The following is a 139,031-nucleotide window of genomic DNA, read 5'->3' as shown; positions in this document are numbered from 1 at the left end:
TAATATATCCTTCTTTATTTTTGTAAATATACAACTCGAAGAAAAGTCGATGTAAGCTTACAAAAAAAGAAAAAACAATTGTATTATCCAACCATTGCATAATTCGTAGTTTTGTACCATGCCCAAAAACACACAGTGTGGAAGCGTGTGTTGTTGGTAGATTCCCCTCCCCCCCCCCCCCCCCCCCCCCCCCCCTCTTTTTTCTTGGGGGGTGGGGGAATTGAGTTGACAGGTTATGCAAACCAATCAGTGAAGGGGGAGGTGGTGGTGCAGCACCCACACGGCCACACACAACACTAGAGAAGAATAATTGGACCCATTACCCGCAATATTCATATGCCCTTCAATTAATTCATGTGTTGTTGCCTTCCAAAATGCTGTAAATTTCCTTGCCTTGTTAAATCAAGTCCCCCTCCGTACCCAGCACTTAGGTCACTCGAAGGCACACTTTTATACATGGTGGTGCTATCTTCCTTCTGTGTCTGCATTTTGCCTCTAGTAGCTATTTATAGACTAGGCATTTATGTCGCGTATGAAGATAAAGAAAAGAAAAGCAAATTGTTATTTATTGCTTTTTTCCCTTCAAACTTTTGTTGCTTTCTTTAAATGGTAGGACCCTGTGGCTAGAAATTTTGAACCTCCACTGAGCTAATGATTAATCAAATCAAATTAAGCAAATTCTTGAGCTGTTAAAATTTAATATAATGTGTGTGTGTGTTAGCATTGACAGAAGAGGAATCCTGCATACATTGCTGGAGTTGATGCATGTTGGGGTTCGATTGGAATATGGTTGATTTTTCAGGCAAGTTATCACTTAAGAATAGTAAAAAGATGGACATGTTTGCACCTTAATCACGTGCATGGATCCTAATTGATGGTGTTCTTCAACTTAATTATTGCTATAGACCATACCCTTATGCAGAAGATACTAATTAGTTAATTATTGGTTTTTTTTTTCAAATTACAATTAGGGGTCTAGTCCCAAACCAAATCTTAGATACATTAATTAAAGCTTAGCTCCGGGGCCAAAATCTATATATATATTTTTAATACTGATCAGACTATTGATATTATGTTAAATATTTATAATTACTATTGCATCAGACTGAGACTTACAATATTTTATTAAATTATATAAAGTACTTGCCCTGACAAATACCCTTCATAAATGAGAGATTTCTCTACTCCACTCGCATTTCACGAGAGAGAAAAACTTACAAATAACTCCACACAATCATATATAATACTTAATTGAGAGAGTTTGAATTCATGAAAATTTGAACCCCTCCCTTACAATCATGCTTAACTGTAAGGGGTAGAGGTTCACCCCTGCCCTTACATATCTCATACTTTAAAGAATTTACCAAGTTGAAATTTTGAATCTTCGGGAACTTAAACTCATTCCCTAATACGAGGGAAGAGTATATTGTTACCACCTGGCCAATGGTCTATGTATTTCATAATGGGCAAAGTTCTGTCACTTCAATTTTTTACACAAATTCTGAAACAATTAATATATAGATCTTTGGATTTGTACACTTGCAATAGTTGAGATAAAATCGCTTGTGTTCATTCATTACATGTATTACTTTAACGTATCAAATTTAATCTCAAATGTCTAAAGTGTGTTGATCCAATGGTCAAGAAATTATATAAAAAAAATATGGCTCTAGCTATACGGATTAAAATTCAGCGTCAATATGATTTTTATAATGTTTTTTTAAAAGCTGTTATAAATCAATTTTTAATAGATTATACATATATACATACATACATACATATATATATATATATATATAGAGAGAGAGAGAGATAATTAAATGTTAATCATACAATAATAACAATGCACACGTAATAAAAAAAATATTAAAAATTAATTAAAAAAATCAATATCAAATCCAAATTGCAGCTATGTAGAGCTTGCCCCCACTAATAATTATTACTTGCAATATTCTCTGAACCTGAAAGATCATCAGATAAATTAACAAGATTGACATTTATTTATTTGGGCGGTAAGCTTCAGAGATCATGCTGCTATTGTTTAGGTTATAATTTCTGAAAGAGAAAAGATTAAAAGGAGACACATTTGTTGCGTGGTAGTACAAATTGTTTTATGAATGACTGGGTGTCTGGATCACTTGGTCAAACTTAAGTTAGTGGGAAATCTTCAATTGTTCACATGATCTTTTGCAACTGAAATTATTTGAGGGTAAGCCTTTGATTTGAGTCTTTTCATCCCCCACAATTGGTCTGCATTATCGGGTACCCACATGCCTTCATTTGTAGCAATGCCATATCTCAATAATGTGCATCTTTTTTTTTTCCCCTGCAAAAATTCCCTTTGTGTCACTCATTGTCTTGTACTACAACTTGTGTTCGAATCAATAGATTATGCATATGGTATTAATGGTATAAAATTACAGACATAGACCTCATATTTGATTTTACTTTTTGAAAAGGATTCATTTTTGTGAGTGGAGGATTGAACTGATTCTATCTCATGCAACAACGGGATGAATTACACCGCATACTCATAACATGGCTCCCCCAGCAATGGATGATAATTAAAAAGCTTGATTATAATTAGCTTAAAATTACAACAGTATGTATATAAAATCTGTTTATTTTATCTCCAGTAGCACCGATTATAGATTTTGTGCCTGCCCCGGACAAATTAAAGTAGTGCTTTTGATTTGTCTTGCGCAACTAGTATGTATAACTCTAAATGAATCCCATTAAAAGGAATAACAAATTAAATTTATAATTCTTGAACAATAAGATAAGACTCTTTAAAAAGCACTTCTAGCAACAAGTGTTTTGATATAGTATAATGCCTGGGTCTTTCGCAACATCTTTTTTGTTTTTTTCTGTTTTTCCCTTTTTTCTTTCTTTCTTTGGCTTGTGCCAAGTGACCCCATTACACTAGCAGGCAGGAAAACTTTCATGGCTCCATATTTTCTTTAATAAAACAAATAGTAGTCTCTTACTTGGTAGTTTCATGGGCACGATCTTCATTGTTTAAGTAGTTCCAAATTCTTATCTCGTCTAGTTAAACAAATTCGGGGCTCTGAGTAGTGGGGAATCACCTAAACTATTGTATTATATATTTTTATACATAGATGCCGAATAAAAAAGATCATGCGGATAGAATATTGAACTCCATTAATAAATTTCACAAAAACATTTGCGTCTGCAAGTTGCTGCCTCTGAGATTTGCCATCACTTTTTTGATCTAATCTCCTTCTTAATTATTATATTGCAAGTGGGCCTCAATGAGATAAAGATTGGCAATTGAGTTAATTAAATAAATGATCGATTATACTCTTCAGCGATGAGATACCGCCATTTTTGGTTTTGATTCTAAATATATAGATTTGATAAGGCATCCACATGGAATTAAATTATTGCATGTAGTTAGATTAGACATAGAGTTGCCAATGCATGATAAGTCGATAAGGAACAAAGAGCTTAATTAATAACTAGAAAATTGGCCGTGTGTGAATGATTCCCTTACTACAATAGTTTGATCTTATTATTCTTTAATGCTCTTGATTCCTGAGAATCCTCAACACTCGTGCACAGTAATAAAGTAACACCTCAAAGAATAATTCTTACAAACTCAAGTGAAAATAAATTAACAAGAACGTCAATAAAATTAATCCTTTAAAATAAGCTTCGGAATTACCTCGTTAAGACACGGGTGAAGAGTCCTTCGAGATGGATTTATGCTTCAGTCTTTATCGGATTGAATATAATGACACAAGTCTAGGCCAAGGAAAATTTATTGAGTAAAAGGCACTTTAAAAATAAAGGTATAATTTTCACAAGGTCAGAATTTAAGGAAAATGCATGGATGTTAATATCTTGCTAATTCGGTTTGATTATAGGAATTAGAAAAATGAGACTGCTGGGTTTAGGTACATGATGTTAACCATTTAGATAATTGCTTTCGCTTTAATCTTATAAATTTTCAAGTGATCAATGAGTCACCTGTATTATAATTAATATTTTGAATCTCAGTTTTATTTATTATATAATTTACCTTTTAAACTGAACTTCATTGCGTCATGAGAACAAAGTTTTATTGGCTAATAGAGTTTTTCAAGTTTTAACATGCTTTCTGAAATTTCCTGGCTGTAGGTTCCCAGGAGAAAAAACTTCTCCTTGATTGACTTCAATACCAATTTTGATTGGCCTTTACTTTTTTCTTCTTCTAATACATTCCTCATTTAAATCATTACAACCCCACATCATCAGTAAATCAATTTTGCTCTTGTAAGCATTATATATGATCCCAAATGATTATCCAAATATGAAATTTCTGTATATGCATAGTCAGTGCATCAAGTCATACATCATACATACATATTATACGTGTCATGATCCCAGGGAGTAATGCAAAGCAAAGCATACATCATTCAGATAGGTACACTTCAATTCATAATGCATACATACATATGACTCTAAGAGAAACATTATTGGCGCAATCAGCTATTGCAAGCCCCTGAAACTGTTACTCTTTAATTTGTTGCCAAAACTGGCCCACTTCATAAGCCTTTTTCAGCCTATAAAATCCCATCAATGCTCAGGCTGCCCTTCCATTCTCTCCGACACAAAAAATTCAAGAATCATTCTTAAGATTTGAGCCATGATTCCAGGTGATATCGCAGGAATCCAGTACTACCTTGCCCCTGAAAACGCCGCTCAACTTCCCGCAAATTTGGGTATGATGCAAGCTAACATACAGCCAAACTTTCACCTCAACAGGCTTTTGGCCAACTTACCAAATTCCCTTATCCCTCAACAAGGCCATGAGCTCATGACTTCACAGTCGTCAAGTCTCAGCAATAACTCAACTTCTGATGAAGCTGAGGAACAACAACTCAGAATCATTGATGAAAGGAAGCAGCGGAGAATGATTTCCAACAGGGAATCTGCTCGGAGGTCCAGGATGCGGAAACAGAGGCACCTGGATGAGCTTTGGTCCCATGTGGTTCGTCTTCGAACTGAGAACCACAACCTGATAGACAAGTTGAATCATGTGTCAGAAAGCCATGACCGCGTTCTCCAAGAGAATGCAAGGCTCAGAGAAGAAGCATCGGATCTCCGCCAAATGCTGACTGAACTACAACTCAGCAGTCCATACACTAATGCTTCTCTGCGAGATCTGGAAGAGGTCCCCTGCAACACAGCGCATCTCAGAGCTGAATCCACAAACCAATCCGTTACAAATTCGGTAGACTTGCTTCATTGAGATGAGGTCTATTTTTCATAATAATTACTTTATGCTCCTTCTGTTTTCTATGGTTTTTCATCAGGCTTTTGTCTTTCTCTTGAGCTGTATCGGATGAGAAACAGACCATGCAATAATAACTGTTTCATTCTAACTCAGCTTGATTATGATCAAACATACACATTAACATCACTTAATCCAAACAAAATGCATATAAAATCTTGTCACCGCATACGCATTGTGCAGGCAGAGCAAAACATGAGAAAATGATATCTATTTAGTCCATTAGAGACAAATCAAAAACTCAATCATTACTTCATCTGTTAATGATTTTAAGACCCCCACCAAATCTGACCATAGGGTTCCACCTGAAATGTGGATCAGAGTAAAAAAAAACAGAAAAAAAAAAAAGATAATAGAGACAAACCACAAAATAAAATAAACTGTTAGTGTTCAAAATGCAACTATTGTACTGCCATAACAGCAAGTGATATCATTGAAGGTTGTACTTAAGAAGATACAGAATTACAATATGGTAAAATTTTATTCCTCCCTCTTTTTGGCCTTCTTGGGAGAGGTGGAACTCGTGTGATCAGGCTCAAGTAGCACCAAAGCGAGGCCCCATAGCTAGTCCAGTGTTGCCCACAATGACAGGGGCAAGAGGACAAATGCTGGTGGAGGCGCTGGTGGTAGTGGCTCATGATACAAATAACTACTATAACTAGCAAAACATTTGAAAAGGGCTACGCACTAATAAAACCCAAGCACTGTTTTTAGCTTTATGTGAAGGCATCAATTCCTGCATAACTTGGCTCAGCCAAGCCTGCGTTGTTGTCACCAATTAGTATGGCCTCAGGCGGACAGCCTACAACCCTTCAGGTATTGCTCGAAAAGGGACCCTCACAACTTCATAAGAGATATCTCCATTAATCTTCTGTCAAACATTCTCATTCTCTCGTAATTATTTGCGTGCATGTTTGGATGCTTACGAGTGACTCTGTTAGTCCTAAAGGATAAGGCAAGTAACAGTAAGATATTATACTGTAGACATGGGAATCCTTGCCGATAGCAAATTCTGGAGCATTTGAAGGAATATTTATTCTGAGGAATATTTGTGGAATGTTTGTTACATCACCAACTCCCGAGGATCGATTCTCAGAGAATATTGATAATATATGGCAGCAACACCAAATGTCCTTAAATCTTTTATACTTCTAACATTATATTAAAATTCTTTAGATGCCTCATTTCCGTGAAGTTATATAGCATTATATACTGCTCTTGCACATGAGATTTATTATTCCGTGAAGTTGACAAAGTACAAATAGAACCACAGTTCTCAAAAAGTAAAACTTTTGTGGATTGAGAGAACCAAAAATATGGTAAAAGTTACTGATGATTCAATTAGATTAAATGATTATTTGGGATTGAATTTGGGCAATTGTATCTTAAATGTAGATACTGGATGTTGTAGCTTAGAAATTAAGTTGATTTAATTTTATACTTGTATGATAAAAAATTTATTATATCTTTATTAATTTTATCAAAATTATTTCACTAAATAATATTAACTTCTATTTTATAGTTATAATTTTTTTTCTATAGCAGATGTAATTTAAAAATTACAGCACCTCAATCTCAAACAGAATCTAAGTTTGTGTTTGGGATAGCTGCAGTGCCACAACACAACTGCCCCCCACCCTATATTCTAGGAAATAGCTTAAAAGCTAAGTAGATTTAATTTTACACTTGTATAATGAAAAATCTATTATATCTTTATTAATTTTATCAAAATTATTTCACTATATAATATTAACTTTTATTTTATATTTATAACTTTTTTTTTATAACAATTGTATCTTAAAAATTACAACACATCAATCCTAACCCAGCTGCTCCTGCCCTATATTTTAGGAGAATATATCTCCTAGAATGTAGGGTGGAGAGCAGCTGCATTGTGCACTGCCCCAAACGCACCACAGATATGAAAGGGGACCAAGTGATATATCGCTATATTTTTATACAAGAATGGAAAATATACAGTAAAATCTTTGTGCTTACATCTGAGATGTATATTATGAACATTCGGCTTGTTGCACAGAAGAAAAAAGTTACCAGCAAATTGACAACACCACCATTATAAGTGCTAGAAGATTGAAACAGCAAACCATACCTACATCAAAGAAAGTGCCAACAAATATCTATTCAATTTACGAAAAACTAGAATATCACATTCAATCAGCATGGAATTGCCTAAATTCATTATGCAGAGGACTTCTAACGCTTTGATAGACATTACTTTTTATCAATTTTGAATAGCCTTTTTTTTTTTCGGTTGTTTGTCTTCCACTTCATTTTGACTGCTTATAAATAAACATTACCATATATGCAAGCTACAACAGATGAACAGAGAAAGAAACAAGTCCAAAATGTACATCCACATAGACCATCATGCTGACTGCTGGGAAAAGAGAATTAAATTCTTTGTTCCTGGAGCCCTAGATCACCTCCAGCTATAGGCTCCCCATAAATTCCTCGAGTAAAAATGAAAGAGGAATTATTTCTGCTGATGTTATACCCATAAATTAAGGACTTTTTCAATCATCGTTACATATATGCATGTGGTGAATCCATTCCATTAATTCAGCACAATTAGTATAATTTTTCCTCTCTAATTTCTGCATTTTGATTTTCATTAATTCAGCACAATAGCTCCTTATTTGCATTGCAGTATACTGATCAGTGCTACAAATCCAGCTATCTTATTCTAATTTTGTAAATTTGTAATCCAATAATTTAGGAGATAATGGAAATGCAATCTATTACATACACGCATGCGTGTTGGTGAATGCATTCAATTAATTCAGATTCTATTCGTTTATTTTTATATTCTAATAACAAAACAAATTGATTACTTTTATATATAAGCAAATCTTCAGTTTTCTTTTTCCCATCTCCAATAATGTTCATAGAAATTCTAATCTTCTAATCTGTAGTTAAAAGTGGGTGCTCCTGGAATCCATATAAATTTCGCTTCTTTTATGCCACAAATTAATCATGTATGAACAACAAATTAAAACAGCATCAGATAATACATACACACGCATAATATCATATTATATGACCACGTCACAGGATTCCTTCTTTTATGAAAACATATATAGTTTCAATTTCTCTATAATAAGAGAAATAACAAATTAAAATCGATTGATGGGGGGTGGGCGGCATCCCCCTGGGGGGCATTCATACAAATAGTCTCTGAAAGTAGTTACTTCATTTGTAAGTCTCGAGAGATCATCACTGTTAGGAGATATCGCAGGAGATATCGCAAGATTAGCAGATAGTGAAGCATCTGGATTAGATTCTTGGCGAGCACTAGTACTTGAAATAAGCTTGTTCTCACTACTTGCCATTATAAGCAAAGCCAAAATAAAGAAATTGAGACTTTTCAACATTTTTCAAATTGTAAATGTAATTGTAAGTAACTTAATTTGGATTAAAAGAGATGTATAAGAATTAGAAGACATGAGAGGATATATATATATAAGAAAATGAAATAAAAGATGAATGTTCAAAAATGAGCGGTTAAAAGATTCCATGATAAATGAGTAATGAATATATCATACAATCAAAGGCCAAAACGTTACAAATACTACTCACATAATTAATGCCATATTTATATTTCTTGGACAGGTTGCAATCAAAAGATAAATGCATTTTCTTTCTTTTTCTTTTTCTTTTCCTCATCTGTTTCTAACTTCATCGTTAATATGATTACTGATCTAGTCTAAAACTTTGAATCGTATCATTAATTTAAAATTTTTTTCAAAGTTTAATAAATTTTATATACATTTCTGTTTTGAAAGTTGAAACTGTTTTCATTCATTAATTTCATAAATTTATCCTTGAGTCGTGCTTTTTAACACGATTCTTTCTTACAGCGTGCTGAAGCAACTTAAATGTATATCAAGCACTAAAAAGTTTAAAATTGTCAAAAAATTTATGCCCCTACCATATTTTGTGACAGCTTATGTCCCCACTATCACCCCTTGTGACTCATTGTTGCTGCCGCAAGAGGTCTTTTGTGACGATTAAACACAATCATATAAAATTTGCAACGTGGCAAATGTCACAAAGAAAAAAATTTGCGAACAAAAGCAAGATGAAACTGTGGTAAAGGGTTTTTTTTTTGGGTCTAATAAATTTAGGGTTTAAAAGAAAAAAAAAAGTGAAATCATTAAAATTAAATTGTAAAATTCCAGCAAACACCAAATTTTTTATCACTACTTTATCTTACCTATTTCATTGTCCATGACACCCGATTTTACCGTCAAGCCATCGCAAATAGTCTTACTTGACAGCAAAATAGCAGTCACATAAGACTATATAAAATGCATTTCACTGATTCAAATTCTTTTTTTGGAAATAAGAAACTATTATAAGTACTCTCATCACTGATTCCAATATCAAGGAAATTAATTTCTTTTAAATAATAATTCACTTCTCTTTTTCCTTCGGACTCTCTGTGGTTTAGCACAATAAATTCAAAATTTAACCGATTATACAGAAATTCTATTCAATCCTCGATCATTATCAGCATAATGCTTTCTCATAGATTGATAATTTTTGTTTTGCCGGGTTGGCTAACTGAAATGGGATCGATCCTCAAATGAGCATAAGCATGGCTTTTTCTTTTTTCTTTTTTTTTTTCCTTATATGTCATAAATCATGTATATACAATAAAACAGCACGAGATAATTATAATAAAACCTTGCTTAAGTCGATCAACTAATTTTATTAATATGAGGAGGTTATAGCTCAATAGAGATGTGGCTATAAAATTATTGTTATAACTTAATTATTCTTAGTGCAAGTAATATAGAGATAAAATATGCACTACATTAATAATTAATGTCAAATCCAATACCTAGACATTATAGAATAGATAAACATAGTTTCAAAAAAAGTCTAAACATTTGTATTTTCTTTAATGTTTTTCTTTTAATGTAAATTCTATAAATACTGTAAAATGATTTGGTAATATTTCTAAAGAATAAATCATTGTCCCAAATAACTTTAGAAAAATATTTGCTCCATCCAAAACCTTTAATGTAATAAAAACATATATATTTTATGATGCACATATAATTACTACCATTTGGAGGCAAGTTTCTTAATATAAGATATAGAAAAATGATAACTTATTGCAATTGGAGTTTATTCTTATTTATAACTACTCCAAATTAAGACTATAATTTTTTATGCCTATATGAAGGTTGTTCCTATTGTAGAGTATCACTATAGAGATGTTTTACTCTACACACACACATATACAGAGGTAAAATTTCGAATTACTTCCCTCATGAAATGAAAATCTTCAAAAAAAATTTCAGATTATTATAAACTTCAACTTACCCCTATTTTTATCAAAAAGATAAGAAAAAATGGAGGAGGATTGATGAAAATGATTTTGTCTTCTTTATAAAATGAGAGATAGATTGAGCTTTACAGTAATTTGAGAGTATTTTGAATATTGCCATTTCATGAGGAGGATAATCCTAGATTCATCTTATCTACACAACATATCATCCGTTCATATAATTACCAAGATCATTTGATTCCTTCGATTCTTTAATTAAATAAGAGATAGATTCAGTTTCTCTACCCAATTGATGTTTTTGCCAATAAGCTCATGTGAACTAAGAAACAACAAATAAAACTAAGGCCTATTGTTGTCTTTCGTGTAGATATATAGTCTGTCTGTGTGATGTGGGCAGTCACAGACCTCTTAATCCAGCACTCTTCAACTCCAAGTCCGGCGTAATCATAAATGTCCTCACTTGATTACTAACATACAAATAAAACAAATAGGGTAAATTAGCGTAACCATTTGCATATCACGTAACAACCAAGAAATAAAGAACCAACGATAAAATCAAATAAACTTACAATTGATCTTACAGGTTTAGCAGAAAATGAAGCATATAGATTGCATTCTTGACCATTACTAGTACTTGAAATAACCTTATTTACAGTGTTTCCCAGTATAAACAAAGCCTTGACAAAGAAAATGAGAATCTTCAACACCTTTCAACTGATAGTTAAATGTTGAAATATAAATGAGAAGTGTAATAATTATAAAGGTACGAGACCCTCTCTCTCTTATATATATATGGAAACACTAGCTGTGAATTTCTGTACGATTTTTCATACGAATTTGAGATCTTACTGTTGGGAAAATATGCTCTTTAAAAGCATATGTGTTTATTTAATTGTAATAAATAATTTTTCTGATTAATAAAATAAATGAGGTATTTTATTCAAATATCTTAATTGCATTAATATTTGTATTAAAGTCCATTTAATCATATTATATGTATTTATGTGATCACCATGTGGATTCACAGAAGACATAAATACAAGTTATCTTATGATTAAATAAATTTAGTTCGCAGTTGATAAATAAAGTTGGGCACTTTATTTAGGTATAGACTGTAATAAATTCATTGAATGATTTGTCTTAATCATGTATGAATTTATTGATGTAGTACGACTACATTGAACAGGATCACATATGAGATTTAATTAACTTTGTAATAACTGTCAGACTTATTAAATCTCATAGGCGTTGATTTTATTGTAATCTTAATCTTGAGTTAATTATGATTTCATGATTGTGATTGTTATTTCATTTGAGTTACCAATGGGCACGACACATCCTTGTGGTCAAGATTACCCGGTATCTTGGTGGGAGCAATTATGAGAATTGGAGTTATGGATTAACAATATAGAATTTGTACAACACATCTCTTGATAGGTTTTCGGTACTTGATCATAGAATTCTCTGGCCAGAGTGTGTCAACATATTTAGTATGTTGAAAATGATCATTAGAGAAAACCAGTAAGGATCAAGGAATAAGATGTTATTAAATTGATTGGACAGTTGAGATATCAATTTAATTAACGATGTGGTACAAAGGATTGTGCAGTAAAGAAATCAATGTGGCTTGGGGCGAATTATTATTCGAGCATACAATTATGGAAGTCAGTTCCAATCTTTTAGTGGAGTAGATTTGGAATTAAATAATTGGGCTAGTTTAATTACAGGCCTAATTATTGTAGCCACTATTGTATGTTCCCAAATGATCCCCGGGTTAGCTCATTTAATTGACTGCACCACTACTGGACTAATAAGTAAGATAACTAGCTATTTGGGTCAAAAGTCTAAATATATCATTTAGTGGGAGGCTCCATTTAATTAGCTTTTGTATAAGGGGCCTTATGTTATTTTACAAGGTGGGTCCCCTATTGAAAAAGAAAATAACGTGAGTTTTATTTAGAGCATTATTTGGAGCCTAGGGTTTTCACTAAAGGGTGATATAAAAGGCTTATTTTTCCCTAAAGAAAAATACGGAAGCCACTTTATACAGATCAGAGAAAAAGATTTTTCTCTCTATTGTTGAGAGAAAAATTTTCTCGTGCTAGTTGCTTTGGTAGTGATAAAGGCGCCCACACGTCAAGTGCAGATCGAACCTGAGTCATAACCTGGAAGATCATTGGTGACAGTTCGTGATCTAACAAGCGTGGTGGTGACGGATCGTGATCTAACAGGAGTGGTGGTGGCGGATCGTGATCTAGGAGCCTAAATCACTTCAGCGGAAAAAGCCAACTTGGATTTTCAAGGTACGATTTCTAGAATACAAATTCTTATATATTATATGAGAGCGATCTTCAAAAGGTTTTATAAAAATTTAAAAACCTGATTTTTCCCCAACAATTGGTATCAGAGCCATCTCATATTAATATATAAGAATTTCGTATGAAATCATTCTTGAAATTTATGTATTAGAGTGGCACAATTTATTCAGATATATATTAATTGTTTAATATATGAATAAAGCATGTTTTGGTTTGTCTTAATTCATGGTTAGATTTTCCGTTGTATTTTTTCTTTGGATCTGTAACAAGAGGGGTGGTTTTTTATCACCATGTTTCCCTCTTGATTTATTTTACTGTTATAGAATTTTTGTAAGCCAAAATTGGCCTAGGAAATTTGTAAATCAATCACGGATGGCAGATCAAAGCGACGGAGGCCGGAAATTCTGACAGCGGCAACAAACCAGGGCACGCTGTAGCAGCGCGCGCGGCCAGCAATGGCCAGCGGCACGCGCTGCGCTGTGCGCAGCAAGCCGCGCGCGCTGCATGTGCTGCAGCTGGAACCAACGCTGCCAGCAGCACGCACGCGAGCGAGGCCAGCACCAAGCGCGCGGAGGCTGGAATCTTGCGCGCGGAGGCTGGAAGCTTGCTGACGTTTGCGGCTGGCGGAGGGCGTCGTTTCGAGGCTTCCCGGCGTGGCGGTGATGGTCAAATCGGCGTCGGAAATGCATGAACAGTCGCTGCCCTTTGTGCTGGTGGCGGCTGGGGAAGAAAGGAAAGAGAAAAAGATGGATTTAGGGTTTCAATGGTTTTTATCATTGAAGTCCCTATGGCTCCATAATTTTTTTTTTTGGGTAGATATGTTTAAATTTTTTGCATTTAAGTCTAAAAATAGTTTTGGGCTTTGTGAATCCTAGCTTTAGGTCCAATTTCAATTGGGCTTAATGGATAAAAAATTCATAGACAAAATTAAATATATTAAATTTATTTTTGGTCCAAAAGTTTTATTTTAATTAAAAATAATAATAATAATACTATTTATTTTATTTATTTCCTTTCAAAATTAAAATTGGAACAATTATAAATTTAAAAGTCCAATTTCCCCTAGTCCATTAACAAAGACAAACTTATGGAAGATGGACATTGACAAGAAGCCCAATGAAGATTAGGCTTAGGGTTAATGTATTTTTCATTATTAGGAAAGCCATGAATTAAGATTATTTAATTGTTTTTCTATATGTTATGTTTTGAATGATTACATGCCATGATAACATGTCATATAGAATAGGTAGTGTCACTCTATGCATAATGATACATGTCATTTATTAATAATGAATTTCATTATATTGTTTGAAATTTGCATATGCTTAATAATATTTGATATCATCTAGATAATATTATAGGAAGCATGCAATTAACAATATGTATGTTTTAAAAAGGAAAAACCAATTTTAAAATATTGAGTGGGAGAGGAAAAATTCAAGATAATTTTCCCACGGGCTCCATTGTTAGTTCAATAATAAAATTATATATATACCTCGACTTCATGATACGGTGATGCTCCCTTCGGAGGGTATATATATTAGATATTTTATTTGATGAACTTCTTCAAAGATAAAATTGAAATATTTTTCAATCGATTGTTCACCCCAACGGTGACTATTGATATGAAAAATACGTAGATTGAAACAATGGTTATACACTCAACTAAAGTTTGTTATTAACCTTCCCAACGAAGCTCTGTTAACAAATTTAGGCCCAAAGGGATAACGATAATTATTTATCATGTCTTTGCATGAAAGTAAATAATCTAATGGATAATTGGGTCTAGTAAGTGTAGACATGACTTCCCCAACGGATAGCTTGTCAAAGCGGTACTAGATTATCGTTACAATAAATTAAAATGCATTTATGGTTTTTTGCATTTTTGTCATTTATTGTGAATATTGTTTCAAAGTATTTATGCATGTTTATTTTGTTTTGTTTTTCAGAAAATGTCTTCCATCAACCCATTATTAATTATCCTTGTTAAAAATGAACTCACTGGCGAAAATTATTTAGATTGGAAACGCAATCTATTTAATATTCTCACTGCTAAGGGAAGCAAATATGTGTTGACCCAGCCTTGCCCTCCTGAACCATCGTTATACGATTATAGAAATCAGAGGGAGCCTTATGAGAAATGGTGCGAAGCTAACAAAATGGCTAAGCGCTATATATTGGCTTCGATTTCTGTGGAACTGCATAAGAAACATCGGAACATGGAAACAGCCACTGAAATAATGGCTAGTCTTCATCAGATGTTTGGGCAAAATACCCATTTTGCCAGAGAAGCAGCATTAAAACGTATCACAGATACTAAGATGGAAGAGGGCACAAAAGTTCGTGATCATGTCCTCAAAATGATGGACTATTTGAATGAGGTAGAGATTCATGGTGTTCAAATCAATGATAAATCAAAGATTAACATGGTGATTGAATCTTTACCTGATACATTCAAAGAGTTTAAGGTCAATTATATCTTAAACAATAAAGATATGACCTTAATTGAATTAATGCACGAACTACATGCTATAGAAGAATTTTATCATAGCAGAAAACTTCCTGAAAAAGGATTCTCTTCAAGGCTTAAGTCGAAAGACAAGAATGAGCAAGCAAGAGTTGGGATCTGCAAACTGTCCACTAAAAGAAGTGGCAAGCCAATAGGCAAGTGTTACAAATGTGGACAGAAGGGTCACTGGAAGAAAGATTGTCCTAAGATTATTAAAATCAGGTATAGAAAATCTTTAAGCTTCCTAATTAGTTTAGATTTCTATTGAATCATACAATAATGAATTCTGAGATAACTAATCTTATTTGTAATTCATTTATTTGGTTTTCAGGAAACCAAGAGATTAAGTGAAGAAAGCTTCAAACAACAATTGAGGACATACTAGTTTATATCAATTGAAAGACTAGATCAATTTTACAAGACTTTAGTTTTGATATTTGTCTTTATTTTTCCAAATATTAGAGGAATTTAATTTCGGTGGCTTGTTTTAATAAACAGGAGTACACTGTTATTTTTGAATCCTCTGTTTATTACTTATTTTGGTTATTTATAAAGACAATTTATATCATAAAAGTACATTGATCTATTCAAAGTAAGATATAATGATAAAAAATATATGCATTTATCTAAGAAAAGAAATGTTTCTTCTAACCAAAAATTACCTCTGATATTTATGCTTAAGTCATATAAACTATAATAAGATTTTAAGAAAATGATTAATGATAGACTTGTTGGCCTATTAAGATTGATCATTGTAACTCTATAAATCTTATTTAGAAAAGTAATATGACAAGGATGCTCTTTATGATCTAAAAGCATAACATTGTATTTGATGATTTAGCGCATACAAATGTATACGGACTAATCAGTTTACATGTTATAAGATGTTATGAGTATTCTATCAATTTAGTTGATGAATATTCATTTTATTTATGTTTGTCTAAATGCGTCATTATTCCATTGCTTTTGAAATTCAAAAGAGTACGTGAATAAGACAGAAGCAATTAGACAGGAACATAAAAGAATTTCGATATGATCGAAATAAAGAATATCTCTATGGAGAATTCAAGCACTATTTGGTTGTCAATGAACACTATGATACAAATAGTGTAATTAAATGGAGAAACAAGATTCTTTTGGATAAGACAAGATATATACTAAGTGGTTTATCATTTACCTTTTTTATTCCAGATACTAGTATTTGAAACTACAAAGTTTATTGAACTTAGTTTCATCTATCTCGGTGTCTACTACTCCAAGATATTATGAAAAAGTCACAAATATAGTTTGAGACACATTCGTATTTGGAGTTTACTAGAATCAGAGATAGAGAAGATGGATTCGTGTTCAGAAGCTTGCATGTTTTAGGTATCTTAAAGGAATAAGGGAAAGTCTGAATTATAGTCCTCAAGATAGAAATGTATTTATAGAAATATTCTTTACTTTCTTTGAGGAAGACTATATAATGACTTATAACCTAAGAGTAAGGTAAACTAAAAAAAAAAAAAAAAAAAAAAGATCAGGTTGATGCTCAGCTTTCAACACCTGTTATAGAACAGGAAGAACAGCAACAACCAGCTGATCAGCACAGGATTATCCTTGAACAACCATCACTTTTAGAACCTCGTCGTAGTGGGAGGGTAACTAGGTTACCTGCAAGATACATGTTTTTGGGAGAAACCTATAAGGCTATCTCAGATGAACATGTACAAGATCCCACTAGTTACAACGAAGCTCTAATAGATAGAGATGATGAATTTTGAAAAAGGCTATGAATCAAGAAATGAAATCTATGTATTCCAATAAAGTCTGGGAACTTGTAGAGGCACCAAATGGGGTAAAACCTATAGGCTGCAAGTGGATCTACAAGAGAAAAAGAGGAGTAGACAGAAGGGTGGAAACATTTAAAGCAAGATTAGTAGCCGAAGGGTTTACTCAGAAAGAAGGAATCAATTATGAGGAAACCTTTTCTCCGGTTGTTATGCTTAAATCCATCAAGATTCTGCTCTCCATTGCTGCAGTGCTAGATTATGAAATTTGGCAAATGGATGTCAAGACTGCCTTTCTTAACAGGCATCTTGAAGAAAACATCTACATGCAGCAACCAGATAGATTTATACAAAAAAGGCCAAGAACACATGGTATGTAAGTTGCAGAGATCTATTTATGGATTGAAGCAAGCATCCCAGTCATAGAACATCAGATTTGATCAAGCGATTAAATCACTTGGATTCATTCAGAACATTGATGAACCATGTGTGTACAAGAAAATTCAGGGAAAATTTGTAGCCTTCCTAATTCTTTGTGTAGACAATATTCTCCTGATTGGAAACGATATAGGAGTATTGACTACAATAAAGATTTGGTTAGCAAAATAATTTGATATGAAAGACCTGGGGGAGGCAAGTTATATTCTTGGTATCAAGTTACTACGAGACCGGAAGAATAAAACTCTAGCCTTGTCTCAAGCGGTCTATATCGATAAGATATTGGCTAGATTTAGCATGGAAAATTCCAAGACTGGTTTATTACCATTCAGACATGGAATTACATTCTCTAAGGATCAATCACCTAAAACATCTGAAGAGATAGAGAGAATGAGACGAGTTCCCTATGCAGACGCTGTGGGAAGTCTCGTGTATGACATGCTTTGCACTAGGCCAGACATCTGTTTTGCGGTAGGGATGGTTAGCAGATATCAATTTAATCCTGGACCTCAATACTGGACTGCAGTCAAGCATATTATAAAGTATCTGAAAAGAACTAAAAATTATATGCTTGTGTATTATGGTGATGAACTCATTCCAGTGGGTTATACTGATTCTGACTTTATGTCAGATAAGGATTCCAGAAAATCAACTTCCGGCTATGTGTTTACATTGGGAAGTGGAGCCATTAGTTGGATGAGTGTGAAACAATCTTGTACCACAGACTCAACAACTAAAGCTGAATATGTGGCTACATCTGAAGCTGCAAAAGAAGCTATATGGCTCCGCAAGTTCCTACGAAATCTTGAGGTGGTACCTGTTGTAACTGCACCACTTAAACTATTTATGTGATAATGGTGGTGCGGTAGCTCAATCTAAGGAACCAAGGAACCACAAGAAACAAAACATATTGAAAGGAAGTATCATCTTATAAGGGAATAGTGTAAAAAGGTTATATGACAGTACCCCAAATGGCATTAGATGCTAAATGGCAGATCTTATTACAATGGCCATTAGTGGGAAACCTTTATAACCTGCACTTAGAGCCCTAGAGCATGTGCAATATGCCAGATATGCTTTGAGAGCTAGTGGGAGATTGTTGGGAAAATATGCTCTTTAAAAGCATATGTGTTTATTTAATTGTAATAAATAATTTTTCTGATTAATAAAATAAATGAGGTATTTTATTCAAATATCTTAATTACATTAATATTTGTATTAAAGTCCATTTAATCATATTATATGTATTTATGTGATCACCATATGGATTCACAGAAGACATAAATACAAGTTATCTTATGATTAAATAAATTTAGTTCGCAGTTGATAAATAAAGTTGGGCACTTTATTTAGGTATAGACTGTAATAAATTCATTGAATGATTTGTCTTAATCATGTATGAATTTATTGATATAGTACGACTACATTGAACATGATCACATATGAGATTTAATTAACTTTGTAATAACTGTCAGACTTATTAAATCTCATAGGCGTTGATTTTATTGTAATCTTAATCTTGAGTTAATTATGATTTCATGATTGTGATTGTTATTTCATTTGAGTTACCAATGGGCACGATACATCCTTGTGGTCAAGATTACCCGCTATCTTGGTGGGAGCAATTATGAGAATTGGAGTTATGGATTAACAATATAGAATTTGTACAACACATCTCTTGATAGGTTTTCGGTACTTGATCATAGAATTCTCTGGCCAGAGTGTGTCAACATATTTAGTATGTTGAAAATGATCATTAGAGAAAACCAGTAAGGATCAAGGAATAAGATGTTATTAAATTGATTGGACAGTTGAGATATCAATTTAATTAACGATGTGGTACAAAGGATTGTGCAGTAAAGAAATCAATGTGGCTTGGGGCGAATTATTATTCGAGCATACAATTATGGAAGTCAGTTCCAATCTTTTAGTGGAGTAGATTTGGAATTAAATAATTGGGCTAGTTTAATTACAGGCCTAATTATTGTAGCCACTATTGTATGTTCCCAAATGATCCCCGGGTTAGCTCATTTAATTGACTGCACCACTACTAGACTAATAAGTAAGATAACTAGCTATTTGGGTCAAAAGTCTAAATATATCATTTAGTGGGAGGCTCCATTTAATTAGCTTTTGTATAAGGGGCCTTATGTTATTTTACAAGGTGGGTCCCCTATTGAAAAAGAAAATAACGTGAGTTTTATTTAGAGTATTATTTGGAGCCTAGGGTTTTCACTAAAGGGTGATATAAAAGGCTTATTTTTCCCTAAAGAAAAATACGGAAGCCACTTTATACAGATCAGAGAAAAAGATTTTTCTCTCTATTGTTGAGAGAAAAATTTTCTCGTGCTAGTTGCTTTGGTAGTGATAAAGGCGCCCACACGTCAAGTGCAGATCGAACCTGAGTCATAACCTGGAAGATCATTGGTGACAGTTTGTGATCTAACAAGCGTGGTGGTGACGGATCGTGATCTAACAGGAGTGGTGGTGGCGGATCGTGATCTAGGAGCCTAAATCACTTCAGTGGAAAAAGCCAACTTGGATTTTCAAGGTACGATTTCTAGAATACAAATTCTTATATATTATATGAGAGCGATCTTCAAAAGGTTTTATAAAAATTTAAAAACCTGATTTTTCCCCAACACTTACAACGTTTGATCAAATGATTTTCCAATACTTATAAAACTCCGAGTTCGTACAACAATTCGTGCGAATGTTTGGCACCTTCAGACGACTACATGTGCCATATTTCTTTCCTGCAGGGAAACATGCATCGCCATTAAGAGACAGCTTCGAGAACCGTATTTCATTTTTAAAACGTATCATTTTTCCCATCCTCTTCTAATCTCTCATCGTTGATAATCGACGCGTCATGCATGCATGCAAGCGTTTAATTATGTATTGTTAAGTTAGCTATACATTATTTATTGTGATAATCGAAGCGCACCCATTAGACATTAATCCACTCTTAAATTTTAAAAATACATTAACAATTCTGCAACGTGTTACCATTACCAGGAAAATTTGTAGCCTTCCTAATTCTTTGTGTAGACAATATTCTCCTGATTGGAAACGATATAGGAGTATTGACTACAATAAAGATTTGGTTAGCAAAATAATTTGATATGAAAGACCTGGGGGAGGCAAGTTATATTCTTGGTATCAAGTTACTACGAGACCGGAAGAATAAAACTCTAGCCTTGTCTCAAGCGGTCTATATCGATAAGATATTGGCTAGATTTAGCATGGAAAATTCCAAGACTGGTTTATTACCATTCAGACATGGAATTACATTCTCTAAGGATCAATCACCTAAAACATCTGAAGAGATAGAGAGAATGAGACGAGTTCCCTATGCAGACGCTGTGGGAAGTCTCGTGTATGACATGCTTTGCACTAGGCCAGACATCTGTTTTGCGGTAGGGATGGTTAGCAGATATCAATTTAATCCTGGACCTCAATACTGGACTGCAGTCAAGCATATTATAAAGTATCTGAAAAGAACTAAAAATTATATGCTTGTGTATTATGGTGATGAACTCATTCCAGTGGGTTATACTGATTCTGACTTTATGTCAGATAAGGATTCCAGAAAATCAACTTCCGGCTATGTGTTTACATTGGGAAGTGGAGCCATTAGTTGGATGAGTGTGAAACAATCTTGTACCACAGACTCAACAACTAAAGCTGAATATGTGGCTACATCTGAAGCTGCAAAAGAAGCTATATGGCTCCGCAAGTTCCTACGAAATCTTGAGGTGGTACCTGTTGTAACTGCACCACTTAAACTATTTATGTGATAATGGTGGTGCGGTAGCTCAATCTAAGGAACCAAGGAACCACAAGAAACAAAACATATTGAAAGGAAGTATCATCTTATAAGGGAATAGTGTAAAAAGGTTATATGACAGTACCCCAAATGGCATTAGATGCTAAATGGCAGATCTTATTACAATGGCCATTAGTGGGAAACCTTTATAACCTGCACTTAGAGCCCTAGAGCATGTGCAATATGCCAGATATGCTTTGAGAGCTAGTGGGAGATTGTTGGGAAAATATGCTCTTTAAAAGCATATGTGTTTATTTAATTGTAATAAATAATTTTTCTGATTAATAAAATAAATGAGGTATTTTATTCAAATATCTTAATTACATTAATATTTGTATTAAAGTCCATTTAATCATATTATATGTATTTATGTGATCACCATATGGATTCACAGAAGACATAAATACAAGTTATCTTATGATTAAATAAATTTAGTTCGCAGTTGATAAATAAAGTTGGGCACTTTATTTAGGTATAGACTGTAATAAATTCATTGAATGATTTGTCTTAATCATGTATGAATTTATTGATATAGTACGACTACATTGAACATGATCACATATGAGATTTAATTAACTTTGTAATAACTGTCAGACTTATTAAATCTCATAGGCGTTGATTTTATTGTAATCTTAATCTTGAGTTAATTATGATTTCATGATTGTGATTGTTATTTCATTTGAGTTACCAATGGGCACGATACATCCTTGTGGTCAAGATTACCCGCTATCTTGGTGGGAGCAATTATGAGAATTGGAGTTATGGATTAACAATATAGAATTTGTACAACACATCTCTTGATAGGTTTTCGGTACTTGATCATAGAATTCTCTGGCCAGAGTGTGTCAACATATTTAGTATGTTGAAAATGATCATTAGAGAAAACCAGTAAGGATCAAGGAATAAGATGTTATTAAATTGATTGGACAGTTGAGATATCAATTTAATTAACGATGTGGTACAAAGGATTGTGCAGTAAAGAAATCAATGTGGCTTGGGGCGAATTATTATTCGAGCATACAATTATGGAAGTCAGTTCCAATCTTTTAGTGGAGTAGATTTGGAATTAAATAATTGGGCTAGTTTAATTACAGGCCTAATTATTGTAGCCACTATTGTATGTTCCCAAATGATCCCCGGGTTAGCTCATTTAATTGACTGCACCACTACTAGACTAATAAGTAAGATAACTAGCTATTTGGGTCAAAAGTCTAAATATATCATTTAGTGGGAGGCTCCATTTAATTAGCTTTTGTATAAGGGGCCTTATGTTATTTTACAAGGTGGGTCCCCTATTGAAAAAGAAAATAACGTGAGTTTTATTTAGAGTATTATTTGGAGCCTAGGGTTTTCACTAAAGGGTGATATAAAAGGCTTATTTTTCCCTAAAGAAAAATACGGAAGCCACTTTATACAGATCAGAGAAAAAGATTTTTCTCTCTATTGTTGAGAGAAAAATTTTCTCGTGCTAGTTGCTTTGGTAGTGATAAAGGCGCCCACACGTCAAGTGCAGATCGAACCTGAGTCATAACCTGGAAGATCATTGGTGACAGTTTGTGATCTAACAAGCGTGGTGGTGACGGATCGTGATCTAACAGGAGTGGTGGTGGCGGATCGTGATCTAGGAGCCTAAATCACTTCAGTGGAAAAAGCCAACTTGGATTTTCAAGGTACGATTTCTAGAATACAAATTCTTATATATTATATGAGAGCGATCTTCAAAAGGTTTTATAAAAATTTAAAAACCTGATTTTTCCCCAACACTTACAACGTTTGATCAAATGATTTTCCAATACTTATAAAACTCCGAGTTCGTACAACAATTCGTGCGAATGTTTGGCACCTTCAGACGACTACATGTGCCATATTTCTTTCCTGCAGGGAAACATGCATCGCCATTAAGAGACAGCTTCGAGAACCGTATTTCATTTTTAAAACGTATCATTTTTCCCATCCTCTTCTAATCTCTCATCGTTGATAATCGACGCGTCATGCATGCATGCAAGCGTTTAATTATGTATTGTTAAGTTAGCTATACATTATTTATTGTGATAATCGAAGCGCACCCATTAGACATTAATCCACTCTTAAATTTTAAAAATACATTAACAATTCTGCAACGTGTTACCATTACCAGGAATTTTTCTTATATCTAGTTTCATAAAACTTGTTCCTTCAATTTTTTTCTATATAAAAAAAATCCTTAAAGTTTGACTTAAAAATTAACTTAAGTCTGTGAATTTAAAAGACTTGTCTAGATGTACAGAAAGTTAAAATTTAGCACTCACAATAAACTCGAACCTTCCACTTTTAAAATGAAGCCAGGAGATACATTAATTTAACTAAAGCAGTTTGTGACATTTTCTAAAAATATTTAAAAGAACAGAAAGAAACTAAAAGAAAATGTTAACGTTTTAAATGAATTGCCGATTTGCCTAGTTTGCCTTCAGTACATTTTCATAGGGAGAGTGTCAATTTCTAAATTAATATATATTGGTTACCATTTTATAATATTTAAAAATACCCCTTGCACAAAAAATTTAAAAGAAAAAAAGGGGTTAATGAGTCATTCGTTTAATAATTTATCATGGGAATATAAAAATATATATTTATTATAAGAAAAACTTGCAAAAATATAAGAAAAATATCTTATTAGTAATTATTTATTATAAGAAAAACTTGCAAAAATATAAGAAAAATATCTTATTAGTAATTATTTATTCACACTAATATATATATATTATTTTTAGTACTTGTTTGGGAGGGATACTGTTTGGGACAAATGCGTTGAAGGGACCAGGAATGACGAGCAGACATCTGATGGCGGAGTTCTGCGAACCGGTGTGTTCCGTTAAAGCCTGGCGCGTGGAAGAACAGGAGCAGAAACATCCTGCTCGTCCATGATATTATCGTCCGCGAGGCCAATTCCTATAAAAGGCATGAGGCCATTCCGGCTAGAGATCGAGAGGCGAGGAGACCCGGTCGACGGCAGTTGGCAAGACGTGCTCTCCAGCACGAGAATCTAGGCACAACAGCCACGCTTTCCCCAGAACCACGACGTAACACGCAAGGTCTCACAGAGCCGTGGCAGCCACGCTTTCCCCAGAACCGTGGCGTAACACGCAAGGTCTCATAGAGTCGTGCCAGCCACGCTTTCCCCTGAACCGTGGCGTAACACGCTAGATCCCATGTTTTGCCCATAACGCAGCAGTTGGAGTCCCATACCGTCTCGAAAAGAGCGGAAGACTGAGATTCAGAGGAAGCCTATAAAAAGATAGCCAACGAAGGTAAGAGGGTTGGCATTCTTGAGAAAAGGGGAGAAAACCACAAGAAACGCCATAAGACCTGTGGCAAGCTTTTCCCGAACCTTCATATCTGACTTGAGCGTCGGAGGGTTTGCGCCGGGAAAACAACCGGCGTACTCTGACTTATCTGTGTACGCAGGGACCTCCGGAGAAGAAGCCTGGCGAGGAGACCTCCTGGTAGTGACGAAGTTGATCGAGCAGAGATCCTGATCGTAGAACGAGGAGAACCGGAATCTCGCATCAACATTTTGGCGCCGTCTGTGGGGATCCAGAGCAAAAAGCTTCTGTCGATAGCAAGAAGAGGGGGGGAGTAAGCGAAAGGCAATGGAGATAGGAGGAAGTAGCGCACAAGGGGGTGACATAAGGCTTAACGATTCCGTGACGCTGAGGGAGGTAATCAGCGAAGCACGGGAAAAAGTCATGTTCGACCGGATGGAGCGAATGGAAAAGCAGATGGAAACCTTGACAACCATCCTGCATGAGCTGCGGAACGAGCGAAGGATAACCCAAGAGGGAAGGGTGAGAGGCGGTGGAGCGGCACCAGGTACCGATAGTGCGGAGAGAAGTCAAACCGCTGGGAGATTTGGTGGTGAGAGAGGTAACGTACCTCTGCGAGGAGAATTTCATAGAGAAAGAGAGCAGTCCCCGGTAAGACAGACTTGTGACGGGGGCGACGGGGTGGTGAATGCAGAGGAAACAGAACTGAGGCAACACTTACATGATGTAGAGCGAGAGCGGGATCAAGCTGCAGCGCGCGACCCTGGTCGCGCAGGACAGCTGGAGGAGGAAGTGCGAAGGCTAGCGCAAATAATTGATGACATGCAAGGGAGGAACAAAGCCCCTGGTTGGAGGATAATGCTGGACGGGGAATCACCGCTCGCAGCAGAGATCATGAGGGCAGTTATTCCGAGAGATTTCCGCCTCCCCGACCTCAGATACTCGGGAAGAACTGACCCGCTGATGCACATGGAGCGCTTCAACGACATAACGGGGGTACAGGGATTATCTCCATTCCAAAGGTGCAGGGTGTTCCCACTATCCCTTGAGGGACGTGCACGAGAATGGTACAGGAAACTTCCTCGGGGCAGCATAAAAACCTTCGAGCAGATGTGCCAGGAATTCGCAGAGCAGTTTAGTGGGGCAATGTCACCGGAAGATGACATGATGGAGCTGAAGAGCATGAAACAAGGGGAGCAAGAAACCCTTCGGGAATTCGTCAAGAGGTTTCATCGGGCTGTCCTCGACTTGGGAGCCTTCAACCACCCTCAGGCGTTAAGGGGACTGAAAGAAGGGGTGAAGATAGGAAGGCTGTGGTACAATTTGAGAAGCCCAGCTATTCAAACGTATGCAGCCGCATACGAACAGGCTAAAAGAGACATCGAGATTGAGGAGGAGAAGGCTGCACGGATCAAGACAGACCAATTGGAAGGGTTAGGGAGGAAAGAGAAGAAAGCATTACCAACTAATGGGCCGATCAGGAGGAGGGACCACCAGATCTCCGGTAGTGGAGCAGGAGGTAGGGTAATTGCTTACCAGCCTCATCAGAGGCCGCCACAGTATCAGCGCAGCAGGGCGCCGCCTCCTCGTTCCCCAGCTAGGGAGCCTTGGAGAAGACATGATCCGGCATCCGGCGATCTTCATCAACATTCCCACGGTAGCAGGACGAGCAGACCAGAAGCACTCCCACCGCCCCCAACTCACAGTGGGGCAAACAGAGAAAGAGCAGTGCATCTGGTCGACCAGAACCAGGACTATGGGCGGTACACTCCCTTGAAGATGCCCCTGGATGAGGTGTACGAGGCCATAAAGGGTCGAGGGCTGCTGCACCTCCCTACACCAATAACAAAGCTACCCAACAGGAGGGATAAAGGACGTTATTGTAAGTTCCATGGCACCCATGGCCATACCACAGCAGAGTGTAGAGATCTCAAGACCCAGGTCGAAGATTTGGTGAGAAATCGGTACCTGGATGAGTTTATGGATGGGACTTTCCCGATGGTGGCCACAACGGATGAAGGGGAGCAGAGTGAAGGAATCTTGAGACGCGAGCCGCCCGCAGCGAGGGTGATAGCTGGGGGCCCCACGTTGGCCGGAGATTCGAACAGATCGAGAAAAAATTATGCCAGATACGCCATGACCAGTAAAGAGATACTCTTCAACACCCCAGCAGTCAAACGAGCAAGGGTCAGGCAAGTGCCAATCATGTGGACGGATGAGGATGAGGAAGGGATTCTATACCCCCACGAGGACGCTTTAGTCATCAAGGCTACGATCGCTAGCAAGAAGTTTGACCGGATACTGGTTGATACGGGGAGCTCAGTTGATGTGCTATTTAAATCAACTTTGGAAGAAATGGGAATAGCCGACCGGAAGTTGGAATACACCAACACCTCCTTGAAGGGGTTCGGAGGAGGGAAGCTGGTCCCTCTGGGCGTGGTCGAACTGCCTATCACAATCGGGGGCCCCCCAACAGAAAGAACAATGATACTGGACTTCGTCGTAGTGGACGAGGAAGGTCCTTACCAGATGATCCTAGGTCGGCCATTTTTAAGGATGAGCAAAGCGGTGCTGTCCAACCATTATCTGGCTCTGAAGTACCGGGTGAATGGGGTAGTCGGAGTGGTACGAGGAGACCAGAGGATCGCAAGAAGCTGCTACTCCTCGGCAGCAAGGGAGGCGATGCAGATAACATCCCTCGATACCCGAGTGGAAAACAAGACTGGCAGACAAGAACCCGTAGAGGATCTGGAAACAGTAAGCATGGGACCAGAGAACCCGGGAAAGACGATCAGAATCGGGTCGAAACTTGAGGGAGAGCAAAAGCAGGAGTTGGTGAAATGCTTACAGGCTCACGCCGACGTGTTTGCCTGGACACATGAGGACATGCCAGGGATTGACCCAGAGGTAGCATGTCATAGGCTGGCAATAAAGAAAGGTGCTCGGGCAGTAAGGCAGAAGAGGAGGTGCTTCAACCAGGAGAGGTATGAGGCTGTAAATGATGAGGTGGAGAAGCTTCTGAGAGCGGGGTTCATTCGGGAAGTCAATTACCCGGAGTGGATATCAAATGTGGTGTTGGTAAAGAAGGCAAACGGCAAGTGGAGGATGTGTGTGGATTTCACAGACCTCAATAAGGCGTGCCCAAAAGACAGCTTCCCTTTACCAAAGATCGATCAGCTAGTAGATTCAACGGCTGGACATGGTCTGCTTAGCTTCATGGACGCATTCTCGGGATACAACCAGATCCCCATGTACGAGCCGGATGAGGAGAGCACGGCTTTCATCACTAACCAAGGTCTGTTCTGTTACAGGGTGATGCCATTCGGTCTCAAGAATGCTGGGGCCACCTATCAAAGGCTGGTGAATAAAGTCTTTAAGCCCTTGATCGGGAAAACCATGGAGGTGTACGTGGACGACATGATCACCAAGTCCAAAATCCCGAAGGAACATGTCAGACATCTCGAGGAGACGTTCGAGCTTTTGAAGAAGTATAAGATGAAGCTCAACCCGGAGAAGTGTGCTTTTGGGGTCGAGTCAGGGAAATTCCTGGGATTCATGGTGAGCCATAGGGGGATTGAAGCAAATCCCGAGAAGATCCAGGCGATTGTGCAAATGACGTCTCCTCGAAACCTGAAGGAGATGCAGCGCCTCACGGGGAGGCTGGCAGCGTTGAGCAGATTCATATCCAAGGCTACAGATAAGTGTCAGCCATTCTTTCAAGTGATAAAGAGGGGAAAGAAAACGGAATGGACCCCAGAATGCGAGGAAGCCTTCCGGAACTTGAAGCATTACTTGCAGCAAGCCCCGCTACTGTCCACACCGAGGGATGGGGACAAGTTGAATCTGTATTTGGCGGTATCTGATCGGGCCGCCAGTTCCGTTCTAGTGAGAGAGGAAGAAGGAATTCAGTATCCGATATACTACACCAGCAAGGCCCTGCTCGACGCTGAGACCAGATACCCAACGACGGAGAAATGGGCACTGGCCCTTGTGGTTGCTGCTCGGAAGTTGAGGCCGTACTTTCAAGCATTCCCGGTCTCGGTAATCACCAACCAGCCATTGCGTCAAATTCTGCACAAGCCGGATGCCTCTGGTCGGCTCGTCAAATGGGCTGTAGAGCTGAGCGAATTCGACTTAGACTATAAACCCCGCGCGGCGATAAAGGCCCAGGCAATGGCCGATTTCGTAGCTGAGTTCGCGGAGCCCGAAGTATGCTTGGGTCAGCAAGATGCAGATGTAGGCAACGACGAAACTCAAGTATGGCAGATATCTGTGGATGGGTCATCAGGAGAGCGGGGTTCAGGAGCAGGGATTGTCCTGGAAGGCCCAGAGGGGGAGGAGATCTCTTATGCTGTAAAGTTGGAATTTGCAGCCACAAATAACCAGGCAGAATATGAAGCCTTGATAGCAGGGCTGGAATTGGCTAGGGCCGTGAAAGCGGACAGAGTTAAGATCAGAACCGATTCCCAGCTGGTTGCGAATCATGTCAGTGAAAGATTCCAACCAAGAGAGGAGAAGATGGAACAGTACCTAAGGATAGTCAGGCAGATGATGGGGAAGTTCGAAGCAGTGGAGGTGATACAAATCCCCAGGGAGCAGAATAGTCGAGCAGACATTTTGGCTAGGATGGCAGCCGTCGCCGACCCAAAAATGCCAAAGTCGATCCCCCTAGAAGTGAAGTCTCGCCCGAGTATCGAGCAAAATTTGGGGGTGTTGCGGATAGAACAAAAAAGCTCGTGGAGGGACCCGATAGTTTCATACCTTAGAGACGGGGTCTTACCACCAGATAAGCTACGGGCTCGGAAGATTAGAGCTCAGGCCTCGAGATACACGATGATCGATGGGGTACTGTATCGACGAGGATATAAATTACCGTTCCTTCGGTGTTTGGACGATGACGACGCGGATTACGTGCTGAGGGAAGTGCATGAAGGAATTTGCGGAAATCATTCTGGCGGGAGGTCCCTGGCCCACAAGGTTCTAAGGCAGGGATATTTCTGACCGACGATGCACCAGGATGCGCAAAGGAAGACCAGGAGCTGTGCAAGCTGCCAGAGTTTTGCGAATTTCTCTAACCAACCACCAGAGAAGCTCACCTCCATGGCCTCCCCTTGGCCATTCGCTCAATGGGGAATTGATCTGATCGGCCCATTGCCAAAGGGACGAGGAGCAGCAACACATGCGATAGTCGCTATAGATTACTTCACGAAGTGGATAGAGGTAGAAGCCCTTAGCAGGATCACAGAGAAGAAAACAACAGACTTCGTGTGGAGAAATCTGGTCTGTCGATACGGGATCCCATATGCCTTGGTAACGGATAATGGCAGGCAGTTCGATAATCACAGCTTCAGGGATTTCTGCCAGAACCTCGGGATAGAGCTGAAGTATTGCTCGCCTGCTCACCCTCAATCGAATGGACAAGTAGAAGCAGCCAACAAGACAGTCAAGAGGCTTCTGAAAACCAGGCTCGGAGCAAAAAAGGGTGCGTGGGTTGACGAGCTGTCAGGTGTGCTATGGGCATACAGAACAACCCACAAAACCGCAACGGGGGAGACGCCGTTCGCTTTGGCTTTCGGACATGAAGCGGTCGTGCCGGCTGAGGTAGGAACGACCACACACCGGACAGATCATTTCAATGAACAGGAGAACGACGAGCAGATATGTTTGAATCTTGATCTGCTAATGGAGAGGAGGGAACAAGCAGCCGAGCGATCAGTCACTTACCAACAGAGGGTTGCTCGGTATTATAACCAGAAGGTGAACATACGGCAATTCAGGGTCGGAGACTGGGTACTGAGAAGAGTGAATCAGAGCACCAAAGATTCGACTCAAGGAGTGCTGGGACCGAATTGGGAAGGGCCGTATAGAGTCAAGCAGATAGCGGGGCCCGGAGCTTACAAGCTGGTTCGCGCGGACGGCCACGAAGTGAAACGCCCATGGAACGCAGCACACCTCCGAAAATACTTCCAGTAAGACTTGCTCACATTTTAAAGCAATTTCTGCTCATGCTGTCTATCTTTTATTTTTATGTTTTATGTCCGAACAATTTCATGTAAGTCAAATCCTGCCATTAATGTAACGTCGACGAATTTTATTCGCTTGAAACCAAAAAAAATCCTAAGGCATGCAAAGGCTCGCCAAGTCTCAGAGCCTGTCTTATGGCGAGACAGAAGCCAAGCATGCCAGGATCTGCTCGGCCGCGAGAAGGCAGCAGAATCCAAATCGTTTGAAGAAAATCCTGAGGCATGCAAAGGCTCGCCAAGTCTCAGAGCCTGTCTTATGGCGAGACAGAAGCCAAGCATGCCAGGATCTGCTCGGCCACGAGAAGGCAGCAGAATCCCAATCCTCGAAAAACCCAAGGCACGCAAAGGCTCACCGAGTCTCAAAGCCTGTCTTATGGCGAGACAGAAGCCAAGCATGGCGGGATCTGCTCGACCGCGTAAAGGCGAGCAGAATCCCGAACATCGGAAAATTTTCTAAGGCAGGTGGCGAAACCATATACCAAGCCATAGCCAGCTCGACCAGACGAGGACGAGCAGGCTCTCGTAATTACCACACAAGAGAGTAATCAAAAACATTTCTATTAATTTGTTAATAATTAACAAAGCAGATAATCTTCACAAACATTGTTCATTACAATACAAGAAACATATCAGGAAGGTCGTGGATCAGTAAGCCCAGCAGCGTCGGTTGGCTGGACCTCCTCAGGTGCAGAAGGAGTATCACCAGTCGCATCCAGAGGGGCGCTCGCCTCGCCAACATCAGCAGGGACTGCACGAGGAGGAGAGTCTCCCTCCTTAATCACGATCGGCTCTACCCCTTCGGCATCTTCCTTGGCCGCCTCCTCGTCCATATGTTGAGCAACACCAGCCGCAAGGTCATCCATCTTCAGATCAGGGTGTTGCTTCCCGAGGACGGCCATGATACAACGATAGGAATGCCGAAGTCCCTGGTCGTACTGGTTGTCGGCCTCCCTCTCCAAGTTCTCTATATGAGCTCGGTGGGAATCGCGGAGAGATTCGAGCTGAGCCTCATACATAGCCCTCTGCCCTTGGAGATCCTCCTTAACCTTGGTCAGCTCCTCCTCGAGGGTAATGGCTTTTGCTTGAGCAAGGGACTCTTGCTCTATCAGCTTGAGGTTCTCAACGTTTAGCTCCCCCGCTTTTTTCTCGGCAACGTCAGCTCTGGTCGTCGCCGATTGAATGTCCTCCTTCATCTTCCTGTCGTAACGACCAACCTTGGCCTTATAGTAGGTGGCCATGCAGCTGAGATGGAAAGCACTATACTGCATGGCTCCCACCAACTCGCCCAGGGTACAACCGTCAAAGCCCTCCAGGTCCTTCTTGCTCACGAGTTTAGACAACTCATTGAGATAGGGAACCAAGTGTTCTGGTCGGCTGTCGGGTAAGCGAGACCGAGGCACAACAGGTGGAGAAGAGGAAGCAGGATCAGTGGCTGCTCTACTGGATTCCCCGACTTTAGCAGAGGCAGGAGGGAAAGCCTGCAAGGGAGGAACCTGCTGCACGATGTTCTTTCGCTTCGCAGCGGGAGCATCTTTGTCCTGGTCCCTATCGGTTGTTGGAGGCCGAGAGCGTTTCCTGGTCAGAGCTCCAATCACTGCGTCCTCCATCTTATGGCCAGGAAGTATCAACCGAGACTCGAGGAAGTTGTATGTAGATAGCAGTTCTCGACTCGAGCAGGAATTGGCCAATACAGCCTCGACCCGTTTAAGCTGATCAGGTCGGAGCGGGAAGTGAACACCCCAGGAAACTACAGCACAAACAGACACTTGGTTAGAGACAAACCAATACAGCAGGAACAATTATGGATACAAGACATCTAAAGCGAGCAGGCAACCTGGGACCGTGAAACGGGGTGGGACGCGACAATCCTTCCCGTCTATTTGTGCAACTTGACCCCAGGGACCCCCAGCAAAAAAGAATTTCCTCTTCCAAGTCCCACCACCACCAGTTGGAAGATCAGTTATGGGTTTCCTGCTCTTGGTACCAGATTGGAAGTAGTACCAGCCGGCATCTTTAGGGCTGCTCTTCAGCTGGTACAGGTGCTTCACCTCATCAACCGTGGGCTCGCTTTGGCAACATCTGTCCCACAATATGAACAGACCAGAGAGCACTCTCCACCCGTTGGGGTTCAGCTGACCAGGAGCCAGATTTAGCCCGTTAAGTATCCGGGCAAAGTAAGGCTGCAAGGGACACCTCAGCCCATACTTAAAGCTCTCCAGATACAGGGTAACGTATCCCCTGGGAGGCCGGCTAGGTGTATCCTTCTTTCCTGGGATCTTAAGAGGTATCTCACCAGGAATACTATACCTAAGTCGGAGGTCATTGAGCTCGTCAAACGTGGTCGTACACGACATGTAATCAATGGCATAATCACGCGACAAGGCTCTACCTCCTACTGTACCCCGTTCTTCTGGTCGTGAGGCTCCTGATGGGGACGCCTCACCAGAATCATCCCCTTGACCCTCACTCAAGGTGTTCTCCGATCCAGAAGATCCTTCTTCATCGCTACTGTCGCTCGAGGGGGTTGTTTGGGGAGACATCCTCCTAGCGCTAGTACCAACACTAGACCTAATGGGCTCTAAGGGGATCCCGGGATCAAAAGCAAAATCAGCGGGCAGACTAGGCAAAAAACCTAGTTCGTCGTCACCAACCTCAACGACCTTCTCCTTACCCTTCGACATATCCTAAGTTCTAACCAAAACACCACCGCCAACTACAACCTCAAGCAAAGCAGAGAGAAAGGAAATTACCTACAACTAACCAATACCGAAAAAAATAGAAGAAATACCTGAAGCAGGGACTCGGTCAGAGAGAGACAGGGATGACAGCTTTGGCGCCGAGGTTCATTCGCCGGAGAGACAAGAATGGAGAAAATGACGAGTTCGTGTTTGAAGATTTTGGGTTTCTTTACTGAGAAGCAAACTCTTGGGCTGCCAGCATTTAATGACGCATATTCCGAGAATCCCGTAACCGTCGGTTTGAAATTCAAATGGAGGGGGGGATTTCTGCCACCTCACCTCGTCCGCGATTAAATGCGACATGACTCCTGGCAGCCTTTTCCAAACCCACGCGAGCGAGTACTATCGAGTTTCTACTGCTGGTCCACTACATTATCCAACACCAGAAACTGGGGGACCGGTGTTTGGGAGGGATACTGTTTGGGACAAATGCGTCGAAGGGACCAGGAATGACGAGCAGACATCTGATGGCGGAGTTCTGCGAACCGGTGTGTTCCGTTAAAGCCTGGCGCGTGGAAGAACAGGAGCAGAAACATCCTGCTCGTCCACGATATTATCGTCCGCGAGGCCAATTCCTATAAAAGGCATGAGGCCATTCCGGCTAGAGATCGAGAGGGGAGGAGACCCGGTCGACGGCAGTTGGCAAGACGTGCTCTCCAGCACGAGAATCTAGGCACAACAGCCACGCTTTCCCCAGAACCACGACGTAACACGCAAGGTCTCACAGAGCCGTGGCAGCCACGCTTTCCCCAGAACCGTGGCGTAACACGCAAGGTCTCATAGAGCCGTGCCAGCCACGCTTTCCCCTGAACCGTGGCGTAACACGCTAGATCCCATGTTTTGCCCATAACGCAGCAGTTGGAGTCCCATACCGTCTCGAAAAGAGCGGAAGACTGAGATTCAGAGGAAGCCTATAAAAAGATAGCCAACGAAGGTAAGAGGGTTGGCATTCTTGAGAAAAGGGGAGAAAACCACAAGAAACGCCATAAGACCTGTGGCAAGCTTTTCCCGAACCTTCATATCTGACTTGAGCGTCGGAGGGTTTGCGCCGGGAAAACAACCGGCGTACTCTGACTTATCTGTGTACGCAGGGACCTCCGGAGAAGAAGCCTGGCGAGGAGACCTCCTGGTAGTGACGAAGTTGATCGAGCAGAGATCCTGATCGTAGAACGAGGAGAACCGGAATCTCGCATCAACAGTACTTAAATTTTTTATTTTAACTTCCATCACATGATTTATTTAATTTATAAGAAATATGAATAAAAATATATTTAAAAATAAATATAATTATAAAATTATGATTATATAAAATTATTGACTATTATAAAAAGTGTAAGAGAATACATAGTGTATGTTATCTCTCTTTCCTGTATGCTTAATTGCTTATAGTCGTCAAAAGCAGTAAATAAGAGGGAAATACCGTTTTACTCTGGTACTAGAATAGCGCCAAAAGAAGTTCTAAGATATTTCTTCTGTTATGTCTCTAGTGACTTATCTAATCCATATAACGTATCCCCAAAACAGAGCAGATATTTTGTTGGTGTAAATAACAATGGCAGCTTTATCAACTCCAATCTTCGCAATTTCTTTCAAAAACCCAACATTGCCCAAAAGGGCACCTAATTCAGTCCCCAGAGCTATGGTTAAAGAGGTTTACTTCAACCACGATGGTTCTGCTACAAAGAAACTTCAGGTGACATTTCAAATATACCCCCGCTTCTTTTTCCTTTCTTCTTTTTAATTTTTTTCTTTTCACTGTTTTGTGTTTATGTGAACATGTATGGTTGTTGCAGGCCGGAGTGGACTTGGTGGCAGAGCTGGTAGGAGTAACTTTGGGTCCAAAGGGGAGAAATGTGGTCTTGCAGAACAAGTATGGACCTCCCAAGATAGTCAATGATGGAGAAACTGTTCTCAAAGAGGTGTTTTTAGTTACACATTCTAATTCACTGCATTTTAATTTCTTTCCCCTTTTTGCGTTTCTTCTATCATGGTGCTTGATTATGTATTTGAATAGGGTTTGATTATTAGAATGATGGATTTTGGAAGCTACCAATTAAGTTTTTAATTTTATTAGGGGAATTTGTGATTAATTTTAATTCCTTGTCTTTTGTTTTGTTTGATTTAGATTGAATTGGAGGACCCTTTGGAGAATATTGGAGTTAAATTGGTGAGACAAGCCGGAGCAAGGACAAATGACCTTGCCGGTGATGGTTGCACCACATCTATAATTCTTGCACAGGGTTTAATTGCAGAAGGTGTCAAGGTATGAATTGAATGATGCAAATATTCATCTATTATTGGGGAAAAAAGAAATGGTGATGGTTGAAAAAGGAACATATCAAGTACAATGTAGACCATACTTCTTTCTGAATCCAGATAATGAAGCTGATAAAGGCATGTTATTTACTTCTTAGCTGGCGTCTATTTTTATGTTTCTTGTCTTTTATTCAATATATTGTTGTTGTTCTATCCGGACTTCAAATATTTTAAATAATTGAGTATTTTCAATTTTCTCATCTCAATCTATTGCCGACTTTGCATATTGAAAGTTGTGCTTTACTTCAGGTGATTGCAGCTGGCATGAATCCCGTTCAAATTGCTCGTGGGATAGAGAAGACTTCGAAAGCCCTTTTGTCTGAACTCAAATTGACATCAAGAGAGGTATATAAGTTCATATCTTCTGTAAACTTGTCTCTGGATATTTAAAATTTTGAGAAGTTTGTAAGTGTGAACTATTGAACTGCTTACATTGTCCAGGTTGAAGATCATGAGCTAGCAGATGTTGCTGCAGTCAGTGCAGGAAATGATTATACTGTAGGAAAAATGATATCTGATGCCCTTCAACAAGTGGGAAGGAATGGTGTAGTCACAATTGAAAAGGGGAAGTGTACTGAAAACAGTCTAGAAATAGTAGAAGGAATGCGATTTGATCGTGGATTTTTGTCCCCTTATTTTGTAACCGATCGACAAAAGAGGACTGTGGAGTTTCACGATGGCAAGGTATTAACTCTCAGGTTTTAACTGTCTGGCATGTTTTTCTATTTAGTAATTAGAGTATGTGAATTCATTGGTTGCAGTTGCTTTTGGTTGACAAAAAAATCAAAAATCCAAAGGACATGTTTAAAATATTGGACAGTGCAGTTAAAGAGAAGTATCCTATTGTTATAGTTGCAGAGGACATTGAGCAGCAAGCTCTGGCTCTATTGATTAGGAACAAACTCAGAGGAGTGCTGAAAGCAGCAGCCATCAAGGCTCCTGCATTTGGTGAGCGCAAGAGCCACTACTTAGATGACATTGCTATCTTGACTGGAGGTATTATATTAAAATCCGGACTCTTGACATCTTCTTGATTGATAGCATCTATGTATCAAATTGACAGTATAGTAGCATGTAAATGATACTTTACACATATCACGTCCTATTCCCCTCTCCCAGATCCTGTACCGGTATGTTTTCAGGCCATATCAGGCTAAATGAATCTACACCTTTTTGTTTTTATCATAATTTTGTTCAATAATTCATCTATCAAAATGCAGCGATATTTAAAAATTGATTACAACTAGTTATTTTGTGTACTGATGATTAAATCATGGAAAGGGACTCATTAGATGAAATTGGACAAAAATCATCATTTAATTCACTCCAATCCTTCATACAATGGTATATGTGTTTGATCTTTAGGCCTCCTTATCCCTATTCTATGTTACATTGCCACTCTTCTCTAAATTCTCCATTTATCATATATTTTGCAGGCTTAGTAATCAGAGATGAGATGGGGCTGACACTAGATAAGGCTGGCAAGGAGGTACTGGGAACAGCTATTAAGGTGGTGATAACCAAGGATTCTACCTTAATAGTTACTGATGGGAGCACTCGAGCAGCTGTTGAAAAGAGGATTTCTGAAATCCGAAGCCTTGCTGAGGTTGTGCTTCTAGTTTCCTTCTACATTGTGCTAGTGCATTTTGCTTTAAGAATTTGAAGTTTTTTGGGCATAAGTTGCAGTATTAAACAAACCACAAAATTGCAATCATGCATAAGCTGACACATATTAGGAAGTTGTTTGTAGCATGAACCTCACCAAAAAATTTAAAGAAGCTTGTAAAGCTATCTTACATTGATTCCCAATTGAAATATTCCACAAGAGCAAAATGTCAAGGGAACCTGAAAAGAACTTTTACATCTTGAAGTTCTCCTGAAGAACTCTTGGATTTTAACTTTGGGTTGTCTTCTCTGTTGTGAAGAGCAAAGAAATGTCATGCTTAATCATAAATGAAAATTATATGCCTACGAATAAAAAAAGAAAAAAGAATAGATAGCTTAAGGCCACAAGAACTGAACAAATAAATGAACGGCTGGTTTTCTGTCAGACACAACATAATAACTCTTGTTTTGCAGATCACTGAAGAAAGATTCCAAAAGAACATTCTGAATGAAAGAATAGCAAGATTATCAGGAGGGATTGCTATTCTTCAGGTGAAATAATATAAATAACTTGTTTAGCAGTTTGATACTTTGAAAAAATGGAGACATTTTGCCCTACTTTTATTATAATTTTTTCTATTTAACTTCACTCATTTGAAGCACAGGTAGGAGCACAAACAGTTGTTGAATTGAAGGATAAACAACTCAGGATTGAAGATGCTCTGAATGCAACTAAGGTAGTCAGTTGCATAGCTCAAGCTGACAAATGTTAGATTGGAAAGTTAATGATAGTAAGCTTCTAACTTGATATACCCATAGGCAGCAATAGAAGAAGGTATTGTAGTCGGTGGTGGCTGTAGCCTCTTGAGGCTGTCTGCAAAGGTGGAGGGTATCAAAGAGCTTCTGGATAATGAAGAACAAAAGGTACCATTCTTTTTGTTCATTTTTTCCCCCTCTTCTTAAATCTGGATATATCATTCATTTGCTTTAAAACGAAAAATAAATTAGCAATAAGAAACTTGTTTATCTGAAGCTTAATATCTCTTTTGTTCCATAGATCTATAGACTGTGCTGTATTTTCAAAAGTTGCGATAATACATTCACGATTTTATGTCATTTCTTACTCAGTTACATATTTTGTGATTCTGCTGATTATCCACTAAGTGACTAATATTGCGAGACCATTTTGACAATGTCAATGCAGATTGGAGCAGAGATCTTCAAGAGAGCATTAAGCTATCCCACAAAACTAATAGCCAAAAACGCAGGTGTTAATGGCAATTTTGTTGTAGATCAGGTGTCGGCACATAAATGCATAATTTTTCATTAAGAAACTGATTGAATAGCTGAATAATGAATGTTCTTTTACTTTCTTTCTCATTTGAATCAAATAAAATACCCTGCTGAGACTTGCTACATTTTGCAGGTCCTATCCAATGATGATCCAAGATACGGTTACAATGCTGCAAGAAACCGTTATGAAGACCTTATGGCGGCAGGAATCATTGATCCAACTAAGGTACGAGAAATTTGATGATTTGTACCCTTAAAGTGCTGTAGTGTTGTGTGAAATATGTATATAACGATATCTAAATTCTGTGTGAGACTTAGGTCCTTCAGTCCAGTAGATTACACGATGAATACCTTGTCTTCTTTTTTTTCTTTTTTTTCCAAGAAGAAAAATTTAACCTCAATAATTCTTATTTCTGAAGCAGGTAGTTAGATGTTGTTTGGAGCATGCAGCATCCGTGGCAAAGACTTTTCTAACATCAGATGCTGTTGTAGTCAACATTAAGGAATCAGAGCCCGTGCCAAGGAGGAAACTCATGCCAAGCTCTGCTGATTCTCTGTTTTCCAAACAAATGCCACCCACTTCTCAGCAAAAGGGAAAGCCAATGCCAGCCTCGGCATACTCTCTCTTTTCTAAACAAATGCTGCCTGCTTATCAACCGAGGAGGCTCTAACAGTCAACTCTTGATTCTGGGTCAAAGTTAATACGACCACATAGCAGATAAATTACCATGAATTCCAACTTGCAATCATCCAGGTATCAGATGAATGAGACCATTGAATTCAATTTAGTGACTGGAGCTTACTTGCTTGATCGCCAAGGCTATGATAACTGCAATTCATCCCTCATTCAAAATGTGGAGTAATTGTGGAAAGATAAAAGGATTATGCCATTATTCATCTTCTAGAATGGCATGGAATATATGAAGATGAATGCACAACTTGCCTGTGCAGCTGTTTTGGATCAGCTTCTTTGCATCGAGTGAGCTGTTAGCATCAAAGAAATAAGCAATTTGCCTGTGGATTTGCACCGGAGAAAGAGGCCTACTCCAGCATATATCTGTGAATTTTAATAGTAGTTATGCGTGCATGGTAAACCTTTCTTTTAAATTGTTGTAAAAATAAAAAATTACCAAAATAGACACAATATTGGATGAAATTTACTTACTCACATGGTATATTAAAGAGCACATATTATAATTTTCATAGTATATATACAACCTTGTTAAATTAATAATCTATTAAATAATAGTTTTGTTGGTTCCAACTTGGGCCCAATTGATCTCACTAGACGTTGAAATAAGCTTACTTTCAATACATGCCACTACAAGCAAACCCACCATAAAGAAAGTAGGACACTTCGACATTATCAATTTCTAAACTTCATTGAAAACTACTTAATCGATAGAATAAAAGAATGATATAGGCACGAGGCTCCGTATATATTAATAGGTTTTAAGAAGAGTTTTGTAGTGAGAGTAAAGATTCCATCAATGAGCAATTGAATAAATCACACTACGTTAAATGATATTAACTACTGGCTTTAATATTATCTTGCGTCATGGTAGAAGGGAAACATAGATATTATTATTTTTATATTTTTCTATAATGAAAAGTAAAAATATTAGCTGAATGTTGCACTGCTCTGTTCTTGCTTTGAATGCCATGTCGTGTAACCGCAAATGACATGACAGTTTCTGGACCACACAGCAAATGACTTGATCATAATTAGGGTTGATAAATTGCAGGCTTGGGTTGGGCTTTTTTAAGCCTGTGCCCAAGTCCATGTTATTATTAATAAGCTCATAACCTTTAAAAGTTTGTCTAAATTTGGGCGAAGCATGGACTTTTTATTAATTTTGAAATAAATTTTCATTAAAATAAAAAAATTAATTAAAGATAATTATCTAATATATGGTAGAATAATAGTTCAATACATAAAATATTAGTAACAAAAATATAATGAATTATAAATACTAATATAAAAAACACATTAATCTAATATTTTGAGTTTTTTTTTCAATTTAGTTTATTTTTATTTATAAATTAAAAGAGCCGAGGTCAAGTCCATGCTTTTTTTAGACCCTTAATAGGCCCAATCTATGAGGGCTTTATATTATTTTCAAATCATATTCAAGTCCAATTTATGCAGGTCGGGTTTCAAGCCTTTTCCACGGACCTAGGCTGAGCCAACCTATACTTTTTTGTCAACCCTAATCATAATTTCCTGATTTTAGCAGCAACCTTACTTTAGTTTGAAAAAAAAAAAAATAACAACCTTACTTAACTCACTTTAGAAGGTTAATAATGATTTTATCATGTAAAAATTATAATTATTTAGCTAATATTTAAGGATGTAATTTCCACAATATTGAAGACAGAGCTTCAAAGGACTAAGGACAAATTACTAATGCAATGCATTTTTTACCCTAAAAGAAAGGCGAAGTGCCAAGTTATAATGTTGTCATCTTTTTCCACAAAAGTATAATTTTCATGAGATTAGGCTTAAATTATCACCCATTTTTCAGTTTTCATAATCTTCAAGGTGGGTTTAGTAGCCTTGGCCAAAAAAAGCCCAGGCTGGCCGCAAGTGTTTTAAGTCCGGCATGCATGAATTGGACTTAAATATGGATCAAAAAATATAAAAACCACATGGATTGAGCCTAATTAAGGGTCTAGAAAAAAAAAGTCGGGCTTTTTAATATATAAATAAAAAATATAAATCAAATTAAAAAGGAAAAAACTTAAAATATTATATTAATTTGTTTTTTATTAATATTTGTGATTTATTACATTGTATTATTAATATGTTGTTTATTGAACTATTATTCTATCATATACTAAATAATTATCTGTAATTTAAAATTTTTACTTCATTAAAAATTTATTTAAAGTTAGTAATAAACCTAGGCCCGGCCAGGCCCAGACTCTTAATTTGCCGACCTTAGGGTTTAGAGTGGGATACAAATTTAACTCTATTAACATTATTTAACATTATTTAACATTATGTCACACTAAATCTGTGGCACGAATAAGAAGGTGAAGCTAACAATTTCTTGGAAGCTGTTGCCTGTCCAAGCCTCCAAGAAGAGGGAGATAAGATAAGGTTGAGTAATTGTACACAAAGGAGATATCTGGAAATTGGTGCTATTTCTTACAAGTTATATGTAACCTACTTCAAGCAACAGTGGGGACAAATTCACTTATTCATACTATTATAATAAAATATTATTGTGTAGGTTTAATTAGAATCTTCAAATTCATGTTTGAGTTTTCTTTTTTTTTTTTTGAGGGAAAGTATTACTTTCATTCATCCAACTATGTAAATAGGTACAAAAATTCTGAGGGTATATCATCTACCCAAAAAACAAAATTAGTTTGCTCTGATGCTAATCTTGCAAGAGAGTGAGCTAATGTATTGCCACCCTCTTGGGGTATGTTGAACTTTCACTTGGTTTAGCCTCTTCATTCGATCTTGAACTTCAGAAGCAACCCAAAATATTTCAGCTCTTGAACTTGTCTTGGAATTGACTAAATCCACTACTTCCTGGGAGTCAGATTCCACAATTAGTGGGAAGCATCTAACATTTTCTGCTATCTCCAGCCCGAATCTGATAGCTTCAGCTTCTGCAAAATCAACTTTGCCAATAAACTTTGAGGGCTTTATTGCTGCGGCTATAACCTTTCCTCTTGAATTCCTTATAACGATTCCCATTCCAATTCTTTGCTGTTCCACTCTTACTGCTGCATCTACATTAACTTTGAACCAGCCCTCTGGTGGGTGTTTCCATTGTTTCTGATTTGCAGTGCTCTGCTGGGAGTTACCTTGCATTTGGGGCATTTGGATTCTGCTATAGGATTGCACCATTGCTTCTGCTGCCGCAACTGATAGCTGGGGGTCTTCTTTTTTGTTTTTGAAGAGGAAAAGGTTCCTTGAGTGCCAGATACTCCAGCACACAGCAACAATCAGTTCCATCTCAGATTTTCTCCTTTTTCCATTCAAGCCCTGCAGCAAGCTTAGGACATCTCTTACTTTGCTAAATTCAATATCCTCACCAAAAGGGGTTAGCCTCCATATTTTCTTTGAAGCTTTACAGTCGTATAGTGTGTGGAAAACAGTCTCCTTTGTTAGCTTACACCTCTGGCACCAGGGTAGTTGCACCACTGTCCTCTTCCAAAGATTTCCTGCCGTTGCCAACAGATTATTTGCTGCCCTCCACATGAAAATCTTAACTTTTTCCGGGAGTTGAAGATACCAAATGGCATGCCAAGACTTATCATTCTCACTCGAGCAGCTTGGCTTCTCAGGAAAGTTCATTTTCATAGCCACTTGGTAGCCGCTTTTAACTGAATAATTACCTTTCTTGTCATAGTGCCACAGCACTTAGTCTGGTTTTGGCTGCCTTGGCAAAGGGATTTTCAAAATTTGTTCAGCATCTTCTTTCAGAAAATGTTGCCGAATTACATCTTCTTTCCATCTTTGCTCCTCACTGATCAGCTTTGCAACAGTTGTGTCTGGACTCAAGGATGGGGGAGATATTGGCTGGAAATTTACAGGTCTGGGAATCCATTGACCTTTTTGAGTTTTCTTAAAATTATTATTTTTGCACCTTTTTTCAAATTATTCAAGTGATTTATAAAAATATGAAATAAATAAGAAATGATAACACTTTTGATTGTTGTAATTTGAAGACGTCGAATCTTACAAATTTGATGCTTTAGTGATATGTTATATTAATGGTGTCTTTATTAATCAGTAATTAGAATGAGTTGAAATTGAAATGCAATAAAATCCGAATATAATTGTCATGACCCAACCCAGACCTGGCAAGATATTGTCCGCTTTGGGCCTTAACAAGGCCCGCACGGATTTGTTCTTGGGGCGCCCATACACCCCAAAACGCGTCTTGCCAATTAAGGTGTGGATCACCCCTTATAAACCCAGCATCTCTCCCGTGCTTTGCCGATGTGGGATTCGCCTAGGGTGTTACATCAATGTCATGACCCAACCCAGACCTGGCAAGATATTGTCCGCTTTGGGCCTTAACAAGGCCCGCACAGATTTGTTCTTGGGGCGCCCATACACCCCAAAACGCGTCTTGTCAATTAAAGTGTGGATCACCCCTTATAAACCCAGCATCTCTCCCGTGCTTTGCCGATGTGGGATTTGCTTAAGGTGTTACATACACCCCCCCTTGGGGACTCAGCGTCCTCGCTGAGGTTTGCCCCACCATCGCTCAAGAGGACACGCGGAACCGCTCTGATACCACAATGTCATGACCCAATCCAGACCCCCCACCATCGCTCAAGAGGACACGCGGAACCGCTCTGATACCACAATGTCATGACCCAATCCAGACCTGGCAAGATATTGTCCGCTTTGGGTCTTAACAAGGCCCGCATGGATTTGTTCTTGGGGCGCCCATACATCCCAAAACGCGTCTTGCCAATTAAGGTGTGGATCACCCTTTATAAACCCAACATCTCTCCCGTACTTTGCCGATGTGGGATTCGCCTAAGGTGTTACATAGTATCTTACCAGGTCTGGGTTGGGTCATGACAATAATTCTATAGGATGAGTAAGGAGGTAAAGGTAACATCTCTCCAACTTAGTAGTTCCTTAAAATTTTGATTTTCTTAGCATTGTTTCACATTAAATCTGCAATATGAATTAAGGAGGTGAAGGCAACAACACTTGTTGAAAGCTGTTACCTGTCCAAGGAGAGGGAGATAAGACAAGGCTGAGCAATTGCACACAACACAACGAAGATAAGTTTCTGGAGTCTAGGAGTTTGTGCTATTTACTGCGAGTTAGACGCATAACCCACTGGAAACAACAGAACGGGATAAATTCGGATAAATTCACCTGCTCATAGTATTTTAAGGGTGAATTTTGAATTATTTTATGGTAAATTAATTTATCTTTAAATTATCATTCTTATTTTTGAGATATTTTAATTTTTCTTATTTTTGTGAAGATTATACAGATTCATCGGTCCAGCTTTATTTTTAATCTTTTAAATAAAAATAAAGATAACTTGAGTTTTTAAAAAATAAGAAAATGATTTATGAAGGGTAATTTAAAATTTCTCTGCATATTAATGATATTACTGTGCAGGTGTGATTGTATTAATCCATAATTGAGTTTCCCCAAAAAAAGCGACTGTACCGTTCGTCTCAGCCTTCACTCTCCATCACCTCTGTTTTCTCACCGCTTGATTCTATCGATCCTTAATCTTCTTATTTAGTGAACAGCAGCCCCATTTCTTCTCTCAAGCTTCAGCAGAAATCTTTAGCCAAAAAACCCACCTCAAAGTTTCTATCTTTTTCTCTTTTTAACTTAGATTTTTAAAAGATCGTTTTCGGGGAAGAAACGATGGCATTTATGGGATTAAGTTTGCAGTGCATATTGGATTTGATAGTAGCGGGGATCTCTTTGGTGATCGGCTTAGGTTTCTTCGCTTTCATTACTTCCATTCTTTGCTCTGTGGCTTTCTTGCACAACGCCAAGGTCGTTTCTTGATCCTTTTTCGGAGGTATTGTTGTAATCCTCTCTCACTCTTTTCAAATTCAGCTACATCAGCACAATTTTGGATGATCATTTATTTTCTTCTTCATCAATTATCTTTTGGGTCATCAAGAATGTCATTCATTATAGTGTTTTTAGACTCTCAGTTTTGTCAGTTTCTGATTTTTCATTTCTTATTCTTCAAGAATTTATTGTATAGAGTTAGTTGTAATTGTTGCAATATGTAGATATAAAATTGGGTTGAAATTAAATATATAGGTGGAGTGTCATGATTGGAGATGAAAAAAGACTAAATGGCGGCACCAAAATTCGCTATCAGTGTTGCTGTACAATGTTATGCTATGAGGCAAAGCAATTTTAGAAATGGACCGAAAGTTTCTTTAGTGTTAGTATATATGACATATGAGAGAGTATGTTTGAACTGAGATCCATCGTTGCCTCTACTATTATCACAATCATTCGCACTGTACACGCCAAAGTGGATGGCGGGTTCAAGAGAGTTTGCTGTGCGATGTGAAAATGCCTGTGTAAGTTTAAGGCAGGGGAGAAGAAACTTCAATTACATAATGGGGCTTAAAAGATTGTTGATCTAGTTTTAGATTTCACTAGCATTTGTGGCAATGCTTTTCGAACTTGTGGAAAATCCAATGTGCGCCATATAATAGGATTCAGTTTAGGCCTAGTTGGTTATTAGATTCTGGATTCATTTCCTCTTGGATCACACGATCTTTATAGGGGAGAAAGAAACAGAATGAATTGCAATTCTAAACTTAAGAGCATATTTATCAGACATGTATCTTTTAGCCGGACCACTCATCAACCGTTTGTATTTAACTTCTTAAGGCTATTTGATTGTTACTATTTTATCTGTCTAATTCGAATTCCAATAAAAAGGTAATAGACAACAAATATTTGTACAGCAAGGGTAAAGAATACCTTTTGCAATTTTTGATTGAAGCTTCTTAATCACTACTGAGTTAGTAGTACTATTACTGTAAGCAGCATATCCCCAAAAAAAATCTTTACAATCATCACGCATATTCATCACCATCTCCAGTCTCTTAATCGTAAATCCAATTCCAAAATTTCTGCCTCTCGCAGAGTTGAATTTGAATCATCAAGAGCGATTTCCAGTTTCCAGTTTCCTCTCTAATCATGCACTGCTCTAAAACAATTTCTTTGTTGTTGAGAATGAGAAGATATGAACCTCGATATCTGATTAATCAACTGTTTCAGGCATTGCTAGAGGAGAAGAACAGAAGCAATGATGCAAGAACTTATGTGAGTGCGGTACGTTTCTCGTAGCAAAGATCAATTTTGTTGTCGCGGACTCAGTCATCTAAGTGTGAGAATGTAGAAACTCTTTCTTGTATCCAATGATAATAATACAAAACAAGAAATGCATTTGAAATAATTTTTAGTTAATTAATTTAACAGATTATAATTTCTTGTTTTTGGACTTTCTTGAATAAACCATGCCACGGATGCCACCGGGATCCGCCACAAACCCCAGGGGCCTATAAAACCCCAGCACTCGGGGCTCCGAATAGAGGGCTATGTTACAAACCCCTTTCTCTAACAACTCATCAATCAGTCTCTCCATTACGGCCTTCCCTAAGCCCATCCCTTGATACGAGGGGTCCACCACCACGTCCCACACTATCGCGTTGAAAACGTCGTCGCCCGTCGCTCTAGCGAATGCCACCGGCCTCCGCGTCTTCTCGTACTCTATCCATAGCAGAGAGCTCGTGTTCTCTAGCGCCACTCTGATTTTGTCTGGGTCCCGCCTGGGGAATCCGACGGCTACGAAGACTGAGTTGAGGTGGTTGATGTCGAGGTCCGAGATCGTGCGGCGCAGAATGAAGCCCCGGGATTCGAGTTCCTGGTCGGAGATAGAGAATTTGCTGACGGTGGTTTGGGACGACGAGGCGGTGACGTTTCGGGTTGGTTTGAGTTTGAGGCGGAGAGAAGGGAGGGGAGTCGTGGGGATGATGCCACGTAGGATCATAGCTTTGGGTTTTAGTTGCGATTTTGTGGGAAGTGAATCGGCGAAAGCGATGAATGTTATATGAGAAATTGAGAATGGATTTGCGGTGGTTATTGACCGTTGTGAGATAAGACTACCGGTGGGTAAATTGGTTGGGGCCATTGAATGGGACAATAAATTGGCGGGACAGTGGGGGCCCCAGTGAAAAGGTGACGATGTGGGATCGTACGGTTAAGATTTTTATTTGTTTAAAGTTATTCGATGAAAAACTGATTGCATTCGTTAAAAAATAGTTGTAAAAAAATTCATCATCTAGAATTCTAGATCATAGCCAAACAAATATCTAGAAAAAGCAATCCAATTATCAAACAATATGAATAAAAAATTGGTAGAATTATGTGATTATCTTTTAAGTAATCGTATGAATGGGAGGTGTGAACAAATATCAGATATACATAGTAGGGAAGTATTGGCTAAATAAATGCACATTTTAAAGAATTAATAAAGGGGTGATAGAGAAACAGTGGGTTGTTGAAGTTGACGAGTTAGCACATAGCACTTGACCATAAGGGTAGCAACCGTAAGCACCTGGAAATTCTTTTTTTTTTTTAAAAAAAAAAATTTTAAACGAGTTGGAAATTGCTTTGGTTGTAGTAGTAGTGGTGGTATTATTATTATTATTATTATTATTATTATTATTATTATTATTTATTAAAAAAAAAGAAATAATTTAATAAATGAGATAAGAACGAAGTAAAAAATGGAGAAGAAGAATAGCAACTAGCAAGTGTGCACTTTAAATATATATATATATATATATATAAGCTCTTAACGAATTAATCTTCCAAGAATAATATTTTTAATAAATTCCATGAAACGTCCCTCATACTAGTAAATATATAAACCAACTTCAGTTTGTGTTGTTGAAAGCAAATTACCATCATCAGACATGGGAAATCCACTTCCATTTTGGTCCTGGAAAATCTGGTTCTCAAGCTTCTTCTTTGGGTTTTCCCTTCTCTGTATTTTAGTTTCTGGTCGGTGCCTTGAGGACCAAAAATTGCTGTTGCTCGAATTTAAGCGAGGCTTGTCTTTTGATCCTCAAACTGACTCAACTAATAAGCTACTGTCTTGGTCTTCAACAACTGATTGCTGTTCCTGGGATGGGGTCACTTGTGATCCCAGAACAGGTCATGTTATCAGCCTTGATATCAGCAGTAGCTTCATAACTGGGGGAATCAATGGCTCTAGCAGTCTGTTCGATCTTCAGCGTTTACAACATCTCAACTTGGCTAATAATAGCTTATATTCTTCCCCTTTTCCTTCAGGATTTGATAGACTTTTCAGCTTGACACATCTTAATCTTTCATATTCAGGCTTTTCTGGTCACATTCCACTGGAAATTTCATCCCTCAAGATGCTTGTATCTCTTGATCTATCGGCATCTCCCTTAGTGGCACCCATCCAACTCCGACGTGCAAATCTGGAAAAGCTTGTCAAAAACCTTACTAATCTGGAAGAGCTTTACCTTGGTGGAATCGATATCTCAGTAGCCGACTGGGGTCCAATCCTCTCAATACTCTTCAATCTTCGCATTTTGAGCTTGCCTGATTGCCATATTGCTGGTCCAATTCACTCTTCTTTATCGAAACTCCAGCTCCTCACTCATCTCAATCTTGATGGGAACGACCTTAGTTCAGAAGTACCTGATTTCCTGACAAATTTCTCCTCTTTGCAATATTTGCACCTCAGCTCATGCGGCTTATATGGTAGAGTTCCAGAAAAGATTTTCTTGATGCCCTCATTGTGCTTTCTTGATGTATCCGGCAATTCAAATCTCACAGGTTCTTTGCCGGAGTTTCCTCCTAGTAGCCAACTGAAAGTTATTAAGCTCTCGGGGACTAGATTCTCAGGGAAATTACCTGATTCAATAAACAATCTGGCCTTTCTTGAGGATTTGGGGCTTTCAGGTTGCAGTTTCTTTGGATCCATTCCATCCTCATTTGGAAACCTTACTGAGCTGATCAATATTGATTTTTCAAGAAACAACTTCAGTGGTTCACTTCCTTCGTTTGCTTCCTCAAATAAGGTAATTAGCTTGAAATTCGCTCATAATAGTTTCACAGGTACCATACCCTTATCATATGGAGATCAGCTAATCAGTCTTCAGGTCCTTGACCTGAGAAATAATTCGCTCCAGGGAATTATCCCCAAGTCACTATATACAAAGCAGTCAATTGAGTCTTTATTGCTTGGTCAAAACAAGTTCCATGGGCAGCTGGAAAAGTTCCAGAATGCTTCTTCTTTGTCATTGAGGGAGATGGATTTCAGTCAAAATAAGCTTCAGGGTCTAGTTCCTGAGTCTATCTTTCAAATTAAAGGGCTTAATGTCCTGAGACTATCTTCTAACAACTTTAGTGGCTTCATAACCCTTGAGATGTTCAAAGACCTCAGGGAGCTTGGAACTCTTGAGTTATCCGAAAATAATTTCTCCTTCAACGTCAGTGGAAGCAATTCAAACATGTTTCCAAAAATTGGAACACTGAAACTGAGCTCTTGCAAAATAACTGAATTCCCAAATTTCTTGAGAAACCAAACCAATTTGTTCCATCTAGACCTTTCTAATAATAGAATCAAAGGAGAAATTCCTAATTGGACTTGGAATGTAGGAGATGGGAAGTTGGTCCATCTAAACCTTTCTCACAATATGCTAGAAGCATTTGAAAAACCAGGTCCCAATCTTACCTCAACCTTCTTGGCAGTTCTTGATCTTCATTCCAACATGTTGCAGGGATCCTTTCCTATCCCACCTGCTTCTATAATATTCTTGGATTACTCGGAAAACAAATTTACCACCAACATACCATATAACATTGGTAATTACATAAACTATGCTGTTTTCTTCTCCTTAGCAAGCAACAATCTTAGCGGAGGAATCCCTCTGTCATTATGTAACGCATTTGATTTGCAAGTCCTTGACCTCTCTGACAATCACCTGACTGGATCAATTCCATCTTGCCTAGTTTCTAGCAATATCTTGAAGGTGTTGAAGCTACGGAACAATGAATTTCTAGGAACGGTACCCCAGGTAATCGGGAATGAGTGCAGTTTGAGAACTCTAGACCTCAGTCAGAATCACCTAGCAGGTTCGTTACCAAAATCATTGTCAAAGTGCACAAGTTTGGAAGTACTCGATGTTGGAAAAAATCAGTTAAATGGTTCATTCCCATTTTGGCTGGAAACATTGCCCCAATTACGAGTACTAGTCTTGCAGTCCAACAACTATGATGGTTCAATTAAGGATACTCAAACTGCAAATGCCTTTGCATTGCTGCAAATAATCGACATTTCTTCTAATAACTTCAGTGGTAATTTGCCTGCTAGATGGTTTCAAAGCTGGAGGGGCATGAAGAAGCGGACAAAAGAATCACAAGAAAGCCAAATTCTTAAGTTTGTTTACCTGGAGCTAAGTAACTTGTACTACCAAGATTCAGTGACTTTGATGAACAAAGGACTATCCATGGAATTGGCAAAGATCCTAACAATCTTCACCTCCATTGACGTTTCCAACAACCAATTTGAAGGTGAGATTCCGGAAATGCTTGGAGACTTTGATGCACTCCTAGTACTCAACATGTCAAATAACAATTTCAAGGGTCAGATTCCTGCCACACTTGGAAACCTCAAGGAGCTTGGGTCATTAGACCTGTCACATAACCAGCTCTCAGGCAAGATTCCTGAAAAACTGGCCACCTTGAACTTCCTTTCAGTTTTAAAACTGTCGCAGAATCTTCTCGTGGGGGAGATACCGCGAGGCCCTCAGTTTGCTACATTCACAGCAGCTTCATTTGAAGGAAATGCAGGCCTTTGCGGCTTTCCTTTGCCTAAAGCTTGCCAAAATGCATTGCCTCCAGTTGAGCAGACTACTAAAGATGAAGAGGGCTCAGGTTCAATTTTTGACTGGGAATTTTTCTGGATTGGCTTTGGCTTTGGAGATGGAACTGGGATGGTTATAGGAATCACACTAGGAGTTGTCGTTAGCAATGAAATCATTAAGAAGAGGGGAAAAGTTCATAGAAGTATATCATCAGGGCATGCTTTGAGAAGAAATTTATGAATTTTTAAGTACCGAGTTATAATTTTGTGTGTTGTACGTCTAATGTTGCGAAATTTTGTTACTGTTTAATAAATGTTGCCATCGAATTGTTCTTTGAGAACTAAGTCTTAACTTCATGTGTTGATCCATCGAGTGTTCATACATGGTTACTGTTTTAGAATGTTTACTTGTTCTATGTTTCTGACTCGACCATTCGGGTAATTCGATCATATACACTGATTGTTTCGTATTAAAGTCGTCACACGGCAGTACTCGACTTTCATGGAAAAAATGCAAATTGAAGCAATTGAAGTCTTAATCAACAATTTTGTTTGAAGTGGGTCAGAAGAGAAAATAGAGCATCTTTTTCTTCACCAACCCACTCAAGTGCTCAACAACACGTATGCTGTCCGTGCATGATAAGTCGCACGTTACCCAATACCCACCTACTTCCGGAGAGAATTTTTAATTTATTTATTTCTTTCACACCAAAACTCCAATTCACTTACAAAAGTAACACAACCACAAACCTATTTACATGTCTACTAAAAAATAAAGGTTACATATTTATAATATGAGAGCCTCTTAGTTATAATCATTATAACTTACATCTTTCACGTGAACCACGTAAAATTATAAAACTCGTAATTTGTGTGGTTTACATGAGAAATATAAGTTATAATAATTGTAACTTAGCATTTACCTTATAATATACTCATAAATATATTGAGATTGGTTTGCTCCTATCAATAAAATTGAGAAAAAAAAATATTTTTATTTTATATTTTTCTGTGAAAGAGGAAAGAGCTCTATAAGAACTTGAATGCATTGTTGAGGGCACCGACCCGCTCACTTGAAGTGAAATTAAACATTAATTTACAATGTCGTTAAAGAATGAAAATTGAAATAACTATGAATTTTATACAAATAAACAAAATCTAAAGGGTTATAGCAAAAAATATAAAAAAGATAGGGGCAATAATTAGAACCAAAAAGTTGGCGTATGGGTGGATTTTGTCCTCAGAGTCAGAGATCAGGGCACGAAGAGAAACTAAGACAAATAATAATAATAAAAGGTTAAAAACAATCCGCAGAATTTGACCTCTACATTTACAACAACTAACAAGTGCTTAAGAGCCAGGCAAATTAATAAATAGACTGCATTCAATCAAATTGTTTGTTTTTTCGCAAAACCCAGATCCTCAAATTTCCTAAATTCATTTCATTTTCAAGCATTCTTCGCAAGGTTGAATTTTTCTCAGGTATGTTTGTCTTTTTCGAGCATTTACAATTGTTTAATGCATGGCTTTTTGTGAATTTGTGATCTGGGTATCCCCTGATGGTTGATATTTTGATCTTTCTGCATTTTTTTTATTGGTTTTTAATTCTTTAATTCATTCTGCTTGTTCAGGATTGTAAAATTTTAATATTTTTCTTCGATTTGGATAAATTCTAATATTTGTAATGCTATTGAATCACTAGGGAGTATCAAATATATATATATATATATATAGGCCAGTTAGTTATGGAGATATCAAGTTCTTGCCATTGGATCTGCTAGTGCTAGATGCTTTGAGCAGCTACGTTTCTTAATGCAAGACTTATTTATAACATTGTCTTAAAACTTTCACTATATGGTTCTTGAATCTGTGTTTGTTTAAGTCAGGAATTATTATCTTTTATTGCAATTCATCAGAACAGGAGTCAACTACCTTTTGCAGGTGACTAAAGATGGTCCAGACAAGAATTGGCCTAGCTGGCCTTGCTGTCATGGGTCAAAATCTTGCTCTCAACATTGCTGAGAAAGGATTCCCAATTTCTGTTTACAATCGGACCACCTCTAAAGTTGACGAGACTGTTGAACGAGCCAAACAAGAAGGGAATCTGCCCTTATATGGTTTCCATGATCCTGAATCCTTTGTTCATTCAATCCAGAAACCTCGTGTTATAATCATGCTTGTAAAAGCTGGTTCTCCTGTTGATCAAACAATTAAAACATTATCTGTTTATATGGAGAAAGGAGATTGTATCATTGATGGTGGTAATGAATGGTATGAGAATACTGAGAGGAGACAGAAAGCCGTGGCTGAATTGGGTCTGCTTTATCTGGGAATGGGAGTTTCAGGTGGTGAAGAGGGTGCTAGGTATGGGCCTTCTTTAATGCCTGGAGGTTCCTTTGAGGCCTACAAGCATATAGAAGATATTCTTCTTAAGGTGGCTGCTCAGGTTCCTGATAGCGGTCCTTGTGTTACTTATGTTGGTAAAGGAGGATCTGGAAACTTTGTTAAAATGATTCACAATGGTATTGAATATGGTGATATGCAGTTGATAGCAGAGGCTTATGATGTACTGAAATCAGTTGGGAAGCTCTCAAATGAAGAGCTACAACAGGTTTTCTCCGAATGGAACAAGGGGGAGCTCCTGAGCTTCTTGATTGAGATCACTGCAGATATATTTGGAATTAAGGATGACAAAGGAGATGGGTACTTGGTAGACAAGGTTTTAGATAAAACTGGCATGAAGGGTACTGGAAAGTGGACAGTCCAGCAAGCAGCTGATTTGTCAGTTGCTGCCCCCACAATAGAATCATCCTTGGATGCCAGGTTCCTAAGTGGTTTGAAGGAGGAAAGAGTTGAAGCTGCCAAAGTCTTCAGATCAAGTGGCATTGGCGATGTCCTAGCTGAGCAAACTGTTGATAAGAAAAAGTTGATTGATGACGTGAGACAAGCACTCTATGCATCCAAAATATGCAGCTATGCCCAGGGAATGAACTTGATACGTGCAAAGAGCATTGAGAAGGGGTGGGACCTGAAACTTGGGGAGCTGACTAGGATTTGGAAGGGGGGTTGCATTATTCGTGCTATATTCTTGGACCGTATTAAGAAGGCCTATGACAGAAACCCAGATCTGGCCAATCTTCTTGTCGATCCAGAGTTTGCAAAGGAGATTATAGAACGACAATCTGCTTGGCGTAGAGTTGTCTGCCTTGCTATCAATTCAGGCATTAGTACTCCTGGTATGTCCTCCAGCCTTGCTTATTTTGACACATACAGGAGAGAGAGGCTGCCTGCTAATTTGGTTCAGGCTCAAAGAGATTACTTTGGAGCTCATACCTATGAGAGGGTTGACATGTCTGGCTCCTTCCATACTGAATGGTTCAAGATTGCTAAACAGTCAAAGATCTGATTTGAACTTTCTTTTGTTGTATCTTGCCTCAATGAACCACTATTATTGAACCCAATAATGCTCATTGACTGAAACTATAATTATTTTCTTTTAATTATTCTGGACAATTGTTAAATCTTAAGTTTTATTTTCATTTGATTTTCGAATATACCCTCTATCCTTGCTTTTTCTTAATTTTTCTCCCTTCTGAAATGTTGTGATCAGTACACTTCTGATGTCAAGAAAATTGGGTGAAATTGACTGCTGTATTGTCCAATTAGTGCATGTGCCCTTCACTTGGTGAATTCATTGTCTGATCTTACTGAATTTATTTTATAATTATGAGGAAATTGGCAATGGCCGTGTGGGGAACCTGATTGGTATGTCTTTAGCCTTATATGACTTTTTAGACAATACAACATGAGCTGAAATGTTTCACTGATATTGAGAAAATTGGGCTAGGAGTCTTGTACAATTTTGAAGCCTTCTTATGTGCTTCGTTCTAAGTTTTGGCCCCTTCCCCAGAAGGGAAAAAAAGAGTAAGTTTTGGTGAATCGCAAATATTTGGGGTAAACATATAATAAACTTTGTTGGCTTCTATTCTTTGTCCTCTTTGTTGATCTCTCTTCCTTTTTCCTTTTTCCTTTTTCTCTCAAGTAACAATTCTTGTATGAGATTCTATTTCTTGTACTGCCATAATTAATAAGTGCTTGTTGTATAATCATGCTTGTTGAATGATAATACACAATTCAGTGTCTATAGTAGACAGAATGAAGATCTAGGAACGTGCATGCTTGCTTGGATAGTCAACAGACGGCAGTTTTTGTAGGCTGTTGAAACTTTATGGAATTCATTCTCAACCTTTCTGATATCACTTAGAATTATGGGCCTTCGTACGAATCTCATCGTAACTTCTGTTAGTGGAATGAGCCATCTCTACCATCTTGCCTACTATTTATTGCTTCTAATCCTTCCTTAGATTTGCTTTGCTGGTATTATTTTTGAAGACATACAATGATATTCTTTGCCAGCTTACCATGAAGTAATATTAGAGAAAAATCATATTTGGATAAAATTTAGATTTCAAATGTACTTTTTGTGCCCATTTGATTGCCATTTATTTGCCCTTTTTTCCTTTTTCAATCGAGCAAAATGTGATGGCAATCATTATTTGTGAAATTTGTAAAATCTTCCTTCCTTACCAGGTCCTCTTTATCTAAGACATTTTCATGCCAGCATAATGTAGTTGTTATGTCTCTGTTGTCAGTTGTCTGCTTTCTAAATGTTGATTCTATGGCTGCTGATTTTGAGGAAACATAAGAGTTCTTAAACCATTTAGCTTTTTGACGAGGGCAATCAAAGAGGCAATCTTTCTTTACAGAAAGCATAATTTAAATACTATCATGTTTCTAGTTATTGTCAATACGCCCAAGTTCAAGTTTCAATACTTTTTCCACCCTTTATCTGCTCCATTATTTAAGAACTAGCCGGGGGAGAGTAAGTAAAAATGCTCTGATTGAGCCCTGTTGAACATCCTAAAGGATCCAAAAAGCCTAGCATAGATTTTTATCAGAGGTGGTGAACTCAAAATATTTAGATACTCCTAACTCGAACAGAACCAGAATCGACAATGCTTACCATGTTAAATTTTGTATATCTAGTCCTGGCATTGATACTGTAAATTGTACTAAATGTTTGGAGAGATTATATAATACCGTAAAATTGGCAAATCTCCTCTGTAGTCTTAACTTCTGCTCTGATGACGTGCTACCTTTCTTAGACAAGGCATGAAGAACGTGCTTGAAATACAAGACCAGATCTGCACGTTTATGGAGACAACAACGACTATAGTTGAAAGCACATATAATGTCTCTTGCAGACAGTGAAGAGTTCCTCTTAGTGCAGTTATCAACTCTAGATGCCGTGAAGCTGTCTTGCACAGCAGATTCTATTGTTGAAGTCTCCAAAGTATTATCACATTCCTCTAGACTAATATTTCTTACAGGCTTTTGAGGCTCATATCTCACAAGTTTTGCCTCAAGAGGTTGCAAAACATTGCCATGAAAGAGGGATATTCTGGAATACCCATCAGCTAAACCCGATAGTCTGCTGAGAGCATCCCTGATTCTAACAAAAACTAAAATTCATAGCGAAAAGAATTTCAGAACATCAAACATCAAATTCTAAGGATGCTCGGTACACAAAACTACTTCCTGAGACTTCTCGAACTGGTACAGGAGAATAATCAATTGTGTGGAGGTGATTAAATAGTTGGGCACAAGGTTGATTAACAAAAATAGTTGAATTACCGGTTTTAGTCCTTGAAATTCGACTAAGTCTCCATTTTCTGAGAGTGAGATTTGAATAATTGAATTATGCAATCTATGTTACCTATTTCAAGACAACAGTAAAAAGAAATATTATTGCAGAAACCACACAGTTCTTGGTACGCTTTTCTAGTACAAGATAACTATGAAGTCGTGCATATGGTTGCAGTAAAAATACACGCAAGAAGATGCTGTACATGCTCCAGCCCATATGTCTTTGTGAAAATATGTTCATTCTTTATTGAAATATTTTACATCTAGGAACTGAACAAGATCTGACAAATCAACTTTTTATTTCCCCATCTATTTGGATTTCCTCACCTTCGCTCCACTTTGAGTTTGACTTGCAGCAATTTTTGCTTTAAGCACATGCTGCTCATCCCTTTCTACTTTGATTCTGCTTTCATCTCTCTTTGTCTTCTGTTTGTAAAATTTTTGCTTTGAGGAGTACTTACCGGTTGCATGCTTGTCAAGGCTTGGCTTATTGCTATCCAATGGAAGCTCTTGATAACTTGGCCCAGAAGACGCATCTGATGCCATCGAATCATCACTCTTATCATCATCATCATCATCATCCCCAGGACGATCATCATTGTTGCTGGCAACTTTTTGCTTGTAAGTACCGCTATCATCATCATCATCTTCACAGTTATCATTTTCATGGGCAGGGGAGCCAATATACATTGTCCACCCTGACGCGCTGCTACTACATTCTTCTTTACAGCCAAGGATCTTAGAAGGCTCCATTAGAGTATCTAGATTAGCAGGATAAAACTGAAAACACTGTAATTGAAAATCATTACTCAGCAGGAGATGAAAAGCCAAGTGTTAGCCTCCCTTAGGTGAGAAAATTGACGGGTATTTCTGTGACAACTAACAATGTTAAGATTTCATTACCTGGGAATTGGACATGTATCTTTGTGTCTCTATGTAGAGTCTTGCTCAACCATATGCAGCATTCCACACTCAGGACAAAAGAACACATCCATCACACAACACTCATACATACAAACAACCTTCATTATTGAATTGGCATAGTAAATTTTTGCCACCTCGAAATCCTATCTCCATTGATTCTTTGCATTTAAGCACTAGATGACAAGAATTTGGAGATAAAAAGGCCAGCACATCACATAAATTTGGTTAAAAATCTTTGTTCTTGCGTTTGAAAACTACCGGAGAAACTCCTTTAGTCAAATTTGGACTTTTACCAGAAAATACAACCCGCCTTTACTTCTCTGTCTCTCTCATAAATAAAAAATGCAGCTGCTTTTAAGGTGGAAAATCAGAGGAACCCCACTCAACAAACAGGAAGGATTATGACACCTATTTTCTTAAATGAATTACAAATGCACTCTTCACCGTTCCTTTAATTTTCACACGGTCAGTTCTGTGTGCAGTCACCAACCGAGGACAGCTTTTTTCCTGTAAAATTTGCAGAATCCAACTGGGTTTTGGCATTTTGTATCTCCTTCCATATTACTTCTTTGCACAGTCTCTCCATAAAGCTGGCTTCTATTTCCTGTGTTATCAGGGGAAGCTTGTAACTATTTAACAATAACTTTCTCACTCCATTGCTAATTATAGAAATCACAAAATACTGTGAACTTGTGGAGGGTCCATATGATTGAGAGACTTGAGCAATTTTATCCATCAGTAGGTAAGCTAGGCTTATTCTTATGTTTCCTTTCCTATGACTCATCATCTGTTTTGGCCAAACAATTCATTGTTTTTGTATCTTTCTTCTTCTTTTGATTGATATGTATCGGGAACTCACTTTCTTTTGCTTAAGGGCTCCATCTGCATATGTTTTTATCTAAAGTTTCCCGTAATAATTAGATAAGATGTCCTAAATTTGGTACTTTGTTTCATCACTTGCTTTTGTTCGTTTCTGTTTGCTACATGAGACAAAACTGATATGCCCATCATCAAGATTTAGATTTACTGCTGTTTTTTTCCGATGAACATTGCTCTTGTGGGCTTAGTTTGCAAATCTTACAGTTGCCCTTTGCAATGATAAAAAGTTGTATGAAGTTTCAAGTTAGTGTTGAAATGATTACTTTATTTTGTCGAAAAAAGTTTGGCAATCTTAAGCATAATCACATGATGTGTTTGGCGTTTCACAAAAATGACAAACTTTAGAAATGCTGGAATAGACAGTTACTTTTTTTTTTTTTAAACTGATTAAGCATCAGATATATATACAACTACACAGGTATATATACATGGGACTTATATTATTACATTTTTATTCTATGAAGTACATGCTCATTCCAAATACCCATCACGGAGGAGGGATGTCTCTACTCCACTCGCATGCCCATCCCAAATACCCATCACGGAGGACCCAAATACCCATCACAGAGGAGGGACGTCTCTACTCCACTCGCATGCCCATCCCAAATACCCATCACGGAGGAGGGATGTCTCTACTCCACTCGCATTTCGCATTCGCAAGGAAGAAAGACATTTATAGAAATCACCACACAATTATGTTTAATTGGAGGAGGTTGAGTCCGTGGGGACTCGAACCATTGCCCTCATGGTCATGCTTAACTTTTAGGGTAATGGTCCACCACTGGACTACAAGTCCAAGTGGCGAATAGACAGTTACTTACAATTATTTTATGATGTTGATGTGATTCATCTTTACAAGTAATGCATGTACGGACCCAGGAGACATTATTTCAATTAAATTAATTGATCAATAGGTATTGACAATCATTAATTGGCTTCGCCTTGTTTGGTTAGTTTTTGTATGTCTCAAAGAAAATGTACACAGCATGGGCATGGCCCCTTCATTAACTGGTGCAAGACAGGAGACATCTGTGTCTCTATATGTCTTTTACTAATTGTATGATTAAATAATTATAATTATTTTGAATAATTATAAAGCATTCAAAGGATTAAGAGGCATACTTGAGATTGGAGTGCCAAGTGTCCTGGAAGCCTCTAGGTTTCAAAAGAATATGCAAGGTGAATAAATTAAAAAAGGAAAATTATTATTCGTATATCCTATATTTGCTCTGTTATTAAAAATACTACAACACTTTGAGGGTGTATCAATCGTCCACTCTTAGTTGACAAAATGTATCAGCTGACCACCAAACCGTTAGTTGTCGTTTGAAAGTTAACGGAATTACAGTGAATTGATAATTTTACCCTTAAAAATTATCACTTCTATAATCTTAAATTCTCTTTTTATCACTTGTATATCCTTAAATTATCACTTGTATCATATAAAAAGACCAAATTGCCCTTTTGATGTCATCATACTTAAACGGTAACTAACGGTTTGGTGGTCAGCTGATACATTTTGTTAACTTAGGGTGGACGATTGATACACTCTCAAAGTGTTGTAGTATTTTTGATAATGAAATAAACTAAGGATATACGAATGATAATTTCCCTTAAAAAAAATTGTTATGCATTTTCACTTGCGCATGTTCTTTGGGTCCATACTCCCATTTGACTTTGTCATATTTCTGATCTGTGAACAGTTGGTAGCCCATCGACAGATCAAGATCCAAGTATTTTATGAGAAAACTCCAGTAACTAGTATTGTTAAACGATCACCATCAAGCATCTTATGCAGTTAATTTATAAAAAAATTTGGTCAAGAATATCCACCTGTATTTCATTTATCAAGTTTTTAAAATGAAAACACATTATATGGTGATCAAATTAGATTGTCTTTCTTCCTGGGTAAAATCTCGAATGAAAGTGTTCAATGGCCATCCCATTAAACTTGGATGGGCTCTCAAAACCAAAAAAAGAAAATACTAAAAACATCAAATGAAGCTCTCCATTTCCACTCTTTTTGGTTACTTATTATTCAACAACATTGGAGATGGTCCCCAAGTGCATGGCCTATTGTTTTGCACCCATTCAACACTTGTGCCTCAACCTCATCTCTTCTTCAGTCCTCACTATTGCTACCGAAACAAATGGAAACTTTAATTGCTTTTTACTTTTAGATTTTATCTAAAATTAGATAGATAATCATTTTTTAATCTATATTAACTATTTTATTACTGAGTAGATCTTTTGCAAAAATAAAATTCAAAAAACTTCGCACTTCATCTGTTTAAGACATAAATTAACCTTTTTTTTTATTTTTTGTAGTTTGAGTAATACTATCCTTACAAAATTGTTCCAATAAATGTGTTATATAGTGACTCTTTATCTCTCATATTGTATGATTGTTCACTAATTTGTTATAATGTTACATTACAATATATGACAACTTCATTTTAATAAACCGATTCTATTAAAAAATATATAAAAACTCTAATATAATACAATATACAAAAAAAAAATTCCAATATACTATAATTCAGAAATTTTAATCATTTAGGGGCATTATTGTTGAAATGAGAATCTTTCTACTGCAAAAGTTAAAAAAAAAAAATTGAAATAAGGATAGTTTTGTCAACAGACCAAAAATTTGGGCCAATTCTGTAAAACTATTTTCCTTATTACTTCATTTTGGTCATAAATTTTTTTTTATCAAAATCACGAAGTGGAAAGATTTGTACCACTTCATGGTACAAATTGAAATAAGGAATGTTTAAATTTGTACCACAACTCAATTGTGAAAAGGACCTTTAAATATATATTACAACTCAGATTAACCTCCGCTTGCACTGAGTCAGTCCGTATAAGATAAAATATTGACCAAAGTGATAATTCTACATGAGAACGGGATTTGAACCATGACTTTTTTTAAAGAGTGAAAGTGTCAAAACACTCGCACCTATAATTTTTGTCATAAAATTTTAATTATTCATGCCGCGTGGCAAGCCAACAAGGAAGAATGGGCTTCACACAGTCTGGAGACTCTGGATATCACATGGTACTATGAGTTGTAGGCAGTTCACAATTTCACCCGTCTAGTACGATCTGCGAAGTACGAACTACGAACCATGATGAACGTGCAGCACAGAGAGGTCAACTACCAGGTATCAAGGAAGAGGGGCAAAATCGTCATTCCATCACTCCCAGCTCGAATCTAACGAAAGTCTCTTTCTTGTCCACCTACGATGAAGGAGGAGTACAAAAAACTTAAAAACTCAGTCCACATCGCGCACACAAACTAATCTCTGCCTGAACCATTTACTCCTCCCTTGTGATCCGCCAAAATTTCCTCTTTCTGCCACCACTAGACAATTTGAAGGATCATCGCAAATGGGTTTCGTTGAATTAGTGAAATCTGTTAACTGGGAGCAAGAATCGTACCCAGCTTATGAGGATTTTGCTGTTCTTCCTCTCTTCGCTCTTTACTTTCCCTCCGTTCGATTCTTTCTTGAAAAATTCGTATTCGAGGTACTTCTTTTCAACTTCTTTTCGTCTTCTTTTTTCCTTTTCTTTTTATTTCTTTGTATGTTTTTTATTGCTTTGTTGAGGTTTGACTTTTATTGCTTTATTGAGGTTTGACTTTCAACTTGTCGGATTATTAGTAGCTAGTTTGTTTTGTTTTATTAGGGCATTTGATCGACCTGTACATAATTTGCGGTTCTCTATGATGCGTTGTGCTCTTTTCGTGTGTTGATTGGACGGAATAGCGTTTTATGAGCAGTAGTGAATGTTAAGTTATTTTTATGGTTTGAAAAAGTATGTCTTGATTTAAATCAGAGTTTGGTTCACTTGTATTCTCATATATTGGCTTATTGGATGTTAGAGAGGTTAAGATCTAATATTAAAAGATTCTCTGGGTTAATCATGAGAGGGGTAGTGTTTCAAATGATTTGTTTTACTCAGATTAGATAGAAGGGGCCATTTTGTATTGGATTTGGTGATTCAATGTGAATATCACTCATCTTATACCTTTCGATTGGAAACATCTCCACTCCTTAGTGCAATGACGCTGATGTCTAGATTCATGTACTTTCCGTGGAACCCACCTTTAAGGATTTTCTTAATACAGGTGTTAGAGTGTGAAAGTAGTTTCCAGTCTTGAACCCAATGCATACTGAAGTGACGTTCAGGGATTAGTATCAAAAGAAGAAAGACGTATTCACCTTCTTGCTTTGGAAGTGTCTTATTGGTGTCTTGCCATGGAAATGTGATTGGTTGCCAAGACTTATAAATGGTTGCCACTTTATGATGGTGGTTAGTTATCATTCAAGCTCCAGCATTGGCTGATGATTCAGTTTACATATTTCAAACTTAATAACTCTTACAGGGCTTTGCCTGAATTTCTATGTTGTACGAAATAGTATTGTTGATGATTTGGTACATGAAAAACAATAAGACCATAGTGTGAGTTTAGCAGAAGTGAAGCATACAAGGATGCAGAGTAGAACAGAGAAATATCATCGTTAGCTTCTTGTAAACATCTAAGCTATTGATAAAGCAAATTTCAAACACTAACTAAAAGAACTGACTTTTCTTGCTCCACTTACCTCTCTCTTCAATTATAGGGTATGTTGTCAGATGCCACGTGACATTGTTGAATTTTGGCATTTTTGACTATCTTGTTGTGTAAGTTTTGGATAAAGATATAGCTACCTACTAATCTAGATTCTTCTATCAGTCTCTAGCTGATTTTATATATCTTTATCTATGCATGTGATATGTAGCAACTTTCGTTTTCGTCTTTTAGTTTCCTGCCGTGTTTAGGTGTTGAGAGGGATGCTAACCCAAAATAGTTAGTAGGATCTTCCAAATTGAGGGCTAACCTAAAATAGTTAGTAAGATCCTCCAAATTGCGGACATCGTTACTCATTTATGAAAATGGTGAAGATTCATAGCGAGTGTGGATACGTATGTATGTTAAGTGTTAATTACTTTTAATTGCTTGAATTTTCTTCCCAACGACTACTATATAACAAATGCAGTTGTATATGTATGTGTTAAAGAAACAAATTGTGGATGTGACTTCTTTTTCCTTGTGGGCATGTTCTATGGTCCCTTTTCCATATATTCAAATCCTCTAAGCTTTCATATTTCTTCAAACAATTTATTATGACTGACTGAAATGTATTTGTAACAGAAAGTTGCAAAGCGATGGATATTTGGCAAGGGGCATCATATGTTGGATTTCAAGACAAGCGAGAGAAAAAAAAAGATTAGGAAATTTAATGAGTCAGCTTGGAAATGCGTGTATTTTCTTACAGCAGAGCTTCTGGCTCTCTCTGTAACATATGATGAGCCTTGGTTTAAGAACACTAGATGCTTTTGGGTGGGCCCGGGAAATCAGGTGTGGCCTGATCAAAAGATTAAGTAAGGTTTTTTTTTTCCCGTTCTGATTTATATGTCAAGTTCTTGTTGGTGTTTTGTTAATTTTATTTATTGCTTAACTATTTCCTTGCAAATAAGCTTTTTAAACGATTTGTTGATCTCTGCTTTATTACTCAATTGAGAAATAACTGAATTTTTTTACAGGTTGAAATTGAAAGGGGTATATATGTATGCTGCTGGATTTTACACCTACTCTATATTTGCTCTCATGTTCTGGGAAACAAGGCGTGCTGACTTTGGGGTGTCGATGGGCCATCATGTTGCCACTGTTATCCTCATTGTTCTGTCATACATTTTTAGGTTTGCTCTGATACAATTCTGTTACTGCTTGCTCTTCTTTTGGTTGTTAACACTTTAAGGAAGTGGAGTTGGTTCTTATTTGATAACAAAAGTGTGTTATCAACATTCCCCCCCCCCCCCCCCCCCCCCAAAAAAAAAAAAAAGTGTGTTATCACCATAATATTAATGCCTATATATAAAACAGGTCCTATTTGGATCCAATTAAACATTTTTAAATATTTCACCAACAGATTGATATCTTAAACAGTGATTTGTGTGGACCCCGCCGGGGGGGGGGGGGGGGAGGGAGTTTGTTATCACCATAATGTTGTTAATTCCTACACAGAAAACAGATCCCATCTGGATCCAATTAAACACGTTTGTATATTTTACCAATAGATTGATATCTTAAGCAGTGATTTGTAATATATCAAAAAATAAATAAATAAAAACAGTAATTTTTAGTCTATTACATCTGTCTTGTGCAGATTTGCTCGTGTTGGCTCAGTTGTTTTAGCACTTCATGATGCCAGTGATGTGTTTTTGGAGATTGGGAAGATGTCCAAGTACATTGGCGCTGAAGGGATTGCTAGCTTGTCCTTTATTCTCTTTGTTTTGTCATGGATCTTACTCCGCCTTATTTACTACCCTTTCTGGATTCTCTGGAGTACAAGGTCTGTGAAATTTGATACCTAATTTGTGTTTGCGACCCATTTTTCTTTTTTTGGATTTTTATGAGCTCCTACATGTTCATCTTTGGTACGTCTTAACATTGAATTGCTTAAAAAAAAAAATTAAAAACTAAAAAACTGAATTGCTTTAGCCAACCTTAAATTGATATCAAAGATCTTATGATCTGTAATTCTTGGATGAATACTGATATCCAACTTGGCAACTCCAGATTTTGATACCCTTGAAGGTTATCCCTTGTGATTTGCTACCAGTGTGGTGACGGTGGAAACATTTTTTTTTTCTTTTGGGGATGGGGGCGTGGGTCCTGTCGACACAGCAAATATTTTGCTCCAGTCTCTTGGAAATCTGTTAATTTATGCAGATAGTGCTGAGCTCTGCTGAATAGATGAGTTTATTAGCCTCATTAGTCATTACCTTGGTTTCTAATAAGCAAAGAAAAATTTTGCTCCTGTGACTTCTTGTGTAAACTGGATAAAATATGAGGATTGAAGTAAATACACTTTCTTTCATCTCTCCATTTATTCGTTAATATCTTTTTCTGCTTTTTCTCTACATTGGCAGCTATGAAGTCATCCTGACCTTGGACAAGAAAAAACATCCTATGGATGGACCGATATACTACTATGTATTCAATACTCTACTATTTTGTTTGCTTGTTCTTCACATTTACTGGTGGGTATTGATATACCGGATGCTTGTTAAACAAGTCCAAGCAAGGGGAAGAGTTAGTGAAGATGTTCGATCAGGTGATTAAATAATTTTGTTCCTTGGATGGTTTTTTATGTTGCAGATGTATTTCATATTCGCAGTCTACAAACAAGTCTTTTTCGATATATATATATATATATACATGGAGAAAATTAGAAAATATTGACAAGAGTTCATGGGAGGGTTAGCAATCATTTCAACTTAAAAGGAAACACTCAGTTGAGAGGTGTTGGAGCATCACAGTAGATGATATTTAGTATCTGAGTTTGCTAAAACTCTTTAGTTTGTTTTCTGGCATTTACCTGATCTCTTTTTCTTTTTTCTTTTTTGGTTCCTTTCATTATTCCGTGCAGACTCTGAGAGTGACAATGAACACGAAGATTGATCGGGAAACAATAATTACAACCAGTGCATGACTCCTTCACAGGTAGTATGAGGTTTTATGGAAGCCATTTTGACATCCATGGATGGCAACAAATTGCTCTGTTTTGTTTTAAATTGAATTAGATCAAAGCCACTAGGGGTTAGAACCCATACTTCACAATTGTGAGGTCATGGGTTCGAGCCTCAATTTGAGTGAAGGTAGTCTTCTCCCTTTCGAAATGTGAGTGGAGTAAACGTCTCTCGAATATTAGAGAGGGTAAAAATCTGGGCGGGTTTCATAAGAATTGATGTAAACTAGTTAAAGTAATAGTCTGATTTGTAAATATCAATTGTAATCTCATGTAATATGAGTTGTACTCTTGAGCAAAAATCTCATGTAATAAAAAAAAATTGAATTAGATCAGAAGATGCTTGAGCTTGGAATATCTTATACTTACCACACATGCATTCTAATTTGCATTTCATAGCATTTTAGGGAAGAGAATTAGATATTGGTCCAAATTTCTGTATTTGTCCACTTGTAATGCATTGTTTCGTAGATTGACTCACGTAAAAACATCCTATTCTGCCATGTCTCATGCAGGTATGGAGCAGCCACGAATTACATGTTTCATGGTACTCTTGGTGAAGGCGAAATTCTTGTTAGCTGAAGAATTCCCTTAGAATTGATGGGATTGTATATTGATTTTTTAAGGATCAAGTGTAGAGAAAGGAAGAAAACAATAGCAACTTGGAGAGTACAATTGTTAGAATGAGATTTTGGTCCCATGCACTTCACCACCTTAGATTTATACATACCCAACGACCAACGTTCTATTGTGGGTTAAAAAAAAAAAAGGTGTATAGAAACTTGGTAAACTGTAATACTTGGGTCTGTCTGGTGCCTGGTGTGAGGATTGGTGGGATGCAGTCAATTCTTTTGTAACCGAGGAACCTTGGTTCATAGTTGTGGTCTTTCATCATGATTTCGAGTATTCATCGTTGAACTGCTGCTGCTGCTGTTTAATGTAACTTTTCTGAGTTTAATTATTCGAACACTTAGCATGAATCTTACTTAAAACTGTAATAAGCTAATTCTTCTTCTGATTTATTATTATTATTTTATTTGGAAGAAGTATCATTGTCTTGTGGATTGATTGTGAAAGCCAGAACCAAAACGATTTGATCAGAAAATTCCTTTGCATATAAAGGGGTTTGTAATGGGATGTGATCATCAGATACCGAGGGAACTGAATTATATATTACAAATAATTGTTAAATTTTGAAAACTGCCTAGTATCTGTTTCTGCAAGGTTGGGCTTCTTGTTTAACAAGTGTGATTTGCGTCAAAACGGCGTCGTTGCGGTTCTCCAAATTTAAAAGAAAAAAATTGACACTGGCGAAAGTTTCAGTTGTTTATTGCATGCGCCACAGTTCTTAACTTCGCCGCCAAGACGCCCATTCTCAAAACGCAGCGCATTAATCCAAGAGAAGAGAAACGTCGCACGATCTGTAAATTGTAATTCGTAAGTTCCATTGTCACGCATGATATTCGTGTGGTAGTAGTCGTACAATATCAATTCAAATTAATTATCATCCATGAACATGATGAATTGGCTTAATTTTCTAAATTATTTATTAAACAAAAATAAATAAATAAATAACTCTCAGTTTCAACGCGTGAAACAATTTCTGTCCAAGTAAGCTCTCTTTGTATCTCCTCTCTCACTTGCCACAATTGATATCTTTGATGCTGTATAATTTTATATTTTTCGAAGCTATTGATCTCATATTGTGATCTAATTTTCATGGGGTTCGATTAACAGTGAGTGTTACCCTAGACCTGCAGCGTGCTGCTGCAGGCAGAGCTTCAAAATTTTAACTCTAGCTTATACTATTCTCGTTTTATTATTGCTAAGTCCTGTGTAAAATCAAAGTGAAAACCTACTTGTGTTGAATCACGAAACAATGATTTTAACTTTTTGAAGTTCTTAAGAGTTAATTGAAAAATCTTGTTTGCTTAAATTGATATCACTTCATTGTTACATGTGAAGTACTCATTCTTGAGAGTTTACTATTATTCAGATTTGTCTATGTTTGAGCATGAATTGAACTTCGCTTGAATTTGTGCACTTATTTCAACTTGTTTGCGCGTCCTTTGTTTGAACTTTTCATGTTCTCCTATGCGAATGCATTGGATTCAATATCTCTTCAAGTTGCTTCCAATAAAGCTACATGCCGTACGTAGGAGAAAAAGCATTCGGATTTTACTGCTAAGTCTAATGAGTTAAAAAAAGAAGAAGCTTTATGTGCCTCTTTTTACTTTAAAAACTATGTTAGTTGTTGTAATGTGATGTTTCTGTGGTCTGCTATCAGTTGCATTTCAATGTGTGAATTCATTTGTCCAATTTTAATTTACCTATAGATTTGGGGTATTTTTGGATTGTTTTAATGAATTTTGGTATCAAGCTATTTGGAAGTGTCTAATTGCACAATCAAGCTGATGGTGTTTTTATTTAATGTCACCGCTGTGCAACTTTACTTATTTATGTCATCCAAGATGCTGTACAACTAATATAATCTTCATTCTGCATGATGTTTTAGCAAGTTCAATGTTAGAAAGTGATCATTTTGGTTCATACACCAAAACTCATGTCTATTAATTACGCTTCAATAAGACGGGGTTAATGGTTACAATTAACCATCCATCTTAAATACTGATATTCTGAATTATCTGTAGATTAACTTGGTGGAATGAGTGTTAAACCTGATCAGCATTGTCTTCAGCGACTTAATTTTCGGAGATAAGAAACTGATAACATGTATACTTGTGTGTATTGGCAGGTTGCTGAATTTGGATTAAGAATAGACAATGGAAGATGTCCTGACTGAGATTCCTCCACCATCAAGGTTCTTCCAGGAAGATCTCAACAATTTTACGCCTCCATTGCCGCCTCTTCCTTCTCCTTTTCTTTTGTTCTCTAATCCTAAGCTTGATGCACCTCTTCGCCCTACTCTCCTCATTGTCGCAATATCTTCTCCATCACTCTTTGTGTTCCACCATTTATCCTCTAAAACCCTAATTGGAAGTCTCATCCTCCCTGAGATCCCCTTCTCCGGAAACTCTACTGAACCCTCCCTTACAGACAAATCCTGCAATATCTATGCCGTGAATGATGTGGATGGTAGGATTCTTGTTGTTTCTGTTCAGTGCTCTGTTGCCGCAGAGAGATCTCATGCAGTTGCAAAGGTGCTAATAGGTGAAGAAATAATTCCTGAGAGGGTTCTGATCCTTGATTCAATTCAGAACCGGAACTTCCGGGGTAAGCTCCCTCCAGATGAGACGTTTGCTTTCAAGCTGGAGACATCAGCTGCAAGAAAGGAAGGACCATCATTGCTAAAGGATGTGGACTATTTCCCATCTGGAAGTATGGTTGATGGCTTACCTGCTGCTCTGTTGAGTCGATGCCAACTGAAGAACATCAAGGGAACTCTTTGTGTGTCGTGGCCTGAATTTGGTGGTTCAGCAGTGCCCTTCATTCAATCTCTACTGCAGAAGAATGTGCTGCCAGGCATGGATTTCGGCTTAAATAATGGTGAGGATGGCTATTCATGGTTTAGCCAGAATAGGAATCGTCCATTTGATTCTGAACTGTATACCTAATGTATTAGGTTTGAGATGCTTGTTATATTGCCTCTGTCCTTTTCAAATGTACTCTGGACAATTTTCCCCTTTTGTGCCATTAAAAATTTTTAAAAGAGATCATGATTGAGGATGAATCTTTTTTTTTTTTTTTTGCTTATTTGAATGCCATGATTTTTGTTGCCTGCGGACATTTTCTAGTGAGGGTATCTTCATTTTAGCAAATTGAGTAGACCACTAACAAAAAAAAAAGACAGTCTCGGATGTATTGAAATATGTAAGCTTTTGTATTCTAAAAGTGTATCCTACTCTCATTAAAGAATTACTCTATATGTGTGTGTGTGTGTGTGTGTGTGTGTGTGTGGAGTCTGAAAGTTAGTGCAAAGATTAGTTCGTAGGACGAAATCTTGGATCAGTTTACCAATTCTTTCAGGTATTGAACTTGAAGTGGCAATGCCCAGGCTGTTCAAGGTCGGGTACTCTTTTCAGTCTTTGACAGTCATAGTGGTCGGCCGCATTCTGGGTCATGGTTAGGATTGCCCGACTATAGGAGATCATATCCCTTTTGTATTTTGTGTTCTTTTTTTTTTTAATTATTATTTAAAAAACGCCTAGATCTAGTGGTCATTCCAATGAGAGAAAGTCAAACTGAATATGAAATTTGCAGATGCTGGATTATTAATAATACTTCCATAACACGTGATAAATATCTTGCACTTCACGATCATGACTCAACACATTTTTGCATCCATTCTAGATATTCTTCTTGTATAAAAGCAACTGATAATGAATATGCAAGAAACGGATATTCATTCTTGCTCGTAAAAGTCATTAAGAAAGGAAAAATATATAGTGCTAGAAATCTTACGCCTGAGTTTGATAGAGTGAATGTATTTTGCGAAACAAGTTAGTTCTACCTAATCTGTCCAAATTAGACCATCCAACATGTAAAGTCCATGTCCAACATAATAATCATTCTAGTTATAAAACAATAATGGACTCTGATTTATATGCTTTGATAATGCCTTTGTGAAAACGAAGTTCAAATAAAAAAAAATTGAAGAGTAAAAAGGAGGCGCAAACGACAATTAGCTGTTATATTGGATTTAGGTTTGGTGACTTGCCTCAATCTTATCAGCAATTAAACAAATGAAAGAACAGCATCGATCACGTCTTATGAAAGCTTTGTGTCTCAGTGTCATTTCGTTTTATTTGGGTGTAGGAGAAACATTAGTTGCATTAGTTGCATCCTCTATTGACTTATGAGACATATCCATACGAAACACTCAAGACATGTCCATACGAAATACTCAAACGGCCATGCAAATAATTCTACACTCTTTTCACTTATATATAATTTCTCAGTCCCACCTCTCGCTCCCACTCTGAACTGAATCTATTCTATCATTCAAGAAAAGCCAGAAAAAGAACCAGCAACAGCAATGGCAAATTCTCTTCATCATCCTAGGCTTCCAATTTTGCAATTTTTGCTTTTGGTTTTCTCAAGTTTTATCCCCCGGTTGCATGCAAGTGAACCTTATTTGACGTTGGATTACTATGCAAAGACTTGCCCGACTGCGTTCGAGATTGTGAGAAAAGAAATGGAATGTGCTGTGCTTTCGGATCCGCGCAACGCCGCCCTTATAGTCCGACTACACTTCCATGATTGCTTTGTACAGGTTCACATATTTAGCTGCACTGTTTGCTTAAACTAATTACGTTAAACTGTGGGTTAAGCACTCATATTAGCTAGCAGTATATTGTTGAAACTTATACAGATATGTGCATGCAGGGATGTGACGGGTCAGTTTTACTAGACGATACTATCGACTTACAAGGAGAAAAAAAGGCTTCTATTAACAGAAACGCCCTGAAAGGTTTTAGGATTATAGACAGGATCAAGAACAAGATCGAATCCGATTGCCCTGGAATCGTCTCTTGTGCAGATATTCTCACCATTGCTGCTAGAGACGCAATCATTCTGGTAATATATATACAATGAAAAATTACTCTTATGCGTTATCTTTCTCTTCTCAGATTTAGATTTAGTGCTAATCTTTTTACGAGGATGTAATTGCTGGTCATTAGATGAAGTTATATATTTAATATATTTGTATACTTTTATAAGTTCAAACATGGTATAAAATTTTTAACAGATCAGAACAGGTCATAAAAGCACTGAATCCAAACTCAAAGTCCTTTGTGGAACACAAAAATAATATATACGTTCATCTGTTTTGAATTGATGGAATTGTAATGTCCAGGTTGGTGGACCTTATTGGGATGTTCCAGTGGGAAGAAAGGACTCTAAAACTGCAAGCTATGCATTAGCAGACTCGAATCTGCCCAGTCCAGATGAGGGCCTCCTCTCTATTATTTCTAAGTTTCATTATCAAGGCCTATCTGTCACCGATATGGTGGCTCTTTCAGGTAAGCTACATATGATTCTCACAATAATGGGACCATTCAATGAAATCATGTCACGCGTATTTCATGTATACATTGTAATAAGAACTTATTGGATGAGCGCAGCATGACTTTTTTGGTTGAAACACTGCATGATTAATTTCTCAAGTGAATGCACAGGGGCTCACACCATTGGAATGGCACGCTGTGTGAATTACCGTAAGAGAATTTATGGAGACTACAGGGTAACTTCAGGCATAAATCCATTATCCGAGACACATCTCAGCGTGTTGAAATCAATATGTCCACCCATTGGAAGTGACAATAACGAAACAGCAATGGATTATGAGACACCAAATCTTTTCGACAATTCCTTTTACCAGATACTTCTGCAAGGAGAAGGACTGCTGAATTCTGACCAAGAAATGTACTCGAGCATTTTCGGAATCCAAACAAAGGAGCTTGTGAATAAGTATGCACATGACGCTCTTGGTTTCTTCCAGCAATTCTCTGATTCGATGGTGAAGATGGGAAATATTACAAACCCAGAAAGCTTTGTCAATGGGGAAGTGAGAAAGAATTGCAGATTTGTGAACACATAAGCTACAGCCTACGTGCATGCAAAATCAAGCGATTGGGTTGTATTTTTATATTTATTTGTCATATTGTCAAGAAGTGAAATTAACTCACATATTTTATATACGACAGCACGGCTATTAAAAAATTTTGGAGTTTGTGTTTTTGATTCATTTTGAACAGACTAAAATGGTTTTTATTGTTTCGTTGATTATTCAGTGAAGAGAATATATGAACTCTGCCATAAAATTATATGCACCCGTATTGGTTATTTATCAGTCATGAATACAATCCATTCCAAACAATTCAGTACTTTGGCAATTCTTTGCTGGATCAAACCAGAGATTGTATTGCCTTTCCTTTGTTAAGTTAAGCAAAATGTGGGGACAATGCCAGCTGAATATTTCCGAATAGTTTTAACTATTTCCTTGTTAATCCTCATCTTTTCATTCATAAAAATATAAAAAAATATGTCTCTTTTTACCTTTTAGTTCTTGTTCTTTAGTAATTCTCGAACTAGGGACGGCAAAAATGCCTGATTTTATCCTTGACTTGTTTGACCCGATCCTAATTTTTAGGGTTTTAGCTCAAATTTAATGGGTTAAGGATTGGGATAGAGCTCAAGCAATCAGATTCAATTATATTCGAGTCAAGGTCAAGACCTTAATGAAAGGGCTGAAACGATTATAACCCTTAAATTAATTTTGAAAATTAAAAAATATAAAACTTGAAAGTTAAGACACACATCACACAAGTGGTCACAACTCACTCCACTTAAATTTGTCTTTATTTCATGTTAATGTAGTATTTTGTATTTAATTTATTTACTTCTTAATTCGGTTTGTTTGTTACATATTGTGTTGTTGTTGAAGCTAAATAAACAAATAATTTATTAAGAGTTGGACTATTGGCATACCTCTAACATTCTTTTTAAACCCTTTTTATCTACATACTCTTCTTAATTCCTAAAATAACCCTCATTTGTTGTACTTTCTTAATAAACCCTTGCATAGATACTTAAAAAAAAAATTTATTAGGCGCATTCTCTCGCCCTTCTCCCGTTCCAAACCACTTTCAATCTCTTCTTAATTATATCATTCATGAATTTATTATTTTTATCCCTATATGTCTTTGTTTTTCCTAGTAGGTAATAACCTTGGTATATACATAAAGACGTGTGTGAATCTTTAAAAAAAAAATTGGCCTAAGTAAACAAACTTCACAAAATTATTTTTTCCTACAAAAACTTTGTTTATATTTAGATCAAATTCTTATTGTATGAAAATTCATTATTTTTTCAAAATTTATAGATTCAATGAGTTTATAATGGAGAAAAAATAAGAAAACATAGGTGGGTTTAATTAGATAAGTTTTATTTTTAATATAATTTAAATGTAAAGGGCAAATTTGTAAATAAAGAACAAGAGGGGTTTCATAAGAGATATAGAGGGGTGCCAATAGTGCTACTCATTTATTAAATACCTTACAACCAAGTTCAACATAAAAATAGAATCATAATAAGAATAATACAATATTATTAATAAAGAATGAAGAATTAGAGTCTCAATCTTTAAAAAAAAAATCTAAAAATTGAAATTAAAGTAAAAAAATTATAGTCGGACTAAATAGTTGGGCTTGATTGGAAGGCTCAAGATTTTTAAGAGGCTAGAGCCCTCATTTTAAGCATAGGGTCTAGTAGGGCTTGGCCGAGCCCGAACTATATTATTAATTCTCTTCAAATGATCTCAAATTAAAATAGACTTCCAATACAAAATCCGATTTCTAATTCTGGTGTTGTTCAGCATATATATTTTGCTAGCAAGCATCAGCATCATGGTTATTTTTTTATTTTTTTATTTTTTTAAAGAACATATTGGTTGTAAAATTTTATTTTTGAGGTGACTAGACGGCGTAACATCAATATAATTACATAACCAATAAATATAATTAATATGTCGATCCATAATTTAGATGACACGTTGTTAAGATATTTATTTATACACAACAAACATTTGATTTATAAACTTTTAGATGACATATCGTCTATACGTTCCACTAGATAAACAACAAACAAAGGAATTTGGTGATGTATATTCCTTTAATTTAAAGGAGGTTTATATGCAAGTTAAGAAATTAAGGTAAAAAGACTAAAATGGATTACAATGTAGATTATTGTAATGCAGCCATGGATCCTGAACGACGTCGTATCATGGTTTCCAGTTATCTCCCCTTAGGAAATTAAGGTAAGGGAGTTCCACAGAAATCATATATTTTATTCAGTGTATTGAAATTTTTAAATTTAAAAAAATTGTTTTTGCAATCATAGTGACTCTGACAATTCATGTAGCATAAATATACCAAAATTTTCACCATAAATTAATTACTCATTTTATGAAAAATGACACTTTCATCGATAGTGAAAATCAATAGTAAAATTGTTAATAGGCATTTCATCTATGTTGCGTAAAAACATCAATTAAATGGCTGAACGATAAATGTGATATTTAAGCATGCAAATTCCTTAAAGTTAGTCATCTTTTATGTTAAAGACCGTAAAGTTTATTGGAAGACATGATATTAATAGGCATGTTGTTTGCATTCTAAAAATTAATTCAACACTTTCTATTACGTACACTCTCTCTTTATACTTATTCATGATATTTTGTTTATATTTCCATCTCCTCCCCCTCCACGTCATAATTACTTGAGGAAGGGGATAGGGATCCTGAGGGTCTTCAATCCTTAAATAATGATACGTTTTTTAGTTTTTAAACTCGATTTAATCATATTAAAATAAAAAAAATTTAAAATTTGGCAATATATCTTACATTAACATTAATCCACAACAAAAGTCACACTACAAAATACAAATCATTAGAATAATTATCTTCGTCAATCTTCATAATCCTATGACAAAAAGAAAAAGAAATTACTTTTATATCAATAATGAGATGAATGAAATGGATATAAATACCTAAATTAATGAGATGAGGACAAATTGGGCTTTGATTGCGGTCAGTGGCGGCGCCACATTAGAACTGCCCTCCAGGCTTTTTAAAATTTACAAATTTAGTTAGATATTTGTCTCATTTTGAATTTGATTTATCAAGAAAGTCCTTGCTAAAATTTAAACATAACCAATATATTAAGTATTTATTTTTTTACATTTCCAACCTACAAAGAAACATTGTATTTTGAAGTTTCTCCAGCCCTAACTCTCCTCACACACAAAAAAAAAAAAAAAAAAAAAAAAACTATTTCACCTCAATGAGTTTATCCAAATGATTTTTCTCTAATGAGTCTTATGACACTTAAAATTCAACTTAATATTTACATTATAGAAGTGAGTTATGATAACAAATTTTCAAAATTTGAAAGGAATTGATAAGTTAAGAAGAAAAATAGTTAATAATAAAAAGGATAAATTGTATTCATTAATTTATTTATTATTTTTACTAGTTCTCATAACTATAGTAAAAAAAATGGCTATGAATTTTGTGAAAAATAATCTATAAAATCAGATGAGAGATCAATGATTGAGTGATATTATTGTTGTATATATAGAAAAAAAGATTTATTTTGTATGCTTGAAGATAAGGTTATTCTTCAATTTTTTTTAACATATAAAAACAAGTCGAGGTCAGTTATAAATGTATTGAATTGAACATATTAATGAATTTTTATTTTGGTCTGTGTTACTGGTTGACCATTTAAATTATATTATTATTTAAATTTAGCCCTAGCTAGATTAAATTCCTGGCACCACCACTGACTGCGGTGTGAATAATTTGAAAAAAATGAGTGAGACTGTGACATAATAACTTAGGTTTGATTTGTAGATAGTGCAATTGTGAGGTTGTGGGTTAGATTGTCGTTAAGTCTAAGTTACTTCCAAGTATTTATATTAACTAATATTTATATTATTTGTATAAATATTTTGATATTTGTTATTTACACAATATTCAATATTTTACAATTTAAATTTTATTATTTACTCACTAATAATCCCATAAAAATAAAAATAAAAATAGGGATAATATGATGATTCCACCTCATTCCCGTCCCTTCCCTAAATAAGAAATTAGGTAGAAAATCGTTGAGGAAAATCTCCCAGAGCCACTGTCCCTGTGGAGATCTCTGCCATTCCTAAGTGTGCTATATGTGTGTCTAAAGTAATTATGCAATATTAACTTATAATAAATTATCCCTAATAGCAATTCATACGAGGAGTATTTTTATAATAAGTTATTTTATTCAAATTTTATTGTTCAAAGTAATTTTTAGAGTGTAAATAAATCTACTCTATTAATATTCTCTCGACAATTTTCAGGTGGGTTGATCGTTTCTAATTTGTATTATAAATTATCCTTTGATAATTGCATTATTCAACGTCAAATAATACGGTCGTGAAAGATCCGACAACGTAATGTAATGTTAAAGAAATTCATCATAATCACAGCATCATTTACTTTAACCAAATCCATTAAACAAATAAGTAGTTGTGACCTTAAAGAATTACAAATCGTAACGCCAAAGTTATAGCGAGAAATCTTCCCTCGACCTTGCATTTTTGACTTGGTTATGTACGAACAATTAAAAACACATATGCATATGTTGTAATATTAGGTCATTCATTGGCTTCAAATCAAATTGTCTACGTCAAAACAAATTTTCTTCTAGTTAATTTATTAGGCTGCAAAATTTTTCAACCATTTCCTAATTGAATATTATTGAGTTAAAATAAAATGAAATCTATTCTTCGGAAGAAATTTCATTGACTCTCCAATTTCTAATTTCTTTTAATTTTTTAAACTCTACTTTTCATATTCTTTCAATATATATATATATATATATATATATATATATATTTCTTTTACTATTTGGAGGATGGCAATTTTTTTTCTTCCCTATAATTTTAGGTTAAGCCACCTAACCCTTTGTAGCGTGTAGAGAAATTAGGGTTTAATTATGATACCTTTAAGAATAACGCACTTTACAGTCTGGATACCTTCAAAGGGTAGAAAATGAAAGAGTAATTAGGTAACAAAATGTTGACAATACATACACAACCCCAATAATTAATACAGCAATGACAGCCTAAAATCTAAGTGATGAAACTCAAAATTGTAGGGAGAAAATGTGAATTTCCCCCCCATTTTATTTCCAATTTCGATGCTTCTCGTTCTTGATTAGATTGTGTGAAGTTCAAACGCGGCTACAGGTTTTACTCATGATGATACTTGACGCTGATGCGCATGTGCCAAATCAGAAACAAAACAAAAAAAAAAAGAAAAGGGAAGCAGTCAACAAAAGAGAGAGAGATTGAAAGCGATTGTCAAAATTGAATGGATTACTCTGCATGCGAGGGCCGGCGTTGAGTCCATTGACGAAGATTATTCATGAATCGCGGAATAAAGTTCATAGCACTTCGATAATATTTCAAAAAGTAACCAACCGAACAAAAAAAAAAAAAAATCACTTGGGAGATTATGTTGAGATGCTGATTTCACTACATGGCGACTACGTGTTGCCAATGGACTTGAAGGTTAGGTTGGTTTCGGTACCATCTAGAAGATGAAAAACATTCAATGAATCATCGTCTTGGCTAGGAAGCCATACACCGCCCAAACCAAAAAAATAAAATAAAAATAGGAAGAAAAGTGGGAGCAATCTTGATTTGTCTCGACCAATCTCAATAAAATGAGAGTTTTTTTTTTCTTTTCTTTTTTTCTTGGCGTCCATCTGTTAACTAACTAATCATGCAAAAATAATTAATATTCATCTGCATACGACATTAGTTTAGCGTCTCAAGGGGGCTAGGTCTAGGAATCTACCGTGTGGTGCAAGCTGTACGTGGACTTGACTTTGATTTATGTATTATGCACTCATTCATTTTCAACGTCGATAGAAAAAATGTTCCTACTTTGATTGCGGGAACCTGAAAAAGCTTCTTGATAGAAAAAATGTTCCAACCACCGTTCATGCAAACGTGCGTGCCCCTTGGGATGAAACATAGTCGTCAATCTCATTAATGATTGATGACTTTTTTTCTTTTTTTTTTTTGTTGATACGGTCTTGTTAAGTTACATTATTATGATGTAACTTATATTAGTCACTAAATTATAACTAGTGACTTAAAAGTAGAACCAATTAAATTATTTTTCAGGTCATTAGTGACAACTTCTAGGTTGATATAAGTTACATTATAATGTAACTTAACAACACCCTTGTCGATAATATTGACTGTCAAGTAATTAATGGGGTTGTTTTTGTTTGGGAAAAACAAAGAAAAGAAATTATAGGATTTTTTTATATATTAATGTATTACAATTAGAATTCTACTGATATTTTATAATTATAAATCAATCAGGACTCAAATTTTCATATTTCTACTATGGTACCCTGCGAACGACCCTCACTTAATATTGAAACAAAGATTTATATTTTACTTCTAACGTAGGGAGCCGAATTAATCCCTATTAGCAAGAGTTGTAGTCCATTGGCGAAATTAAGGGATTTTGATTGTGGAAAAAATGATAAATTTTATGACTTATTTTTTTTCCTTTAAACATTAATTGATGTTATCATATTTTTAGTATGAACATGTTACATGCCCAAATTTGGTTGTGTATGTTTGCTTGGGGTACTTTGTTTGATTCATCAAAAACAACAAAATCAAAAGCAATATATGCGAAGTTTCACAATCCCAAGCAGGAACCAACCATTAATTATATTAAATGATTATAAAAGATATTAAGATGCCTTGACTGAAAATGCCAAATCGCACAAGCACTTTTCCTGGACGTTACAAAATTGAACAAAAAATAATTAATGAAGGAGAATCACGAAACATTAACATCCATTCAAGTACTGGACGGGGCAGAGTCCTACTCGCCCACGCTTTCACTCTTAATGATTGATGATGGTCCCGTTTCGCCGAACCTACTATTTTTACTAAAATTGCACATATATATATATATATATATATAAATGTTTTAATCTGGAATTTTAAAATGCGAAAACATCCGGAAAAACATACAAATCGTACAATTTAAGTGCTTTAAGTTTTAAGTCTTTAAAACCCCACAGTTTTAAAGTTTTCCCAATGTTTCTCGTACTTTATAATCCCGGACCAGAAAACTATTATATATATATATATAATGGTTTTCTGATTCGAAATTTTAAAACTCAAAAAAATTTTAAACTACGGAATTTTAAAATTTTTTCTGAACTTTCACACGCTTTAAAATTTTAGATTAAAAAATTTCTAATATATATATGGATAAACATTATTAATATTTTAGATAAAAGTAAGCTATGTGAACATCATTTATGAGATCAAGTTTTGAGTAGACAACGATACGAAATCATAATAATCAAGTAAATTCAAGTATGATAGCATAGAGGTAAAAATTTGATTAATCAAATTTTTACATTTTGATCACATAATAGTTGTATTTATCTGTGGAAAAGCTAAAGATGAAGGAGAGAGACTTGAAACCTTCTTTCACTCAAAAACGTATAGGCTAAAAAGATGAGGGAACAGCTAATTGATGGAAATTGGAGTTTATGTCATTAACCATTGAATGGTTTATAAGAAAAGTGTGAGATGGTTGACTCTTGACACAATAACATTGACTAAATAAGCCAATGGCCCAATGGTCCCTCACCGCCACGGCAAAAAGAATTTATCAATTTTCTCGGAATAAAGTTTAGTGATGTTATTATAATTTCAAGAAAAAAAAATGATAAATTTGGTTTGGGTACAAGGAAAGCAAGTTCTAGTTGCATTAGACTTTTCTTGGACCGAGACTTTGGCCTAATTTAATTAATTAAATATAAGACTGCTAGTTAGTTTCATAAAAAAAATATATAATAAAATAGAAAAAATATAATATAAAAAAAGAAGACATAGGAGTTACGAAAATTAAAAGAGAGAAAAAAAAAGAATTAAATTCAATACGCCTCTGTCTTTTCTCTCGCTCTCTTTCTGAGACGAGCTGTGAGTGAGAGTCATTCTTCGCTCTCAGTGTTTTAGCTGATTCTCAAGAATTCACACTCTCCCAAAAAAACAACAACAAAATAAAAAAATCCCGGAAAATCACATTCTTTTTCCATTCCCGGAAACAAGACGAGAAAAATACATTTTATATTTTTAGAGAGAACTAAAAATACATCATAAATATCCTGAGGCTCTCACACTCGGTGTGTGACTGACTCATTATTTGCTAAGAAACTAGCTCGGTGGGTGCTCTCTTAGTTAAAAATATTGGTTTTTGATCCCATTTCGTTCCTGGTATTTTTCTTTCAATGTTATTTTTTTATCTGGGTATTTCTTTTTTTCTGTTCTTCGGGTTGTTTAGTTGGTTGCTTGATAATGTTTGTGCAAGATCCATCGTTGTTGGAACAGAGTTTCTAAGCCTTGTTTTGTGGTCATAGGTTTGTGTAGATTTGTGTTTTGAGTTTTTTTTTTTTTTTTTTCAGTTTCTAATGTCATATATAATTCTTTATAGCTCGTGTGTGATCATACATGCGTCATGTGGTAGATCAAAAGATTTGTATTTTTGTTTGCAATTGTAGCTTCATATTTGTGTGATGGTTGTTGTATAGAGTCACTGCTGGTTGGTATCGTTTGTGATATCAATACATGTATTTGCACTTAATACAATGTAATGCCGGTAGGAGTTGAGCTGCCTGACTTGCATCACTATCATGTGAAAGGTCCTTAGTTGAAATTGTCGGAATCCTATGATTTTGGAATGTGTTACTGAATTACAAATATACTTCTGCGTGATAAAAGAGAGAGATGATGTATGAATTTGAACTAATATTTTTGCTAGCAGCTTAGCAAAAAGCTTGGAATTGTCTCAATCATAATAAGCTTAACTTAATGATTGTTTTGTTGCTTGTACTCCCTGGAACATCATTGAATGCTCATCCAATGCACACATTTTATGGCTTTGCATCCCAAATGTCTTTGATGTTTACCGCACTAATTTGATTTTATTTGATTAGTTTGTTTCCATTTAGCCTTTACAGTTATTACACTCTAGTTATCTCAATATACTGCTTTGTTTTGTACTCTTCCAAATTTAATTACCTCATGCATTTTCTGTTTGTTTTCATCAGTGGGAGCCACTTTTCAATGGCTCAAGATAATTCTAATGCTGAATCACGCCACAAAAAATCAGTCCTATTGAAAGACCAAGTCCGGTTGGTTAAGAGAAAGGACTCTGATCGGCATGAGATAGTTCCCATCCAAGATCCTTTGTCATTTGAGAAGGGTTTCTTTGTAGTTATCCGTGCATGTCAATTGCTAGCACAGAAGAATGATGGCATAATATTGATAGGTTTAGCAGGTCCTTCTGGGGCTGGTAAGACCATTTTCACTGAAAAGATTCTCAACTTTATGCCCAGCATTGCTGTCATATCTATGGACAACTACAACGATTCCAGTCGAGTTGTTGATGGCAACTTTGATGGTAATTCTATGCACATACCCCTCCTCCCCTTTCCTGTTTGCACTATGTTTTTTTCAGGAATACCTCAATTTATCTTTATATTACTTCTAGGGAATAGCTATCATCTATATGGTTGAATAAATTATGACTTTTCTAGAGAGAACCAATTTATGCACATAATAGTTTGTGTGCTGTCACTGTTGTATGCCGTGTATTGATGCAATGTGACGGGTAATTATGATGAATCTTCTGAATGAATCGATATTTCACTTTATCCAACTATTTGGCTGGAGTGCAGAAGTCTTGAAAGGTAGTGATTTTCCAGTTCATAGCATGACTTAAATCTTACTTTGGATGGAAGAAGTAGCACTCTTATAGGAAAGGAGTTCTATTGGGTTTAGGGCAAGGAATGTGTTTAAATTCATTCTGGAGATAATTTGTTCTGTTGTGTTTGAGAGTCCAGCTTCAGTATGGATGCTGTAGTTCTTTAAGCTCTTCAAGTTTAGTATTTGTATGTTTCTGGTAGAATGTGTTTGGAAGGGTGTGTATGAAGAACTTTTTCCGGTGACTGGCCTGCAGCGAGGTTGTTCTTTGTGGTTTTTTTCACATAACAAATCAAATGCTTGCAAAAATGTTGTTTCCATTCATCATCAAATACCTAATGGTTGTAACTGAGAGCATACTCTGATGTGTATTGTAACGATGACTTTTTACTTGATTTGAAACAGATCCACGCTTAACAGACTATGACACATTACTTGAAAATGTCCGTGATTTAAGAGAAGGAAAGCCAGTACAGGTTCCAATCTACGATTTCAAGTCTAGCTCCCGCACAGGATACAGGTTGAACACTACTTTGTTTTGATTAGAAAGCTGTTAAGAAAAAATGTCTCAGGATATCATAGTAGATATTCAGTAAAATACTGCTATCACAAATGCTAAAATCATTATCATTTGAGGTGTATTAATTCCTTAGTTTATTTTTGTCTCCAAATTGTGGACATAGAGCATAACAACATTCAGTCTGTTGTAATTTTATATCTTTTCACAGAAAATAAGTTAAGTGTTAAGAGGTGTAAGTTTATCTATGCTAGTTTTATACATGCAATAAACTATGGCAATCATGCTTTTCTCACTGCACTGAAAAGGCCAATGCACTTGTGCATTTCTTTGTCACGACATTCCATATTCACTTAATGTTCTAAGATCTAAGCTAGGCATCAATTTGTGGCAGGACCGTTGAAGTCCCAAGCTCTCGTATTGTGATTATTGAGGGCATCTATGCTTTGAGTGAGAAGTTGCGACCATTATTGGATCTGCGCGTATCTGTCACAGGGGGAGTTCATTTTGACCTAGTCAAACGGGTTTTACGTGACATACAACGTGTTGGTCAAGAACCAGAAGAAATAATCCAACAAATATCGGAAACGGTTTGTTTATTTTAATATTGAGCATAGTTTTGAGACAATATGAATTTGGAATTCTCTTTTCAAAGTGCTCAGCTTTATTCTTTTGTACAGGTATATCCCATGTACAAGGCCTTCATTGAACCGGACCTACAAACAGCTCATATAAAAATTATAAACAATTTCAATCCATTTACTGGATTTCAGAGTCCAACTTATATTTTAAAGGTTGTTCTTCTTTTATAACTGTTCAACTCGTATTCTTTTACTGAAATTGATTGCTGTACTACCAAAATCATTTTTAATAACTATGTTTTCATCTACATTGATATCTGAGTCTTCTTTTGTTTTAGTCAGCAAAGAATTTGTCAGTGGATCAAATTAAGGCTGTTTATCCTGAAGGACATACAGAAACAATGGAGCAGACTTATGATATTTATCTGCTACCACCTGGTGAAGATCCAGAATCTTGCCAATCATATCTGAGGATGCGGAATAAAGATGGAAAATACAGTCTCATGTTTGAGGTTTACCCTCTGAATTTATCTCATCATGGCAATGATAAATTCTGCATGCTTATAGAGGTCCTGTTATCTATGTGTTAAGGAAGTCAAGATTCCCAAGGACTTTGGCGGGTATGGCTCTTAGATATGGCCAAATGCTAAAAACAAACACATGGATTTAATTTGTTAGTGTAACACATCTCCAATATGAATAACAATTCACCAAATGATATCATTGTCGACAGAGTTAATGGTATTCTTTAAAAAAGCAATTGAATTTATAATTTCAAATATGAAGATTTAGATCAATTTTAACTCCAAAAACATGGGGTGGCTGCTTCTGGCGTTTGTAGGATGTCTTTATTTTGGTTATGGAACGCTATGCTTGGTGGAAGGAGCTATGAAGTCATGTCTTGTTATACACGGTGTCTGCATGCCTAACTCTTTGGTGTCCAAATGGTGGATTTATCTGTTTCTCATTAAGCAATTTATGTCCTTCCAAATTACTAGAGTTCATTTATGCTTGAAATGTTTATTGCTAAAGATATTTGTTTATGGGAATGAAAAAAAAAATGCTGCAAAGCTGTACCTGATATGATAATTTTTAATTTTTAATTGCAGGAGTGGGTGACAGATATTCCATTTGTGATATCTCCAAGAATTACTTTTGAAGTCAGTGTGCGCCTTCTTGGTGGGCTAATGGCCCTGGGGTACACGATTGCAACCATACTTAAAAGAAGCAGCCATGTATTCTGTGATGATAGGGGGGTGTGCGTGAAAATTGATTGGCTAGAACAACTAAATCGCCAATATATTCAGGTGCCTCTTGCAACTTCTATACTTTCATTTAGTTTTTACCGGTTTCTTCATGGTTGCATCGTTTACAACACTAATGCGTGAATGGTAATCTCAATTTGTTTCCATTTGCAATGGACCTCAATTGAAGCCCTTTTTCAATTGTTAAAAGAACAGTATCCAGTTTATATTATGATTGGTTGTTACTATTATATGCAAATGCAGTGTACTTCTTTATTGCGTATTAGCATAGCATTCTCCTAAATTTATTCAAGAAAGGAGTCTTACATCAAAAATTAAATGAATAAGAAAACAAGATCAGACCTTTTTACTTTTAGTTTTGCCGTCTTTTGGAAAGCTTGTATGTTGGAAATTTTCAGTATGGTTTCACTTCTTTCCACTTCATACTGCTCCCTGAGAATCCCGATGTGATTCTTCAAATCATCTTCCTTTTCACTTGAGGCTATACATTTTAAACTCAAATCATACATACTGAAGAAGAGTGATTTGGGTAACCACTTACAAGATGATGGTTTTGTAGTTTCTATTAATTATACTATAGATTGCTTCTTTATCTTTGTCGTTTCCCAGCCTATAGCTTGTTTTTGTGACACATGTACCGAAAATAACATTTCTCCCAATTTGGTAAACAGGTGCAAGGAAAAGATCGCTTGATTGTAAAAAATGTTGCAGAGCAGCTGGGTTTGGAAGGTTCGTACGTTCCACGCACCTATATAGAACAGATTCAACTGGAAAAACTAGTCAATGAGGTTATGGTATGACAACTTCCAAAATGCTTATGATGCTTTCTCCTTCTTTGGCAGTCCTGATGAAACTATTTGACAGGCCTTGCCAGAAGATTTAAAGACAAAGCTCAGCCTAGATGAGGATCTCGTATCGAGCCCTAAAGAAGCACTTTCACGAGCCTCTGCTAGCAGGGTTGCCATGAGAAATAAGAATCTCCGAAGGTGAATTTCTTGTTCTTCTTCTTTGTTAGTTTTTCATGGTTTATTGAGTTGGAGGTTAACTTAAAAGTCATCTGCCTTAACTACTTGAAAGCCATCTGTCTTAACTAATAGATTTACTTATGTTGAGATTATGCAGTGGTATGTCACATTCGTATTCAACTCAGGGGGACAAAAATCTGTCTAAGCTTACTGGATATGTTATGAATGACCGAAGGTTTGATGGTAGAAGTGTGGAGTCGTCAGCAACACTAGCCAGTCATGTATACACATGTTTAATTTCCTATGTTGCTTTTTGTTATTTTGCCAGTTCCATCCGATGGAAACTTTCAATTGTTTACTGACCAACGCATTATGCTCTTCCAATTTTTTTTCCCATTCCATCTTTCTAGGGTGTCATCACTCACCTTTCAGAACAGATCTCCTCACTTACTGATAGAATGGATGATTTTACAACTCATATTGAGGAGCTAAATGCGAAGTTGACCAAGAAAAATTCTTCAAGTCAACAAAATATGGCTCTTCCAGCTGAAGCATGCAATGGCTCTGTTCCGACTTCTTTCTTCATCTCAAGTCTAGGCAATGGGTCCTTAATGCCTAATTCCTCATCTTCATCCCAATTGGCTAAGGAGTCACCTTTAATGGATGAGGTACCATGGCTTTCTGTATCCTTTAACCCTTTGATTTTTATTTTTATTTATTTTTTCCTTATAGTCCTATAGGTTAATCACTTAAATGTATATCTTCTGATCTTCACTATTTACTGGCCGGTCAATTAATTTTCTGATCAAACAGATATCAGGGATTGTGCGAGGACAACGTCAAGTCATGCATCAGTTGGACAATCTTAGCAATCTTCTTCATGAGAGCATGGGGGAGAGGTCTCACCAGGGAAGAAAGACCAAGAAAAGTAATTGGCCAGATGCCGAACCCTTTAAAGTTCCTCTAATTATAACCTTGGCAGCTGGTGGCGTAGGAATCTTCTTGTTCAAGAAATTCTTAACCCGAAATTGATCTTGATTACACCCCCAACATTGATCACATTTTCACATTCACCTTTTGAATTCTCAATTCGTTCCTTGTTGCCATCAATTGTTTCTCTATTCCATACTGGGGTTGAGCGCGGGAAAGTCGGTCAAACTGATTGACCGTTTTTGTTCTGTTGAGAGGGTGTTGAGGCAACTGATGAAAAGTCTTGAGAGTTATAAAAGTTCTCTCTCTTAGGTTTCTAGTGACAAGCTGGTCCAACAAATTTTGTAATCGTAGGGGAAGTCACTTTTTGGCAATGCTTTATTTGCTACTTACAACGATTGCAGAGATAAATTTAATACCAAAAGAATAGAATCAATTTTCTCGACAAGTTTACTGAGAAAGTAATAGTTCAATTTGAAGAGGGGTCCAGGCAGTAGTTAATTTCTTTTTACAAATAATTTTACACTTACCAAGTTAGGATGTAAAATTTGTATATTGGCTAATGTCACAGTGATTGTGGATAAATAAAAAAGCTGTCATAAAAACGAAAATTATTGCAGCTCGTTAATCTTGCTACTTATTTTGCTTCCGTTATTTTTTTGTCCTATAATACTTTATACTTACAAAGAAAAATTAATTTCTTTTAAACAACTTTGTCATAGAGTTGAAAATTATTGTTGCTCGGAAAAAAAAAAGATTTCATCAATGGTGAAATGACGTTGTTAGATCGAACTTGAAATAGGAATTGAGCAGTACGCACCACTTGGGCAACAAGTGGTTTTACTAAATTTCTATGCGTGCTCTTTTTATTCCGTACATAGATGACATGTCGTAAGAGTTTTATTCCAGAGTAGTAATCGTTTGACTTGTCATTTATAATTTCATCGGGTAAAACGGGGGGGTAAAAATCCGTTCGGTTCAGTTTGTCCAAACATCGAACCGAACCGAGCTTAATCGGTTCAAAAAAATTATGAACCGGATACAAACCACACTTAGGAACTAAATTTAATTCGGTTTTATGTGGTTGGGTTCATAAAATTTAATATTTTTTCTTTTATACTAGTTAAATTTTTATATTTTTCACTTAAATTTAATTAATTTGTTTAGTTCAATTTAATTATAATCACTAATCATTCATGTCCTATGCAAAAATATTATTAAAAAAATTATTGTACATATAAATTGAAAGTTTCTTATTTTTTTAATTTTAATACTGAACCGATCAATTTTTTATTCGGCTCATTTCAAAATTAAAAATTAATTAGTTCATATTTTTTAAATTATTTGGTTCTATTTTATTAAACATAGATTAAGTTTCTTAACACTGAATAAAAAAGAAATTGTGTATTTTTAAAAAAATTAAAAAAAAAGTAGATGGTGGATTTTTTTTTTAATTTTAACACTGAACCGACCAATTTTTATTCAGCTAATTTCAAAATTAAAAATTAATTAATTCATATTTTTTAAAATTATTTAGTTCTATTTTATTGAAGATAAATTAAGTTTCTTACAATTTATGAAACCTGAATGACAAATTATATTTGTATGTTATTAATTAAATATAATTTTTTAAAAAAATTTTAAAATTGTAGTTGGTATTATTTATATTTAATACTTAAATTATCAGTGGCTTAAGGGACAAACGGGCCTTCGCTCTGGTCGGGAGCTCTCATCACGGTCTTTCCAGAGATGTAAGAACGACGAAGAAGAAGAGAAGACATATTACTTATAATGTTCGTCTAAGGTGCTTGTTCTTATACTCTCAGCCCTTGAATTCTCATATTTTTACCCTTTTGCCACTGCCTTTTGTTATCTTCTTCCATTTTACCATCGATCTAAGATCTGATTCTCCCTTTCCTCCCTTTGATCGTCTCACTTATCAATACTTTTTCAGCCTGCTATTTTTATTCCAAAATTGTTATTGGGATCAGCGATTAGTTTTCTTGTAGCAAAAGGAAAATAAAGCAAAAAAAATTATTTATCTATTTTATAATAGGATCTTTTATAATTGCTCTCTTGTTGCTGAAAAGCAACATTTGATGATGGTGCAAGACAGAAAGAAATTATAGGAAATGAAATGTAAAATTGACTTTTTGGTTTAATTTTAATGTTTCATAAATTTTAAGTATTTGCATTGATTGGTGGGCTAGTAATAAATACGATGCAGATGGGTGATGCTGCGGAGGATTTCATAAGCGATCTTCCGCAAAGCATTTTAGAAAATATCCTCACTCGATTACCGATAGGGGATGCGGTGAGAACTTGCATTTTATCAAGTAAATGGAGGTACAAATGGGCTACACTCACTCAACTTGTGTTCGATGAAAACTGTGTTCCCATTTCTAATGACCGAGTTCCAGTTGAGAAGAGCCTTGTGAAATTTATCACTCATGCTCTTTTTCTTCATCAAGGACCGATTCACAAGTTCCAGCTTTCTACTGTGCATTTGCAGTCCTGCCCGGACATTGATCAGTGGTTACTTTTCCTTTCCAGGAATGATATCAGGGAATTGGTTCTTGAATTAGGAGAAGGGGAGTGGTTTAGAGTACCTTCTTGTCTTTTTAACTGTAGGAAATTAACTCGTTTGGAGCTGTTTCGATGCGAGTTTGATCCTCCTCTGACTTTTACTGGATTTCCTTGCTTGAGGAGTCTTAATCTTCATCAAGTTTTGGTTGCCCCTGAGGCAATTGAAAGTCTCATTTCCAGTTGCCCACTGCTGGAGAGCCTCTCATTGTCATATTTTGACAGTTTAGATCTGAATATATGTGCTCCAGAACTCAAGTACTTGTATCTAGAGGGTGAATTTAAAGACATTCATCTTGAAAGTACTCCATTATTGGTTTCCATGTCCATTGCTATGTATATGACTGACGACATCGCCGAACACTTTGAGCAAAGTTCAAGTTGCAATTTTCTCAAGATTCTTGGTGGAGTGCCTCAACTTGAGAAACTTGTCGGGTATATATACTTCACCAAGGTAACAATTAATTATTACTATTTTTTGGTCCAGAGGAGCTGATGTAGTCGTATTTTATTTGATATTTTTAGTATATATGATCAACTAGTCTGACTCTTAGCTTTTACTTGTGATAGATCTACAATTAACTTCTGTTTGTTTCTTTTCCCCCCTAAAGTATTTGAGTATAGGTGATGATCCGGGAAGACTTCCGATTACATATAATCATCTAAAAGTGATTGAACTTTATCAAGTGAGTTTTGAAGATATGAAAGAGATACTCGTTGTTATTCGATTGATTACGAACTCTCCTAATCTGAAGGAACTTCATATTTCAGTAAGTCATTTTAAACATAGGAAAGTTTAATTTTGGGTTGTGGAAAGAAAAAATTTTCTTTTTCAGCATACAATGTTGTATCTTAAATTTTGTTTTTTGCTCATTATTTTTTATAGGGTTCCTCAAATACATTAGCTGCTATAGAAGCACCTGATTTGGATTTTTGGGAAAAAGAATGCCATGCAGATTGCTCTTTTAAACAACTGAAACTTGTGAAGATGACAGATATATCTGGTGTACCCCACGAGATGGGGCTAATCAAATTTTTGCTTAGTAATTCTCCAGTGCTTGAGATAATGAGTATCACCCCTTGCACATTTGTTACAGAGAGAAAAGTGAATATGTTGATTGAGTTAGTGAGATTTATACGAGCTTCTCCTCGAGCAGAAATTATATTTATTCAGAATTAAGCATTGTACTTCCCATTTAAAGTTCTCATTTGCTTCCAAATAGTCTCCCCCCCCGCCACCCCCAACCAAAAAAGAAGAAGAAGAATTTGAACTTGGGTGGTCAGTTAAATAAAACTATCTGAAAACCACTTCGGCCCCTGGGGCTATCTCCAGACTATGTATTGAACAATCGTAGTTCATAGAAATGACAGTGTCTATAATTTCCGTAAGCTGTTGACTATACACTACAGATCTCATGAAATGATAAACTTGATGATCATGGCTCAAGTTACTTCAAACTCATTTATATCTTAGTTCCTGAGTTTGGTGTTACTTGCTACATTACTCGTTTTTGGTTATGTGTAATTGAATTGCTTGTACGTAATTCTGTCACTAACCTTAAAGTGGAGATAAAGCTTTGAAATACAAGACAAGAAACATCTCCACTTTCTTTTTGACAACAGTAGACGATGATTCTTGCTGATGCTATTAAATTTGAAAGAGGAAGCAAAATTTATTCTGAGAGCATCTTTTTACAATCCAACTCTCTTTAAAACATCTCCAGAAAAATTCTTCACTCACCAAAAACAGGATTTGTAACACTCTTAACTAGCTTCGGTTTCTTTTCAATCCGAATCTGTACAATCAGGAATTTGACACAAAAGGGCTAGAGCTTCGGTATATTGCTACCATAAAACAAGCTCATTCCGACACATTCTTTGTAACATTTATCACAGTTTATTTTCTGCGCCTTTGGAGCATCATGTCATGTCACCTTGGTCCAGAGAGCTCCATTGCTTGAACCAACAATGAAGAGTCGTCAGTAAGGTCAGAGTATCGCTCTGAAGAGGAGAATTCATTGGCTCTGGATCTCGTTGCTTCAGCTTTTTGAGAAGCTGCCCATTTCTCTGCAAGTCCATCGCCTTCCAGCATCCGGACAACTTCAGACATCTTAGGTCTGAGACTGGGAAGGTATTGAGTACATAAGAGAGCAACTTGTACCATTTCTTCAAGCTCAATTCGGTCATAGTTGTTCTTCAGGTCCTTATCAACCAGCATCTCAAGTTTCTTTTCCTGATGGATTTTCTTCACCTACAATCATGAAAACAAGTTAAATGATACAATCAACGCAGAATATGAAACTTGAATCGACCAAGAACAACATGTTTGTTTAGCTCACCCAGTCAAGCATAGCGCCTTTCTGGTTTGCCGTCTTCCCGAATTCTAAAGCTCTTAGGCCAGAGATCAATTCAAGCAAAAGGATCCCAAAACCAAAAACATCTGTTTTCTCAGAGGACTGGCCTGTTGATAGATACTCTGGAGCTATATGTCCCACAGTGCCCCTCACAGCTGTTGTTACATGCGAATCACAATGATCCAACAGCTTTGCCAGGCCAAAATCTCCTACTACAGCCTCATAATACTCGTCAAGCAATATATTTGCAGCCTTCACATCTCTGTGAATGATCTTGGGGTCACACTGTTCATGCAAGTACAGCAGACCTCTTGCAGCTCCCAACGCAATTCTTTTTCTCGTTGCCCAATCCAAGGATGGTTTTGCTGCAAGAGGGAAAAAACAGTCACGAAAGTTATGTTCATCCAGTAGAATCTGTTCTAGATGTGCCTAGTGAAATGGTCAGTTGTTTAAGAACTCTTATGAATAAAATATTGACGCTTGCTACCTTTGAGACGGGAAGCAACGCTCCCATTGGACATGTAAGGATATACCAGAAGCCTCTCTGTTGTTGTCATACAGAATCCGATGAGCCTGAGCAGATTCCGATGAACTGCTAAGCTGATCATCTCAACTTCAGTCTGAAATTGGATTTCACCTCCAATGGCATTCCCATCTTTAAGCCTTTTTACAGCTACAACAGTTCCATCTTGGAGATACCCTTTGTAGACATTTCCAAAACCACCCTTCCCAACCAGATTCTTGCTGCTGAAATTGCTGGTAGCACTCTGAAGTTCTTTGAAATGAAATCTCTTCAAGTTTCCTAGGCAAACTTCTTCGCGACGTTGTTCTGAAATATTAAAAAGGTAAATTTAGCTTTGTTTCTATCAACTATTTAAAGTTCCTAGTGCTTTATTTATTTCTCAATTATGTTTTACTAACCATTAACATCAAAGAATATTTGTTGGTTATGTCTTTGCCTCCACCAGAGAAGAAATCCGAAACCAAGAATTAGTAGGGAGATGCAGCCTAGGCTTGATCCGAGGGCTAGAGCAATTTTTTGTCCCTTTGGCATTCCAGAAGGTTTTGAGTCTAATGAAGCATAGAGAATTTCATGTCAGGATAATTCGAATTTCAAAACAAAGCCAGACACTAATTGCATATATGTCAAGGTAAAACAATAACTTCATTATGAACCATAAACTAATTAAAGAAAAATAAAGGACACAAAGTTTTTTTGCACAAAAAAAAGTTCGTTAGCACCAAAAACTTCAAATTTTGGACTGACATAGAAACTTGCACAAGAGGGATTGTATTTACTTGGAGAATTATTCAAGGCAAAAGAAAGTGGCATTGGTGCTGTTCCAAAGCAGTCTTCCTCGGCTCCAGTAGCACATATCAGAGAGTTTCCAGTTATGCTGTGTCAAGTAAATTATTCAAAGATTGTCCCATAATTTTAATAACATTCCAAGTTCTCAAATTAAAAAGGGAAAAAACGGAAACAGGAAGGAGATTCTAGGGGCTCGACTTACTTAAATGTTTTAGCGTGGAAGCTAGGCACAGGACCACTGAGATTATTATAGGACAAATCCCTATTAAATAAATTCACAAACCTTGTTGAGAAATAAAGATTATTATTATGAAGTATAATATAGTTATGATCATGGGATAAGGTTTGAAGAGAATTACAGAAAAGCAAGCTGTGACATGTTTGACAAAGAGGGAGGAATTGCGCCTGTTAGACTGTTGTTGTTCAGCCTCCTGATTTAAATTCAATGAATTGAAAATTAATGAGACTGATGAAATATAATGTAAGCAAAAGAAAATTTCTTAGCAATGCCTTAATGTTCACTTACAGATATTGGAGGGTTTCTAAGTGGGATACTGTGCTGGGAATTGGACCAGTGAAGAAGTTGTTAGAAAGATCAAGTGTAAGAAGCTTTGATAGCTTCCCAATCTCAGTTGGGATGTGTCCTGATATATTGTTATTCTGAAGAAGCCTGCCAAAAGAAAAAAAAAAACCCCATCTGAACAAATCACTTGTATAAGAACTATAATCAAAACTTTCTCTAGTAATAACATCATACTCACACAAGCTGGAGATTTGTCAAGTTCCCTATACTTGAAGACAAAGTGCCAGATAAATTCTGGCTTGGAGCGCCTCTGTAACACAATAAAACCATTTTAACAGCATAAACATTTTCTTCTTTTGTTTCAAGTTCTAGTTCTACCGCACACTTTGGCTGTTTTGAAGCAGTACTTACAGTCCAGTGACTAAACCATCAGAACAAGTAACCAAAGCCCAGCTGCATGGATCAACTGAGTTCTCATCCCAGTTGTTTAGAACATCATGAGGATCATGCAAGGAATCTTTAATGCCCATCAGAGCTTGCACTGCATAAATTTTTCAAAACGATTTCTTCAGGCTTATAAATTTTTCGAGAGCTTAAAACTTTGAGAAAGCACTTCAATTACCTTCATAGTTGACACCTTTAGGTGAAAGCAATCCGCATGCACAAGTCCATAAGCCAAAAAGAGCCACGAAACAAAAAACAGCTTCCTCTCTTCTCATATTTTTGTTGGCAACTGATACAAAAACCAAAACCAGGGCTTCCTTTTATGTAGGAAGCAACAACGGAGCAGGTAAGAATGGTATGAAAGATTCAATATCACAACCAATGTTTTAACTATGTATTTGTTTCCTTTTGTTTTTAAGTATGTAATGTTTACATCACGAGGGAGCCAGTACAATTCCAATTCCTCATACTCTCTCTCTTACTCAACTTTGTTTGGTTAGTAAAGGGCAAAAGTGAACAACAACATGCCTGCCACTGGTTCAACAAAGTAAGGGTAAAGCATATATAAAAGCTAAGCCATTAGCTACATTAACCAAATCTAGATAATATAAAAAGATGATTGGAAAAGAAAATTCCTCCAATCATGCATTTGTTTATTGAAAAGGGGTGCTTGAGAATTTTTTCTTCTACAAGGATTAACTGGTAAGCACTGTAAGTAATTTATAATTAGGACAATTAATCAAAATGAGTACGTGGGCCAGGTCATTTTGTTGTCAATTTTTATATGAGAGAGAGAGAGAGAGTGCATTGGACTTGCATTGATTTGATTTTCTATAATTCTACAGTGGACATTTTTAAGAATCCAACATTCCCATCTGGCTGAGAGCGGCCATTCTTTTAAAGTAAAGCTTCTCAAATTCCATATTCTTTATTTTCTTTTGGTCTCAATAATTATTACGGAAAGGTGAGAATCTCGAGGTGATGGAATTGCTAGCTCCTTGTGAGATCTCTGTTGGGTGAATTATTATTTCTTGCTTTGTTGAGTAATCTCAGTTGGGTTTCTTGCTTTATCGATTTTATAATAAACTCACAGTCTCCACAGTCAACAGACAAGAGTCCCCTTAAACAATCCAAAAGCAAAAGCTGCCCTGCACCTCTCTCTGTTTTACACTCATACATGAACTCGATGCATCAGTAGCCGTTTGAGGAAGATCAAATGGCGATGAATTCGGTATCAACCATTGCTTCAAATTATGCTTGTGAATCATCAAATTGAGACTGTGGAAGCTGGTGATGATAACCATAGCTTCTTTGTGCATAGGTGCACGAGCGAAGTGGACCCGTGAAACACAGTTGACTTGATCTTTAAAACCTTTCTTCAAATCGATTGCCTAATGCATTTCATGATGAAAAGAAAAGTAAAGTTGATCGGCTGGTTAATTATTAACGATCGGACATAAATTAAAGGGTCCAAGATAACTAGATAAGCTCAGTACTTGATGGAGACAGTAACTTAGCAAGAAATTCAATCAAGTAGCCGTTTGGACAGATGTTCCTGCTGATTAGCCCATGCATATTTAAAATCACATGAAAGTTGCATTGCAACCACAAAGTCACCAAGAAGCAAATGTATTTGACAGGCAGATATAGAATATAGAATTAGGTAGAATATGGAATTAGGGTCCCATATTAGCTGCCTAACAAAAGCACCTCTCTCCCATTTGATTCAATATGAGAAAAGGATTGTGAGATTGATGTATATTATAAGTAGTGAATAAGTTCGACGCATAAAATGAAGTTGATATGCAATGGTACGTCGTCACGCCGTAAGATGGAATAAGAAGAAAGAAGAGTACTCGTCACATTTGGTGGATTCTTTGTTCTTCTTTGGCTCCATTTAAAGCCTGCCTAATTACCCTGATTTGTTCCTTCAATTTCTTTCCGATCAAGAAGGGAAATTATTGCCAGCCAAGCAAGAAGCGAGAGAGTCAAAAAAGGAGTCAAATAATAAAAAGTAGAAGTTGACCATAATCCTAATGAAGATATGCACTAAGAGGGTTGTCCCAAATGAGTAGGAAATTATTGCTCTTTTTTACCACTCGGTTGGTTTGAATAGAGAGTCCGGGAGCTGTTCCCCTTTTCGAACAATTTGTACAAACCCACTTGATTTTTAGCTCTGCCTATTGCCTAATGTCCCTGAAAAAGAATAAAGAAGACATTATAAAGCCTCCAAAATAGTTGACGATCCTTATCCCCACCATGTCTCTCCCCCTTCGTTTCTTTGGTATACTCCCACTACTCTATTTGTACTTCAATACAGATAATTCGGACATGAATTCAACCTCTATATCATTTTAAATTATTCTTGCACAGTCACAGGACCTGCTTCATTGTCATGTCCACCTCAAAAATTCAGAAATAAATTGAACGTGCTTCTTATGTTTTTCTTCTTCTTTTTTTTTTTCAAATATTTATTGTAATTTTATCATATTTACGGAATAAAGTTGCCTAGGGTGGAATGGAGTGAATAATAAAATATCTTGCTACTGGTTCTACCTCTAAATAAATAATTGGAAGAAAATCTTCTCCTGCATTTGCACATCAAGGTACTTAAACCCTAAAAACATGGCCCAGAATCTAACTGATCTGGAAACAAATCAAATATATCTTTAAATAATTTTAAGGAAGAAGAGATTTTTTATCATCGGATTTTCATAACATGAAAGTGCTTAGTCGTTGAACTTCAAATTCTATCTGGTAGCTTCGTTGTTTGCACAAAAGGCCAAGAAAGAATAATAAATTCCCTTGAGAAAGGCACTCTTCGTAAAGTGAAGGGTAAATTCATACTCACACGCAAGCCATACTTTTTTCTTTCGCTTTGCAGAATGCACACATTACCTCGACTGCTCGACATTACACCTTCCCAACCCAATACCCACCATTTAAAAGAGATCAAAGCAATGCTCACCTGCTCTCTCTCTCTCTCTCTCACACACACACACACATACAGAAAAAAAATAAAAAAATGAGTGGTCTCACGCATTGAATCGAAGAAGATTAGTTATGCTGAGGCCAGCTAACAATCTTATACATGGACACATGTGTGCAAGAATTAGGGGGCCATGGAGGAGCCCACAATTGGTGTCTTGGTGAATAATATTGGTCTTGAACTCTTGATTCCACACGAAAACCTCCTCTTCGACTGAGCCTATAGCTGTGTTGCTCTACTTTTGTCACTTAGTCCCGACTTTTTTTGCTGTGAGTCACTAATCACTTAACTTTTAATCACCAATTAAGAAAGAAAAATCCACAGTGACGTGTCCATATCATTATGGAAAGGATTGGGATCTTTGCATCTTAAAACGATCAAGATCACAGACCAAAAAGGTGTTTTCTTGACGTAACATTTGTTTATATCTATTGCCCCTTCTACTCAATTATTTAAAATTAGGGACTAGAATAGACAAAGGTTGCTCATCCGGAAATAAAGTGCAAACAGTCGACTTACAGAAACAAACAAACAATCTGCAATAACATAGATTTCCCACCAAATCTCTCTCAGAAAGTTTATTGTTTTTATCACAAAAAAAAAAAAAAATTACATACATATATATATATATATATTTATCATATGCATAAAACAGAGATGCCGACACCTTGACAATCGAATGGACTAGTGAAGTCTATGAACAAATAAATTGATATTTACTTGTCCTAATCCAATAATTCATACTATCAACATGTCTTGTTGCGGTTGCAGAATTGAAAGTTGCCCCTGATTGCATTGCAGTCCACAAAATTTGATGCTTGTTTAGAGATATATACATATAATTGATTTTAGCAAAGTCAAAATCCTACAATTTTCAAATGTTAACAAGTGTTGCAGATTTTCAAGATTCCAACGCTGAGAACAAAACAAAAATTGTTCTTGCTCCCGTATGAAAGAAAAAGTTCGGAAAATAACTAGTCAACTCCTTTTTTTTAATCAAAACCATTAACCCGCGTCAGAAGTTAAAAGAGGCAAAACCCACTCATTTAGTATGAACTAAGACGGATTTCTTATTGTAATATTTAAAAAAATACACCAGAAATTAAAGAGAGAGATTATCAAAACTCAGAGAAATTGTGCACAAAGGTGGTCCAGTTAACTTGGGACATGCTTTCAAGGAATTAAAATATCCTTATTCTTTATGCCAAGTCCTTTTAGCCAAACTCAGCCTAGTCCATAATTGCCAGGGTCACTGGGCCATTTCCAAATGTCACAGACAATGCATTATAATAGTTCATGATTTTGGTCTGAAAACATAGCGACAGATCACTTTGAATTTAGGCTTTAAAACAGATGAGCGCGCCCTAAAATTGAAAGAAAAACAAAATAAATACCCTGATGGTTTCAAATACACTTGTGGAGATATGTGTCAGGTATGCAGCAGAATTTTGAAGGTAAGATGATGAGTAAAAATTTTGACCCCGGAAGTTCAGTTCAAAGGGCTGTGTTGACTGTCGAGCTTTCACTCAAGGTGAATATTTAATTATCAAGCATTTTGAAAAGCCAGAAGCTCAGCTGAATTGCTTTCTTCAGAGAATATAAAGCTAAAGTTAAAACCAAGGCAGCAGCGGGTGTCCCCCGTGCCCCCACCTCCCACTTAAGATTTCAGAGGCGGGCAGGTAGAATCATACAACAGCAACGAATGATGTTTATCAAGAATACCCCATACTTAATTATATGCATAAGCTTTTATTATCATAATTAAGAGAAGCGCAAGATCCTAAAAAAAAAAAACCAATGTGCAAAAATAATCGATGACAGATCATATGCAAAGTCAAAAAAAAAAAAAAAAGGGGAGGATTATTCTTTTACTTTATCATGCATGCTTAACGGTTCAAATTCAGACGCTGTGAAATAAATTATTAGTATCGACAAGAATACTAAGAAGGATGTTATTGGATGGTTTATTATGTAATACAAAAAATTATGTGGAACCAGAGACGGGGAAACTTGGCCTTCGGCCTTCCGCTATTATTATTATTATTATTAGAGGTCAATTGTCGAACATACATGAATGAAGGCTGATTCTTCAAGCTTTAAAAAAAAAAATGGTGGAATCTGATTCCTTGGGCAATGAGGGGAAATATATGGTCATGAACCGCTAAGAAATCAATAAAACACGAGTAAAGGGTAAAATCTGTATAGAGAATAATGCAATAAGTAATTTAGAGCATCTTTAAAAACCTCTTTAAATAAAATTTTATTACTTATTTGAAGAGTCACGTCAGCATTTAAGATTACAAAAGACACTTCAATTAAAATTTTTTAAATAAAAATAATTATCTCTCTTTAATTTTATAGAGTTATTTTCTCTCTCTTTAATTTATATTTTATTACTTTTATTAGAAGAAAGAAGAAAAAATATTTTAATTACTATTTTTTTCTTTAAAAAAATATTTATTTAATTAAAATAATATTAATTTATTTTTATTTAAATAATTTTTTTAAAAATAACATATTTTTTTACTTTCTTTTAAAATGTTGATAGTGGCATGGTCGTAAGGTTGGTAAAATCTCATGTAAAAAACAAGAAGTCTGTGATTTGAAGTCATCAAAAGAGTATGTGGGTCGGATGCCAAAAACATGTTGCTATTAAGACTCTCATTAATCAAATAACACCCAAGCATTTATAGTGGCTCTATTTGCATATGCCTATCCAATCCATCACTGCACCAAATGTAGAAGAAAATTACATCTAAATCAGTTCTGTTCTGTCCAATCTGGTTGCGCGTGCAGCGTGCCAACAAGTTGCATTCCTAAGCTTGCTGTCTTCCCGATGCGAGAAATGTTGGATGATTGTGTTCAAATAAGAGATGAGAGTCGGAGATGAGTGAGATGATTACACAGGTAGGATTTGCTCTTGGTGGTGAAGGACATGCAGAAAAAAGGGGGAGGAAAAAAAAAATGAAGATCAAAATGTTTTTTTGAAGAGGTTTCAATTTGTGAAGTGAGAACCGATAAAACAGAACGCGCGTAAGGAGAAATAACGAAGAAAATAAGAAATTCGCCACACACTACTGACACTACATTTATAGATGCATAACCTCAAGTAAAACAAAACACATCAGCCACTGCAATCAAACAAATCAAAAATCAAAAATCAAAATCACACACAAGTGAATAACCAAATATCACCATATATTAATTAATAATTATGAGAGTTCAAATCCAGCATACCACTTTGAATCAACAACCCACAGACTAGAACAAGTCTGCACGAAGCTTACAAGCAAGCGCAATTATGAGAGTTCAAATCCGGCATACCACTTTGAATCAACAACCCACAGACTAGAACAAGTCTGCACGAAGCTTACAAGCAAGTGCAATTATGAGAGTTCAAATCCGGCATAACACTTTGAATCAACAACCCACAGACTAGAACAAGTCTGCACGAAGCTTACAAGCAAGTGCAATTACAGACCTTTATTGTAACCAAGGCAACCAAAAGACAAAGAAATTAACATATAAAGTCTCTAATGACAGACTACTAAAAAGTAATACCATCATGATCGTCAGACCATATGCCTAACAATCAATTATTTTATGTTAATACAAGATGCAGCAATTAAAAAGTAAAGCATAGAATCACCCATCTTCCTCATACTCTTCTTCCTCTTTCCAGCAGCACTTCAGAGTTGATCTAGGAGAACCATTGCCCTCAGTTTTAACAAATTTCTGGTACCAGATTGAACCGCCCATCCCAAGCTCCTCAAGGCCCCTCTCTTCGCGACTGTAACCTTTCACATTTAACAAACATTTCTGCTCAATCATCTTTCCTGCAACTTCAGCATGCACAGCAATGGAGAAATCACGTGGTTGGAAGCAAGCCAACACCCTCTCAACCAGCTGGTTCAAATTAACATCATTAGGATCATAACCAACTGTTTCAAAGCTGGCATAGCTGAAACCATCCTCTGGAGTAACATGAATAGTAGAAATAGCAGCCCCTTCAACAGAATTCATGGAATAACCACAAGGGTCAAACTCAAAATCACATATCTTGGAATCTGGAAGAATCTTTCTTATACCAGAATTGACGGTCATTGCACCAGCTGAACCTGATTGGGTTTTGTAGAAAACAGAAGCCATTTCCCTATCCAGACCAGTCAAGCACATCTCTATGGTGAAAACAGGGTCACTAGAGATCAGTGGTTCTGCAGATGCAGAGTATACATGCCATTTCTGTGGCTTGCCTGACCCACCAATTATGTATGCATTGCTTCCTGAAACAAGCTTCCCAAAATAGCTATCAAGGACAGCAACTTCTTCAGAAAAGTTGCGATGAGGGTATAGCTGATTCCCAGGGAAAATGAAACTCCCACGTGTATACCTCACTGATCGTACATTGAGAGAAAGGGTCTCAGCCAGTTTCAGGATGGGTGGGATTGAAAGAAGCAACTTTGTAGTCCCACAAGTTTTGATGATGATCTTGTAAGAGTAAACAAAGAGGCTAGACTCGGATAGGACATAGGAGTCAACTTCATCATTTGACAGTGAAGAGACAATAGTGCATTCAGCTGGTCCTAAAATCTCATCCAGCTGGGCCTTGGTCAGGCGCCTAAGGCCCTTTCCTTCAGGATCAACAAAGATGCTGGGTTCAAAAAATGATATCTCCAGCCTCTTTTCATAACCTTCAAAACCAATTGCAGAGACTGCCATGGTGGTATCAGCAGAAACCATTGCAGCTGAAATCTAACTTTAAGATTGCAGAGAAACCAGAAGCAGCAGGGATGATGACAGTAGAAGAGAGACTGCAGAAGCAATAACCACAATCGCGAAGAGAGAGAAAGAGAGAGGAAGATGTTGATCTACAAAAGGGGAGTAAACCTAATATAACTAACTACAGGAAACTAACAGTTGATGGATCACGCTATGTGATCTGATTGCAGACTTTGAGAATATCAGGATGGCTTGCGTGCGCACTGCAGAAGACAATAAAGAACAAGAATGTTAACATCAGTTGTTCACAAAAGATAACAAATTGCTACGTCTACTAATCATATCCAAATTCCAATGACAAAAGCTTTTGTTTCATCATCTCATGTTCTTGTGTGTATAAATGTAGAGTGCATAAATAAACTTACGTTGGAGTAAGCAGCAGATCTGAACTTCTTGATTCCACCGTTGGGTCGAATGTCTTCAATGCTGTAACCAAGAGGAGCTTCGTAGAATAAGGACTTACTACTGCTAGACTTCTTCTTCCCACCTTTAGACTCCATTAGAACATTCAGTCCTGCCTGTTCCTGATCAAAAGCCGCCAAATATTAATTGTTAGGACATGTCAATAGACCACAATGAAACGATCAACCAGAAAAAGAAAAGACTAATTAAAACCAAGCATGCCCAATAATCTCCATGCAGATTAAAATGAACCATAACTTTTGGCACTACAACCACAATTGAGGATTCAAGTAATATGAAGAAACAGAATCGGAGGACTCAAAATGCCAGATTTATAGATTGTACAGCCACAATGTTAAACAGACTTTTTTTTTTTGGGCTTCAAAAACTTCAAGACTATCACGGTATTTTCTCTCCAACTCACCAAAAAAAAAAGGAAAAGAAAATTTTGAACACTGAAACTTAGTCTGTCAAATATAATCCAACAATTCCCCCAAATACTCAAAACAAAGCTCATAAATGAGCTTAAATTACTAAGGTTCTAATTTTATTAAAACAAACAAAATTCATGTTATCTAACAGACGCAAACATCAATCTGGGAAAAAAAAATCATGTTATCTGAAACAAGCCAAAATAAACAAGATTTCAGAACAGATCCATGAAATACAAATCCAAAAAATAAATCACAAGACAAACAGAACAAATCTTGATGATAATAATTAAAACAAATCCGTTAAACAAAAAAAAACCTAACTCGCTCTTTCAAATCATTGCATACTTACAAAAATAAAAAAAAATCTCGATGACTGTATTAGCCGCGACAACAACACGTTATTAATTTCCGCGCAAATCCTGAAAAATAACGAGTGAAAAAACGAATCAGGTAACAATGAATGACTAAAAAAGTGCATAAAACAAAAGATCAATGAACAAAACAAAAGATCAATGAAACTTACAAAAATTTGACAATATTGCTGAATAAAAGAAAAATCAGGAACTTTTGCTAAACTATGAGAGAGGATCGATCGAGTTCCGAGTCTTTGAAATTTTGCTATTGCGATTGCGTGAGTGAGCGGCCGAGACGAGAGGGAGAAGGTCGTATTTATATATGACGTGGATGACCTGGTGGGGGCAGAGTGACTTGCGCATGTGTCTATTGACGTTTTGCCCCACTTTATCGCGGCTAAATTACAGCTGTGTCCCTTCACCTTATTTCCGTGAGGTTTCTGGTTTAGAATTAAGGGACTTGTTCCGCAGGTTTTGAAATTTTGGTCAGCTTATGATTTGTTTCTATTATTCTATATTTTTATTCAATCAATAAATTTATATAAAATAAATTTAGTATAAAAATTTGTAATTTTATCAATCGCTTATTGATTACCCATCAAATTCAAGTGCTGTATTTAATTTGATTCTAACCTCTTTTTGAGAGCTGAGTCACTCGGACTTGGTTCTTTAATATAAAAGTAGAAACGAACAAATTCTATCAACTTTGATCCGACCTATGTTGTCTATTAGGACTCGTATTGAATTTGATTTGTTTTCTTTGACCGCAACAAACTTCAATATTTCCTAAACAGTTGGAGTTTCTAGCTTTATCAATCCCTTATTAATTACACTTCAAATTAAAAGTGTTGTATTTAATTTGATTCTAACCTTCTCTTGAGAGCTAAGTGATCATTAGGACTTTGTTCTTTATTATAAAAATAGAAACGAGATCTATTTTGTTCTGACCTATTTTATCAATTAGGACTTGTGTTTAATTTAATTTGTTTTCTCTGACTTTCGAATTTCCTAAACACTAAAAATGTGTTTGGCACACTATATTATATTGCATTATGATAGATTAAATTGTAATATAATATCGTGTTTAGTGTAATATAGACTGTCTTATATTTAATAATATTATTTATATTACTATTACCATCATGCCGCGAATGTCCCTAGCCTTTTTATAGACATTCCTGACTTTATCATTGAAATGAGAATATATTTGTATGGTACGTAGTTGTTGTAATTTTAACGTAATATTATTTAAATTTATTAAATATTTTAGTATTAATTATTAGTTTATTAAATTGTTAAATAATAGTATATTTTTATATATTAATTAGTATAATATAATTAAATAATGCTATCTTATATTATGTTTTTATTTTTATATATTGCTTAAGTATCTATCATTAGTTATATTAACTTATTAATTAATAATCAATTGTATATATTAATTATTGTAATATAATATAATTCAATAGTGTAATATTTAATTATATTTTTAATATAATTAATATTATATTATAGTATAGTATTATTGAATAATAAAGTTATTGATTTATATTGATTATCATAATGTAAAAATAAAAGAAATTAGAAATCAATATTATATAATATTGTTTGGATAATATAATTTTAAATTACAAATTTACTTTTATTTATAACGGCTTTTTGGGGGGGGGGGGGGACACTAATGAGGCAAATTGCGGCATTAGCGAAACCCGAGATCAACAAGGCTAAAATATTTAAGTTTAGCTAAAAATGTGTTTAATACATACGAGGCCTACACTACGAGATGGACAATGAACCAATTTTCCATGTTGACGGAAGATTTTTGAGAAATTACCTTTCGAACAATAATCAACATCACTAAAGCAAAAATGTGTCTACATTTTAGTTTATTGAGATTGACAAAATCATTGTTATATTCTATATCGCTAGTGAGTAAGAGTCTTGGCTTGTTTATAATTTGGGGTTCTTTTAATTGCGTCAACATGTTATGGTTGCAAAGCCATCAATAAAACTATAGTAAGTTGTATGTCCAAAACATACAATATTTACCTAGTTGTTGCGCCTAGGTTGTTAGTTATTACCAAGGGCAAAGTTATTAAGGAGTAAAATTGAGTTTCAGTCCAATCAAAATTTATCAAATTTTTTTATTGTTTTTTAACATTAATACTAACGTTGTTCACAAAAGTAGCATACACTATTTACAAAACTAGGTATTATTGTTAAATCTTACAAAATTCTCAGAGTATTATTTACAAGTTTATCACTTAATTTGTGTTAGAATCTGGCCACGAGCATTTTTCGTAACTTCTTTTCCAATCCATCTTGTTTTACAAATCCTTCTAATGACAAGATATTTCTCACTCATTTAGTTACAGCTTTGAAGTTGATAACTTTTCTTGTTAAATGAACTTAAAATGCCCAAAAGAATATTAATTTAATTTAATTATTTGATTTAACTAAAAAAAAATTCAAGACTTTGCCCCAAATTGTGACAATGGATATAAAGTCGGAGACGTTAATTAAGTGTTACCGTTTTGTTATATTTTATTTATAGCGTAAGGTTCTCCAACCTCAAGCATTAAGATTAGCGTAACAAGTAATCGCCGCACGAAAATAACAAGCAATGAAGGGATAGTATAGACATTCGAGAGGATGCACAATAATATGCCCGAATGAGAAAGCAGAGAAAGATTGATTCTTGATTTTTTTGCCGCGAAAGGCCAATCTCTAGATTTGTGTATCTGGAGGGGGGCACCTTTTCCTGTGAGTTGGAATGATGATAAGATTCTTAAAGATTGGCTGATCGATTTGGTCTATCTCAGCTTTTAACTCCTATGTCCACGTATGCATGCATTCATGCCTGACAACAAAATCAATAAGGAGCCACCCCTTCAACTCACAACCTGCCTCAATCACTCTTTTCTGTTCATATTTTTTACACATAATTTATGAAGGAACACTAATCTTTATAGTCAACTGGAAGGTAGACTCATTAATCGTTTTGTTTTGGCATAAAAAAAAAAAAGCATTTGAGTTTCCTAAAACAACAGATTATGGGTACTTTATGTTTGGTAACGGATAAAAGGACGAAAAAAGGGAGAATGGGGGCATGACTTTTATCTCATCCAAATCTTCCGAGAGTGGGAGAGAAGAAGGGGGAAAGAGGGGAGTGGGGAGTTACCTAGGGGGGATTATTTATTTATTTTTTCTCTCTTCTCCAAGGGTTTTTTTTGGCTCTCTTCCTCTCATGGAAAATTCTTGTTTTTACACTATACTTTACTTTTTGTAAATTACTCGAAAAGCTTTGGGTTTGAAGGCAATGCTTATTAAGCCACATGAGTGATGGCACAAATTTTTCCGAAATGCCTAGAAACTGACTTGAGCGTCGGAGGCTTCACGCCGGAAAAACTTCCGGTGCCTCTGACCGTCTTCTATGATTTTAAATATTCACAGATTAATCGTCGGTGGTTGCAGGACATCTAGACGATTGACCAATCGATTCTTTACCAAATAAATCTAATGCTGGTGTAGAAGTCTGATATTAAATCGCTAATAGACTAGATCAGATTTTAGGCATCAACACTTTACGTTCAAGCCATGAATTCTACTTTAATTAATGAACAATAAACAATCGAATAATCTATGTATAAGAGATGTGAAATCGAAACTCGCCCTATAAGGTTAGTCAGATTCAGTTTCAGTTACGGGTCAATGATTAGCATGTAAAAGAAAAGACATAATTTAGATTATAAAATTAATCAAACACCATATAATAATTAAGAGCGGACCAAAGGAATGCACCTAGTCTGAATCATGAAGTGCCCTTGACCAGTAATTGATTTTAAAAACAACAAATTAACTAATCGTAAATAAAAGCAATTAGATAATGTTTGCTTTTTTCTTTTTCTTTTTTTAAATAATGTGAGTTTTGAAAGGATTTTATAGGGGTGTTCGTGGATCGGATTTTACGGATTGGACATCAATCCATATCCGATCCATGATTTTGCGGATTATAATTTTTCAATCCAATCCAATCCACGGATTGATCAAATTCAATCCATATCCAATCCATACATCTGCGGATCGGATGCGGATTTGACTCAATCCATATCCAATCCATATGTCTGCGGATCGGATGCGGATTTGACTCAATCCATATCCAAATCCATCATTTTACGAATTGATTTGCGAATTAAAAATTTTAGTTCTCTTCAATCTATAAACTAATGAAATTAAAAAAAAATCTAATATAAAATAATTTTACTACCAATTAAATTTAAAATTAAATAAAATTTAAACAAATTAATTGTTTGTTTTAATAATACATTCAAAATTTCAAAATATAACACATCGTGATTAATTGTTTAAATAAAACTATAATAATACGTTTAAAGTTTTAAAACATAACATACCAAAATTAATTGTTCAAATAAAATTACAATAATATATTAATATAATATCAAAATTAATTGCTCAAATAAAGCCACAATAATACATTGAAAGACTCAAAATAAAACACACCAAAAGGAAAAACTTCCACCTCCAATTTGTGTTTCGTATTTTAGCCTAAACAAAATAAACATAATTGATATAAATAACAAATAAAAAATTATTAAATAAAAAAATTATTTAATAAATAAATTAATAAATATTTACCCTTATATCACATCAAATGCCATCAAGCTTCATCAAATATGTTCTTGTCAGCTCCCAAAATCTCTATACGTATAAGATAAGAAAAATGTCAATTTTTAAAATAGAATAACAACATAAAGTCAAATAATAATCAAAAAATAAAATTAAAGGTAAATTGTTACATTTTACCTGTCTCAATATGTTCAATCTCATCTATTGCTTCATCAAAATTTATCGGAGTTGAACGTAGCCAATTTTTTGTGCAAATTAATGCCTCCACCGTCCTTGTAGATAGTGAGCACCGATGTGGATCAAGAACACGCCCACCAGTGCTAAATGCTGACTCAGATGCCACAGTAGAAACAGGCATGGCCAAAATATCTCGAGCAACATAAGACAAAATTGGATATTTGGAAGAATTAATCTTCCACCAATCTAAAACATTAAAACTCTCATTTTCTGGGTTCTCACATGATTCTAACAAGTAAAGATCCACTTCTGTTTTGCACTCTACAAAAATGTTGTCTTTTAAAATCCTCATATAACCCAAATCAAACATTTGCCTAGCATCAACCTCAGTATCAACCTCTAAATCTTTTTCATCATTGACAGCATCCATTACTTCCACATCATCACCATAAAGCAATTTGTATTCCTCATATAAACTATGTAAATTATTCCGCACTTTAACAACCAACTCATTAGCTTTAAATTCACCAAACAACACTACAAAACAATATCTCAAAAACCGTTCTTTATGTCGAGGCTCAAGCAAAATAGAAACAAACAAGTAAGGGTTGATTGTTTCATAATTTCCCCAATACTTATCATACTTCTTTTTCATATTTTCAGCCATTATCTTCAAAAATAAATCCTTACTATCCCTCCAAGCTTGCAATTGTGTATGAATCAAACATAATTGGCGCAAAAAATTATTGGAGGTCACATATAAAGAACCCGAAAATGTCAAAGTGGCATCATGAAAAACCTTCAAGAATTTAATGAAATAACGAGCATATTCCCAATCAATTGACGAAGGACACGTTTTTGGCTCGCTCAAACAAAACTCACGTATGTATTGTGCATCATGAAGCTCTAACCGATCAAATACTTTTTCATACTTTTCAGCAGCCTCTAACATGAAAAAAGTGGAATTCCATCTAGTTACGACATCTAAACACAACAACTTATTTGAAGAAATTTTCTCTCGCTCTGCATATGCCTTAAACTTTTGTGTCCTAGAAGGCGAAGATCTAATAAATCTTACAACATTGCGAATTTTAGAAATCGACTGATGATACTCTTTTAACCCTTCTGCAACAATGAGATTTAATATATGTGCACTACACCTCAAATGCATATTTTGACCCCCTAAAATTGCACTATTCCAATTGTTCACAACTTTTGACAAATAAAAGACAACACCATCATTAGAAGAAGCATTATCAACCGTTACTGTAAAAACTCTCTCAATACCCCAATCTAATAGGCATGTTTCAATTTGCCTACCAATTGTTTCACCTTTATGATCAGCAACTTGACAAAAATTCAATATTTTTTTGTGCAATGTCCAATTATCATCAATAAAGTGAGCTGTAAGACACATATAACAAAGATTTTGAGCTGAAGTCCATGTGTCTGTAGTGAGGCAAACTCTTTGATGACTACTAACAAAAAAATCAGTCAAATCTTTCTTTGTTTTTTTGTAAAGTTGCAAAATATCACGAGCAATAGTAGTGCGAGATGGTACTTTAAATCTATTTTCAAAAACTCCCAACATTTCCCTAAACCCTTCACCCTCTACAACTCTAAATGACATCTCATCTTTTATAACAAACTTAGCAATTGCTTCCCTACAAGCCTCAACATTATATGTCGTTGATACAAGGCTACATGGCTCTCCAATTTTCACTGGTTGGTAAGACAAAGTTTTTTGTTTTTTGTCCACTCGAGCTCGACCGGGATATTTTAGACATCTCTCTCTTATATGACCCAATAAATTAGATGTTCCTTTATGAAAACCACATTTATAATCTTTTCCACAATATCGACATTTGGATCTAGGATGCAGTGGATCAGAACTTAATTGGATAAAATGCTCCCAAGCTTCTGAAGTAGTGGATTTATTGGGCATACCTTCAGCATTACTGGATGATTTAGAATTTGGGGGGGTTGAATCTACAGCTACGCGTTTTCCTTTATCAAATTGAAAAGTCATCTACACCACCAAAAAGAAAAATCATGAAATTCGCGTGTTACATCCAGAAAAAGTAATATGATTTTTAGATCCACAGAAGCAACATGATTCAAACACCCCCAACAACAATTCTTTAATCTTCATTTTTAAAAAAAATAGCCCATCAAACAAGAAATTAACAGATTCAATTTTACCACAGAATAAAAAGCAAAAGCAACCGAATTAGGACATATAATCAACAAATAATTCTCTTCCTCAATCCCCAACAACCTTATTATTAATAAAAGAATATCAAAATCATTATCTCAAGTCACCATTGATAAAAAAGAAGATACATAATAATAATTAAAAAAATCAGAATAAATGTTATCGAAGATAAAATCAAAATAATAAATTAGGAGAATATTTACGAGTACTGTACCTGAAGAAGGAGATAGACACACCGTGATAAGATTTAATAATACTCGTCGATATTGTGCGTGTGACTGTGATGGCAAGGAAGCAGGAAGCAGCTTAGGGTTTTTTTTTCGTTTGTAGAGTGACCACTGATTTGCGATTTTGGGTTATGCTAAATTGCTAATGCTAGTTGCTTTTGGCGTTATCTACTTTATGTCATTATTTTTTTTTTTTTGACAAAAGCTTTAACTTTTGACTTTATTTCAATAATTTTTGACCGATTTCATATTTTTTATTTTTTTTATTAGATAATGATTGTTATGTTACTTTACTTAATAACTTTACTTTACTTTAATTTTTTTAATTATTAATTTAATATTTTTTGTTTTATAATTTTATTAAATAATGACTAAATTAAATTATAGTGTTTATATAATTATGTAATATTATATTTATAATATTTTTTAAAATAAATAAATAAATATATTTTTTTACGGATTCACAGATTTTTACGGATTCATAGAAGTAAATCCATATCCAATCCACCGACTGCGGATTTTTAAAATTTCAATCCAATCCAATCCACCAATCCACAGATCGGATTTATACGGATCGGATTTTTACGGATCAGACGGATTGAACGGATCGGATTGGATTCTGAACACCCCTAGGATTTTATATGATTTTCATAAATTTTATTTAAAACATTGCGACAGTGCATTAATTAATCAACACTAATTGTATTACTGACTAACAGTAAACTGCATTTTCGGCGGATGGATGTTGATTTAGTGGGGGCTGACGCGATGTGATTTGATTCACTAATGACTTTGAATTGGAGTTCTTTTTTCCAATCATTATTGGTTTGACTCTTTTGAATGTGGTGAAATTGATTCACAATGAGATTAGTATATAGTCGGACAATATAATTAGATCTTTTGAATTATTAGTGATATTCGTCGGTTGCTTCATTGTTATATTCATAGTTTCAGGTATTTGTAATTCTTGAGGCTCATGTTTTAGGAAAGTTTGTGCGTTTGGATTTGACGATTGAGATCTTATTTAGAATTAAAGTACTGTAACTTTTAAGATACAGTTGCTGTGAAAGAAAAATTATAACTATAAAATAAAAATTAATATTATATAATAAATATAATTTTTAAATAATAATTTTAATAAAATTAATAAATATATAATAAATTTTTCATCATATGAGTGAAAAATTAAATTAACTTAACTTTTAAATTACAGCAGCTAGTGTTTATCAAATATTATAAAAATGTATAGCTGCCCCACCTTAATCTCAAACAAGTCAAAAAATGATTTTGAGTTTTTAAAATAAAAAATAGAATGGATTTGATTTCTTTGTATTTTAAAACAATTTTTTTAATACAACTCTAAAATTTAGTAATACAATTTTTTAATACAGTTATCCAACATCAATCTCAATTCAAAAATGTTTTTTTTTGTTTTTCTTAACAAAATTTTAACTTTTAAAGTTCATTCTCTTTATAACGTTTAATATCATCTTGTTTTTAATTTTCAAAGATTTTTTTAACATAACATATTGTTTCCCTGTTAAAAAATTCCCAAGTTTAGTTCTTTTGATTCTATCTAAAAAGTTATCGAGACATGATTGAATGAAGATTTTCTGATTTAACCTTTGTACATTTTTTTTTTAATAAAAACTCCCAGAAGCTTTTTTGAACGCCATGCTTGCAGGATAAACGTATGGGTGTGAAAGATGATATTGAGTTGTAAGTTTTGTCAAATCATTTCAACGTGCGTATTGGCTGTATTATGTTCATAATTAACCTTAAAATTATTGATATTTGTTCCTAGATTATTTTGACTGCTTATATGTCATTATATATATATATTTTAAATCAATCACGAATTCACGAGTTAATTATTTTATTATTTTCATTCAAAGGTGTTTATTGATAGGGTCCAGCCAGCTTGCAACAATCTCCCTATAAATTATATCACCATTTCGTCATTTATATAAAATATTTGCAATTGTAGTTTAAAGTCACCTTTTTTATTGCAAGTAAATTGTTACTAAAAATGATTATTTAGAGCAATTTCAACCAAACGCATATCCTTATCTTTTGTAATTTCAAATATTATATCAAACAGATTTTTGCAGTTTTTAAATTTTTATAAAAAACGTTTTCAAATATTAAAAAAATTGAGAATACTTCTTCAATTTTTGTATTCTATTCAAAAATTTTAAAACAGTTTTTGATGCACAAATCAAACACACCCTTAAAATTTAAATATCCGGTTGACGTTATTCGATTTTAATAATTTTATAAAGTTCGTGTTTTTAAGAACTCAATCCTACATTATGCATATATATAATAGAATACTACTAGGACATACATAAACTGCAGGAAAATGAAATCAAATAATTTCATTTACAAGAGGAAAACGTGTTAGGAAATTGGTGGGTGAAACAGGGCCACAGCTAAAATGAAATTCGAAGAAAATAAAGAACAAGCACAAAAGATGACATTAGAAAATTACGTGGTTCGGTTTTTAGCTTACGTCCACAGGTAAAGATAGAAGGAAAATATTTCACTAGTGAAATAAGGATTACAAGTATTGTAATATTTTGTCTCCCTATCCAAAACTCTAATACACCTAATCTCTCACTCACTAATTACACAAGAGTATTAAAACTCTTAATCTCTCACACAACTCTTTCTCATTTACAAAACAGAGAAGAGAAACTTAAGAAAAATGTAATGAATAAAATGAGGAGGAAACCTCTCTATTTATAGCCAAAATTGGCTATTAAATTATTATTATTATTTTTTTCTTGGGCGGCATCCTATTCTTCCATCTTTTTCTTTCTTCTTTTTCTTCTTTCTTCTTTTTCTTCATTCCAAATTTACTGCTGCTAAATTCTTCTTCAAACAAAATTATTGTTGACCATCTAAATGGCCACTTTATACCATCTAGATGCCCACTTTGTTTGACAAAACGGGCCAGCGTATCACATTTTCCACTTATATTTGACTACTTACTAATCCTTTCAAAAACAAAATAAATAAATAAAACCCCTTTCTTTGCCTTAAATGTACAATGTGATGAGAGCAAGACGATAGCATTAATCAGTTTGATTGACAGACACTGGCTTTATCCAATGGAATTATTATTCATGGCAGCTGAGCCAGAAATATCATGTCCAACAACCAATTAATTGATTATATATATATATATATATATGTGTGTGTGTGTGTGTAGACTTCATGATCACATTTATCACACTTCGAATAAAAACAGATTACAGGTATATATATCCACCAATCAACATAAACAAAGCAGACAGATCAAATATGTGAGAGGAAAAAGTCATTCTCCTCCTTAGGATTTCATACAATAACTCATTTTATTTTTATTTTTTAAACAATAGTCCAAAACATTTTTTCGTTAACTTACCGTTAATTAAATGTCGTTTGTTAATAATTCATTAAGGATAAAAATGAATTTTTCATCAAAGAGAAAATTAGAAAAATAAATAAAAATTGACATGTAACTAAAAATGATTTTATCTAATCCCACTAAATAGGAAATACTGAAAAAAAAAATAAAAAATTTCTACTTCAAGCAATTATTTTTTCACTTATTTCTATTTTAGCGGCATGAAAGCCCTATAAACCCTAAATCTAAATACCAAAAATATCACAATTTTCTTATTCTTATAAGTATACTCTCTAATTACACTGTAAAATTGCTTGAATTAAGTTGAAGATAAAGAAGATATTCAGCACATGCAAGCACATAAAAATTCGTGGTATTTTTGAGTTTTTCTTCTAATGGTTTAAAGAATAAATATATTGTGTTAATTACAATTTATTCCTTACGACAATTATTCAATTGCTATTTCAAACTATATCATTGTTGATTTCATTTAAGAAAAAATTAATGAATTTTTCATATTTTGTAATGTTATTTAATTGCGTAAAAAATATATTTTGATATAGTTTGTATCACTTTAATAAAAAAAAATCATATTTTTGTTCTCAATGAATTACTAGTTAACGGCTTTACACTAACAGTAAGTTAACGGAAGGATATTTTAGGTTATTATTTGAAAAGTATGGATGAAATGAGCTATTGCATTAAACCTTAGGGATAAAAAGAGTTTTTTTTTTTGCTATGTGAGAATTTCTATTCTCTCTCTCAAATTAATAGTTGATCTGATTACATTGACAATTCATCAATGTGCATTATCTATATTTTGTAGGGGCTAAAAAAATAATTTACTTTTTCCGCCCCTAACTTGAAAAAAAAAAAAAAAGCTTATTGACTTGCTATTTTAAACATAATTTTGGGTGGATCTTCTTTCTGTAAATAAGTCATAAGTGATTGAAATACTCCTTTGAGAATATTTCTAAATGATGTATTTTATACTCAAAACAATGGTGGGGTGAATGAGAAATTGCTGATCAAAGTACAACATAGAAGTTAATAATTTAGAATTAATTATGCAATCAATTCCAGAATTTATTAATTGAATTTATTTGGAGATTGTAACGGTCAATTAAATTTAGATTTTAATATAAAATTAAATATGCGGTTAATGAGACTATTTGATTCAAGAATTAAATCAAAGATTTAATAGGCAGCGGTTATGCTTTTAATTAAATATTAAAAGCAGTAGTTACAAGTGCATTTAATAATAATAATAAAAATGCATCGGCTATAAAATTTAAGGCAGTCAAATTTATAACAAAAAAATATCCCTCACAAAATCCTATAAATTGGCACATTCATCTTATTCATTTGGAGAGATTCAAGACATATGAGATAGTTTATGAGGTGGAATATGATGAGAGCAGAAGTGATGGATAGAAGAATATAATTAGATAATCTCCAAATTCCTCCATTGTCGTGGATCTATTTTGATAAAATTCAAACATGACAGAAGTTCGTTGCAAGTAGCATGGTGGTGCGCTATAGCTATTTAATCTCATTGTATTTTGGGAGAAAAACACCAAGTAAATTCTAGAGTACCATTGTAGGAAGAGTAATTGTCTGAAGAATGAATGTTGTGGTACCACACAAGTCTCGTTACTTTTCTCTTTAGTTTTATTACTATCTTGTAATAAATTTATATTTCGTGCAAGTTATATGTTTAGCTGCTCTCACGGTATTTTATATGATTAATTAAAAAAAAAATTGAATACCCTCAATTGCTTTTTTTTTTTTTTTTTTTAATTTTAAAAGAGAATATCCTTGGTTAGAACATTCCATTTGCTATAGACTTATCATGTATCCCACGCTTTTAATCAATCGTATGAAAAAAAATTGAATAAATGTTCACGTACATTGAGAAGACTCGAGGAGACTTTCATTAACCTCTCCCATTTGTAAAATTCGTTGGGCAAGTCGTAATTAACTTGTAACAACAATATTGACACACATAGTTCTATATTCTTCTTTTATTATTTAACTTTACGGCAATCTAAGAGTATCTCTAAAAAAAAACTCTATTAATTTTACTTTTTAAATATCTATTTACTTACCTATGTAGTAAAAAAGAGAGTGAAAAATATATTATTTTCTAAAAATCTCTTCAAATAAAAATAAGTTAATATTATTTTAATCAAATAAATATTTTTTCGAAGGAAAAATAAATAATAATTAAAGCACTTCTCTCTCTCTAATAAAAAATAATAAAATATGAATTAAAGAGGGAGAAAGCAACTGTAAAAAATGAAAGAGAGAGAATCATTTCTTATTTGAAGAATTTTAATTGGAGTATTTTTTAGAGTCTTAAATGTTGATGTTAGGGGCGGCAAAATCCGGGTCCGGGTCTGAGTTTAGCCTTTCTGGTTCCGGACCCGGATTAAAACCCAATTTTTTTCATCTAGGTCCGATCCGGGTTCAACCCAGAAAAATCCGGATTTTTAGATTCCGGATTTTGAACCCAAATCAATGAATCAATTTCTAAAATTCTAAAAATAAAATCTTAATACATTTCCAAGTAATAACACATCCAGATTGTAAATCATTCATAAACAACACAAATTTCTAAGCAATAGCACATCCAATAATGTAAATCCATAAATTGAAATATATTTCAAGCAATAAAAAATGTAAATCCATAAATTGAAACATATTTCAATATTTCAAGTAATAAAACAACCACAAATATAAATCCATAACACAAATCTACAACGCAAAAATAATTAGCATGTTAATCCAAGGTAAAGTGGCCCCTGTTTGGTTGCGAAGGAAATGAAGGAAGATCCATGGACTAGTTAAAGATTAATCCAGTCATTTGGTCTCATGCGGCCAAACCGAAGATGTAAACGAATGGAGTTGAAGAGAGACAGAGAGCGGAGCAAACAAAGAGAAGGAGCGGTGTTGAGGTCGAATTGTGAGCGATCTGATAGAAGATGCAAGGCGTCGGCGATGGTGGCGAACCCTAACTTCCAAGGGCAGCAGCCTGGACCAATGATGATAAATAGAGGAGCTACATGCCTACGACGGTGGTGAACCCGAGAGTACGAGTTGCGACGATGGCGAACGACAGCAGTAGCCTGGACCGTATTTGGCACTTTTCCTACAGCAGGCGGCAGCTGCGATGTGAGGAAGAGGAATAGATAAAATTAGGGTTTTGTATTTTTGGTTTGTATTTATGTTGATTAATAAATATAATTAAAAATAATATTACAATAAGATATCCGGGTCTGGATTCAGGATATATGGGTTAAACCAAACCCGGAATCAGACCTGGATATGTCCGGATCACTAAAATCCATTCCGGATACTGGATTTTTTAACACTCCGGTATGGGTTCAACCCGGACCGGATTACCTAGGTTCATTTGGGTCCGAGTTAATTGTCATCCCTAATTAATGTGACTCTTCAAATAAGTAATAAAATCTTAGAGCATCTCCAAAAGGCTCTACTAATTTTAATATTCAAATATTTATTTACTTACCTATGTGGCAAAAAGAAGAGTGAAAAAAATAAGTTAATATTACTTTAATAAAATAAATATTTTTTCAAAGAATAGTAAATAGTAATTAAAACACTTCCCTCTCTCCCCAATAAAAAGTAATAACATATATATGAATTGAATATGGAGCAACTCTAAAAAATTGAAGAGATATAATTATTTCTTATTTGAATAATCATAATTAGAGTGTTTTTTGAAGTTTTAAATGCTGATGTGACTCTTCAAATAAGTAATAAAATCTTATTTGAAGAGTATTTTGGAGATACTCTTATTTAAAGAGATTTTTGAAGATGCTATGATCTCTCCAACAATATGAGTAGAGTTCGAAACCCCATGACATTAATGCTGCGTTTACTAAACTAGAATCAGAATGAGCTGGAATCGGAATGGGCAGGAATGGGAATGAGCTAGAATGGAAATATAGAATGAGAATCAAAATAAGTTGTTTACTTGAACTGTAAGAATCGGAATCAGAATGAGCTGAATTCCCATTAATGTGTTTACTTTATTTGGAATCGGAATCGGAATGAATTAGATTGTAACAAATTACTAAGAAGTACTTAATGGATTATTGTCATAATTATTATTAACTAATATATTAATTAATTGTAAAAAAAATTAATTAATTATAATAACTATATTAACAATTATTATAAAAATCTATTAACTAATAATATTAATATTAATTACTTAATTAAAATAATATATTAATTAATTATAAAAGAGAAAAAAGTGGACATTTTTAATTTTGGGAGGGTAAAATGATTAATCCTAATAAGAGCAGTGCGACTGACTCACTCGCTCTTTGTGAGTTGGACAAGTGTCCATTGTCTTTCTTTCTTTAAATCAGATTAAATAACTTTTGTCTCGTTATCAGCAAAATATTTAATTATATTGTTTACTCACCACTTTCAGTGAAATTTCATTTAGAATGCCACTTTGCTTCTTCAATTTTTTTTCTTTTTACTTAATTTCTCATTAAATATGAGAAGCTTCTCTCTCGCTCTTCCAAATAAAAGATTTTGAATAGTCATATATATCAAATGTACACCTACACTTCAACAGTTCAAAGCAGCAATTTCAATTTACTAACTTCATTGTATATAAAAAAAACTCAACTTTTACAATGTAAATAGAGAAATAAATATACAAATTTTTGCTACATAAAATGACCAATATATATTAACAAAACCAAAAGACACCAAATTTGCATAGAAAAAATTGACAGAAGCATTTTCAATTTTAAATAATAATAGGAAATTATAGTTATTTACCTTAAATTTATCTTGTTATTAACAAAATACTATAGAATTTTGAATATATTTTATTTTTCACCATAAATGTACAATTTAATCAACCATCCACAAAAAAGATATAATTACTCTCATAAAATAATTACTACTATATTATGTATTTAATTTTATTTTCTCATTTCAATAAAGGCAATTATGTCATTTTGGTGGATGGTTGATATGAAATACAAATTTAAGATAAAAAATTAAATAAATTTAAAATTTTATGGTATTTTTTTATAATAGGATAAATTTAAAGTGAATGACTAATAATTTTTCTAATAATAAAACAAAAACCTAATGTAATTTAAATTACATTATAAAATCACATTTTATAAAGGAAAGGTAAAAGGCATTACCTAAAAAGGCTTGTGGCTTCTCCAAACAATTTCTTGATGGCGGCTGTTGAGATGATAATTTCAAAATAAAATTTTCATCTAAAAATGCCCCTGCAACTTTTGTGCTTTTGAAAGTGGAAGTAGGTGGAATCTGGTATATGGTCTGTACGGAGAAACCAAGGGCAATTAAGCGAAATAAAAAATGAAGAAGTAAGGTGGTACTTTGGATGTAATTTCACTGAAAATGGTGGGTAAACAGTATAACTAAATATTTTATTAACAACGAGACAATAGTTATTTATTGTGATTTAAAGAAAGAAAGACTAATGGACACATATCCAACTCACAAAGAGCGAGTGAGTCAGTCGTCCGATTGGGCGACTGACCGTAGCACTGCTCATTCTGATAATGAGAGACTCATTCTCACATTCTCTATGGGAATCAATCTCTCATTTTCTATTCCCAAATAGTAGTGGATCTCATTATTTTAATTCCGATTTCTGCTCCATATTTGCGAAGTAAACGCTGTCAATCATTCCAATTCTAACTTTTGATTCTCTAATCCGGAAAATAAATATACTATTGTTGTGTTTACTTTCTAAAGTGGAAGTGAGGAGTGCATATTCATCTCACTCCAGTGTTTACTTCACTAAATTGGGGAAGGATTAGGAATCCCACTCCGTGGGCCCCACCTATTTTTGGAGTGGGTAGTTGGAGTGGGACTCTCATTAGGGGAGGTGGGAGTGGATCCTCTCCATTTTCTACCATTCTTTTAATTTAATTCAATTTAATGTTTTATAATTAATAAAATAAAATAAATAATATTATTATATTTAACTAAATAATAATTTACATTAATTCTAAGTTAAAATTATTTAAAATTATTATTATTATATTAATAGAGAATTAATAAATATAATAATATTATATTTATTTTAAAAATAATAGTACTATATTTGTTTAATATTAATAATTAATAATAATAAATAGTTTATTCTAAGAAAATATTAATTTTGTACTAAATAATATTATATTATTATTTTATATAATAATAAATTTAATATAATTATATAAAATAAAATAATGTTTCATTTTATATTAAAATTAAAATTAATAAAAAATTGTGATGTTCATAATTAAGAATATTAATAATTATTATAAATTTACAAATATAATAAAATAAATATTTATTCATTAAATATATTTTTTATTAGATTTGTAATTAAAAATTATAATTCTTTAAATAAGGATAAAATTGTAATTTAAAATTATTTACTCTCAATCCAAGACAAAGTAAATACATAAATTGAATTCTGATTTTCATTCCATGCTTCAATTCCAGTGTAAGTAAACAACCTACTCACACTCCCACTCCACACTCCCAATCCTAAGATTCTCACTCCAATCTAAAAAATAAACGCTACCTATAAATATACGTATATCAAAAAATAAATAAATGATCACTAACTAGCTAGATATCACTCACTGTTTACTTTGTTCCATGGAAAACTACCCCAACCAATCCATAATTCAGCATACAGACAATGCACATTGATGAATATTTAATTTTTTTGGCAATCATGACTGAAAACTACCCAACCAATTTGATTATTCGGCTCATTTATTTCTTAAGAAATGTATATTATTTAGTATTAATGAATAATAAATTTTAGACACAGAAGTCTAAAACTACCACAGACGTACAAAGACCAAAAGAGCTCTGTTGCCAGGTTATAAATAGACTCGACTTTTGTCATATCAGTATGCATAGCAACACCATGAAACTACTTTCGTCTTTCATTATTTTCATTTTCCCCCTGGTTTTTCCTTGTGTCATCTTATCTTCCAAAAGCTATCAGCAGCTTCAGCTTCCCGGGGTGGTTGGTCCCGAAAGCCTTGCTTTCGACTGCAATGGGGAAGGACCGTACGTCGGTGTTTCCGACGGTAGAATCCTTAAATGGAAAGCTGCGAACTCTGGTTGGACTGAGTTTGCTACGACGGCCCCTCACAGGTAATCAACTAAGAATATGCAGCATAATGCATGCATACACGTTAATGCATTCAGATCCCACCCTCTAATTACTATTTGGGAAGAAACCATGCAATTGCATGCCAGTATCTGATTTTTAAGATTTTCTAAAAAAGGAAATCAATAAAATGAAATATGTGTGTGTAGATACAAACATACGCTTGTGTTTGTAGGGCCTCGTACTTACCGTTAATAAAATTTGAACACGGTAGGTATAATAGTAATAAACTTGTATTGATTTTAATCTGTATGTCCTCAGGTTTTTAATGATATCAGCATCAGCATTAATTGACCGGACTATGTTTTGACCTACTGCAGACATCCTCTATTGAATTGAACTCTACTGAACTCGCTTTTAATCTGAGCTCTCCTAAACTTTTAACAATTAATCTTATGCCACTTATCTTTTAATGTTAATATATGATTAAAATTTAATTAATTTTATTTTTTAATTTATTTACCGTTAGTTACATGAGAAAATTTTGTTTAAAAAAAGAAGGGTCTGAGAATTTTAGATCTCTCCCTAAAACCACATTGACATGCTTTAGCCTTTTCTTATCATCATTGTCAATTTTATTTTGAGAATTTCGTCGAAAAACAAACTGGCTTCGGAAAATAGCACTAAAAAGGGTCTAAATCTCTAGTGTTTTATTGAAAAATTCAGTTAACTTATTATTTGGAATTTATTTGGTTAGGGCAAGGGAAATATGTGATGGCTCAACGAATACAACTTTGGAACCGTTGTGTGGGAGGCCATTAGGGATCAAATTCAATCCTGTAACTTGCGATCTATATATTGCAGATGCGTACTTTGGGTTGATGGTGGTCGGTCCAAATGGTGGTCAGGCTCAACAACTTGCTTCTTCAGCCGGAGGAATCCCTTTTCGTTTCACAAACGACTTGGACATCGATCCCAACACAGGAATAGTCTATTTTACCGACAGCAGCATTTATTTCCAAAGAAGGTCGCTTTCCTTTCTTAATGGTTGTTGATGCTTATCCTTAAATTATTTTCTACACTAATTTTGTAGGCTACAGGATCCCCTATCTTATATGTAAGTTAAGATACACTACTCACATAAATAGTATATACTATTTATAGATAGGAATTGCCTATTCTTTTTATGTATATATTGACTTCACTTCCAAAGAAGTGTCAAATTCTCCCAGAAGTACGTTTGTGGCTAATGATCCAGTACTTGACCACAAATTTATTACTTAGCCAAAATAACTTCCTTCTAAAAAAAGGTAATTGGTGGCAACACTATTTCGTTACAAAACGTTGTCATATTTAGCCATAAATGTTTTCAACCATAAAAATAGAGACAGATATTTTGACTTCAATGATAAGCAATAAGACTTGCGCAATGAACTCTTACCAAAAATATATGGTGACTATGCTAAATTATCATTTTTCTTATAGTAGTTTCAGTAGCATTTTGTAATAAAAAACAGTAATTTTCTTTTTTTTTTTGGGCTAAAAGTATTGTTATTCTGAATATAATTGCATGGTAAATTAATATTTTTGCACAAATGTTGTGTAGGCAATATTTTATGTCGATTGCTACCGGAGATAGAAGTGGGAGGTTATTGAAATATGATCCACTCAAGAAGAACGTGACAGTAATGTATAACGGCTTATCATTTCCGAATGGTGTTGCACTAAGCAATAATAACTCGTTCCTCCTACTTGCTGAGTCAGCCACACTGAAGATTTTACGGTTTTGGCTTCAAGGTGAAAGAACTACATACACTCCGCAGCTTTTTGCTGAGATGCCGAGATTTCCTGACAACATCAAGAGTGACAGCAAGGGAGAATTTTGGATTGCAATGAACTCTGCGAGGGGAAAGATTGAAAGCAATAAGAAGACGGCTTTCTGTGAAGAAACTGCGAAGCCATGGTTTCTAAGAGACCCTGTTGGGGTTAAGTTTGATGTGAATGGTAATGTTGTGGATGTGTTGGATGGAAACGAAGGAAATACACTCAATTCTGTCAGTGAAGTTCAAGAATACGGTGGATATTTGTACACGGGATCTTCTGTGCAGCCTTATGTTGTCGTAATAAAGGCCTAGTCTAGTCTTTGCTATTTCCTCAGAAGATTTTCTGTCTTGCCATCCCCTCTTGTTTGGTTAAAAACACAAATTAATTAATTAGTAAGCAAACTCTAAATACATATTTTTGTTTGATTTTCAAGTATTAATATAAATATTCTGATAATCTCTTTCGATAAATCAAGAGATTTATGTGGTGAATTTGTTTTTTATTTATTTTAATTCGTAACCACCTCTTTGTTTGGTAATAAACAAGCATGTGGGTTATCTGTCTGTCTACTATAAGAAGAAGATCAATAGAACTTGGGTCTCAAATTTAGATTTTATTTACCTTCTTCCATTTTAATATTAGATTCGGAATTTGAAATACAATTTTGAAGAAGCAGATTCAGTTCATTGAAGGTCCCAACGTCCAATTTTGTTGCCAAGTCCGTAAAAGAGCCATCCAAGAGTGGCAACTTGTACATATTCTAAACTATATATACACATGCACACATGTTTCTAATTAACGATGTCTGGCCATAGTAAAGTAAAGAATGAGTTATAAGATAAATGAAAATTTAGATTTTAAAATATTACATGATAAAATATATTATTTTAAAATTTGTGTTTTTTTCTTCTCTGTTACTTTATCCTTAACTTTAATGTAATTAGAAATTTTTTATTAAAATATTTCTAATATATACATATGTAATAACTCTCTGATATAGACATTCTCATTTTAAGAAAGTGAGATATACTGACTCTCTATATATATAATTTAGTTTTTTTTTTATAGCATTTCAATAAGCAACAGGGAATAAAATGTTAAAAACTAAATAAACACGTCCCCACCGTTGAAACTAATTTTTCATGTACGTTACAACTGTCGTAAGGTACCTATCAGATTGTATCCATTTTTGACACTTTGAATTGCGATTACTTATTAATTCCCAAGTTCCACACTGTCGTATAATAATAAAACGCAAGTGGGGTGGGTGGGTGGGGAAGACACACTCAAGACTTCAGGGAACAGAGCACATTGATGTGTGTGCAAGTCCAACTGTAACACCGCATTCACACTTTTTATTTGTCCCTACAAATTGGATTACCAACACACATCCATCCGATCCGACAACACTGCATCTTCTAAATCATCAAGGAGAAGTCGGAAATGGCTTACGAATTCAAATTCTAGTTATGGCAATTCTTCACTCTTTTCTTTCCTCGTTTCCAAATAAAACTTCAATCTCAAAATGTAACAATAAACTTTTATGTCTTACAAAAATAATTCATTAAATCATTATGCCGTCCATTTGTGAATTGGATGGAATAGCCTGTTATGGTGCTGAAATTTCTAGAAGTTTATCGACAAAAGCTGGTTAACAAATTTATTTTCTCCCTAGTTCTAAGATGAAGAATATATTCAAATATTTGGTCAATTGTAGAGAAAAATAGCTATTAAAGAACCATAGTCAAAGTCTTGGCACATAAGTCAAGGCCGAAGTGGTGGGCTGATGCCCTCACAAGCAGCGGTTCTAGCTTCTACAAAACTTTTGTGGGGGCTAGATGTTCTTAATATGTAAAAATCCTCCTTTGCGATGGACATTCCTCTTCTGTGAGGAGTTATTTGTCTAGGCATGTACTTCACAGAATTCAATGTAACAATATAAGCCTGGACATCCCTCCTCTGTGAGGAGTTATTTGTCTGGGCATGTACTTCACAGAATTTAAGTCACAATCATGTATATTTAATTGTAATTATCAGTATAATATATCTACTATAATAGTAGTTGTTGTAAATATCTGTGTAATGTAGTACTACGATGTTTAATCAGTATTAAAAAAAAAAGTTAAGTGCCCTCGGACAATGACATGTCAACTCCAAGTTCCAGTAATAATAATAATATAAAAATAAAACCCTTGACGTGTTTCGTGGGTTGCCGCGTCGCTGGGTCCAATTGGAGCTCGCCGCTAAACAAAGCACGAGCGTAACTTACCAAGCATGTATAAATAAATAAATATTATGGATACAGTATGTAAATTGATTTTATTTTTTGTATTGAAAATATTTTTTATGTTAAAAATAAGAAACTTATGAATCACGAGAAAAATGACAGATTATCATCAGACTAAATAAATAAATAAATATATCTATATATATATATATATGTGTGTGTGTAGAATGGTATTGTATTGAGGACATTAAAAAGAAAAAAATTAATAATATTAGACACTTTAATAATTGAGCCTTAACTTAAATTCTAATAATGAAATTTGTTGATGATTCTCGTAACATTTGAGTCTATTGCTCAAACAAAATGCTTTCTTTTTTTCTTTTTTGACCAAATAAGCATTGAAATTTCGAAGAAGGTCTGATTTCCTAGAAAATGACGACTGAAGAAGTTAAAAAGAATATGCCTAGGGGCTAAAAAGGAGTAGAAAAACAAAAAAAAAAATTGAAATTTCGAAGAAGGTTGGATGTCCTAGAAAATGACAACTGAAGAAATTAAAAAGAATATGCCTAGGAGCTAAAAAGATGTAGAAAAAAAAAAAAAAAGAGAGAGAGAGAGATTTGTGCTGTAAAAGGAATCCACAGTCTCAAAGTTTGATGCTTAACTCGAGAGTTATTTCTATTTTCAACATTTTTAATTAAATGAAAAAGTAGCTTAATCATAATAATATTCTCGCAAAAAGTGCACCTTTCTCTCTTTTTATCAAATTAAAGTTTTTTACTAAAGCTGTGTGACAGTCAATAAAAAGAAGAGAAATTCTTCACTGGCAGATCATAAACGGTGCCGTTTCAAGCGAAAAAATGGGGGAGAAATTTTTTATTTAGGGCGGGAGATAAAAGCAGCTGTTTATTTATTTATTTATTTTCCAATCACGAAATCTGTGACTCTCTCTCTCCCCGGATCTATTCATTTCTAACAGGTATCTTTGTGTCTTCTTTTTTAAAATTATTAATTTTCTAAATTTTTCTTCCTACTGAGCTCTGGCATTTCGTTTTCAGATCCACTCCATTTACGATTTGTATTCTACTTTTACTTTTTTTTTTTGGTTGAAATTCTGAATAATTAAAATGCATGATTTTTGGCGATTCATCATTTAATCTGGTATATTTATGTTGATTTATGTCGAATAATTTCTCCATTAACGATCAGCAGGTTAAAATCAGTGAGAGTCACAAAAAGTATATCATTAAAAAGAAAAAAGGGGGAAAGAATGGGATACATAGGAGCTCATGGAGTAGCGGCGTTGCAAAGATACAAATACAGTGGAGTCGATAATTCATATTTGGCCAAATATGTCTTGCAACCTTTTTGGAGCCGTTTCGTCAATTTCTTCCCTCTTTGGATGCCGTAAGTTTTCCATTTAATTTTTCTCTCTTTGTATTTTTTCTTTTTTTTGGGGGGGATAAAAATTGAATTCTTATATTGATTAATTTGTATGTTCTTTTGATTGTGTCTCTGCTGCGGGATCTTCTCCAGACCTAACATGGTAAGATAATTTGTTATTGCTGGCCTTTTTTTTTTTTAAATTAATATTGCTGAAACTATGTTACACGGTTTTTTTTTCCAGATAACGCTTACCGGATTTATATTCTTAGTCATATCAGCAGTGATTGGCTATGTGAGTTGCAATTTCTCTACCTGTTATTTTTTTATTGATAATTTATGTTGGAGTATAATTTGCAATTTGAAAGTCTTTATTATCACAAGTGATATTAAATAACTAGTTGTGGTTAGATTCTGCTTTGTTAATTTCCATATTTAAATTTGTTTTTCAGATATATTCGCCTTGTTTGGATACAGCTCCACCTAGATGGGTTCATTTTGCACATGGCTTGCTTCTATTTTTATATCAGGTTCCGTTCTACAACCAAAATGCAACTTTGTCAGGTCCTTCTTTTCTTCTGTTTGTTTTACTGCATTCTAGTACTTTTAGCTGTGGCTCTTTTTGACCTTTCACTAATTACGTGCTAGACTTTTGATGCTGTTGATGGGAAGCAAGCACGACGGACAAATTCTTCCAGTCCACTGGGTGAACTTTTTGACCATGGTATTTGCTCATTCATGTCTTTTGCCTGATATTTACAACTTGATAATTAGTAGTCGATGTTGATCAAATATATTTCTTGTTTCCCATGTTGCAGGTTGTGATGCGCTAGCCTGTGCGGTATGAATATACCTTGTTCTGTTCTTTTGTAATTCTGATCACTACAATGCCTTTGATATGTTTTGGTGCTTTCAGTTTGAAGCCATGGCTTTTGGAAGCACTGCTATGTGTGGAAGAGATACTTTCTGGTTCTGGGTAATTTCAGCTGTTCCATTTTTTGGAGCAACATGGGAACAGTAAGTGGTGCGAAACATACTATTTTTTATTTTGTACACACTGAATAAAATCAGCACTAAGTATGTAAAGCTAGGAAGTCACTCAACGCCAATTGAAGGATGGTTGCTCTTTGACCCCTTTAGGATGAATATCATTTATGATTATTGAGGCCTTTCTTTTGTTTCTGCATTCTTTATATGTATGACATAGAGATTGATTGATGTTTCCAATAATTTTTTTTTTGGTATAAGTCTCAATTTCATTTTTTCTTTTTTGGTGTCAGTAATATTGATAATTCTTTTTCCAGCTATTTTACCAATACCCTTATTCTTCCGGTGGTCAATGGACCTACTGAGGGTCTTATGCTGATCTATGTGGGCCATTTCTTTACAGCTATAGTTGGTATGCTCCTTTTTGCACTTAAAAGAATGTACCTTACTGATTTTTATTTTATGCTTCCAGTTCTTATCTTTTCTATATTCTCCTGTGATAGTAACTTGAGTCTCTTTTCTTAGGTGCTGAGTGGTGGGCGCAAAATTTTGGGAATTCTATGCCCTTCTTGAGTTGGGTGCCATTTATTAATGGTAAGCTCCATTATTAGAGCAGATGATTAATATTCTTTACTCTGAAGCTGATAAGCTATATGTCAGAAAAATGGAACTCTGAATTGACAATATGTGTTCAATTATACTGGATATTACTGAATGGAAGAAGACTCATTTTGGCTGTTGCTTATGTACTTTGGACATTCGTTTGTGTGCCATTTTATGAATTGATCAGAGACTGTTTGAAAAAATTGTGAAAATTTTAGATGTAAAATTGCCTTTAGCTTTTTCATACAGTTAACTTTGTGTACTGATGACTGTTGAGCTGATATGTGTCTATGATGTTTGTAAGCTAATCATAAAGCTACTTATTTGGCTATTGATTGTTTCTTGTTCAATGTTGCTTGGATAGTCTTATATCTTGTGCACTGCTAGAACATTGGCCTGAAGTACATTTTCAAGGGATTACAGAGTAAATTTGCTTCAGATTGACTTTCTTATTGTCAATTATGATACTATATGTGTATTGTTCCTGAAGTGGCAGCATGTGTCTTATGTCACGCCCTTAATGTAGCGTGCGGCCTTAAGCGCCAAATCTAGTCTAACTTAGTGCCAAAGTCAGCCTAAAACTCAAAAACCCTAACTTAAGAGTGAAGCACACGCCAAAGAAGTGAGAGGAAGAAGAAAGCACAGAGAATAAACAAAGAAGTGAGAGGAAGAAGAAAGCACAGAGAATAAAATAGAGGTCTTTATACGCACGTTTAAGTAATGCTACTCCTATTAAGTATCCTAATCTAATGAGGAGAATCCATGCTTAGAAGGGAAAACAAAATCTGTGCAGGATTCTCTATAGGAAAGCCTACTCCTAGTCTAATTAGGAAACTATCTGCATCCGAAATATGTACAAAACTCTCTTAAGCAAGCTAGGACACCTAAAGGCCCAAAACAGCCCCTAAACTAAGGTGCTGTTTGTGCGCTTTACAGCCCACAACAATGACACTTACATTGCATGGTAGATTTAGAATTTTTTTTTTTTTGACGCATCAATAGGTGCTTGTTATGATAATTTGACACTTTCTTGATTCCATCTCTTTTTACCCTTATTGCATTTAGTAGTGTACCTGTGCTAGTTATATGTTACACGTTTTCTTACACAGTTTGTTGATGTCGGAATATAAATTATTAAAAGCTTTCCCGATATATATATATTTTTTAATTTTGGATCCTGCTGTTGCCTTGTTTGTACTGGAGATATCATAACATTCCATCTCTGTAAACATTTTGACTTTTGATTGGTGATTCATTAATTTTCTCAAGCCTCTATTATTTCTTAGAAGATGCACTAAGTACTTCTTGATTACTGTTATTTTCTATTTTCCTTTCTTGATTACTGTTATTTTCTTCTTTTTTTTAATAAACTTTTTATTTGTTTTGAACTCCTAAGTATACAAATGGTTTTTCTTTAATGTCCTTTTGACTTAATTTTTGTTTTTCCTTCTTTTAACCTCAGCAATCCCAACAAACAGAGCAGTGTTATATTTAATGATCGCCTTTGGTGTTATCCCTACAGTATACTTCAAGTAAGTGTTTTCTTAATCCTAAAGGGTTCAAATTTAAACTTGGCCTTCACCGTTAACTTTCATGCTGTAATCTTTAATTCTTTTTTCCCCCTCTTCTTGTCCATTCTATTCTAGATTCATGTTCTTGTTGGACTTGTTGCTTTCTCATTCCAATATGAATTTAAACAGATTAAAGCTACTGATCAGGGTATTGAGTTGCTGAACCCACAGTACTGGCATATGCATCTTAGAGCTTAGTTTCCATATTATTGTTGTCTTGGTTCCCCACTTATTCTCAATGTGACCTTCAGTTCATGTCTATATTCTTCATCTATGCTCAAAAAGTTAGCATGGAAGGAACTGTGGAAGATGTTATAACCATCCTTCCATGTGGAAGATGTTATAACCAAGATGTTTTATGCATAGGTTTGTTTTTTATCAGGCCGGAGTTGTAGTTGAACTTCAAACTACCATGTTTTGATTAGGTTTCACATGCATTGTCCTTTAACAGTTTCTTGCATAAGGTCATTGCTTGAACCTCTCTTATGAGTTCTATGTCTGTGATGCAGTGTGTCCAATGTTTATAAGGTTGTTCAGTCAAGAAACGGAAGCATTTTACGGGCATTAGCAATGGTAATTCTTTGTAGCATCATGACACTCAACTCTGCGTTCAAAATATGCTTAACACATCTCGTTTGTCTCTTGACAGCTTTACCCCTTTGTGGTACTCTTGGTAGGAGTGCTTGCTTGGTATGAGTCACCCTGTGCTATCTGTTCTCATGTTTAATTTTGTTCCTAATATTTGCCTTCATGTTTGTTTTTTCCCCCTTATGTAGGGATTATCTTTCTCCGGCTGAAATTATTCGGAAATATCCACATTTCGTTGTTTTGGGAACTGGACTTGCATTTGGGTTCCTCGTGGTAGGATACAATTATTTGTCTTTTTCCTTTCAATTCTCATATCTTTTTTGAATTTCTGATTTAATTTTCATTATTGTAAGTCAAGATTTCATGTAAAACAGATTGTATTATTGCCTCCTTGGGTAGCAATTTGCCATTTCATGGTGTTGGTGAATATTTTACTGATGGTATTATTGGTGTGTGCTAATATAAAAATTAAAAAAAATAATGAAATACAAATAAGTTCTGATGCCAAGCACTCGCAAGTGGGACACTAACTACAGTTGCCAATATCACCCAATTATGTCATCTGCCAATTACTAGGATACTCTTGCCTTTGTATCGGCATTTTGTTTTTCCACCCGCTATCTTTGATCGTAGAATGACTATCAAATGCAAATGTTGCCTATTAAATTTTGTTGTGTGTTTAATTCAAGACAATTGTTTTCCATTTTCTACGTGATTGCTTCTGAAGATGCATGGTAAACATTTTCAGTTTATTCACACTCGTGTACATATCTCACCCACCAAATGTCTTTGCACTGAGCATGTTTTGGATTTGTTTTATAATCTTCTGATCATTTTGTTATTTGGCAACTTGTATATGTATTTCACCCACCATATGCTGCTTGTTGCTAGGTTTCAAGGTTTCTTTTGCTCATGTTGTTTTCTCTTGTGGTGTGGATTTCTAATTTTATCTTGAGCACTTCTGCAACAATCAGTCATATTCTTCATCTGTTTGCTGATGAAATGCTTATTTTCACAGGGAAGAATGATTCTGGCTCACTTGTGTGATGAGCCCAAGGGACTGAAAACTAACATGTGCATGGTATGTAGAATTATCCATTCCAAATAATGTTTGTGAGAATTTTCTAATGAATGTTTGTGACTTCCATTTCTCTGAAGTCAATAAATATTGCGCCTAAGGTTATTTTGCAAGACATTTCAGTTTCATTCGCAACAAATTATACAGTTTTCCCTTTTTTGTTATATTATTCACAATGCAGCAGGATTAACTTGATCGTATATTTACATTTTAGTGATTAGGAAAATGATTTTGTTTACTCAATGTTCCTCCTTGGAAGTGCTTTGATGACACCATACATAATTGTTGAAACGATTCTTGTTTGGAGACTGGATTGCTAAATTTTTCCTGTCATTTGTGCAGTCACTGTTGTATCTTCCATTTGCCGTAGCTAATGCACTTACTGCTAAACTAAATGACGGGTGTGTAAAAGTTTATTTTTCTGAGCTTCCTCGATGACCATTTTGTTTTAGTTTTCTTTTACATTAATAGACACCTTTTGTTCATTGTAGCAGAGATCCTTTAGTTGATGAATTCTGGGTTCTGCTCGGTTACTGTATATTTACAGGTACATGGTCTTATTTGTATCAGTTGTGTTCTTGTTTATAAAATGCAATCTGCACTTTCTGTGAGACATTTTCAAACTCTACTGTGCATTTGCTGCCATATCGACTTTTTGATCTCATTAAATTCCATTTTTGGGGAAGTAGTTTGAATATGAATCTTATAGACAATTTAAGTTTTTGCATAAAATTATGGTTGAGTTTTCACAATTTCTGTGGTCTTCCATTTTGGTTTCAAATAACTATATTTCAGTTCATGGTTAGAGATCTCATAAATAATATGATGTTAAACTTCACTGTGCCTGACATTGCTCTTTTGCTAACTACAGCTGGCCTCTATCTACACTTTGCGACATCAGTTATTCATGAAATTACGACGGCCTTGGGTATTTATTGCTTCAGGTGAGATTGTTATAATAACCAAATTTTATTTCACTAGTCAGAATTTGTACTGTACATTTTTTATGTTTGAGGAGATCTTTGTATTTGCTCATTATATATTCTCGATTAGCTTTACTGCAAAGTTGATTGTTGGAACATTCAACCTATCCTGCATACATTATTAGGCTTTTCTTTCCTTCCCAGGGATTGGACTTTGGTTTCTAATGTTACTCTCTTGTTAAATTACAGGATTACCAGGAAAGAAGCTTGAAAGCTTCTTGATGCTTACATTTGGGTATGTCCTTGTCTTGTTCATGCACTGTAATTATTTCCATTTGCTGTCTGTTTTATTTGTCTTAAGTTTTGATTTCTATCTGATGGTCGAGATCTCAAGATGTATTTCAAATATTTGTTTACTAGATTCAGTTTTTGATTAATGCCAATTTCTTGCCCTATTTTTAATCTTGTTCAGATGGCAAGTTGGAAGCAATGCAGCCAAGCCAGGGACTTGGCATGTCAATTTTGGTTTAGTATCAGTAACAGATTTGTATCTGGACACAGTTTCTGGTCCATCCCTCATTGTTATAGATTATTAATTGAGTTTCAGAAATGGATTAGGAATTGGAGATGAGTAAAAAATACAGAAACATCACTGTGTTAGAATATTATTATTTTATGGATGTGGCTTTGTAAGTGCGAGAGAGCCTGAATGCTGTTAAGGGCATATTTGATGAGTCTTCGTACGTTCTCCTGGTTGTTTCTGGTGGGCAAGGCCACTAGTTAAAGCAAAATTGTTGTTATGAACTATTCTGGACGCTTTCTTACTGCCATTCAACGTATATGAAAGGATTTGCCAGCACCGATATCAGGGAATTTTGGTGAATGCTTCATCATCAGGAAACTAATTCTAACTTAATTGCCAATATAAATTTCTTCTTTCTCGGAGCTAATGATGCTTTTTGGCACGGTGTTGATACTAGTGTTTTCCAGATATAGGTCTAATAATAATATTTTACATAAAATAACTTAGGACCTAGGTCTATTCTTTATAAAAAATGATTTAGGTTTACTTTTTACAAATAACGACCTTGTTAAGAATGATTTAGGAATTTAGAAAATATTTTTAAATAAAACACTCAAACGGTGAGTCTTCAATAAAATGTCAAATGTATGATTAAACTAAAAATTACTTACGTCCATTCTTTACAAAAAAACGATTTAGATTTATTCTTCACAAAAAAATAACTTAGGCATTTAAAAAATATTTTTAAATAAAATGCCTAAAGGGCAAGTTTTCGACAAAGGGCTAAAGGCATGATTCAACAAAAAATGATCTAGTCCATTTTTTATAAAAAATAACCTAGGTTTATTCTTTATAAATAATGACTTAGACACTTAGAAAATATTTCTAAGTAAAAGCACCCGAGCTATTAAGCATTTTATGAAATGCGTATATGGGCAAATATATATTCTATGAAATGAATCTATGAGCAAATACACATTCTATGAAATGCGCCTGCGAATAAATACACATTCTACGAAATACACCTATAGGTAAATATACATTTTACAAAATACGCCTACATGAAAATATATGCATTTTACGGAATGTGCTAGTGGGCCAATAAACATTCTACGGAATGAGTTTACAAACTAACAAACATTCTGCGGAATGCACTTACAAAATAATGTTGCAAAATTAATCATCCTTGTAAAGAACAAATATAAATGCCGAATTTAATCTAAAGTCCATTAAAAGTTAAGGGCCCAAAAATATGATAAATGTCCAAAGATTACTTGCTATGAACAAGTATTGACACATATGAATATATGTTTCTATGCATGGGTTTTGGTTGACACTTGTCACAAGAAAAAGTGCCACATAACTTCTCCAATTGACTCTAAGTTGCCGATATAAAGGCCAAGACCCATCATTTGAAGGTAAGAGAAAAAAGGACATAAAAGGAGTAAAACGAACTATGCTCATCTCACTCCTAAATTTTCTCTCTCTAAAAATTGAGTAAAAAAATCTAATTTAAGCGTCATAGGGTTATCGCTGGCACACCGAACCCCTTTGATAATTGTTTCTTTTTAGAGAACAATTAACCACAAGGAGACATATGATTTGAGACACTTGCTTTAAGCAAAAACTAAGCCATAGAACTTGATTTAGAAGAAAGCCCGAAACACAAATCAATCATTATACATCAAGCAAAAATTTACATCAACAACTTAAAAAACAAAAACCTATCACACTTTGTGTGTACTATAATAGTTTGATTCCCAATTTGGAATATGAATAATTAATATTAACCCAACATAAGGAAAAGTAATTAGTACGAACCCTAACTAAAATGAGATGACAAAAACCTGTTATAAAAACCCGTTACAACTCTACAATTAAGTTGGTGATATTAAATAAACACTAGCAAGGAGCAACAACAATAAAATAAAAAACGCTCTAGCAACAAAAAATGATGAACATAGTTTATTCTCTTGTGCTCTTCTTGATGATTTATTCTAGTTTATTTGACGGCATTCAACTTCAGCTTCCCGGGGGGTTGGTCCTGAAAGCCTTGCTTTCGATTGTGGTGGTGAAGGGCCATATGTTAGTGTTTCTGACGGTAGAAGTCTGAAGTGGCGAGGCTCCAAGCTTGGATGGACACAGTTTGCTACTACTACTCCTTACTGGTAATTATAATTTTCACTATTTATTCTACTCTGTATACTAAAGGCTAAGGGTTATTATGTAAAGTAGTAAATAACTTCTAAGAATTTGAAAAAGAATCCTATTAGATAGATGTCGGTAATAATTTTCTAAATAATTTCTAAGGAAGATATTCTCTGAAAATAGTTTTGACTTTTGAGTTGTAATCATACAATGTATAATATTGTTATTGTACATGGCACTGAAATTACGTGATAAGAATTTACATAGAAAATTCTAAATGAAGCATGTAGCATGCTTTAATCTTGTAGCTATGAGTGATGCAAAATATATGTTCATGTGTATGTGTATGAACTTTTTTTTCTTTAATTCCAACTAAATCTGATATTGAGGCATCTTTAAGTTGAGTGTTAGTACATGAATTTGGACAATATAATCTGCAACATATATATACATACATATACATATACATACATATATGTATATAATTATTTTCTGGTAAGAGATTTTAAAGTGCATGAAAGTTTTAAAACTGCACGGTTTTAAAGACTTACAGTTTTAAGCTCTTAAAACCATGTTGTTTTAAAGTTTTCCCGTACTTTTCTGCACTTTAAAATTTCGAACTGAAACATTTCTAATATATATATACTCTTTAAATGTTGGCCTGAATTAACTATAGCAAAGACTAACGAGGAATTCAGAAACACAATAGTTTTTACCACTCATAGTGATCATTTTATTTGGAATAGTAATATGCCTATGCATATGGTGCTTTGTTTTTAACAATAAAAAGTTGTTTATGGAAAGCTCGTATTATCATGAAATTTGTGGAATCTGTCTATTTGATTAGGCGTCTGAGGAGATTATGCGATGGCTCAACAAGTCCCAGGTTGGAACCCTGGTGTGGGAGGCCATTGGGCATCGAATTCAGTCCTGTGACATGCGATCTATACATAGCAGATGCATACTTTGGGCTGCCGAAGGTCGGGCCTAACTGGTCCAGCACAGCTACTTGCTTCTTCCGCTGAAGGAATACCTTTTCGATTCACAAACGCCTTGGATATCGATCCTAGTACTGGAGTCGTTTATTTTACTGACAGTAGCATGTATTTTCAAAGAAGGATATTTTCTTTTCTTAATTCTTGTTCATCAATTCTAGATTAACATTTTACAATGCTTACACCAAATTACTATTCTTGTAGGCAATATTCTTCTGTAATCGATAACGGAGACAGAAGCGGGAGGTTACTTGAAGTATGATCCACACAGCAATGAGGTGACAATCATATACAGAGGTTTGGCATTTCCAAATGGAGTTGCCCTAATCAAGGACAAGACGTTCCTCTTAGTGGCTGAATCCATCCCAATGCGAGTTCTGAGGTTTTGGCTCCATGACCATAGAGCTATGTGCCCTCCACAACCTTTTGCTCAGCTCCAAAAATTTCCGGACAACATTGAGGCAGACAGCAAAGGAGAATTCTGGGTTGCATAATAAAATTTATTTTTATTGTTAAAGTATGAGCTTAAAACTGATTTCCAGAAGATCAACCGTCATGTCAGTTTGTGGTCATGTTGGTATACGACATGTCAGCCGAAAGGATACAAGCCTGTATGACAAATTTTGGTCGTCAGCCAAAGCTTTAAGAGAAGCACGTAAATGTCACGTGCTTCCACTTACTCTGAACGGCATGAAAGAATGTCGTTTTCGGGCTTGCTGTTAGTGTGAATTCAACACGTGTCCTAGAAGCTGTTAAAGGTCAGTTACAACAGGCGGGAAAATTCTGGGTTTGTTAGCCAACAAACCCAGGTTACAGCTGGTTGACAAGGGATCTTCTTGAGAGTCTTCTAGCTAGTATAAGTAGTCTTTGAGACTCAGAAATCATATAGCGTATCACTTGTAACTTTGTCTCTAAGCTTGTAACTTGTTATTGGTTAATGGCAAAAGGCTGTTGCTCTGTTCTTCAGTGGATGTAGGCTTTCTCAGTCGAACCACTTATATCTGTTGTTCTTTACATATTGTTTCTGGTGATTTGTTTGAGTGATTTGATTAAACCATTCTTAGTTCTTGATTAGAGAGTTCAGCTAATCCTGGAGATTCTTGATTGGGTATGTAAATCTGGTCTAGGTTCAACAAATTGGTATTAGAGCTTATATCTCTGATCTTTGATCCAAGAAATGGGAACCTCTAAATTTGAGGTAGAAAAATTCACTGAAGAAAACGACTTTCATCTATGGCGGCTCAAGATGAGAGCTCTGTTGGTTCATCAGGGGCTGGTGGAGACTTTGGGTGATCCAAGATCTGAAAAGAAACCCAGCAAGCTTTCTGATGAAGAAATGCGAGATGCTTTAGATAAAGCTCATAGCACACTAATCTTGAGTCTGGGAGATGGAGTTCTCAGGGAAGTGGGAGACCAAACTACTGCTGCAGGCCTCTGGAAAAAACTTGAAGATCTATATACCAAGAAGTCTCTAACCAAAAGACTTTGTACCAAAAAGAGGCTGTATACTTTGCAAATGGAGGAAGGAAGCTCCCTGACAACTCACATTGATAACTTTAACAGAATTATCTTGGATCTTGAAGATATCAATGTAAGTCTTGAGGATGAAGACAAGGCAATAATCTTGTTATCATCTCTCCCACCATCATATGAACACTTTGTAGATACACTGCTTTATGGAAGGCAGTCAATATCAATGGTTGATGTAAAGGATTCTCTCAGCTCTAAAGAAGTCACAAAGAAGGCAGAAACAAAAGCTGGGGAAGGTCTGATGGCAAGAGGAAGACCTGAGAAGAAAGATTACAACAAAGGGAAGAAAATAGACAAGTCAAAGTCCAAGAATAAAAATCTGAAATGCTTTCACTGTCACAAGGAAGGGCATTTTAAGAGGGACTGCCCAGATAGAAAGAACAAGGGAAATGAAGGGCATGGGAAGAATGGTGATGCTGCTGTTGCATCAGAAGATGAAGGCTATGACTCAGCTGGTGTCCTTTTGGCTTCTGAAACTCAGACAAACAGTAAGTGGATTCTTGATTCTGGATGTTCATATCACATGTGCCCTGATCAAAATCTTTTTACTACTTATAATGCTTTTAATGAAGGTGAGGTTCTGATGGGGAATAACACAATGTGTAAGGTTGTTGGATTAGGAACCATTAGATTTAAGATATTTGATGGGATGATTAGGGAGCTAAGAGATGTGAGGCATATTCCTGATCTAAAAAGGAATTTAATATCTCTAGGCACTCTAGATCAAATTGGATGCTCCATTAAGGTTGAATCTGGAGTAATGAAGGTTGTTAGAGGGTCTATAGTAATTATGAAAGGGAATAAGCAAAATGGCTTATATGTGCTTCAAGGCACTGCTGTAACTGTGGATGTTAGTATCTCAGCAAGTCTGGGTTTGGATAAAACTCTCATATGGCATCTAAGGTTAGGACATATGAGTGAAAATGGGCTAAAAATTCTAGAAAAACAGGGAGTCTTAGGGGATGATAAGTTGGGGTCTTTGGAGTTCTGTGAGGTATGTGTCCTAGGCAAGTCCTCAAGAACTAGTTTCAAAACTGCAGTGCATAACACAAAAGGGACCCTAGATTACATCCATTCAGATCTGTGGGGACCATCACAGACTGTCTCTCTAGGTGGAGCAAAATACTTTCTCTCTTTTATAGATGATTACTCGAGGGTGGTATGGGTTTATGTCTTGAAAGGTAAGGATGAAGTCTTCGACATGTTCAAACAATGGAAAGCATTGGTGGAAACTCAGAGTGGTAGGAAGATTAAGAGACTGAGGACTGATAATGGGCTTGAATTCTGCAACAAACAGTTTGATGATTTCTGCAAACTCAATGGCATAGCAAGACACAAAACAGTGAGTTACACTCCACAGCAGAATAGTCTAGCAGAAAGAATGAATAGGACTTTGATGGATAAAGTCAGATGTTTACTGATCCATTCAAAGCTTCCTCAAACACTGTGGGTTGAAACTTTAATGACAGCATGTCATCTAGTGAATAGAAGTCCATCCAGTGCCCTAAACTTCAAGACACCAGTAGAGATGTGGTCAGGAAGGGCAGCAAATTATTCAAATCTTAAGATTTTTGGTTGTCCAGCTTATGCACATGTCAAGCAAGGGAAGCTGGAGCCAAGAGCACTGAAATGTGTATTCCTGGGTTATCCTGAAGGTGTCAAAGGTTATAAACTCTGGTGCACTGAAATGAAGCCACCAAAGTGCATAGTCAGCCGAGATGTAGTCTTCAATGAGTCAGAGATGTTAATGAAAGGACATCAAAAGGATCCTGCTAAACCAAAAGGAGGACTTGACTCACAGGGACAACATTTGAAGGTGGAGTTTAAAGGAAAATCAGCTCTGGACTACCATGATGAAGCTGAAGACATGGAGA

General features: G+C 35.4%; 18 protein-coding genes and 1 long non-coding RNA gene across 31 annotated transcripts; 13 read left to right on the top strand and 6 right to left on the bottom strand.

The window, feature by feature from the left end:
- Positions 1 to 4,584: 4,584 nt before the first annotated feature.
- Positions 4,585 to 5,391, top strand: LOC102609679 (basic leucine zipper 43). Its single transcript, XM_006484229.4, has one exon. It carries the CDS (start codon positions 4,649 to 4,651, stop codon positions 5,252 to 5,254), a length of 606 nt encoding a protein of 201 aa, XP_006484292.1. The 5' UTR covers positions 4,585 to 4,648; the 3' UTR covers positions 5,255 to 5,391.
- Positions 5,392 to 31,430: 26,039 nt separating this feature from the next.
- Positions 31,431 to 33,482, bottom strand: LOC127901888 (uncharacterized). Its single transcript, XM_052439927.1, has 3 exons — positions 32,903 to 33,482; positions 31,749 to 32,548; positions 31,431 to 31,664 (listed from the first exon to the last, which is right to left on the bottom strand). Exons 1-3 carry the CDS (start codon positions 33,480 to 33,482, stop codon positions 31,431 to 31,433), a joined length of 1,614 nt encoding a protein of 537 aa, XP_052295887.1.
- A 1,551-nt stretch (positions 33,483 to 35,033) lies between these two features.
- LOC102609990 (ruBisCO large subunit-binding protein subunit beta, chloroplastic) lies at positions 35,034 to 39,961 on the top strand. 3 transcript variants are annotated; one of them, XR_008054308.1, is made up of 13 exons: positions 35,034 to 35,232; positions 35,333 to 35,458; positions 35,665 to 35,802; positions 36,105 to 36,200; positions 36,297 to 36,539; positions 36,617 to 36,851; positions 37,292 to 37,461; positions 37,935 to 38,012; positions 38,126 to 38,200; positions 38,280 to 38,384; positions 38,665 to 38,728; positions 38,887 to 38,979; positions 39,176 to 39,324. XR_008054308.1 is itself a non-coding variant. In XM_006484230.4 (13 exons), the coding sequence occupies exons 1-13, from the start codon at positions 35,092 to 35,094 to the stop codon at positions 39,422 to 39,424; spliced, it is 1,839 nt and encodes a 612-aa protein (XP_006484293.1). In that variant the 5' UTR covers positions 35,036 to 35,091; the 3' UTR covers positions 39,425 to 39,961. The 3 variants fall into 3 exon arrangements, 2 of the variants coding, with proteins under 2 accessions (XP_006484293.1, XP_052296202.1); XM_006484230.4 differs by having other exon boundaries at positions 35,036 to 35,232; positions 38,126 to 38,197; positions 38,665 to 38,757; positions 39,176 to 39,961; XM_052440242.1 differs by having other exon boundaries at positions 35,036 to 35,232; positions 38,665 to 38,757; positions 39,176 to 39,961.
- A 4,885-nt stretch (positions 39,962 to 44,846) lies between these two features.
- On the top strand, positions 44,847 to 46,734 carry LOC112498799 (uncharacterized). Of its 2 annotated transcripts, none has more exons than XM_025100373.2 (2): positions 44,847 to 45,286; positions 45,538 to 46,124. In XM_025100373.2, the coding sequence occupies exon 1, from the start codon at positions 45,127 to 45,129 to the stop codon at positions 45,271 to 45,273; it is 147 nt and encodes a 48-aa protein (XP_024956141.1). In that variant the 5' UTR covers positions 44,847 to 45,126; the 3' UTR covers positions 45,274 to 45,286; positions 45,538 to 46,124. The 2 variants fall into 2 exon arrangements, with proteins under 2 accessions (XP_024956141.1, XP_024956140.1); XM_025100372.2 differs by lacking the exon at positions 45,538 to 46,124 and adding an exon at positions 46,516 to 46,734 and having other exon boundaries at positions 44,867 to 45,286.
- On the bottom strand, positions 46,620 to 47,394 carry LOC102610413 (serotonin N-acetyltransferase 2, chloroplastic). Its single transcript, XM_006484231.4, has one exon. It carries the CDS (start codon positions 47,285 to 47,287, stop codon positions 46,718 to 46,720), a length of 570 nt encoding a protein of 189 aa, XP_006484294.2. The 5' UTR covers positions 47,288 to 47,394; the 3' UTR covers positions 46,620 to 46,717.
- On the top strand, positions 47,327 to 51,494 carry LOC107177693 (receptor like protein 22-like). Its single transcript, XM_015531903.2, has 2 exons — positions 47,327 to 47,475; positions 48,643 to 51,494. Exon 2 carries the CDS (start codon positions 48,684 to 48,686, stop codon positions 51,381 to 51,383), a length of 2,700 nt encoding a protein of 899 aa, XP_015387389.2. The 5' UTR covers positions 47,327 to 47,475; positions 48,643 to 48,683; the 3' UTR covers positions 51,384 to 51,494.
- Positions 51,495 to 52,378: 884 nt separating this feature from the next.
- Positions 52,379 to 54,722, top strand: LOC102610712 (6-phosphogluconate dehydrogenase, decarboxylating 2). The gene is made up of 2 exons (XM_006484232.4): positions 52,379 to 52,624; positions 53,084 to 54,722. Exon 2 carries the CDS (start codon positions 53,094 to 53,096, stop codon positions 54,546 to 54,548), a length of 1,455 nt encoding a protein of 484 aa, XP_006484295.1. The 5' UTR covers positions 52,379 to 52,624; positions 53,084 to 53,093; the 3' UTR covers positions 54,549 to 54,722.
- Positions 54,723 to 57,068: 2,346 nt separating this feature from the next.
- On the bottom strand, positions 57,069 to 58,019 carry LOC102631390 (protein SOB FIVE-LIKE 1). 2 transcript variants are annotated; one of them, XM_025101397.2, is made up of 2 exons: positions 57,752 to 58,019; positions 57,069 to 57,609 (listed from the first exon to the last, which is right to left on the bottom strand). In XM_025101397.2, the coding sequence occupies exons 1-2, from the start codon at positions 57,837 to 57,839 to the stop codon at positions 57,158 to 57,160; spliced, it is 540 nt and encodes a 179-aa protein (XP_024957165.1). In that variant the 5' UTR covers positions 57,840 to 58,019; the 3' UTR covers positions 57,069 to 57,157. The 2 variants fall into 2 exon arrangements, with proteins under 2 accessions (XP_024957165.1, XP_006484361.2); XM_006484298.4 differs by having other exon boundaries at positions 57,069 to 57,637; positions 57,752 to 57,861.
- A 3,720-nt stretch (positions 58,020 to 61,739) lies between these two features.
- On the top strand, positions 61,740 to 67,274 carry LOC102611016 (ceramide synthase 1 LOH3). Of its 2 annotated transcripts, XM_006484233.4 has the most exons (7): positions 61,742 to 62,179; positions 63,849 to 64,078; positions 64,241 to 64,396; positions 64,864 to 65,049; positions 65,630 to 65,814; positions 66,130 to 66,203; positions 66,744 to 67,274. In XM_006484233.4, the coding sequence occupies exons 1-6, from the start codon at positions 62,042 to 62,044 to the stop codon at positions 66,159 to 66,161; spliced, it is 927 nt and encodes a 308-aa protein (XP_006484296.1). In that variant the 5' UTR covers positions 61,742 to 62,041; the 3' UTR covers positions 66,162 to 66,203; positions 66,744 to 67,274. The 2 variants fall into 2 exon arrangements, with proteins under 2 accessions (XP_006484297.1, XP_006484296.1); XM_006484234.4 differs by lacking the exons at positions 66,130 to 66,203; positions 66,744 to 67,274 and having other exon boundaries at positions 61,740 to 62,179; positions 65,277 to 65,773.
- A 230-nt stretch (positions 67,275 to 67,504) lies between these two features.
- On the top strand, positions 67,505 to 69,919 carry LOC102611506 (uncharacterized). Of its 3 annotated transcripts, none has more exons than XM_006484235.4 (2): positions 67,505 to 67,665; positions 68,984 to 69,919. In XM_006484235.4, the coding sequence occupies exon 2, from the start codon at positions 69,012 to 69,014 to the stop codon at positions 69,801 to 69,803; it is 792 nt and encodes a 263-aa protein (XP_006484298.1). In that variant the 5' UTR covers positions 67,505 to 67,665; positions 68,984 to 69,011; the 3' UTR covers positions 69,804 to 69,919. The 3 variants fall into 3 exon arrangements, with proteins under 3 accessions (XP_006484298.1, XP_006484299.1, XP_006484300.1); XM_006484236.4 differs by lacking the exon at positions 67,505 to 67,665 and adding an exon at positions 67,673 to 67,839; XM_006484237.4 differs by lacking the exon at positions 67,505 to 67,665 and adding an exon at positions 67,838 to 67,964.
- Positions 69,920 to 70,927: 1,008 nt separating this feature from the next.
- LOC102612190 (peroxidase 11) lies at positions 70,928 to 73,014 on the top strand. The gene is made up of 4 exons (XM_006484238.4): positions 70,928 to 71,461; positions 71,575 to 71,766; positions 72,047 to 72,212; positions 72,369 to 73,014. The coding sequence occupies exons 1-4, from the start codon at positions 71,225 to 71,227 to the stop codon at positions 72,788 to 72,790; spliced, it is 1,017 nt and encodes a 338-aa protein (XP_006484301.1). The 5' UTR covers positions 70,928 to 71,224; the 3' UTR covers positions 72,791 to 73,014.
- Positions 73,015 to 80,682: 7,668 nt separating this feature from the next.
- Positions 80,683 to 87,446, top strand: LOC102612492 (inorganic pyrophosphatase TTM2). 2 transcript variants are annotated; one of them, XM_006484240.4, is made up of 12 exons: positions 80,683 to 81,008; positions 81,894 to 82,246; positions 82,954 to 83,068; positions 83,460 to 83,655; positions 83,746 to 83,859; positions 83,985 to 84,158; positions 84,756 to 84,953; positions 85,583 to 85,705; positions 85,776 to 85,897; positions 86,034 to 86,157; positions 86,287 to 86,544; positions 86,690 to 87,446. In XM_006484240.4, exons 2-12 carry the CDS (start codon positions 81,910 to 81,912, stop codon positions 86,906 to 86,908), a joined length of 1,980 nt encoding a protein of 659 aa, XP_006484303.1. In that variant the 5' UTR covers positions 80,683 to 81,008; positions 81,894 to 81,909; the 3' UTR covers positions 86,909 to 87,446. The 2 variants fall into 2 exon arrangements, with proteins under 2 accessions (XP_006484303.1, XP_006484302.1); XM_006484239.4 differs by having other exon boundaries at positions 80,683 to 81,060.
- A 1,006-nt stretch (positions 87,447 to 88,452) lies between these two features.
- Positions 88,453 to 90,778, top strand: LOC102612992 (F-box/FBD/LRR-repeat protein At1g13570). 2 transcript variants are annotated; one of them, XM_006484243.4, is made up of 4 exons: positions 88,453 to 88,610; positions 89,034 to 89,843; positions 90,001 to 90,159; positions 90,276 to 90,778. In XM_006484243.4, exons 2-4 carry the CDS (start codon positions 89,034 to 89,036, stop codon positions 90,567 to 90,569), a joined length of 1,263 nt encoding a protein of 420 aa, XP_006484306.1. In that variant the 5' UTR covers positions 88,453 to 88,610; the 3' UTR covers positions 90,570 to 90,778. The 2 variants fall into 2 exon arrangements, with proteins under 2 accessions (XP_006484306.1, XP_006484304.1); XM_006484241.4 differs by having other exon boundaries at positions 88,490 to 89,843.
- A 264-nt stretch (positions 90,779 to 91,042) lies between these two features.
- LOC102613684 (protein NSP-INTERACTING KINASE 2) lies at positions 91,043 to 94,679 on the bottom strand. The gene is made up of 11 exons (XM_006484244.4): positions 94,198 to 94,679; positions 93,987 to 94,116; positions 93,814 to 93,885; positions 93,579 to 93,722; positions 93,412 to 93,483; positions 93,255 to 93,314; positions 93,043 to 93,140; positions 92,665 to 92,814; positions 92,231 to 92,572; positions 91,729 to 92,108; positions 91,043 to 91,640 (listed from the first exon to the last, which is right to left on the bottom strand). Exons 1-11 carry the CDS (start codon positions 94,292 to 94,294, stop codon positions 91,320 to 91,322), a joined length of 1,866 nt encoding a protein of 621 aa, XP_006484307.1. The 5' UTR covers positions 94,295 to 94,679; the 3' UTR covers positions 91,043 to 91,319.
- A 5,906-nt stretch (positions 94,680 to 100,585) lies between these two features.
- On the bottom strand, positions 100,586 to 101,815 carry SAMDC (S-adenosylmethionine decarboxylase). The gene is given in 1 exon segment (NM_001288936.1): positions 100,586 to 101,815. A coding segment is annotated over 1 exon segment (1,095 nt). The 5' UTR covers positions 101,749 to 101,815; the 3' UTR covers positions 100,586 to 100,653.
- A 426-nt stretch (positions 101,816 to 102,241) lies between these two features.
- LOC127901899 (uncharacterized) lies at positions 102,242 to 103,311 on the bottom strand. Its single transcript, XR_008054175.1, has 3 exons — positions 103,147 to 103,311; positions 102,973 to 103,042; positions 102,242 to 102,311 (listed from the first exon to the last, which is right to left on the bottom strand). It is a non-coding gene; the product is annotated as an uncharacterized LOC127901899 (long non-coding RNA).
- A 17,257-nt stretch (positions 103,312 to 120,568) lies between these two features.
- LOC102618725 (protein STRICTOSIDINE SYNTHASE-LIKE 10-like) lies at positions 120,569 to 123,095 on the top strand. Of its 2 annotated transcripts, none has more exons than XM_025100568.2 (3): positions 120,569 to 120,824; positions 121,645 to 121,807; positions 122,387 to 123,095. In XM_025100568.2, the coding sequence occupies exons 1-3, from the start codon at positions 120,725 to 120,727 to the stop codon at positions 122,913 to 122,915; spliced, it is 792 nt and encodes a 263-aa protein (XP_024956336.1). In that variant the 5' UTR covers positions 120,569 to 120,724; the 3' UTR covers positions 122,916 to 123,095. The 2 variants fall into 2 exon arrangements, with proteins under 2 accessions (XP_024956336.1, XP_006484567.2); XM_006484504.3 differs by having other exon boundaries at positions 121,538 to 121,807.
- A 2,347-nt stretch (positions 123,096 to 125,442) lies between these two features.
- LOC102609117 (choline/ethanolaminephosphotransferase 1) lies at positions 125,443 to 132,824 on the top strand. 3 transcript variants are annotated; one of them, XM_006484301.4, is made up of 20 exons: positions 125,443 to 125,807; positions 126,041 to 126,235; positions 126,365 to 126,374; positions 126,456 to 126,506; positions 126,664 to 126,741; positions 126,860 to 126,935; positions 127,030 to 127,052; positions 127,128 to 127,228; positions 127,516 to 127,610; positions 127,724 to 127,792; positions 129,264 to 129,333; positions 129,882 to 129,945; positions 130,022 to 130,062; positions 130,149 to 130,233; positions 130,979 to 131,041; positions 131,381 to 131,439; positions 131,533 to 131,585; positions 131,910 to 131,982; positions 132,211 to 132,256; positions 132,434 to 132,824. In XM_006484301.4, exons 2-19 carry the CDS (start codon positions 126,099 to 126,101, stop codon positions 132,230 to 132,232), a joined length of 1,170 nt encoding a protein of 389 aa, XP_006484364.1. In that variant the 5' UTR covers positions 125,443 to 125,807; positions 126,041 to 126,098; the 3' UTR covers positions 132,233 to 132,256; positions 132,434 to 132,824. The 3 variants fall into 3 exon arrangements, with proteins under 3 accessions (XP_006484364.1, XP_006484365.2, XP_024957152.1); XM_006484302.4 differs by lacking the exons at positions 125,443 to 125,807; positions 126,041 to 126,235 and having other exon boundaries at positions 126,351 to 126,374; XM_025101384.2 differs by lacking the exons at positions 125,443 to 125,807; positions 126,041 to 126,235; positions 126,365 to 126,374; positions 126,456 to 126,506 and having other exon boundaries at positions 126,683 to 126,775.
- Positions 132,825 to 133,415: 591 nt separating this feature from the next.
- Positions 133,416 to 136,113, top strand: LOC112498832 (protein STRICTOSIDINE SYNTHASE-LIKE 10-like). Its single transcript, XM_052439926.1, has 3 exons — positions 133,416 to 133,419; positions 134,511 to 134,652; positions 135,423 to 136,113. Exons 1-3 carry the CDS (start codon positions 133,416 to 133,418, stop codon positions 135,655 to 135,657), a joined length of 381 nt encoding a protein of 126 aa, XP_052295886.1. The 3' UTR covers positions 135,658 to 136,113.
- The last annotated feature ends 2,918 nt before the right edge of the window (positions 136,114 to 139,031 follow it).

Source organism: Citrus sinensis, chromosome 4 (genome assembly GCF_022201045.2).
Source record: "Citrus sinensis cultivar Valencia sweet orange chromosome 4, DVS_A1.0, whole genome shotgun sequence".
NCBI classification, from domain to species: Eukaryota; Viridiplantae; Streptophyta; class Magnoliopsida; order Sapindales; family Rutaceae; genus Citrus; species Citrus sinensis.
This window is presented reverse-complemented; position numbering and strand designations above follow the sequence as displayed.

What these genes read in the sequence shown, in the direction of transcription:
- LOC102609679 (XM_006484229.4), top strand. Translation starts at nt 4,649, where the DNA reads ATGATTCCAGGTGATATCGCAGGAATCCAGTACTACCTTGCCCCTGAA.
- LOC127901888 (XM_052439927.1), bottom strand. Translation starts at nt 33,482, where the DNA reads ATGTCGAAGGGTAAGGAGAAGGTCGTTGAGGTTGGTGACGACGAACTA. An exon ending in CGGGTGGAGAGTGCTCTCTG is followed by an intron (nt 32,549 to 32,902) that starts GTCTGTTCATAT and finishes TTTGTGCTGTAG; the next exon opens with TTTCCTGGGGTGTTCACTTC. An exon ending in TAGAGAACTTGGAGAGGGAG is followed by an intron (nt 31,665 to 31,748) that starts GCCGACAACCAG and finishes CCTGATCTGAAG; the next exon opens with ATGGATGACCTTGCGGCTGG.
- LOC102609990 (XM_052440242.1), top strand. Translation starts at nt 35,092, where the DNA reads ATGGCAGCTTTATCAACTCCAATCTTCGCAATTTCTTTCAAAAACCCA. An exon ending in TAATTGCAGAAGGTGTCAAG is followed by an intron (nt 35,803 to 36,104) that starts GTATGAATTGAA and finishes GCTTTACTTCAG; the next exon opens with GTGATTGCAGCTGGCATGAA. An exon ending in TGGATAATGAAGAACAAAAG is followed by an intron (nt 38,385 to 38,664) that starts GTACCATTCTTT and finishes ATGTCAATGCAG; the next exon opens with ATTGGAGCAGAGATCTTCAA.
- LOC112498799 (XM_025100372.2), top strand. Translation starts at nt 45,127, where the DNA reads ATGGCATTTATGGGATTAAGTTTGCAGTGCATATTGGATTTGATAGTA.
- LOC102610413 (XM_006484231.4), bottom strand. Translation starts at nt 47,287, where the DNA reads ATGATCCTACGTGGCATCATCCCCACGACTCCCCTCCCTTCTCTCCGC.
- LOC107177693 (XM_015531903.2), top strand. Translation starts at nt 48,684, where the DNA reads ATGCTTGTATCTCTTGATCTATCGGCATCTCCCTTAGTGGCACCCATC.
- LOC102610712 (XM_006484232.4), top strand. Translation starts at nt 53,094, where the DNA reads ATGGTCCAGACAAGAATTGGCCTAGCTGGCCTTGCTGTCATGGGTCAA.
- LOC102631390 (XM_025101397.2), bottom strand. Translation starts at nt 57,839, where the DNA reads ATGTGTTCTTTTGTCCTGAGTGTGGAATGCTGCATATGGTTGAGCAAG. An exon ending in GATACATGTCCAATTCCCAG is followed by an intron (nt 57,610 to 57,751) that starts GTAATGAAATCT and finishes CTGCTAATCTAG; the next exon opens with ATACTCTAATGGAGCCTTCT.
- LOC102611016 (XM_006484233.4), top strand. Translation starts at nt 62,042, where the DNA reads ATGGGTTTCGTTGAATTAGTGAAATCTGTTAACTGGGAGCAAGAATCG. An exon ending in TGGCCTGATCAAAAGATTAA is followed by an intron (nt 64,079 to 64,240) that starts GTAAGGTTTTTT and finishes ATTTTTTTACAG; the next exon opens with GTTGAAATTGAAAGGGGTAT. An exon ending in TGGATTCTCTGGAGTACAAG is followed by an intron (nt 65,050 to 65,629) that starts GTCTGTGAAATT and finishes CTACATTGGCAG; the next exon opens with CTATGAAGTCATCCTGACCT.
- LOC102611506 (XM_006484235.4), top strand. Translation starts at nt 69,012, where the DNA reads ATGGAAGATGTCCTGACTGAGATTCCTCCACCATCAAGGTTCTTCCAG.
- LOC102612190 (XM_006484238.4), top strand. Translation starts at nt 71,225, where the DNA reads ATGGCAAATTCTCTTCATCATCCTAGGCTTCCAATTTTGCAATTTTTG. An exon ending in TCCATGATTGCTTTGTACAG is followed by an intron (nt 71,462 to 71,574) that starts GTTCACATATTT and finishes ATGTGCATGCAG; the next exon opens with GGATGTGACGGGTCAGTTTT. An exon ending in CTAGAGACGCAATCATTCTG is followed by an intron (nt 71,767 to 72,046) that starts GTAATATATATA and finishes TGTAATGTCCAG; the next exon opens with GTTGGTGGACCTTATTGGGA.
- LOC102612492 (XM_006484240.4), top strand. Translation starts at nt 81,910, where the DNA reads ATGGCTCAAGATAATTCTAATGCTGAATCACGCCACAAAAAATCAGTC. An exon ending in GTCCAACTTATATTTTAAAG is followed by an intron (nt 83,860 to 83,984) that starts GTTGTTCTTCTT and finishes CTTTTGTTTTAG; the next exon opens with TCAGCAAAGAATTTGTCAGT. An exon ending in AGTCACCTTTAATGGATGAG is followed by an intron (nt 86,545 to 86,689) that starts GTACCATGGCTT and finishes CTGATCAAACAG; the next exon opens with ATATCAGGGATTGTGCGAGG.
- LOC102612992 (XM_006484241.4), top strand. Translation starts at nt 89,028, where the DNA reads ATGCAGATGGGTGATGCTGCGGAGGATTTCATAAGCGATCTTCCGCAA. An exon ending in GGTATATATACTTCACCAAG is followed by an intron (nt 89,844 to 90,000) that starts GTAACAATTAAT and finishes TCCCCCCTAAAG; the next exon opens with TATTTGAGTATAGGTGATGA. An exon ending in TGAAGGAACTTCATATTTCA is followed by an intron (nt 90,160 to 90,275) that starts GTAAGTCATTTT and finishes TATTTTTTATAG; the next exon opens with GGTTCCTCAAATACATTAGC.
- LOC102613684 (XM_006484244.4), bottom strand. Translation starts at nt 94,294, where the DNA reads ATGAGAAGAGAGGAAGCTGTTTTTTGTTTCGTGGCTCTTTTTGGCTTA. An exon ending in GATGGTTTAGTCACTGGACT is followed by an intron (nt 93,886 to 93,986) that starts GTAAGTACTGCT and finishes ATTGTGTTACAG; the next exon opens with AGGCGCTCCAAGCCAGAATT. An exon ending in CGTTGCTTCCCGTCTCAAAG is followed by an intron (nt 92,109 to 92,230) that starts GTAGCAAGCGTC and finishes TCCCTCTTGCAG; the next exon opens with CAAAACCATCCTTGGATTGG.
- LOC102618725 (XM_006484504.3), top strand. Translation starts at nt 120,577, where the DNA reads ATGCATAGCAACACCATGAAACTACTTTCGTCTTTCATTATTTTCATT. An exon ending in GCTACGACGGCCCCTCACAG is followed by an intron (nt 120,825 to 121,537) that starts GTAATCAACTAA and finishes TTATTTGGTTAG; the next exon opens with GGCAAGGGAAATATGTGATG. An exon ending in AGCATTTATTTCCAAAGAAG is followed by an intron (nt 121,808 to 122,386) that starts GTCGCTTTCCTT and finishes AATGTTGTGTAG; the next exon opens with GCAATATTTTATGTCGATTG.
- LOC102609117 (XM_006484301.4), top strand. Translation starts at nt 126,099, where the DNA reads ATGGGATACATAGGAGCTCATGGAGTAGCGGCGTTGCAAAGATACAAA. An exon ending in TATCAGCAGTGATTGGCTAT is followed by an intron (nt 126,507 to 126,663) that starts GTGAGTTGCAAT and finishes TTTGTTTTTCAG; the next exon opens with ATATATTCGCCTTGTTTGGA. An exon ending in ACTGCTAAACTAAATGACGG is followed by an intron (nt 131,440 to 131,532) that starts GTGTGTAAAAGT and finishes TCATTGTAGCAG; the next exon opens with AGATCCTTTAGTTGATGAAT.
- LOC112498832 (XM_052439926.1), top strand. An exon ending in GCTACTACTACTCCTTACTG is followed by an intron (nt 134,653 to 135,422) that starts GTAATTATAATT and finishes AACAATAAAAAG; the next exon opens with TTGTTTATGGAAAGCTCGTA.